Source organism: Eublepharis macularius, chromosome 5 (assembly GCF_028583425.1).
Source record: "Eublepharis macularius isolate TG4126 chromosome 5, MPM_Emac_v1.0, whole genome shotgun sequence".
Taxonomy (NCBI): domain Eukaryota; kingdom Metazoa; phylum Chordata; class Lepidosauria; order Squamata; family Eublepharidae; genus Eublepharis; species Eublepharis macularius.
Window position 1 is genome coordinate 65,414,490 of NC_072794.1, and position 144,179 is coordinate 65,558,668.

At 43.6% G+C, this 144,179-nt stretch overlaps 1 long non-coding RNA gene across 3 annotated transcripts; it reads left to right on the forward strand.

Annotated features, from left to right (window-relative positions):
• Positions 1 to 42,799: 42,799 nt before the first annotated feature.
• Positions 42,800 to 95,108, forward strand: LOC129329706 (uncharacterized). 3 transcript variants are annotated; one of them, XR_008597012.1, is made up of 4 exons: positions 42,800 to 42,903; positions 48,509 to 48,654; positions 59,018 to 59,130; positions 94,973 to 95,108. It is a non-coding gene; the product is annotated as an uncharacterized LOC129329706 (long non-coding RNA). The 3 variants fall into 3 exon arrangements; XR_008597010.1 differs by having other exon boundaries at positions 48,514 to 48,654; XR_008597011.1 differs by lacking the exon at positions 94,973 to 95,108 and adding an exon at positions 60,216 to 60,617 and having other exon boundaries at positions 48,514 to 48,654.
• The last annotated feature ends 49,071 nt before the right edge of the window (positions 95,109 to 144,179 follow it).

Consider the following 144,179-nt stretch of genomic DNA (forward strand, 5'->3'; position numbering starts at 1 on the left):
TTGTTTGTCAGAATTGCGTTACTCTCAACAGGATGCAAAAATCAATTTTCTACCCATACCCAGCACAACTACAGTGCAATCCAATGTTACTCCGCTTTAAACCAAATTAAATAAATGAGATTAGACTGGAGTAAGTCTGCACAGGAGTGTGCACTGCTAGTTAATCACTCCTATGATCCACCACTATCTGACACACTCCAAGGAGTTCCCATGGTTACCTGAAAGCTCAGGAATAGCCTTTGTACACCAGTAGATTCTGGATTCAATAGTACCTTTGAAAACCATTTAAATGTTATGAATCAATGAGATTTTAAATATTATAATGCCTGAGGGGGAACCATTTAAGAGGTTTGTATTTTAAATTGTGTTTGTATTTTAATTGGGTTTGTGTTTCACAAAAATCATTTTTTAAAAAGAAAAATTGTCTTCATTCAGAATAGGAAATACAGGTTGCTGCTAAAAGGATTTTGCATTCATTGAGTATTAATTAATTTTATTTTCCACCACAAAATTATACCAACAGCCCTCACCAATTTCCTGAATTATTTTGTGGAAACGGCATTGTGATAAAACTTTGCCATTTGGCTTGTCTGCCTTGTTTATTCATTCCCTTTTCATCTCACATACAAAGCACAACTAAAAGCCTCCTGGTTTGAAAAGGCTTCATTCAATTTCCAGTTAGCTATACAGGTGCATTCATTTATTTATGCATATCCTGCTTTTCTCCCCACTGAGACCAAAAGCCTACAATAGCCTTTCCTTTATTTTGTCATCTCAACAACCACCCTGTGAAGTAGGGCAGGCCCAAGATTATTCACCAAGCTCCCATGGCAGAGTGAGGATTTTAACATGTCTCTCCCAGATCCTAGTCAGATATTCTAACTACTATACAATGGTGCTTCTTTTTTGCTGTGACGTCCAAGTGGACACATTTGGGAAAATGGGAGTGTTTTCTTACCAGAAAATGGGATTCTAAACTGGGATGGATTATACTATTGTATGCAATTCATACAAAATTCATAGACACCATATACAGCATTTATACATACCTCACAGACATATTATACAACTCTCTGGAACAGGTTTTCCTCTGATCTTTTTCCTTCCTGAAATGGCTTGATTTCATATACTACTACATGGAGCAATATCACTCAGGTATTGTGCTTGGATATGCTCTTAGAAGGACAGTTCCAAGCAGCAGCGAGGAAAGAATTGGTTGCTTGTTTTCCAGTGTTCTGACTGGTCATTGCCTGTTCATTTAGTGCATGTGTAGTATATTGCTGTTTCAATATAATACTAACATTCAGTTTTTTTAAAGTCCACTATGCACCAAAACAAAATAATGGGGTGGGCTGAGCATTGAGAAACAAGACAGGCATTAAACACAGGCAAAAAATGAAATCAATATGTAATGTTTTGCATTTAATGTATTTAATTTTGATTTTATTTTTCCTTGCTAATATGGGTTTTTTAAATTATTGCTGTGAATTTAAATGAAGGCCTCTGAGGAAAGAAGGCTGCATGGATGAATGGAGTTAGCTCTGATTGGCCAATAGCTGTACTCTAGGGGGTGAAGTAAACTGCAGTTTTTAGTCAGATGAATCAGATGTGTGGAGTCTGGGAGAGAGTCTGGGAAGTTAACCAGCCAGCAGATTCTGGTTAAGTCAATCTTTGAGTGTCTCAGAGAAAGGATTCTGGCTCAGGCAAAATGTGTGAAGCCTACGAGCCTAACTCTGTCTAAGACAGAAAAACTGTGTATGCACCTGGGTCAGTTTGTATATATCTGAGAGAAAGATTAATCTATCTAGGTCAGACAAACTGCATGGAAAGGCCTGAGTGAATCTATAGTCTGTGTGAATGAGTTTATTGTTAGTGAAGACCAGTGTGGAAAATTATTCTGTCAGAGTTACTCCAGTCTAAGCTCATGCCATCTAAGCTCATGCCACAGCAGGAAACATCCCTCTTTTTCCTGACAACCAACCTCATGTGCTGACTAGAGATGGGCACGAACAGAAAAAAACCCCGAACATGATGTTGTTTGTTTGTTAAAAAATACTAAAGAGGGAAACCTCCTGATATTACTGTTAACAAAGAAGCCGAAGCTCAAGGAGATTAGGACGGGTTACAATGACACACCCTGTGAAACATCCATAGAATGTCAATTTCAATCTTCTATTTCACATGGACAAATTCCGATTTGTATGTATAATCAATTCCAATTTGTATATATAATCAATCACAAATAGATGACTGAAATTGACATTCTATGTATGTTTCACAAGGTGTTTCATTGTAACCCTTCCTAATCTCCTTGAGCTTTGGCTTCTTTGTTAACAGTTCATTGTTCATTGCCATCCATGAACAGGGACTCACAAACAACCACAAACATGACCCTGTTCACGAACATGTTCGTGGTTGGCTGTTCATGGGGACCAGCAGGCTCTCCTCCAGCCATCATCCAAGTTTGGTCAAGATCCCTACTGCACCACTCCCAGAAACCCTACCTGAGCAAGCAGCAGGAAAGGTACCAATAGTAAATAATAGCTTGGCCCTAGAGCCTGGCAGCAGCCCTGGAACCTGAATGGGTAGATCCATATCCCACCACATACAAAGAAAATTCAAGCTCCAATGCACTCTCCCTGTTTCTCTATCAAAATTCCAACAGCAGCTGTATTTCCCTCTCCACTGTCTGCAAAGACTAGCCAGAACTGGGAGCCCCGCCTCCCCCATGGTCTTTGCTCTCTTGTAACAAATTTGGAGCTCCACACTTGGAAGGAAGACCTGCCTATGAAGCTAAATTGGGCTTAGATTGGTGTTTCCAGGGCAACAGCAGGAGTTCAGACAAAGTTCAGACAATCCCTGCCTATGTTGCCAAGGAAATTGATTGCAGGTGCCAGACTGTTTGGCTTGATGAACAGCAACGAACGAGGCTTGCAACGACCACCTGTTTGTTTAAAATGGGGCCTCATGAACAGCTTGTTCTTGAACAGCAGATTCGGCTGTTCGTAGATTTTTTCCGTTCATATTGCTGTTCGTGCCCATCTCTAGTGTTGACCATTCTGTCAGACTACCATCTATAACAATCCTTCCTATATTACCAGTTTAACTGACGAGATATAATGGGAAAGTCTTTGGTAGCAGCAAAATATGTTTTGAGGGAGTCAGGGCAGCAATATAAAGATCACACACAAAAAAGAGAAAGCATTTTCAAAGTAAAAGCCTGGATATAGTAGAGAACACCCGAAGGTCTGTGTGAGTGGAAATAAAAAAAGTGTTAGTTGTGACTGCAGCCCTCCTGAGGTATAAGTTTAAGATAATGTAAGGATGAGCTGGACTGAATGTCCAAAAGGAAAGGTTTAAAAAGGAATAAAAGCTAAATCATTGCACAAGTCATTTCAGAAAAAAAATATTGGAGGAAGACAAGTTTCAGAAAGTGGAGAGAGAAAAACACAGAAAAGCCAGGACAGCAAGAGATATGCAATGAAGCTGTGAGGAACCAACAAAAAAGAAAGAAAAGGTAATAAAGGGAAGTGAAGCCAGACCATTATTGCTGTCTGGAAGACTCCAAAGCAAACATTCATCAGTACAAATCAGTGTATGAACAATTGTCTGTGGGCTGAATCCTGGTTTCACAAACTAACCCATTGTTAAAATAAACCATGAATTTGCATGATCATAATTTTGCTCGAGCCTTTTCCTAACCCACCTTGCATGATGCCATAAGTGGCTCATATTCAGGGTATAGTTAGTCAAAATAATGTTTGTTACCATTATTTTATATTCAGTGCTATACTGGTTCTTCACATGAAGGTTCCATTTAGCTAGCTATCATGATAAACCCATCATCTATATATGATTCTCTAATTTTTTAAAAAAGGGATACCATAGAAAATTAAGGACAAGTTCAACCTGATTTATCAGACAATCATTTAACTTCTGGTGGGTTTCTTTCTCTCATGAAGTTCTTCTCATAAACCATCTGAGGTTCATATCCTCTAGACTCCAGTCATAGTCCGGGGCAGCATTATTGATGCTTGGTGCAGCCTTTGCAAAAATTGCGCACTTTAACTAATGGAGTGCCAAAACCAAACAAACTACCATTATGTTTCTATTGGCAATTTCATATACTCAGCTTTTTAAAACCAGCAATATTCATTATTATTTAAGCATCTGGAGGATCTAAACTGTTTCTGAGGTTTGTCCCACCATCTCATTAATCATTTAAAACTCCTCCCAAAGTGCAAAACTTTTTTTTGAGTGATTGAATACACTCAAACACTGTCTGAATATATCCTGTTTAACAATGTCACATAAGTATGTTTATATTATATGATGTGGAGTCAGTTTGTTACACTTATGACAAATATGTGCTCTAAATATGTTGAATTTAATTAATTTCTGCAATGCATGATGAATTAAATTTGTTATGTAATCAGATTACTTCATGCAAATTCATAATTAATCACTTGATGTACAATGATATGATTTCTCAGATAGCTACTAAGGAATAATTCTCATCAAGCTGTTAGAGGAAATATTCAATTCTCAGAAAAAAGAAGTGACTTTGACAGTGATCTTTGGAGGCTTAAAACATTATTTCTGCCATTTTTGTTTGTTTCTTTTCAGTTTCATTTTTTCCCCTCACAACTCTTCCTTCCCAGTTGAGGGAAAGGTGGTTTGACACAAGTATGAATGAAGAAATGTCTAGAAATGAGAGGATGACACATTTAATAAACTTTGAGTTCAAGGAGATAAGGTAAGATAAAAATGTTTTTAAATAAATAAATAAGCTGATAGATTTAGAACTGCAGGTGGCTACTGCCATTGGTCCCTGTCCACATCAAATTACAACTGATCTATCAGTCACCCCCCCCCCCCCAAGCTTCCAGATTCTATTGACTATCTCATGCCTAGTTAAATTATAAACCCATGGCTACAAGCTTCCCTACTTGCAGCTGCGTGAGACATGCTTCAATTGTAAGCAAGTGTCTTCAGATTCAGAACTTCAGGGGTGGTGCCTAAGAGATCAGGGCAGATGCTTAACAGATCAGTAACTTGCAGCCCAGCAGGGGATAGACCCTAGAAATGGCTGGTGGTTAGAAGTGAGCCTGATGGAGAAAGAGATCTCACTCAACCCCAGCGCTACTGTCCACACATGAATTTATTTACTTATCTGTGTCCATTTATTTCTGTCAGATTTCTGATTATTTATTTTTGCTATTTATATGTAATTTTCATTATATTTCCCTTATTTTAGAATGGAAGAGATACCTGCTATCTCATTTATTTCTGGACTCTCCCTTTGCCTGGATACTCAAAGACACCCCTAACATTTTGCTAGAAGCAATCACTCCTACTATTCAACCAGTAAATATAAATATAATAATCTAATGCTCTACTTTTAAAAGCAATAAAGAATTGCCTTCTCTGATAGGCTAGATGATTTTTCATAATTCTCTTTCAACTTATGACTAGACATGGGCACGAACAGGGGGGAAATTACAAACACCCTGTTCATTGTTCATTGCCATCCATGAACAATGAACAATGAACAGAAGTGAACATGTCCCCTTAATGAACATGTTCGGTGTTCGTATTCATGGCCCTTTAAAGATCCCTTTAAACTATCAGCTGGCAGGTGGCGGGGGGATTCCCCCTTGCTGTCTGCCAGCTGATAGTTTAAAGGGCCCATTCCTTCCATTTGCAAGGGGCAGGGCCCTTTAAACACCCCACAACCCCCAGCCCCCACCCCCCTGCCCCACCCCAGCACCGCCGGGCTGCTGCTGCCAGGTGAGAGAGGGACGGAGATTCTCTTCGTCCCTCTGACAGCGGGCAGAGCCGGCGCCATGGGGCCACTTCTGCCTGCTGTCAGAGGGATGAGGAGAGACTCCCCTCGTCCCTCTGACAGCGGGCAGAGCCGGTGCCACTGCGGGACTACTTCTTCCCGCTGTCAGAGAGATGAGGAGAATCTCCTCATCTCTCTGACAGTGGGCAGAGCTGGTGCCGCGGGGCTGCTCCTTCCCGGTGCCAGCACCGCCCCCCTTTGCTGTCATTTTTTCTTCACAGTGGCAAAACTGTACTGCCTGTTGGAAGCTACTTTAAGGGGTTACAAAACTGACCTTCCCAATGTCCAATACCCACCAAATTTGCAGGCGACATAGTCCTCCGTGTCCTCTGAAGACCTCCAAGTTTCAGAGAGATTGCACCCTGGGAAAGGTATGATCCATGCCCCCCCCCCTTGCTGTCTATTTCTCTTCTGAGTGGCAAAAACTGGACTGTCTGCTGGAAGCTGAAGGGTTAAAGCCAGAAGGAAAGCCAGAAGGAGTTCAGACTGAGTTTAGTCCCTGCCATTGCCAGGAGAATTGATTGAAAGGCCCCAGACTGTCTGGCTTGACAAACGGCTGCCGAGCGCAATGAACGAGGCTTGCCACGACCACCTGTTCATTTGGAACAGGGACTCACGTGAGGCTGTTCGTGGTTTTTTTTTTCATTCATATTGCTGTTCGTGCCCATGTCTACTTATGGCTATCTATTTGTCATTTTATTTTTGATTGTAGTCCTTGGGTATAACTACAGGGACATCCAGCAATTCAGCCAATTAACTCCAATTTCTTCGCCTTCTAAAGTATAAGGTGCATTGCACATATTCCCTTTGTTTCAAAAACATTGGCACTCTGTGCTACATTTCAAAAGGTCAGGAGAGAGGTGCCTGCCTTTTTTCTTAAGCCACTTAAGCACAATGGAAAATTTGCACTTTATACCACATTAATGATGCCAAGTGAAATATACAGAATCCCTATTGAATACTTTACTCCTCAAAGCAGAAGGGGTAGTGATATTTTATGAATTGTATTAAAGCAAAACAACTTAAACATCTGGAATTAGTCTATAGCTGCCTTTAAGGAATTTTGGTTTCACACCTGGACATTAATATTTTCACTTCTTCAAGCCATTAAAGATAATACTGGATTTCAGACTCACAATCTGAGCTCACTGAACTGTAATACTACAATGTCTCTAGTTCTGACGCATTCACAGTCTCAGAGATGTGCTTCTCCATCAATCCCAAAGCTCTTTCATATCTTGCTGAAGCCTGTTTCCTTGTCACAGGTTTTCTCACTTCAGGTGCTTGCAGCATAATGACCCAGAATTTCTCCCTTGCCATCTTAAAAATCAATAACCTTAGAACAATATTACTGGTCCCTTCTGAGTGCAGGTCTGAACCTGCAATCCATCCAAAGGTGAATGTCTAGAAGAAGAGGTGAAAGAATGTTTCTAAACACAATGAATTGCCTCATAGGGATTAGAGAACTGCTTTAAAAAAAATAATTTACAAGTATAGAAGCGGAGACAAACTAAGAGTACTAGCTTTTCTGTTATTATAAGCAACTTAAATTTACAAAGTGAAGCATAATATCTGATGCTAGACCCTCATAAAGGGATTCTTTGTGATTTTGTTCCAGTGTTACAATCCAGCTCTGTGACACAGCAGGGATAGGCATTTTTCAACACCAAAACTAAAAAAAGGACCCTATCTTGTAAGGCAAAGCTGTGATATGACAGAATGTTGGCAAGATCTACAAGGGGAAAGTGGAATGGGGCAAGCTCTATGGAAAATTAGATATGCTTCAAGATTGTTTGGGTTTGTATGATACTTACTAGTTTGGCAGTATTAGAAACTAAGGGTGTGCATTTGGATATACCCAAACCAAAATTAAACACAAAATTAGATGTTTCGAGATTGCTCAGGGGTATCCAAAACGACCCATACACTCCCCAAATTCCAGAACTGTTGATAATTTATATCTTGGAATTTTTCGAGTGGAATTTCAGGAGGCACAGGAACATTGAGGGGGAGAGGAAGCTCTGCCAGAAAACAGCTGTTGAGCAGCTAAAATGCCCTTTAAAATTTAAAAAAGTTAGTATTTTCTAAGGAGGTAGACCTGGTGCCAGAGTTCAGAGGCCAGGTATACATCCATAGAAAATAATGGGACCTTTAAAATTTAAAGGTTGTGCACTCTGAGGGGGTACTCTAAATAATGGCCAGTAGACCTGGTGCCCTAAATTGGCAGTCCAGGTCTTACTTCCATTGAAATGATTGTCCCTCTAAAATATAAAGTGGCACAGTGTAAGGTAAATACACCACAGTGGCAGCCAGTCCACCATCACTCCTGCTGCCTGGGGGGTGGGAGGGGGCATTAACTTTAAAGATAATATATCTGCAAATGTTTTCAATTGACGGTAGGCCTGGTCCCCAGAATTCAGAGATTTCTCATTGAAAATAATGGCATTTTAAACTTTAATGGGCAGACTCCAGAGACCAAGTATACAGCCCATTATTTAGACCGACAACCCCACCCCCACCTCCACCCCGCACCTTGGCAGTGCCTGTGCTCTCAAGGGCCATTATTTTCTTTGTGTCCAGAGGTCAGGTCTTCCCATAGAAAATAATGGCCCATTAAAAATTAAAGGACACATGGGCCACTAAACAGCTGTTTGCAGGCCCTGCTTCTTCTCTCTCCCTTCCTCTCTGCTCTTGCTGCCTCTGTTGATGGAAATGACAAAATTAATGGTGCAGAAATTCTAGGATCTGAAAAATGTAACCGAAATGAAATCCAAAAACGGTAAAAATACTCCCAAAAATTCAAGATAATGAAAAGCATGATATCTCTAAAATCCAAAATAAAATTAATACATTTTTCAGTGCACATCTTTATTAGAAATTATGACCTGAGTGCCTAATAACAGACAATGCAATCCTATTTGGAATTATTCCAGTCTAGGCTCATTAATTTTACTCTGCAGAGGACTGCAATATAAAAGACTTAAAGACTGTTTCACAAATGATGAATCTGCACACACATTACCATTTCCAGGCAGACCAAACCATGTGTGTGATGAACAATCTCTATCCAGATTACACAGTGACTTAAGTAGCCCTTGTATAGGCTTTTTTTTTTGAGAAATGTCTTATGGACACTGTCTGCACAAGCAACTATCTCAGAGAGGTGTGATGAGAGCTTGGATGTACTCACATTTCTCTACTATGCTTACAGGGTTTATGAATTGGTCCATTTTTTCCACAGGTAGGACTATCATCCTTAGAATGTGCAATTTATAAACCAGCCCTGATCATTTTGGGGATTAAAACAACATGCTGATTAGATAGTTGTATTTACATCAACTGAAATCACATTCAGCAATAATTGTCCTCTCATTGCTGGAATGTAGCACCACATACAACTATTTCCTCATAGCATACCCTGTATAGTTTTTGTGAAAATGCAGTTATTAGGACAACTGCCTCAGACAGAGAGCCAGTGAAGTACAGCAGCTAGCATGTTGGGTTAGGGCCTGTGAAAATTTAAATCTCTGCTCATCTAAGAAACTCACTGAGTGACTTTGGGTCCATTATCCTCAGCCTAACTTACCACACAGTGTTGTTTGTTTATTTATTTAGAAAAATAATGAAAAAATAAAACTCAGAATTTAAAAATGAGCCAGAGCATAAAACATAAATAACTGACCATCTTAAAATGTTTTCAGACTAAAATGTTAAAAGATAAACTCCTTAATAGACATGGGCACAAACCAAAAAAATTTAACCAATCTGTGGTTCGTGGTTCGCTGCCGATGACGATCCCGAAGTCACGAACTGCAATGGACATTTCCTGTTGCCAAACCGGTTCGCAGTGCTCAGAATGGCCCCTGTTGCACTTAGAGAGCCCATATTCACAAGGAGTGTGTAGCAGGCTCTCCTCCAGCCAGCACTCAAGTTTGGTCAAGATTACAATAGGGATCTTGGAGTTATATCCTATCCAATCCAAGGCCCCCAGGAAACTCCCACAAAAATCCAAGCTCAATCATACTCTCTCTGTCTCTCCCCAAAGGCTAGCAAGTAGCAAGCAACAGCTCTCACACTCCACTGCTCATTGAAAGTAAAAGCCAGCCTAGGAGCACAGTGCTTTTTATAAGCTAAGTTCCCATACAGCAATGCAGGAGGTCTGTGTTTGGCCATCAGAGTTGCCTATCAGGGTTTGTAGGAATGAGATTGGAGTGCCTGTGGCTACAGAACACCCCCTCCCTCCCCCGGGTGTCTTCTCCCAACTTGTAGCCACTTTGCAGCTCCATGGTTGGAAGGAAGACCTGCCGATCAAGGTAAGCTGGGCTTCGATTCGGGTTTCCAGGGTGACAGAAGGAGTTTCCAGCCTCCAACAGTAACCTGGCTGCCGCATTTTGGACTGGCTGAACTTTACAGAAATTATCTAAGGCATCTCTATGTAGAAAGTTCTACAGTAATCCCAAGTGGATATAATCAGAGCATGGATCACCATGACCAGATCACACTTTTCAAGAAAAGGCCATAACTGACATATCAGCTGAAGCATTGTAAACCTGGCTTTCCAACTATAGGCCACAATCCAGTGGCCCCCTTTTTCCTTTCATTGTGAGGACAAAACTGGGAGAGAATCTTGGAGAAAGTGTGGGATAAAAGTATATAGGTAGATACAGCCTACCTCCCATTTCCTTACATTGTCTTTGGTGAGTGGAAAGATTAACTATCCTACTTTTGTAGGACATGGGCCATGATATGAAGCTACAGTCTGACCTGCCAAGGTCTTTAAAATTGTAGACACAAATGAACTGCCATTTGTCAATCTTGTACTAATTACAACAGATCTCAGTGGTGCTGTACTTTTCGTTTTAGTCAATTTCAGAATAACTGGTTTTGTTTTATATTTTAGAAGCCTTTAGAGGACAACAGCAATTTAGAGCAATCTAATGTAAGCAAAGATCATTCTCAGAATTGTCTTCTTATTGCACACAGTTGGGCCACAAGTTAGAGGCGAGATAGATGAGTTTACAATTGGCAGAGTCTGTAGGAATCATGCAGCCCTATGTGCACATAAAAATAAAAGCTATACCACATGGTCTTAATTAGAAATCTGCAGATAGTAAATGGTAAGCGATGACATGCAAGAATAAAAGTACACTGTGGAATAGTACCATGGAAATTTAGGCTGTGCATCATGTTACAGCAATATCAAATTATGGCTTATGTATCCTACAGTACTGCAGTTGATTATATTTATTTATATGCTCTTTTGAAGAAAAAGGTTAGCACTGAATGTAACAACAAGTAGTTTAAAGCTTTGGATCATTTCAGTAAATACTAAAATCTGAATAACCTTTCTCAAACATTTTGATGCCATCCCCCCCCCCCCCTCCCCTTTGTTACCTGTTGGCAGGCACAACATATTTCTGCCACACACATAGGAATTTAAAAAAAAATCTTTTTAAGAATTCCAAGAATTAGTTTCATTTCCTAAAGCATCCAAACAAATGTAAAAAGGATACTAATATGTATGCTGTTCTTTTCAGTAGGAAATTCAATGAGGACAAATTCCCATATCCATATTTGATGTGGTATGGTTGTCAGATTATATCACATCAGTTTAATGTAGTAAACATTCCTTATACATTCTCCATTATACAATGACCATTGGTAAGAGATATGTGGAACCACCATTCCTTTCTCTTCCTGCACCAGAAATGTTGATGGACTTATTTCATAGAATCACATAGGACATTTCCCCATGAAATAAAAATAGTGTGATACTCACGGAAGGCTGCCAGCTTCATCACAATTTTTATGCCATCCATTTACAAAATGGAGGCAGGCAGTGATGATGGAGCTTTCATGGCTGCCTGCCTCCATTTTATAAACAGATGATGTTAAAAAAGTGTGAAGAAGCAGGCTGTCCTGCTTCAAGTGGCTGCCGAGTCTGCAGAGTGCTGCTGACAGGTAACAAGGTCCAGCTGGCAAGGTGAGGAATGTGCAAAGTCCGTAAATCAAGGGAGTAGTCAAGGACAAGCTGGGTCGGAGGTCAGAGAGACAGTTCCAAGGAGCAAATGCAGGCAGCACAGTAGCAGCTCAGAGAACTGTCAGAGAGACAGTTCCAGACAGTAATCATTACATAGGCGCAATTCCCCGGATTTCTTTTTTACAAACAAGACAGGGGCTGAGGTAGGGGAAGTGGATGGACGGATGAATCCTCTTTGCAAATTCTTGGCCAAAAACTCTTGTAGGGCTTTTCGCTCAGGTTCTGATAGGGAATACAACTGCCCAGTGGGCAAGGGGGCATCAGGAATAAGGTGGATGGTGCAATCATATGGCCGGTGTGGGGGCAACCGGTCGGCGCCTTTCTCTTGGAAGACATCCTGGAACTCTGCATATTTGGCTGGGAGTGCAGACAGATCTGAACTGGTGCTCCCTCCCAGGAGTGCAGAGGGCGCCCAACTTGGGCCACCTCATCCAGCACCTCCTCAGACAATCGCTCCAGGTACTGGTCCATGAGTGCAGCCTCATTCCAGCCCAGGTCCTGTGCCAATAGCTGGAAGTCAGTGGTATAGTCCCTCAGAGTACCTGGCCCCTGCCGCAGCTGCCGAATGCAGCGGTTGGCCTGCTCTGCCTTCAGAGGGTCTGCAAAGATTGCCTTCAAGTGTGCCTCAAAATCAACAAGACTACTCAGCAGTGGTGAATTCATGAGCAGTAAAGGTGTCACCCATTTGGCAGCGTTCCCCTTTAAGAGGCTTAATATAAGACAAGACCTTGGTCTTGTCATCAGGAAAATCTTGAGCCCGCAGCTCCATGTAGAGCTGACACTGTGCCAGGAATACAGGCAACTCTTCAACATTCCCTGCAAACTTCTCTGGAGGCTGCACTGGGCATTTCCGGGGAGGTGCAGGACCTGGCCTCAGGGTTACCTGCTGCTGCAACAAGGCTATGGTCTGGGTTAATTGCTGCACCTGTGTCTGCAGCCACTGGGTCTGGGCAACAAGGTCAGTGGCAACAGCAGTGCCTTCCTCCATCGTGCTGGAGAATTTTGGGTGGCTTCAAACTGTCCTGCTTCAAGTGGCTGCCGAGTCTGCAGAGTGCTGCTGACAGATAACAAGGTCCAGCTGGCAAGGCGAGGAATGTGCAAAGTCCGTAAATCAAGGGAGTAGTCAAGGACAAGCCGGGTCGGAGGTCAGAGAGACAGTTCCAAGGAGCAAATGCAGGCAGCACAGTAGCAGCTCAGAGAACTCGTTGAAGCCACGCTGAAAGGACCCCTCCCTCTGGCTTTTATACTCTGAGAGCATTCGGTCAGCTAGCACAGCTGCTTCAAGTCTCCTCCTCTGAAGCCCCTCCTTCCTCTGAGAAGCCTGGCCTGTTCAGAGCCCGGAGGCGTGCAGATTGACGTCGGGTCTGTAAGTCTCTTCTGTCCCTGCTACGCCGACATTGCTCTTGATAGTCTGGAGATGTTGGAGGGGATAAGGAAGCTGGCTGCGTCTGGGCTGATGGCTCTGGATGGGGAAGGGGAGCTTCTGGCTGGGATTCAGCATCTGACCGTTCAGCTGTGGTCGGCTGCTGGGAGACAGGCTGCTCCTCCTCAGGAGAAGCCAGGCTGTCAGCAAGCGTCAGCTGTTCCAGCTCCTCCTCCTCTGAGGACTCGTCAAGCTCAGGCTGTACTATGACACAGGCAGACTTCTGTGAATATTGCACTTTTAGACCATAGGAAATGGTCATAATCAGAGTTGGAAGGGGCCTTCCACACCATCTAGTCCAATCCCCTGCCCAATGCAGGACCAGCCTAATGCCCTCTGGCTTTGCTCAAAAATTTCTCAGATGTTATATATGAAGAGGAACCTCCAAATTCACTATGGATTTCAGTAGGCAAAATCCAGTGGCAGTCCAAGGATGAGCATAAGAAACCTGATGGGCAGCTCAATCCTAAGCCTTAAGGCAGCATTGTCACTCGTGCATCAACGTAAATGGGGTGCCGCTCCACAGCTCCCTATGGACTTTTGCCCAAGCGTGGCAAGGCGAGGAGTGGCCACCACCAGAAGCACTCGCCTGCTGTTCACACAACCCTGCTCACACCAATCAATGGCCACACCACTCCCCTGACAGGCAGGTGAGGGGCAAGCAGCGGTGCAGCCAATGGGGAGACCACAAACCCTGCTGCCACAAACACGCCCCCCATGGAGAGCAGGCATCCCTGCCAGGGAGCAAGAAAGGGTGACAGTGAAGGTCTGGATTGAACACCCACCCTCTTGCCCATCCAGCACCCATTTCCGATGAGGGATAGGCCAGTGGACACAGCTCGGTGCATTTGCAAATTCCTACCACTGCTGCCGCTGCCGCTACCATGAGAAACAGGTTCCCCCTCCCTGAAAAGTGGAATGAGAAAGTCTGCAGCACTTGGGAGAAGACCCCAGGATCCAGAGAGGCAGGTGGGCAGGGGTGGGTTCTACAATGAGTGATAGGAATGCCCATTGGAAACCACACGAGAGGCCAGAAGGGAGTGCAAAGCACCCACAGACTTGCAGCGGTGCCATTTGAACAATTACTTCATCACAGCAATGCAAGAACATGGGTTGGACCTTGAGACCCACGCCCCAGTCAAGGTCCCCCCCCCCCGTGGACTGACAGCCTGTGGGAGCAGAGAAACTGCTCCGGGGGCCACCATCCCTGCTTCCACAAACAGCGAAATGGAGGGTGGTCCATCCTCCTGGAGGAGGAGGAGATGTGAAGATGTCGCTCCTCACACACCGACCTCCCTGCAGTAACTTCCGCCTTCTCCTCTGCCTGGCTTATCAGATGCCAGCAGCTCAGTCTGTCAGAGAATGAACATCCTCAGTGGAGTATAATCCCCACCCTGCTAGACATTCATGGGCCACACTTCAATTCCCACCCCACTGCCTGAACTCACATTAAGGGGAGGGAAGGGGGCAGAGAAAGTGGACACGGCGCCACTAGACACTGATCCTCCTGGTAGCAGAGCCCACTCCATTGATCCCAGCTTCGAGCCAGGAAAAATTTGCAGGGATGTGTGAGAAGACATCCTGATGGGGAGTTGGGGGCAGCGGCAGCTAATATCAATGTCAGGAGAGCGAGCGAACAGACAGCAGTTTCTTGTTTTTCAACACATATTTTATTAAACTGGAAAAGGTGCAGAGGGTTTCTGGAAGTATTTCCTGCCAATGTAGCCAAGCCGCAGAATGCCTTGGTATACTGCTCCCTGGGCAGGACCTGAATGGCACTTGTGGAGGCTTACAGGGGGGCTGAGACAGCCATGCCCCTTGGTCTCCCAGAGGAGTGGCAATCTGCCTGCAAGGGAAACAGACATGTGTTACAAGTGATCCAGGCCAGTGCGGGGCCAAAGCCAAGCCCAATCTGCGATGTCTGGGAAGGTGTCCATTGGTTAAGAGCTGTGGTGGCAGCTCCACAGGTATAGCTCGCAACCACGTGATGCATGACTCACTGGTGAGACAGCACTCTGCCTTAGGATGATCTTATCCTGTGAGGGAGAAAGTCAAGTGGTTGAGCACAGTCCAGCAACAGGGTGTTACGAACACCCAGTCAACCCAACCACTGGCCGCACTTCCTCATTTGCTGGGAGCGGTCCCAACTGAGGAAGTCTGAACAGAGTTCCCAAATGGGTAGCAACCCCCATTAGCTGTTTCAAGAGTAGTTTTTTGGGCAACTGCTTCTGGGGAAGGCAGGGGCTGCCGCCACTGCCCCCTCACCTGCTGAAACTCACCTGAAGAGGCTGGCAGTCAGGCAAGTTCAGGTGAGAGGGCAGCTGGCACAAATCAGTAACCTGGGTTAGCCGCCACCCCATCTCCTTCTTACCTGTCAGTACTCCCTCGTTCCTTACCAAGCTGGAACTTCAGAGTGAGATAACCTGCAAGGAGACTTGGGTGGTTGTTGTTAGTTATTCAGACATTCTGGACTTTGCCCTTCTTCCCTTGAGCAAGTGCAAAGTTCGCCCAGTTTTCCCACTAAGTCCCCCCAGTGCACTCAGGGCCCACCACTATGAGTACCCACTCTCCCATCTTGTGTATAAAGTCCCCAAGGCAGAAGGCTGATGGGCAGAGCCTTCAGACATGTGCTCACCTACCTGATGTCATGAGCAGCATGGCCAGAGGTTTTGTAGGGTGCGTGGGCAGGTGATTGGGTGTGGGGAGGGAAGGTTGCCCACACTGGAAGCGCACGCAGATTGGCCCCCACGGTAGTTCCCATCCTATGCTCCTTCAGGCTGTGGGGGTGGGGCGGGGTGCCGGGAGAGGTGCCCGAGTTTTCCCTGTTCAATGGGTGCCTATGGGCTATGCCTCCTTTTCTGTGGAGTAACTTTCCGCCGCTGCAGGGCGCATACCCGGGCCTGGAGTGGCTTTGGAAGTGGACTAACTCACAGCCCACCCCCACCCCGCCCCCTCCTGTGCCAGCGCAGGAACCTGTACCTCACTTGTGCCTTCGTCTGGTTGCCAAGCATGCCCACCAGTGGCAACCCATCTGCAGTAGTGTGCCATGGACAGATGCCAGCGGAGAGGGGTTTACATCAACGTAAGAGCCAATTCCGCCAGCGTAAACTTTAATTCTCTCCCTATGTGCTTTCCACCCTGCTGCTTAGGATTGCAGTGTTAGTCTTACTGAATTTTCAGCTTCCCTTAAAATTCCTCAGAAGTTTTCCATAGGGCTGTAAAATAAATAGTCAAGTCCCGTAGTTCAGTCTGAACCATGTTATTTTGAGTGGATTCTCTTAAGCCACCGGATGAATTCTAGAAAATGTTTGACTTTGAAACAGAGTTTGGTAAGAAAACAGATGTCAGTATCTATTCTGTACCTTTTTAAAAACCTTTAAAATTCTTTTCCTATGTTTTTCTTCTGATTTTTTTTACATTCCTTTACTGTCTTTGCTTCTTTCTTATGTGACTTAGGTGGTCATTATGGTCCCCCACCTTTCAGTGTGTTCCATTTGGCACTTATATCATGTGTCCCATTTTGAGTATAATAGCATTCCTGTAAATGTTGAGTGAGAATGTCCTTGTCTGGTTAATGGCTCAGAATGGTTAGCTGATGTTTTCTTAATGTTGAGAAAGATCCCTGTGGTAGTAGTTATCCATGGGAGGTTGGAAGAGATTACCATTCCCAGCTGAAGGGAGAGGAGAGCTTCATGAAGAGTAAGGGCTACCTTGTTCAGTGCAGCAAAAGAGAGGAGAAAAATGGGAGGCTATTTCATACCATGCTCTCCTAATTCAGAATGCCCTGTTTGATGTGCAGGCCCCTGCCCTTCCTCCCCCCCCCCCCATGACAACAATATGGTCACTCTGGGGCTCAGTGGGAATTATTGAGCCCCTACCAGACTGGCCTTTTTTCAACTGCTTCTCATTTGTTATTGTGGGATTGGGTTATATAAACAGGCCCACTCCTCAGGGGTTAGTGAGACCCTAAGTGATCCTGTTAACAAGATTTGTACAGGTCAGGAGATTGTTGTTTAGATAGATTGGTAAGCACCCTGAGTCATCAAAGGATGGAAGAGTTATCCAAACAATTCACTGATGGATCCCTGATCCCTGAGGACTAGCACGGGTTAATCTATCAATGCTGCACATCCTTGCTTGAACTCTGCATTGTGGGGAGGATGGGGTTAATCTATCTGCACAAGTTTACTGCAGGCAGCAGAAAGCAAAGGCCTGGACTATGGCTATGTCAGCTTTGAAACCAGGGTAGATTGCTCAAATTCTGGAAAACCCAATGAGGCATCCTCTTAGGGAACACACAAAATGTGGAAATGAGTTTAATGCAAGGTTCAAAATGCAATTAATAAGCCTTAATTTAACCACTCACTTTGTCTAGTGTCTTCATGTCAGGGCTCAGGAGCAAAGAGCTTTTCTAATTTTTTTTTTTAAACTACCGTATTCTACTGTGTTCTGGATTGTTTTATAATGGCAACGTGTTGGTCCTCAGGAGGATCCATGACAGTGCAGTGTCTAAGAGTAAAGCTATGGCAAAATTGGTGGCTACAGTGTGGTATTACTTCTGACTGTTTGACAGTGGGGCAGATTATGTTTTGGAGTTAATTATGACAGTGGCTATGGATGCCATTATGCCATATAATGATTAGGGGTGTAAACTGACAAAAATTCCAATTCAGTTTTGGATCAGGGGTTTCCAAAGAAACTGTGTACCATTATTATTTTTTTCCCAGATGGGGTATGGCTGGCTCAGATCTAATCCATTTGATGTTCTGCGCTACCATGAGTTTTGGCCCCATTATTTGCAATGAGGACTTCCATGCTCTTTGTGGCAGCTATTTTTGCATTAAACAGCACCAAAATAGTAGAGAACACAGTCCTCCTTTGAAAACAACAATCCATGAGTTTTCCCTCAATTCCCCTACACACACACATAAAACTAGGGGTGTGCAGGAGGGGGTTGATTCGGGTTTCCCGCTTCAGGTTTACTCGCTTTGGTATGCTCTGTAAATATTTGAAGCATACTGAAGCGAAGGGGGCAACTCCCGCACCCCTACCCCCACACCCCCAGGCAACCCTTCCACCCCCCACCCCCCTGGGGAACCCCTCCACCCCCCATCCACTTACCTTACCTGGTGGGAGGTTCAGCTGTGCTGCAAGGCTGCTGCTGCTGCTGCAGCAGTGACACAGGGCTGCGATGGCCTGGATGCTCTAGGCCATCACAGCAGCCTCGTGCTGCCGCTGCCACAGTGATGGCAGTGGCACGAGGCTGCTGCAACAGCCTCATGCCACCGCCATCACTGTGGCAGCGGCAGCATTCCAGCGGCAGCCTCCAGGCCATCGCAGCCTTGTGCCACTGCTGCCTGAGCCTGCGGGGTGTTGGGGAAGGCTGCAGCTGCCTCTTCCGGTCCTTCCTGCTCCTCAAATGGCCACAGTACACCAGTGCCGCAGTAGCCATTTGAGGAGCAGGAGGGGCTTTCTCCGCCTCCTCTGGCCCTTCCTGCCCCTCAAATGGCTGCTGCTGCACCAGCGTGCCATGGCCATTTGAGGGGCAGGAAGGGCTGGAGGAGGCAGCTACGGTGTTCCCCAATGCCCCGCAGGCTCAGGCGGAGGTGGCGGCTGCCAACAAGGTAGGTGGGGGTGGGGCTGGGATGATGTTTAAAGGGCCCCACTGCCACTTATGAGCAGCAGTGGGGCCCTTTAAATTCATCCCTGAAACTTTCTGAAATCTTTGCAAAGCTTTGATTCGGGATTTCTGAATAGGGGCCAGCATGCTGGCCCTGATTCGGATATCCAAAATCTTTTCGGATTGGCTCCGCTTCGGGTATTTTTACCCAAAGCGAATACCAAAGCGCACAGCCCTACACATAACAATGGACTCTGAAGGCAAGTATCAGCAGGTGCACACTATGGTGGAAAACTGGCTGGCAAAGGGATAGCAGGGCAGTTTCTACTTTTGTTTGTATGAATTATATTTTTCTGTGTTTATAATCCACTTTAAGTTCCAATGATGGAGACATACATACAAATAAACAAGCAACCAAACAAAACGTAGCTCTCTGTAAATCATGACATCCATAAAAAGGCTATAAGCTACATACATTTCAACAAGAATGCTTGTATAACGTCAAGGGGTCCAATGTTTCCTTACTACTTGAATCCTTATCAAATTGTAAAACAGAGCATTCCTTGCAACTTATATATTCTGTTACAATATACTAACCTCTGCTAGACTTACATTGGATAACAATTTGACAAGTCTGTTAACTCCCTGAACAAAAACATTGCTTAAAAAACCAAGTTATCTTGAAGAACAGAGAGGAATATATTAACTTATACAAAACATTTGGGAAAGGGCTTGCCACACTTTCCTTTGTAATTATATCAACAATCTCTTTTGAATAGTAGATATCTATATCTGACCTCTGAACACCACATATTAGTATAATAAATGGTTTAGTTACTGTTTCTCTATACACTAAGCATCATTTTTGCATCAAGGAATAAGTGTTTCCTTTTGATAAGTCAATACGTCAAGTACCATGTTTGTTTGTTTTTTTACAGTCTGGCTGCTTTTTGACATTTATTCAAAGTGATAAAGTATTGTTACATATAATGAGGCTTTGAACCAAGCATCAGAGTTTCTCTAAATGTCTTGTAAGCTGTTAATCTATTTATAAACTGTGAAAAGAATTCTGCTGTGAGAAAATCATGACACCTTATTATCTTGCATTTAGTTTGCTGTGCATTTTAGTGTTTTAACATACACTAAATGCAAGATATGACCACATGTGAGAATATTGGTTTCCTTCAGGTTGCTTGAATAAAGATGACATAAAAGCTGTCTAGAGCCTATTTGCTTTAATGTGTCCAGTGATTTCTTTTTGAAATTACTAACAGCACGTAAAGAGGACTTCTGCGCATTCAGCAAATGGTTTGAAAACAGCCCTGCTTGTGTACATGTGTGTATGCATGAGTTCTGTGTGAGTAGCTAGAACCCCAGCTTTTGCTGAGTTCCTAAATGTGTGGAGCCCTCTCATGGAGTCAGCATACATGCAGATGAATATCTGAACATATGCTTCAGGTAGATAGCTGTATTGGTCTGCAGTAGAATAGCAGGATTTGAGTCCAGTGGTTCAAATCCTGCAGTGATTTTCCATATGGACAAAGAGGATGAGACTGGTGTTGCTGTGGTGCTAGGATTCTCAGTGATGTTGCTAGGATTCTCAGTGATGAGACTGGTGTTGCTGTGGTGCTAGGATTCTCAGTGATGCTGGTAGAGAAGATGGAGATATTAAAGGACATTGAGCTCCCCACTTTTGATGGGGTTCAATTGACCCTTGCCAACTTGGTTAAGAGCCTAGAGGTTATTCTGGATCCAGTATTACTTCTAGAGGAGCAAGCAAATGCAGCTGCAAAAAAGGTCTTCTCCAAACGCATTTTAGCTTGAAAGATGGCCCCCTACCTTAACACAGCTGATTTGGCCACCTGGATCCAAACCATAGCAACATTGAGACTAGGCTTCTGTAATGCCTAGATAGGTATTCCCTTGAAATCAGCCATCAGTTACTTGGCACAGTTCAAGGTTTTAAATACCACATACCTTCATGGCCTTGGTCCCACATATCTACAGGGTTGCCTCTCTCCCTTTGTCCTGGCACGACAGCGTCACTAATCTGCACAGGGCCTTCTGTAGGTGCAGTTGGACTAAATGAATGGCTGTCCACACACATGCTTTCTTTGTGGTGTCTTCAACCTTATGGAATAGCCTGCCTGAAGGAGTCAGGAAAGCTCCCTCAGTAATAGGAGTGTCCTAGCTGTTGATCATATTAACCTACACTGTGTAATCCTCCTTGGGTTTCAGCAAGAAAGGTGGACTATAAATACATACATACATAAATGGTGGGACCTGGAGCTTGGAGGCAGGAGGTTGTTGGCAACCATGGTAGACAGTCCTATGCAGTTTTTGCAGCATAATTCAGTTTAGGAAAATATTGTTGGGATACAGAAAGAATTGTCTTCAAAGCGACATATGAATCTATGTTGCCTCATGACTATGCTATCAGATAATCAATAACATCATTCCACTTGAATCATCTCCAGACTGGACTACCTTAACACTCTCTATGCAGGGTTGCCTGTGAGCCTGACCCAGAAACTGCAACTGGTCCAGAATGCAGTTCATGTCTTTTCAGGGACATCATTTAGGGCACACATTCACCTAGTGCTAAACCAGCTGCACTGGCTTCCAGTTGAATTACAGATTTGGTTCAAGATTCTGGTTTTGACATTTAAAGCCCCTAATGGACTGGGACCTACATACTTGTAAGACTACCTTTCACAATAATCCCCAGGAGAGCTTTTGAATCAGCTGATAAGCAACTACTGATGATCCCCGGTTTGAGGGACATTCATCTGGCCTTGACCAGAGCCAAGGCTTTCCTGCCTCTGGATCCAGCCTGGTGGAACTCTCTCTCATTGGAGATTTGGGCCCTGCAGGATTTATTGCAGTTTCGCAGGGGCTGCAAGTCAGAGATGTTCTGCTGGGCCTGTGGTTGAGATCTGATAGTGTTCCTTTCTGGCTGTTAGAGCCCCCACCGTGCTGCCTGAGACTGAAAGTTTTCACCTTCAACTGTCTGCACTTTATGGGATTTAGATAGCCTCTGAGATATATATTGACACCTATTTATGTAAATTTGTGTTTAATTGTTTTTTTTTAAAAAATATGTATTTTAAATCTGTTTTAAATGTTTGCTGTGAGCTGCTCTGAGTCTCCGTGTGGAGAAGGCGGGATATAAATCTAATAATAAACATAAAAATAAGAACATTTTTTCAATTCAAGCAGGTTGCACTTCTAGTTGCAAGTAGTTTACACATTTGTTAATCATGTCTTAATTTAGATCTACTCATTGCCATGTTGTAGGGGTGAGCATTTGGATATACTTGAACCCAAATTATACCTGAAATTGGCTAATTTGTATTAGCTCAAAAATGCCCAAAATTAGGTAGAATTATGTACTCCTGAAATTCTGGGAATAATGAAACTCTCCCATATTTTAAGAGTATTTCATTGTTTCAGAGAGGTGCAGGAGTGGGGAGATAAAGGAAGATGTACAGAAAAAATCTGTTTGCTGAAGAGGAACTCTAACACGGGATGGTCATGAAGTTCTAACCGTGACTCACAGCCCTTTAAATTTTAAAAGTGAAGGACCAAACTGGCCCTAGATTTACTATGTTGGCATTGTCTCTTCTGGAGGTTTCTTCCTGCTGCTATCATTGGAGGCAGCTAGAAAATGGCAGGTGGGCTGGTGAGCTTCTGGACTCCCACAAGGCTTGGCTGTCTCAGATGCTGTTTCTTTATCTGCCAACAAGAAATGGTGATGATGATGATGATTACAACAACTTTAATTGGCAACTGAATGATGTTATATTGATAGCAATTTATGTACCAGGTCCTCTGAAGTCTCAGCTTTCTTTCTTTTCTTTTATTTTAAAAAAAGGTCTAGTTTCTTCCACTGCAGAGATATGCCTTTTCCTTTACATCTCTCCAATGGACAGAGCTAGAAATTTTATCTTTAAAAAAAATGAAATCTTGAGAGTCAAAGAACCTGGCACACCCACTGCTCTATTAGAATCATAGACTGGATTCCCAACATGGCCAAATCTGTGGACACTTAAATCTGAAAATTAAATCTGGGCCATGAACAGACAAGACAGATCTTTCTGAGAAATGTCCCAGGTTTGCAGAAAAACCTGAAATCTAAAATAAAAAAAAAGTGAGGGAGAACTAAAAAAAGAAATAGTGGTTAAGGGGGAAATGAGATGCTCTCTGCATGTCCTTGGGGAGCTCTTGCTTGTATTGATACGATGCTATTTAATTGCAGATTAAAAAAATAATGAAAAAGCCCTGTGGTGGGGGAAGTAATGGCTGCTGTAACAGCCAAGCCTTTCAGGAGTCCAAGAGCCCACCACTTTGCCTGCCCTTTTCTAGCAGTGGGGCTGGCTCTGCTGCCTCCGATACAGGCAGCAGGGCAGGGATAATGCCAGCATGGTAAGTCCTGGGATGGCTTCATCTCTTTCCTTCTCTCCCTCTTTGCTCCTGCTGCCTAAGGGTGAGGGGGAAATAATGGTTCTGAGTTTTGGGGACCTGAAAAAAAAACAATTAAAAAAATCCCATATCAGAAACAATGCTCTTCAGGATAATGGAAAATGTCATATCCAAAATCCCAATCCAAATTTTAATGAAAAAATTGAAGTGCACATTCCTATCATGTTGTCTTATGCTTCAAACATCATGAGCAGGTTTCTAACCCTACCCCCCAGAACACAGACAAGATCATATCAGTGACAGACCACATGAGATACCAAATGCCCTAATCATCTCTAGCAAGAGTAGGCAAGATTTTTGCCTAAGTTAGAAAGCCACTGACAGTCAGAATAGACAATACTGAATCATATCAATTAATAGGCCAACTCAATCATAAAAACACATTCCTGGGAGTAAGCCCTATTGATTAAAATGGGATTTACTTTCCCCACACATTTATAATACAGAAAGGAGTAGCTCAATGTAATTTACTCACAATTTTATAAACAAAAAAAAAGCCATCCATATCCAGCACATATAATATTTTCACAATTCAGAAATTTCAAAACAAGTAGGAATTAATCTTGGGGAGACTGTGATTTTCTTTCAGACAATTTGTAGGCAAGAAAGAAGATCAATTTCCCCAGATAAATTATTCATTATGAATTATTCTCACACCTTCAGTGCAGCTGTATATGTGAAAAGGATTATTGTTATTATTTATTGCAAAAGGTTCTTTTACCCATATCTTCAGAGACTCATTAGTGCAGATCCCACAAGGAAGTTAATGGTTTTAATCCAGCTATTTTATTTATTTATAGGTATTTCTCTATTTGTTTGCCAGGCACTCTTTAAATGGATTACACTGAGTTCTACTAGCAGAGTAATGATTACATTGCAGATGGGAGGGATCCTATATCCACTTTCCCAGGAAACAGAATTTAATGATATTCAGCTGTTCAATGAATTGGACGAGTTTTGCAGCAAGGGAGAAACCCCAAAGCTACAGCTGTCTTACTGAACTACGTTTAACTCAGTATTTCTTCATCTTCTAGCTTCAGAGGGCCTCACCACATGATCCTGGAATAGAAGCCACTGTGCATATTAGCCATTGCATAATTCCATCACAAGTCACTTTTCAGTGTCTGTAGTTTGATATGCTGTCTATGAATAATGTGAAGAGAGCCTTGCTGTCATATTACATCTTTATTTTAGCCTCTCTCCAAAGGACTCAGGGTGATGTATCTGGTTCTCTCCTCCACCAATTTATGCTTACAGCATGCCTTAGGAAGTAAAAACTAGTCCAAGGTTCAGTGAATATTTGAACTCAACTCTCCCAACTCTTAGTCCAACATTGTTACCCTATACCACACTGGCTTTGGGGAGGAATTTGTGCCTTGAGGTACCACATACATATGGCCTAAGGCTGGCACCTGGTCTAATGAGTGACCTATAGGATAAAGCCTTCAAGCCCTTGCTACAGGAATGAATAAGCATCTGCAATTATCTGCTTTAGTGATTGGCACGTGGATCAGCTACATTACAAATACCACAAAGTTCAACTGTTTATATTTACCAGTTCCTTTCCATGATAAAACATTATCCTTGCGTTATTCTTACTTGCTTTTAGGGAATATGCTGGGTATCTAAATCTCTAACTGGCTGGTTGATCCATCTTCACTCTACTGAACATTTATGAAAATCCACTGTATGTGCATAGATCCAGAGGAATTAGCAGTGTTAGTCTGTAGTTGTAAAATAGGAGATAAATCTGACCAAGAGAGCTGTGGATCTTGAAAATTTATGCTACAGTAAAGTTGGTTAGTCTTAAAGGTGCTACTGGACTCTTTACTGTATGTACAAAAATGCATCTTCTACGCATCTCTTAAACATCTCGCTATCATGCCCTGTCCATCGAGCAGATGCTGCTGAACAAATTTCAGCTGTGATTATGTACAAAAATAGCTAAAATGTTTGATAAATTAAATATTCTTAACTTTACAACATGGCCAATGTCGGCTTACTGATTTGATAAGGCTCATGGTTCAGTGGAAGGCCCACCACTGACTAGAGATGCTTGGTCTATCACTTCCATCAAGAATGGAGAAACATCCCAGAGGCCCTGAACACCACATGATTTATGGCTTTAATAATGTGTAAAAGTGTGCACAGGAATAGGAAAAGTCAGGGAGTAATCTTGAAAAAATCTAAGGGAGTTGCTTGAAGAATAGGGGCATTACAAGTACTCAAGTACATCTCTGAAATATTAGAGGACATAACATAGTAAAATCCTGGACTTTTTCTTTCCGACAATGTTTGCCTTGTCAATAAAGCGTAGTTCTTCTTACCCTGGCTTTCACTCAAACTATATCCCCAAGTTATAGCTCAGCTATATATTAGTTCTAACTCTGGTCACAGCTTTTGACGATCTGTTCTTTATGTGTAGAGGTGGCCACCATTCCAAAAAAATTACCGATCAAGCTGATCGTGGATCCGCGCCGGCGATGAACCCAAATCACCGATCCACTCCGATCAACTCCCATTTCTGATCCGTGGCTCCGGGAGGCCAAAGCGGAGGGACACCCCGCTGTTCCCAGCTATGTGGGAAGGTGGGTGGTGGCAGCAACCGCCAGGCCCGGCGGGCACGGGGAGGCAGCGACGAGCCACTTCCCCTCAGGGAGGGGACTTTCACACACACACACACACACACTTAGAGCAGAGGGGGGGAGTTTTTATCCCGGCAATGAGCCGCCTCCCCTCAGGGAGGGGACTTTCACACACACTTAGAGCAGGGGGGGAGTTTTTAACCCGGCGACGAGCCGCCTCCCCTCAGGGAGGGGATGTTCACACACACACACACACACACACACACACACACACACACACACACACACACTTAGAGCAGGGAGGAGTTTTTAACCCATCCCTGCCTCTCCAAATAGAGAGAGAGTGACACCCCGTCAACATGTTTCAGCCAGCTTTTTAAAAAAAGCAGGGAAAGAATCCTCCATTCCTCCCCACCTGATTTTAAAAGCAAGCAGCCAATCTTCCACAAGCATATTTTAAACACACACAGAGACCTGTGAATGAGGTTTCCCCACAAAATACAGTGTTTTAAAAGCAGGTTAAAAACAGAGAGTGACAGACAGAAAAACAACCATTCCTCCTACAAAGCCCCATTTTTTAAAAAAGCAAAAAACGTTTAGCGTGCCCATGTCTACAGAACACCCCTTTCCCCCTCCCTCCCCCGGGTCTCTTCTCCCAACTGGTGAGTGCGTTGCTGCTTCGTGGTTGGAAGGAAGCTCTGCTGATCAAGGAAAGCTGGGCTTCCATTCGGGTTTCCAGGGTGACAGAAGGAGGGGAAACACAGCTCAGGCATTCCCCTGGCTCCATTGCCCCGGGAATAGATTGCTGGCGCCAGAGTGTCTGGATCACGATCAGATACTGATCAACCCGATCATGCCCCGAACAAGCATCCCCCCCCCCGACCACTGGATCTGTTGCCGTGGACGGCACCGATCAGCTGGGTCCCGATGGCGTGAACGCCATTATCGGGGGTATTTTCCTATCGTAATGCCGATCGTGCCCATCTCTATTTATGAGTTCTTCTCATTGGAACCAACCATACTCGATATAACAGAGCAGCTACAAGACTGTTTGTGGGGGGGGGTATACTCAATTTGTTTAAATTAAAGGTTTACAATCCAATTAAAGCTTTCATTTCACAAGTGAACCCAGAGATTCCTCCTTGAGACCAGTTTGAACCCAGACTGGCAAACTATGAGAGAAACATGAGGAAACCTGTATTATTAATCATTTCTTGAAACTGAGTTCTGCAAACTACGTTCTCATATTTACATGTGTTTAAGTAATTAACAGTGCTCTGATACATCAGTATATAGTGAGCTTGAGTAAACAGGGAGCTGATCATTTGGTGAGCTGTTCAGAAGCAGCCATTTATATGATTATTCTGCTTTCTTGTACACTTACAGCGTTTTATTGCAGCAACTCCCCTCCCATGTGTCTGCTGCTACTTCCAATTTTAAAAGATACATAGCTCAAAGAAAAAAAAATTAGCCAGAGATCTTTGTATTGACACTTACCACTAGTGTCTCTGTGTGATTCTAGTGCTTGCCCATGAACCCAACTAAACCTAAAGCTTGTCTCTGATACTACTGACCAGGCACATACAAAAAGTAGGTAAAGAAATCTAGTTAATATTGGGAACAGAAAAGATGCATCCCTATGACTAGGGGGATGTACACGATAATTGTCAACGGATAACATTAAGTTGTTAGACTAAGCAAAAGCAGCCACAAGCTGCCTCAACCTGACTCCTTAGAACACGTGAATACTGTGCAGGTACAAAACTGTAATTTATGTTCATCTGCAGTGTTTTATAGTCTGGGGTGATTTTATGTACCTGTGTTATGTTGTATGTTTTACGGTGGTTTTATTGGATATATATTAGGTTTTGTATTGATTTTAACTGATGTAATTTGTTTATTTATGTGAACTTCTTAAAGCTCTTAATAAAGGGAAGTGGTATAAAAATAAAATAAATAAAAATAAAATGAATGAAGAAAATAATAATTGACGTGCTTGCAGGGCCAGCGCGCCCATTCAGGGCAGGTAGGCACTGGCCTCGGGCGCGAGGGCACTGGGGGGGGGCGCAGGAGAGGTTGTTGGGGGCGGAGGAGCGCACAGTGGAGCTGGCATAGCTGGCTGCAGCTGCTGCTGCAGCCAGCCAGCCCCGTGCTTCCGCCACTGCCACCACACGCCCCAGCCGGGCGTAGCCTCTGCGCACCGCCCCAGCAGCGGCTCGCAGCTTCTGCGCCCAGCTGGGGCACGTGGCGGCGGCAGCACAGGGCTGGCTGGCTGGCTGGCTGGCTGCAGCTGCAGCCAGCCATACCAGCTCTGCTGCATGCTCCTCCGCCCCAGCCGGGCGCAGAAGCCGTGAGCTGCTGCTGGGGCGGTGCACGGAGCAGCCTCCGCACGCTGCCCCAGCAGCAGCTTGCAGCTTCTGTGCTCGGCACTCCTCCGTGCGCCAGCCAGCCCCCCTGTGGCGCGTGATGACATCTGCAATGACATCGTCACGCAGTCCATGGCTTGCGGGTGCCAGAACCTCTGGCGCCGGCCCTGGGTGCTTGCCTTGTGAGGGTGTTCAGTAGAAGCAGAGAATCAGAAAAATTTCCTATTTTTCATTTGTGGAAATGCCTTCCTCCAGCAGATAACATATTTAGGATCCACGCCATTGCCTTTTACTAATTATTTATATTTCATGCTAGTGGGAAGTACTCTCTCCCACCATCCCTATCATTGCTGTAGGGCAAACTGAATATGCAGAAATAACTAACTTGCACTTTAAGTGCATATTTTGCAAGTACTTTATGTGACAGTGATGAAAGAGAATAAAATCTAATTTAATCTTTATTCAGCCAATAAATCTTACATCAGACTCCTTAACAGAAGCAGAGCATTCTGACAAAGTCTGTGAGCCCCAGGAAGAGCAAAGGTTTAACTTTTGAAAAAAATACTACTGACCTGTTACTTCATCAAGAATTTCTGCTCATTCATGGGATATTCTGTTATCTGCCAAAGGTCTGAGCTTTCATTCTTATTATCAGGGTAAAATTCATCAACTTAAGAGTTTTCAAAAATAAATTATTGGGTGACCTTTCAAAACAAATAATCCAAGCTAGGATTTTTGAATATCAAGATTCTAACATTTTGCAACACATTATTTGTGGCAAGATTGGGAGGAGGAGGCTCTTAAATTTGAGTAATCAATCAGCTTGAAAAAATAATCATACTGTGCCTGCAGACATTTCACAATCTGATGGTGGCTAATTATTCACTCAACACTAATTCTTAGCAGATTTGTTCAGCTGAAAAAAATGGAAAAAACTCGTACCTTATTCTTCAACCTTCCTTGTGAAAAAAAACCTTTATGTAATTACTTTGTTTAGGTTCAGATCTTTTGCTTACAAGACAAGGAAAAACCACAGCAGATTCCACAGAATTCAAATATTGGCTTTGATCTGCATGAAAATATAATATCCATCCCTTGTGTCCATATGCATAAGATATTCATTACTTTCACATCCTGTGATCTCTTTGATTGGTCTGGTAATATCCATAGTATACATTTTAAAAAATGTACTGGTACAAACAGTTTCTATCTACCTCTTTCCTTTTTCCAGACTCCACCCAATTCTCCCCCCATGTCAAGTATTAATTTAAAGAAATGGAAAGAGCAATTATTAGGGTTGCTAACCTTCAGGTGGTGCCTAGAGATCTCCTAGTATTTTAACTTATCTCCAGATGACAGAGATCTGTTCACCTAGAGATAATGGCTGCTTTGGAGGGTAGACTCTATGGCATTGTACCCCACTGAGCTTCCTCCCTTCCTTAAACCATGTCCTCCCCTAACTCCAACCCCCCAAATCTCTAGGTATTTCCCACTCCAGAGCCGCAACCCTCGGAATAATTATTTTACAGTTACAGGCTTGAAAAGTGAAGTATCAGGGGTCCTCTTTTATCTTATGAGCCCATGGAGCCTGACAAGTCAAAAGATTTTCTTTCATGTTATAGCTGGGTGTGTCTGAGTGGTATGGTACAGGAGTTCTAGAAAGAATCTTTATCTGGAAACAAATGGTAGCTTTCAATAGCCCTACTTTCAAGGAGTATGTGAATTCATAAGAATGGCTCTGGAGAGTAAGATCCAGAGGAGTTAGCCGTGTTAGTCTGTAGTAGCAAAATCAAAAAGAGTCCAGTAGCACCTTTAAGACTAACCAATTTTATTGTAGCATAAGCTTTTGAGAATCAGATGCCTGATCAAAACTGGGCAGATACAGAAGAGGAGGGGAGAAGAGAGAGAGAGAGGAAAGAAGGGGACATATATCACAAGGGGACAGAATGCAATTAGCGTGGAGGCAATCAAAACATTCCTTTGCTTGGAAATGTAAACATCTCCTTTTGGTGTGCAGTCAGTTTGCCGTATTAATTTGTAGCAGTGAAAGTATCCAATTCCTATGTAGTATAAGCCTTCGATAACCACAGCTCTCCCTGCCAGCTGCATCTGACAAAGAGAACTGTGGTCCCCGAAAGCCCACACCAGGCGTCACTGGGCTCCCCCAGATCACGCCTCTGTAAAGAGAATCTGTTACCTGTGATAATATGATAACCATTCATAGTCTCTATTCAGTCCCAGCTTGACAGAGTCAAATTTGCATATGAATTCCAATTCAGCAGCCTCCCGTTGGATTTTGTTTTTGAAAGGTTTCTGTTGAACCACAGCGACCTTTAAGTCTTTGGTGGAATGTCCTGGTAGACTTCAACAATGACAGTGGAAGTGCAGCACTACAGTTACTCAACACAAATCAGATTATAAGTGCTTGTTCAGATGTCTGAACTGCACATGCATGACATAAATTGGAAAGTAGACACCAGTTTCATTTTTTACTAATAATAATCAATAGAGGAATGCAAGACTCTTGGGAATGTAGGTCAAATGGACATGTGACCCCGGGAAGATCATTCATGTACATGAATTCCCTTTCTCATTCTTCTTGCCATAACACCATCTAATTGTGTCCTTTGAATTGGATGGTTTAGTGACATGATGTTGTTAACTCAATACATTTTAATTCCACTCTCCTTTATTGTAGAATATGTGACTGAAAGGCTAGGAATTCATGGATGGGAAAGTAAATATTAATTTCCCTCACACACTTCCTGTCTGTTTCCTTGGAGTGTCTTCTGTGTAGGCACGGATGATAGCTAATACACCTATCTGCCTTTCCTAGTGGCCATTAAAAAAAATTACATGTCATTTCTATAATTCTAGCTATCCTGTTGTTGTGGTCTTATGCATTCACAAAGTAGCTATGACTGCTGAATTGACAGTTGTACCAACTAGCTTTCTGGCAGACGAGGAAGGAGAATTCAATCTAACCCCTGTATAGTGGGGATAAAGATGGGTATAGTGAATAGATGCTACCTCAGACACACAAGCCTTTCTTGCCACCCAGGCAGGCAAAGACTGGGAATCCACCAGACATGGTGGCTCAGCAAGATTTGGTCTGAGGAAGTATTTGGCACCATTGGTGGTACTCTGGGTCAAGGCTTTTGCCTGACAAATCACAGCAATTAGGCAAGGGTTGGAGGGGGGGGGGTTGGCTAGCAAGATGAGTCTGGTGAGGAGCTGAAGCCTCCTGTTGTTCATTTTTCACTTGTAGCTGACATGATGGATGCATTGGATGTGTTGGAGGTCACTGGAGGTTATGTTGTGTTTACTGAGAGGCCCTACAGCTTGCACTCATTCTCTGAGGATGTTTTGAGAGCAGCTAACATTAGCTCTGTGTTTTACAGTGAAATTGCTTCTATGCATACCCTGCATGAGCCATTGGGGCAGGATCTGATACAGACTGCAGTCCTGTTGGAATGCTCTCCGTTACAGCATTTATTGATTGAGGATCACAGGAGCATAGCTGGCAGAACCCCACTTTCTCACATCCACATGGAACCACCCAAGATGGAGCAGTGGCAGATGCAGCCCTGACAGGCCAGCAGAATCAGCCAGGAGCTCTATGCACCATGCAGGACCAGGTCAAGCAGCAACTCTGCACCTTGATGACATAATCAAAAAGAGTCCAGTAGCACCTTTAAGACTAACCAACTTTATTGTAGCATAAGCTTTCAAGAATCACAGTTCTCTTTGTCAGATGCATCTGATGAAGAGAACTGTGATTCTTGAAAGCTTATGCTACAATAAAGTTGGTTAGTCTTAAAGGTGCTACTGGACTCTTTTTGATTTTGCTACTACAGACTAACACGGGTAACTCCTCTGCATTGATGACATAAGAATGCCCAGTTGGCACAGAATGCCCAGCGAATGGCCTTGTTGCAGATACATCTGACCAGGGGCCAAGGGGATCGATGGGCTAAGTTAAGATTTCTGGAATATCAGAGAGGGAAAGATACTGAGCCTTACTTTCACCTGTTTGAAGCAATGGCTCATGACTTTGGTCTACCCCAGGACCAGTATACAGGCATGCTATAGCATTGTTTGCATGGGGAAATGGCAGAATTGTTGGCCTAACTAACACCAAGGCAAGCCAAGGGACTATGATTGTTTTAAGAACCTTGTCTTATAACAGTTTGCCTGTTTGCTTGGGACCCCAAGTGGAAACAAGTGTCTACAGCAGATTCAATTGCCTCCTCCCATGAGATATTACAGCCTCAACTTTTGAGTCGACATGTTCCTTTGGGGGAAACTGACTAGCTCAGGCCCTTCAAGCTAAGAGGGAGCAGAGTTAGGCTCAGGCTCCCAGACAGGAGGAGAGGAAGAAGATTTATATGAGGAGAATTCAGTTGGCTAACCTTCCAAAGAGCAACATTTCTGATTACATCAGTCAAGAGCAGATGAACTGGTGTGAAAACAAAAGACTGATATAAGTCAGGCTAGAAGACCAACTGGTAGACACTGCTCTGTCAAATTCGGGCACTGACTTAAGTTCCATCTCTGAGGACCTTTTCTATGGGTTGGGTTTAAAGATAGTTAGCAAGTTGGACATTTATTTTAAATTGTGGTATGTAGTATTTTATGTTTTTAATGGTAATAATGGTTTGAATTGTGTGATGTGTTTTAAGCCTTGTTGTGATCTGCCCTGAGCCTGGTGGTTGTGGGGAGGGCGGAGTATAAATTGAATAAATTAAATTAAAATTAAATTAAATTTATACCGACAATGGGCAAGCCCAAGAACAACCAGAGACTTGGATTTACCATTTAAAATGACCAAGGCAAGGGAGAGAAAAGCACAGCAGCAGCCTGTTATTACATAGAGCAGAGTGAGAGTCTCCCAGTCACTTCTACAGAGCAGCTGAATGGAATTTCCCCCTTTGGAGGGCCCCAGCTAAGTGAGAGAGAGGAGTGGAGATGAGCACAGTGATGGCATTTCCAATCAACAATGCCCATTTCCCTTATCACACAGTAAAGTAGTACACGTGGCAGAAAAATCACTAAAACAAAAACAAAAAAAGTAAAATAATAGCTGCATAGATAAACTACCAGCTCACCACCAAAACAAAAGGAAAAAAGTGAGGAAAAATTTGAAAGGGGAAAAAATAAAAAGGTGTGTAAAAAAGTAAATCTTTGTTCACATACCAATCTCATATAACCAAGGGAGATCTGGAAGATTGGGCATTAATAACCTGGACAACGTTCATGTTGTCACACCAAAATATAACTGTGGGATTCCTAAACAGCTCAGCCCACAGGTGCACTGCAACTATTAACCATTACAGGGAAAAAATCGAAGAACATAAGTCCCTACCTAATCCTGTTTCAGGCCACTCCTTGATGATTGCTGTGCATATCAACTACCCTGGCAGAAAACTCCAAATCCCAAGGTGCTCACTGCATCAAATTGAACTTGGAATTCAGCTTCCAGTAACCTACCCTGCCTCCAAAAGGAAACACCATTACAAATTTCTAAAAACTCTTGCCAAATGAACAAATCAGCCCTAAGACTACCATATGATAATGGGGACAGGACTCCCATTGTAGTATGTTGCAAAACTATCTCACAAAATGTTATCATTTTTTAAAATTAATTCATGTCATTTATAGTCCACCTTTCTCACTGAGACTCAAGGAAAAAAATTAAAAAGTGTGTAAAAAGTAAATCTTTGTTCACAAACCAATCTCATAACCAAGGGAGATTTGGGAGATTGGGCATTAATAACCTGGACAACTGTCATATTGTCACACCAAAATATAACTGTGGAATTCCTAAACAGCTCAGCCCATAGTGTGAGATTAGTACAATCAATATCAAGGACATTTCCATAAACAATGCCATAGGGTAAGTAAATACAAGTTTACAAAGACATAGCATTAGCAAGGATCCAATACAGAGTTGAAGAAAGCCCTACCTGGGGCAACCACTCTGCAGGCAAAGTTCAAGTGTTCTATGAGACACGCTATTGTCTTATGATTCCTTCCCGCCCTTTCAACTAACTTTATTAATGATCTTACCTTCTCAGCTGGTAACCTACAAAGCACCCACTCAGTATCAATTTCAATGCCAAGAAAGGACAGTGAAGGTGAGGGGATTTCTGTCTTTTCATCATCTAAAGGAACCCCTAAATCTTTGGCGATGTCCTGAAAATGCATCATCAGATGCTCACATTTTCTTGGATGTACTCTTTTAGCAAACAAAAAATCATTAAGGTAGTGGACAACCCTAGATGTACCTGATCTCTTGTTGACTGCCCCCTCGAGGAATGTACTAAATTGTTTAAAGGCAACACATGATACTGAGCACCGCATCAATAATTTTTGTTCTGTTTACTGTTTTGTGTGATATCTGCATGGTTGGAGTTCCCTGAACAATCGGTGAAGTAAGCATTTCTATCTGTTTACTTCACACTTTAGTGCCAGTAAACTCATAAGAAAATACTGCAAGCAATTTGAATGTGTTTTGATTTTCCTTTCCACGGATGCTTATATGCCTTACTTCTTTTGAGGATTTTTTTTTACAACTAGGGCCCCAAAATAAAGGTTTTTAAAAAATTAAACCTATTTTTTCACACTTGCCAAAGTGCTTTCTTGTAAAAAAAAATCATGATAGAACCAAGAATTAAAATACTCTCAGTACAATCTTAAACAGAGTTGTGTCCTTCCAAAACTTCCAAATTGCTCTAGGGGACTTTAGAATTCCAGACACAGGGTCTGCTAAGGCTGAAGGGAAACATGGAATGTGAAGCTCATTGAAACTATTGACAAGATTGCTCCTCACCAACCTCTTTCATAGAGCAGGATGATATAAAGAGGACTGGAAGATGTCTAGAAAAATGCTGGCAGAAAATTCATGCCTCTCATCCATACATGCCTCACAGTTCTTGCAGGGAGATACATAAATTTTATTGAAAGGGTTTTTTTAAAGGCAGACACAATTTTTTTAAATGATTGGAAAAAAGAAAGAACGGGGAGAAAAGAAAATAAATATGTAGGAAAAACTTCCAATTTCTCAATGGCAAATATTGGCATAATTAAAGAATTCACACTTGTACTCTTGTTATCAGAATAAAGCTTCTTTTTTTTATAGTCCTCCCCTCCCCACACTCTTACGCTTTAAAGCCACAAATCATCAGGTCCTTTTTTTTCTCCAGTTTCGCATACAAAGTCAATAAGGGGGTTCCAATTTGTTATAAATGTATTGTTTTCTCTCTAATCAAAGTAGTAATTTTAGCTATCTTAGTTAATGCCATCATCTTCACAGTGGGTGCTATCAGACTCTTTTGTTTCTGAACATATAGTAGCCTCGCCACCATTGTCATATATAGAAATAAAATGCCATGTCTATTTGCTACTAGTCTGTCCATTAATCCCAATAAAAAAGCTTCTGGTTTAAATTGTATATTAATCTTCAAGGTTTTATGTATTAACATATGGATTTGTATCCAATACTTTTGGCTTTGTCACAAGTCCACCAAAGATGATAAAATGTCCCTTTGTGCTCTTCACATTTCCAATATTTATTTGGAATATTTTTATACATTTTAGCTAATTTTCTGGACAATACGTTATTTTATAAAAATTCTCTTTAAGCATAGAACTTGGAATAAATTTCAGACTTAGCCTGTTCCCTAGGCCCTTTCCCCCCCACTAGCCACGTGAGTGGCAGTGTGGGGAAGAGAATGGGAACTGAGAATCCCCCGCCCACACCAGTGGACTGGTAGCCCTAATATCTCTCGAAGCAACAGTTTGGGCGCCAATATTATCAAAATTCTAGAACACATCTTAGCTTTTATTCCTTTATTCCTTTTATTCTTTTGCAAGTTATAATCTAACTGCTTCCTCTTCAGACTTTTCTAGCACATTGGTACGTACAATTCCTAGTGAGTAACAACAATGGTGAAAGTGAGAAAGAAACTAAACAGTACTGAGAGTAATAACAGAGTAGATGGAATTAGTGGTGATGGAAAGTGCCCTCAAGTCATACTGACTTATGGTGACTGCTGGTGGGGTTTCCATGGCAAGAGATTAACAGAGGTGGTTTCCAAAAATGCATTAGAGACAGAGGGGAAATAGGATATTCAGATGGCAAAAAGAAAAGAAACCCTTGGAGTAAATACTGAAGAAGTTATAGCTGTAGTATTGTTTTAATATCTTCTCCTGTATTTTCAAAGCCCAGCAGTAGGTAGGGTAGAAAAAAGACGTATACTGTCTTATTTTGCAAATATTTTGCTTGACTGCTGGATCAACTCCAATATCAGCAGCATTTCAGTTTCTAATTAATACTTGCATAGTCTGATCTGATTTATTGGATTTAGTTCACTATTGTATTTTTCTTTTTGTTTTATTTATTTTGTACTAATCCAGCATTCTCCTTATTCATTTCACTTTATTTTTGAATGTGTTTGAAAATCTTCAAGGTTACCCTAAACTCCTAGGTATTGAAGTACTAAAATGCTGAACAGTTTGTTATGAGCTGGATCTTTTTTTAAAAAAATCCTTAAATTGTTCATATTTTCCTTTGTCCAAAATGATTGTATTCATTTTGGGAAAGAATTATACTGTCCACTGCATATGTGACTAACCAGGATGAAATTTCCATTTTCATGGTAATTAAACTTTGCATTGGAAGCTGTTACTAAGAGTCATTTAATGGGAGAATGTGAAAAGTTAATTAGGATGTACACAGAGCTCTAGTAGCTGGAAATAGATGCATATATTGTAACCAATTGGCCATTGCCCAACCTTGGAGCAAAACCCCATTTGGAAATGTAATATTTATTTCTTGCAACTCTGGAATTGAGATATCATAGAGAATATATTGTACTAAAATGTATTTTAAGCTTGCTCTTTAGGAGGCTCTTGTACACAATATTTTTGGAGAGCTGATGTACTCTTTCCGCATTGGATATGAGGAGGCTGTTGTCATTACTTGAAATAAAAATAGATATTATTTGGAAACCAAAAGCATAAATTGATTTTAAGGTCCAGGGAACATCACAAGAGACATAACATTTTGATTTATAAGATTTCTGCAAAAATGTGGATGGGTCATACTGCTCAAAAAGAGTCTACAAAGGGAATTAGTGATATGAGCTTGTTAAATAAAGGTAGCTTTGTAGTATACTGGAAAAAATATGATCTGGAAAAATATGAGTGCCTTGAAGCATATAAAAATTCAGTATAAAACATCTGCAGCCTATGGAATGTGCCACCCTCCAGCATGGGATACAGATGTCTGTTTGCCTTATTGCTACGAAGGAAATTATAACCACATTGGGAAACTGTCATTCTGTAGCATCCAACCATAGATCTTCTATTAACCCATACTGTTGATCAGTTGCAGGAATGGTAACAAAATTTAAGGGACTTTGTGGCCATATAGATGAAACTGGATAATTTCAAGCTACACATTACATAGGAAATCCATGGTTGGGCATGATTGCTCCTAGGTGCCCTCTCTCAGGTGCCCTCTCTCAGGGGCCTGGGCAGCCCCTTGGTTTACAAGGCAGCTGTGGACAACAAAAAGACAAGGGCAGAGGCTAGACTGACAGTGGGCAAAGACTCTAGACAAATCCAACAAGGCTCAGGCTAGGGCTCATATTAAAATCTATTATGTGGTGTTGATGATGATGAAGAAACAGTGTTTCTTGCCCGTCATTTCATCTGCACAGGTGGTCAGGTGTTCCATTCTACAGGAGGAGGTAGAGCACTCTGCAGCCTGATGTATCTTGTTTTCCTTAACAGCAAGTCTGCACTCATCATGCAACCAGTTGACTCCAAAGGGGGGAGACTGAACCCTTAGCTTTAACTTTGTTGGCAGGAAGGGGATGTTCATAGCATATGAATACATTTTTTTCAGTGCTTCCTGGGCAATGGCATTGGCATTGAGTAACTCATAGGGATCAAAGGTTTATTTTGCACAAGGAAAGAGACCAGCACATGGCTTGGTGTCATCAGTACCAGCATCACCATCCCTTTCTGTGCACTTTTACGTACAATGCAAGGAAAGGCCAGCTAGCAATAACCATGTAGGGTCTGAGGAGGGAGGGTCTCCTTTATCCTCTGAGCCCCTGGCTCCAGCAAAGGCTCATGTTATGCAGATTAGGGTGAAAATTGGGGGGGGGAAGCAATTATTAAAGAAGAACTGCACTATGGGGGTCCCAGGCATGTGGAGTTAGCTTATACCCATCTAGTGGCCTTCTGTTGCTGCTGTCCTTCACTTGGTTGCCATAGTGTTACCAGGACCATTCACTGTGACTAAAGAAGTCCTCCAAAGATAGCAGGTTGAAGAGTAGCAGGAAGAATTTCATCTTGCCCAGAAAGCCCAGCATTAAATGATGGAGAGGTAGCAATGTGTGCATGCACACTCACACACATACGCTCCTGATCACACACATAGTGTTTCCTGATCAGTATTCCATGTGGAAGGACAGACCTGGTCAGATTTTTTCTTTCTGTTTGTCTTCCAGTGATTTCTCCTTTTTTCTTTTCATTCAACTATAGGTTAATGGTTTTAGTCAGAAAGGGATACTAGCAGCCAACACCTTGTCCAGTCTCCCACTTTTTCTAGGGAAAAATAGGAAAAAAGAGGTCCATCCTCCCTCTACTTCCCCTCCCTTGAAAAATAAACCTCTGGCACGCCCTTTCTGTGCACTTTTATACAAAGCACAAGGAGAGGCTGGAAGCCAGCAGAGTCCTGGGGTGCTGCAAAGCAGATTAGGGTGAGGAAGAGTCACCCCACATTGTGGGGGGAAAAAAACTACAAAACACAGGGAAACATTGCATAACAGCAGGTTTCAAAGAAGCATTTTTTCCCTTTCACTGCACTTTGCTGGTTGGCAACGGAGCGCTTTCCTGTTTGTGTGCTGTGCTGACATGCCCTGCCAGTGCTGCTTTGTCAGTAAACTTTCAGGAATTGTGTGTGCCTGCCAATACTCACCTTCTTTGGGGTTGACTGTTGGGTTAGTTTTCATGTGCTTGAGAATAAACTGATTGGATTGAAGGGTTTTTGGATGATGTGGGTTTTGATTAATTGTGAATAGAGCTCATTTCCCCAAGCCCCCTGAAAAGAACAGTGTGTGTGTGTGCGTGCAGCTCAACACGTGTCTTGATGCATACCTTCACCAAGCATTCTTTGGGGTCCATAAACAAAGAACCCCACTTTCAAACTAAAGGGGTTTAGAGGGAGGACTGTGCAATTTTGGTGCTGTTGCAAAAACAGCTGCCCAGAACCTCGTTTTCTCACCCTCCTTAAAAAGAAGAGCATGCATTTGCACATGCATGGCCAAAGCATGTACAACAGGTCAAAATTCAAGAAAATGGGAAACAAACAAACAAACAAACAAACAAACAAACAAACAAACAAACAAATCGTTCCCAGCTGGCACTGGCCAATCCAGAACAAACTAGTAAAGATTTTTTCTGGAACCCCCCAGAGCCAAACTGAAATGGAAACTTTCTTGGTGCAAATTCCTAATGATTTTGCTAAACACTTTGCAATAAAATCTATCACATTCATTCTGACTTGGACTCTACGTTAACAGTGATAGGATGCCAACTTGTCCAGCTGTATGTGATACCTTTCAGTGTATCCAATCTATGTGTACAGGATTCTTGGAAGGCTCAGACCTACCACCTGCTTAAATGACCCTTGCCACTGCATTGACGTGTCCACTGGCCACTTCAATGCAGTGGCAACTACCCCTTCTCTCAGGACATTTAGTGTTTCCAATCTGTCCCACCCCAGCAGATTTAAGCAGCCAGGAGGGGCAAGGGTCATATAAGCAGGTAGTAGGTTCCTAAAGAAAGTCTGGAGCCAGGAGAGTTTAATAACTCTCATCCAGTCTCAAAACTACTATTCTAGAGCAAAGTGATTGAATGGGTGCTGGCTGGGCAGTCTCAGGGATTGTCTGGAAATGCCACCAATGGACTCAGGAGCTGATATCAGTGTTGTTGTGGCCCCAACACCCAAGTCATCCACAACACCAGGCTTTGGCCAGGCAGCAGGCTGAAACCAATCCAGTATGACAGCAGCTACTACTGTTCTCTTTGTATCAACCCCTGAGGATTCATATATCAACTACTCAGTTTACACAGCATTTCCTCTTAATATTTCTCTATATAGCTATATGCCTAATTTTGTAATTTTATATTTATGCAGATACACTCACAAGTCTACCAGTACAGGATACTTTTCTTACATCTAAAGAAATGGACTCTAGCAGAATGTAGCAAAGCTGGTTTTACAAAAGGCCAAGTATCAGATGCCCCACCAATTCAACAACAACAACAACAATCCATTTCTTGAACAACACTTAATATGCAATCAAAATCACTTCTGATTATTTGGTGTTGGGAACAGTTCTGTTTTCCAATCTACACTGACTCCCAATTTCCTTCCAGGCCCAGTTCAAGGTGCTGGCATTGACTTTTAAAGCCCTATATGGCTGGAGGCCATCGTACATTAAGGACTACCTACTCCCATACGAACCTATCCATCCACTTCTGTTGTCTTCACAGACCCTGCTTTGGGTGCCCCTTCCACCTGTGGATAGGTGTGTGGCAACCTAAGAAGAGTCTTCTTGGTCATGGTGCTGAAATGGAAACTCCCTCTATAGTCTTCTGCCAGTGTGTGAAGACATTATTTTGTTTTCATTGGCATTCCTCAGCTAACTGTAATTGGCTGTCCTCCCTATTTATGTTGTTGCATTTATTTGTGTATATATTTTTATTGAATTGTTTGAATATTTTATATATTTATATATATATTTTAAATGCTGTTTTAACGTCTTGAAGTATTAATATTGAAATATTTTAATGTCTTGATGTTTGCTGCCCTGAGGACCTATTTGGATGGAAAGGCAGCATAATAATGTAAATACATAAATAATATTCTGCTATCTTCTTTAATTTTAAAAGCAATTGTGTGATAAGGAAATTAATACTGGACCAATTAGTTTGGCCAAAGGAATTTAATCTTCTACCTGGTGCTGTTTTGTTAATAGAAATGGGGCCCACCAATGAGCCACTAGTAATCCCAGTAGTAAAAAAGATACATAAAACACCTGGGTTTTTTCCCTGCCTTGGGTCAACACCCATCATTTCTGTAGTAGAAAATCAGCTGGACCATAATGGACTTTCTAAACAGATAATTGCAATCAGGTGCAATTGTTGTACACAATTCAGTGCTTTATCTTGTTTTAGCCCAATTGGTAAAGAAGAATACACAGGAGTCCTGATGAGGGAAATGAATAAATATAGGCCTTTTTATTTGCTTATAAGCAAAGGAAGAATGATACAGTTACCAGGATAGAAAAGCTCCTTGGACTGATCAGTTCTTCATAGCTATGATGCTACAACATAAGAACTGATACCTTAGGGTCAATTAGCATAAGTTATACAAGTTACAACCTTGGGACTGCATTGGTCCAAGCAAGTGACCACCCCTATCTCACATTGGAAGAACAATTCTGGACATCATTGCTTATCACCTCAAGATTATCTTGTCAAGGAACATCTTTTATTAGCAACATTTTGTGCTTTGCAGGCAAATACTATTTTTTCTTTGAAGCTACTTAGGCTCCCTTCTGGCCCTGGGAGCTCTTCAAGTGCTTGACGCGTCCAGCTGGTCTAGGGGAAAGGATGCAAATCCTTCTCTCTCTGCGTCCTTATTTTCTAGAGCAAAGTTCAGTGCCTGCTATTTCTGTTTCTTGAAGGTAAACTTCCTCTGGTTGTCCTACTTGCAGCTGGTCTTTCTCTCCTCTTTTCTCTATTCTTATTCGTCTGGCATGATTAGTACAAATAGGAGATTTCCCTTATCAGTCTATGAATATGGCATAGTACATAGTGGTTACAGGTGCATCTTACTACCAGTAAGCTAGGCCAGTGTACATATGTAGGTAGCCTTTCACCAAACTTCAAATAACAGGCACTTCACAGTGACTGGCATTTGCACATGTCATCTGCCTTGGCACTTTACCCCAGTGTTCACTTTCTGCTTTGCACAGTAAAAATACAGTTCAATTACATAAAAATAGGAAAGGCACATGAAAATATTCTAGTCCCTTAAATTCACTTCCATCACAATTGAAGATGAGATTTTCATATTTTTCACAGTCGTGCAGAACAGGTGCAGCTTGTCATGCCATTGTGTTATGGCAAGAGTAAAAAAACCTGTATGTCACCTTGCAGCTATTACTGTTGTAGGAGTCCTCTCCTGTGTTGAGGGCTTCGTCTCATCCCTCCAGTAATATGAGTACATGCTTTGAAATTGCCATCACTCCAGGAAACTCTGGGGACATGTGGTTTTATTTCCTTTTAGATTAATGGATAGAGCCAGGAGGAATTTCAGTGACAGATGCCAAGACTGCTAACAGTGTCAGAAACTCCCCTCCCCTCAGCTGCTGCAAACACAAGGGCAGAGATACACAACAGTTGCACCACTGCTTTGTCTTGACTGCTACTAGTTCATCTACTCTCCCTCTCAAAGGTAAGTTTTGGGAAAGAGGGAGATGAGGGGAACCACTGATAGGGAAGATTGGGAATGAGAAATGTTGGCAGAGAACTTCCAAATGTTCCATTTATTTTAAGAGGACTGCTAGGAAAAGTCCAGCTTTTGCTCAAGAATATTCTGGAAGAAGAATGTTGTAAAGACCAATTTCATTCTGAAATAAAATTCAAGTGTTCACCTGTTTCAGCCAGAGATGTATCAGAGAGTGGTAAGAGAGCTGTCCAGATGCAGTTGCCCCCATGCATAATTGTTCCTGCAAAAAGTCAGAAGCCAATTAAGAAAGTAAAAATCATGCACCCTTTATCAGATCAGTTACTTTTTACAAACATGCAAGCTTTTGTGTTGTGTCTGAGACACATAGCATCATAATAGACTTAGTATTTGCACATTTTACTTGATTATCTATACAGTAATTACTATTAAAACTTTGTGTATCATTCTCAAAGAATTTAGATTGCTATGCAACTTTCACAAATAAATGTGTGTGAGAGGTTAATTTGTTGCCAGTAATAAGAATTGCCCGTTATTAGCAGTATACAGCCCGGAGGAGAGTAGAAACACCTTTAGAAGATAGAGCTGTGGGTTGAATGTTGGATTTATTAGTTCACAACTTGTAGAAAAGACTGGTCAAGTTTTTTCCTCAAAGATGATGGACCGATAAACACCTGGAGGCCTGTGATAATTGCTACAAGAGGGTGAGGGACCTTTGAAAAGCTCGAAATATATCTGGTGGTATTCTGAGTTTGTGAGAGAGAAAAATGGGAAAGAATGGATTTCAAAAGAGACTGTTAAAGATAAACGCAGTTATTTCTGCCCAGGCTTCTAATTGTTCAACAGAACAGTGCAGGGGTCTTTTAGTACTCGTCTCATCACCAGCATACGTCCAGGAATGTATTGCAAAGTATGGCAAATTATTCAGAAGAGGGTTTTTGTTTTTGTTTATAAGGGGGGAGTTGCATGAGCAAAAGGGATGTAGTATAAGGAAATGGCTCAAGCAACCTCTAAGCAGAATTGGTGTAACTTCCTTTAAAAGTTCTTGCTTGGTTCCACCAGCGAGATGCAGAAGTTGAGCTTAGTCAAAGCCTGGAAGTCTCCACATTGAACAGAAGCATCTGGCTCTGTCTTTAAAAACAGAGATTATTTTCTTGTATATAAGGAATGCTTTTTCATCTTACACATTCAAAAGTCACAGCATTGTAAATTGTTCATAAACATGGCATACTTTCCAGTTTTATTTGCCATATGATCATTTGGGTGTTACCAGATTTGTGTGTGATATTGTTAGTATTCTTTTTAAAAAGGTAAGAAGGCTGTTTTTAATAATGTACACATACTGCTGAATCTAAATAAATGTCTTTAGTGAAGATAACATTCCTGGCTTCAGAAAGGAGTTCACTGTGGGGCATATTTTCAGGTTTTTAAGGAGTATTTAGACACAACGGTTGGAGAGGATCAGGCAGACAAAATAATAACAACAACATTCGATTTATATACCACCCTTCAGGATGACTTAACACCCAATCAGAACAGTTTACAAAGTATTTCATTATTATCCTCACAACAAAACACCCTGTGAGGTGGGTGGGGCTGAGAGGGCTAGAAGCTGTGACTGACCCAAAGTCACCCAGCTGGCTTCAAGTGGAGGAAGGAACCTCAGAATCTTCTGCCATGATAACCTCTGGAAGCAAATGAAGCTGCCTGCAGCATTCTTCTAAAAATACTCCATCATCTGCCACCACAGTATGTGTAAATTAAGGGTTAGGGTGCCTAAAAACAACAACAACAATGAAACCAGACAGTGAGACAAATGGAGTGAGACAGGAAAATTTCTGACTTCTCCCAGTGTTGAAATAATGCTGTTAAGATTTAAAACTTTAACTGTATTTATAAATATACATAGTTCTTGTTAAAAATTTCTGGCTGTGGCTCACTAATAAAGGATGTCTCCTTAACTCTAAAAGGAAAGAATGCAGTATTCTTGCTAGTCTCAGGATTCTTGTAATTCTCCTATCTTAACATGCCCTGGCTGTTGCAATGGAACAATTATGTAACAAGGTTCAGAGGCCTGCTCTTGGTTATAAATTCAAGATAAAATTACAAAATAAAACAAAAAAGTCCCAGTAATTGTTATAGCATTAATTATCTGCAATAGGAAAAATGGGAGTCAATTGGAAGGTCTGCAGTTTGCCCTAAGTGGCATCCCTGTCCTGTACTAATCTATTATAGAGTAAATGTATTTGCCAAAGGTGGAGTCCCTTAGATTAACAAAGTCTGAAAAGGGTAATATATTTTACAAATAACCAGCTAAGTACAGACTGTACGTTCCAAGGAGAGCAGTTTAATTGTTTAGTATCAACCAGGAAGTCAGCACTGCCTTAATTTCCGAAATGTTTCAATGGATATTTTCCAGAGATGCCTGGAGACAGAATGTAACTATTTTACGTGATAATAAAAAAAGAAACCTTCTCAGGAAGGGAGTGCATGCGGTATCAACCAGGCATTCAGAGCTCTACAAGGGGAAAAAAAACTCTGCAGAGTGTATTTAGGGTTGCCAAACTCCAGGTGGTGGCTGAAGATCTCCTTGAACTACAACTGATCTCCAGGCAACAGAGATCAGTTTCCCTGGAGAAAACAACTACTTTGGATGGTGGGATTTATGGCATTATATGCAACTGAGGTCCCTCCTCTCCCCAAGCCCTGACCTCTCCAGGCTCCACCCCCAAAACTTCCAGAAATTTCACAGTCTGGAGCTGGCAATCCTAGGCATACTCAGTTATGTCCAGCTGTTTGCTATATTCAGCTCTGCTGCCATAGCAGCTTTGCTTCTCTGAACAGGGCCTTCTGCAGATACCACCCTGCAAATGGGCAAGATCAACAGTGGTCTGCAGAAGTGCATTCTCTGTCATGGCCCTTACCTAATGGAATGGCCTGTCTGAAGGGGTCAGGAAGGATGTTGGCAGAGTTCAGGAATTAATCCAATCCACACTTTGGAATTTGCTTTCAATGAATTTACTGCAACAGGATTTTTTGCAAAAGTGCAGACCATTAATGCAGCAGAGAGGCCTTTGGATCACAAGCACTAACACATACTAACAGACAACAGAGAGAGAATAAAACAAGAGATAAGTTGAACTGCAAGAGAAAACATTTAATAAACCCTAAACATTAAGAGAATGACCCACAGTTCCCCCTAGGGTACAAGTGAAATAAACTGCTTTATCGGCCGTATTTACAGCAACTAGATTCTTAGTGGGCTGTCACTTCTCCAGCACAGGAAAGCTCCCACTCTCTTGGCTTTCCACAAACTATGCAAAACTGAATTATTTAGGAGGGCTTTTAACTCTAGAAATAGATCTGTCTTGTAAGAAATGAATCAGATAGATTTCTTGGTAAAGGGACAGGGCCTGTAGATTATACTACTGGTACTGGGTACTATCATATACCCCATTGTATTGTTTTTTAAATGTACCAGCTGTTAATCTTACTGATCTATATAGTGTAATTCACCTTGAGTCGCAGTGAGAAAGGCAGACTATAAATAAAATAAGTTCCATTTGAGCAGTGCCCACAATGCAACTGAGAGCAGAATGCATCCAATTTTCAGTGTTTACTCTTAAGGGAAAGATATCCTCAGAGTAGACAAAGTCCAATGCCCTGCCTCTGAGCTATTCTGTATGCTCAATTTATTCCTGATTTTCTTAGCAGTCAATCCATAAATACTAACATTGATTTATCTATAGTCCTTCCATGCATCTGCCTCCCTTTACATTTTCACAGTAGTGAAGTTGGTTTATTTACTTCCTCACATACCTGACATAGGCTGTTTCCACACGTCATTAAAGGGACAGCCCACTCACCAAATGCTGGTGGCTTTTCCCCTTCATTCCATATGTCTATTTTCAAAAGAGTCGCAGCTGTTTGGCTTCCATTTTTTCAGCACCTTTTCAGGGACTGTAGGAAAGTGCGTTCCCAGAAAAAAAATGAAAACAAAACAGCCTGCAACCTTTTTGAAAATGGAGACGTCAGGAGTGAAGGGGGAAAGCCACCAGCATTCAGTAAGTAGGCCATCCATTTAAGGATGTGTGGAAATGGCCATGATTAGGATTTTCAAGCAAGGGTGCTGTCAGCATCATTAGTGACACCACAGCACCCCTCTTTTATTTTTGTTCATGTTTATATTGCTATATGGATTTAAGGGCTGATTTTTTTTAAAAAAAGATCAAAAATTAACACACTGCCAGCCTTTGCATAGAGAAGTCTAAAAGGGAAGAAATTCTGCCACCCATACCTAAGTCTTACCTGAACACCCACAGCTTTTGAATGTTTTTTTAAAAACCATCAATTTCATATCAATATATTGCGGCACTTACCCATACGGCAGCAAGGCTGCTCGGATGGGGGCCAGGTTTGCCGCTCCGGAAGGAGCAAAGACAGCTCGCGCTTAAGCCCATCTGGGCATTGGCCTGGGGGCAGAGCAAACGGCTAGTTAGCCGGTTCCGCCCCACAGGTCCTCCTCAGTCGCCGCGTGTCTGCTCGTGGGAGAGGTGCTCGTTGGAGCTCTCCGAGAGCAGGGCCAGCGGCTGCGAGGCCTGTGCAGGGGCCTCGGGAGCCCATTAGGAGGAAGGTCGGCAGCCTCGGCGGCCTTGGACAGCTTGGGCAAGCGGCCGGGCAGAGGGCCTGCTGCCGCTCGCCGGCCGATCGTACCCGCGTCTGCCGGGTGCGGCCCGCCCGGCGTCGCTTCATCGAGGCAGGCCTGATTCCCAGCGACCGCACCGCGGCGCGGGAGCGAGCGCCTGGGCCTGCGGCTGCGGTCAGAGTTGGGTGACTCGGCGCCTGCCTTCTCGGCTCAGCCAGCTTCAGCCCGCGCGCCTAGCCGCCGTCGCGGCTCGCGCGGCCGCGCCTTAATTTTGTTGAGGGGTTGTGAGTCCCCTCTGGGCAACAGTTTGGTCGGGGCCTTGAAGGCCGCCAGAACGTGGGGGTCTTTATCGGAGGGGGGGTCCTATTAGGGGCTGTCGAGCTTCCCCCATTTCCCCCCCCAGCCCCTGGTGGGTGGCTGGCACTGAGGGATATCTTCCCCATCTTCCAACCCTCCCCCCCCAGGGAGGCGGCAGGGAAGGTGTTGGTTTGTCTGCCCCCCCAGTAGTGGTTGAATCTCACGCCCCCCCCCCTGTTAGGGTGGGTTGTTATAGGGATTGACGAGGCGCTGGCTTGAACTTTGTCCCTGCTGTCGTGTGGGGTATTAAGCATTGTTCTGAGCAGGGCGTTTGAGTGGCCTTCCTCCTTTCCTGTGGGGTTGTACTGGCCCAGTGTACATTATGCCTGGAAAGGGAAAAGGGCCGTCTAAGGGCAAACAGCCAGCGAAGCATCCACTATCAAAGAGGCCAGCCCCGGTTTCTTCCTCATCGGAGGATGAGGGTGATTTGCAGGGCCGGCAAGACATCTTGGCTCGCTTGACTGCCTTAGAACAAGCCAGGGGAGCAGGTAGCTCAGCACTCGGCAGAGCAAAGAGGGCTCACTCAACCCTTTTGGCTTCGTCAGCCACCTTCCAGCGCGATGTTCTTAATAGGCTTTCTGCTCTTGAAAGTACAGGTACACCAGCAGCAGGGGAGCGAGCCTGCGAGGTGACGGTGACTGAAGCCACGACCGTTGAACAGAGTGGCGTAGCTGAGCAAAGCGTGCAGGAGGAATCTGAGCAGGTGGCAGTTGCAATTCAACCTCCTGAAGGTGATGGTAAGTCGGCTGCACCTGTTACACCAGGGTCTTGGCCCTGGGGGCATTGGGGTCAAGTAACTGCTCCACCATCTGCACCCCAGGGGCACATGGGTTCCACGATAGGAGTTCCCCCTCAGTTCTATGGGGCTAATCCTGCGTGGCCCCAAGCACCATGGAATGCGCTTCAGGCCGCTAGTAGCAATGTAGCTGGCCCATCTTCGGGACAGGCCCCCCCGGTCCCTGGTTCCCAGGCATCGGTGAGCCACTTTAATCAGTGGGGCTATTATCCGTGGGGCTTCCCTGCGGGGGGGACACACGGTTATGGGTCCATTCCATTCGGAGCTATGCCTTTTGGGGATACAGCGATGCCCCTAGGTGATCACTTAACTCTCGCCACTAGGGATAAGATTCTGCGTGGCGAATATGTGGATGTTTTCAATCTCCTGTTTCGGGATTTGGAAAAGAAAGATAAGGAGGAGTTAGATGATCGCGATAAGGAAAGGTTGAGGCGCAGGAAAATAGAGCGGAACTGGCATAACTGGCTGCCAGGCATGTTAATCTATGCCGGCGTGGTGGCTAGGGCCCAGCCTTGGAAGGCTGCCCAGTTGTTTCAATACATTGATATAATTTACAGAGGACATACGGACTTCGTTGGTGCAGCTTGGCTGCAATACGACGAGGAATTCCGTATGCGTGCCGCTCTCAACCCGACATGGCAGTGGGACAGGATACACCAGCAGCTTTGGCTGCAGGTCATGTCCCCGGCCAAGCCGAATGCAGGTGACCGCTCTGATAGTGGCCACCTGGTGCAGAGGAGTCAGACTACACAGGGCACCCATGCACCCGCGGGGCAGCCAGTTCAACCCCGGCTACTGTGCTGGGACTTTAGTTCCCAAGGGGTGTGCTCCAGAAAGGCGTGTAATTTTAAACACCAGTGCCCAATCTGTGGTGGCCCCCACCCTTTCACTTCTTGCACCAGGCAATCTAAGAGGGCGGGAAGGCGTGGGGGTGGGGGCGGGGGGCCCCCAGCTACTGCTGGAAAAGGGCCCCAGCCCCATAAACCTGACGGTTCTTGAACACCTCCTTGTGGAGTATCCTAAACGCGCGGAAGCGCGCTTTTTGTTGGAAGGTTTTCGTTATGGCTTTAGGATTCCTTTTCAGGGTCCTAGGGCTCCCTTCATGTCCTCTAATTTACGTTCAGTTGTGGGCATGGAGGAGGTTGTTAGGTGTAAAATAGCTAAAGAATGTTTGGAGGGGCGTGTTCTGGGCCCCTTTCCAGCCCCTCCGGTCCCGTGTTTGAGAGTGTCGCCCCTCGGTGTGGTCCCAAAGAAAGCCGTGGGGGAATTCAGGCTCATTCATCACTTGTCCTACCCTAGAGGGGGGTCAGTGAATGACGCCATCCCTGAGCACATGTGCTCTGTTCGATACACTTCTTTCGATCAGGCTGTCAAGGTTGTTAGGCAATGCGGGGTGGGGGCCGAGATGGCGAAATGCGACATAAAGTCTGCATTTCGTCTTCTGCCGGTTCACCCGGACGACTTCAAGGTAGCCTTCTCAGAAGTGCTACCTGTTCCACGCGCAGGGCCAGAGAGACAAACGCAGATCAGGAGTCTCAATGCGTGGATGAGACGATGGTGTAGGGAGGAAGGGTTCAAGTTTGTTAGGCACTGGGATTCTTTTTGGGACAAGCGGGAGCTGTACAAGAGAGACGGTCTCCACTTGTCCCGAGAAGGAACCCGGCTGCTGGCACTTAAAATCAAAAAGGTGGCAGAGCAGTTTTTAAACTAAATGCTAGGGGAAAGCCGACAAGAGATAAAGTGTCTCTGGTTCAGGATGGTTCATCTCAGAGAGATGAAGGGCTAGGTATAACACTTCTACAGGGAGATAGATTAGAGTTGTCAACTGAGATGGAGACAAACAGTGCAGATGACCTAACTACGTCTCGAGGCAAAGTGTGCCGGGGAAGTTACAGGTGTGCCGGGGAAGTTACAAATGCTAGAAGTGTCCGAGGTAAAATTGGGGAGCTGGAATGTTTAGTGTTGGGCGAATCCATAGACATTGTGGGCATATCAGAAACTTGGTGGGATGAGGAAAATCAGTGGGACACGGTGATTCCTGGATATAAATTATATCGGAAGGATAGGGAGGGAAGGGTTGGTGGTGGGGTGGCTCTATATGTCAGAGAAGGTATACATTCCAGTAAGATTGAGAAGGTAACTGAATTAGATTCGCTTCTGGAAATGCTATGGGTTGAAATTACGGGCCCAAATGGAAACTTAACTGTGGGAGTTTGTTATCGCCCTCCAGATCAGAAAATAGAGGAGGATTATAAAATGATGACAGGATTAAAGATGGCTGCTAAACAAAAAAACTGTGTTGTAATGGGTGATTTTAACTACCCACACATTGACTGGGCCAATGGGTGTTCGAATCGGGGGAGAGAAAGTGAGTTTCTAGACTGTCTCAATGACTGTGCTATGGAACAGATGGTTACAGAACCTACTAGGGGAGAGGTGATCCTGGATTTGGTCCTCAGTAATGCTGAAGACCTGGTGAGAGATGTAAATGTGATTGCACCACTTGGGAACAGTGACCATAATGTTATTGAGTACAACATATGTATAAATAGGAAATTGCCAAATAAGACCAACACAGCCATGTTTAACTTCAAAAGGGGTAACTTTTCTGAGATGAGGGGGTACGTGAAGAAGAAACTGAAAGGGAAAGTAAAAAAGGTCAAAACACTTGGGGAATCTTGGAGACTATTTAAAACTACAATCCTGGAAGCTCAAATTAAATATATACCGCTGGTTAGGAAAGGCACAAATAGGTTTAGGAAAAGGCCAGCATGGTTAACAAGCAATGTAATAGAAGCTGTAAAAGGTAAAAAGGATTCTTTTAGGCAGTGGAAAACTAGTCGGAGTGAGGTTGATAAAAAGGAGCATAAGCTGTGGCAAAAAAAGTGCAAGTCTGTGATCAGACAGGCAAAAAGGGAATATGAGGAGCATATTGCAAAGAACATAAAGAAAAACAATAAACAATTCTTTAAATATATTAGAAGTAGGAAACCAGCTAGGGAGGCAGTGGGGCCCTTGGATGACCAAGGCGTAAAAGGATTACTAAAGGGTGATAGGGAAATGGCCGAGAAGCTGAATGCGTTCTTTGCTTCTGTCTTCACTGTGGAAGATAAGAAGTGCATGCCCACTCCGGAAGCACTGACTTTGGGAGGGGTTTTGAAAGACCTGAGTCACATTGAGGTGACGAGAGAGGAGGTTATGCGACTGCTAGATAATTTAAAAACTGATAAATCACCGGGCCCAGATGGCATACATCCAAGAGTTCTGAAAGAACTCCAGTGTGAACTTGTAGATCTCCTCACAAAAATATGTAATCTGTCATTAAACTCTGCATCTGTTCCTGAGGACTGGAAGGTAGCTAATGTTGTCCCCATCGTTAAAAAAGGTTCCAGGGGAGATCCGGGAAATTACAGGCCAGTCAGCCTGACGTCAATACCGGGTAAGTTGGTGGAAACTATTATCAAAAATAAATTAGTGGGCACATTGATGACCAAAAGCTGATGAGGAAAACTCAGCATGGGTTCTGTAAGGGAAGATCTTGTCTCACCAATCTGTTAGAGTTCTTTGAGGGAGTGAACAAACAAGTGGACAAGGGAGACCCGATAGATATTGTTTATCTTGACTTCCAGAAAGCTTTTGACAAAGTTCCTCATCAAAGGCTCCTAAGTAAGCTCAGTAGCTATGGGATAAAGGGCCAAGTCCTCTTGTGGATCGAAAACTGGCTAATTAATAGGAAACAGAGAGTGAGTATAAACGGGCACTTCTCACAGTGGAGGGTGGTGAGCAGTGGGGTGCCACAGGGGTCGGTATTGGGTCCAATGCTTTTTAACTTGTTTATTAATGATTTGGAATTGGGATTAAGCAGTGAAGTGGCTAAATTTGCAGATGACACGAAATTGTTCAGGGTGGTGAAAGCCAGAGAGGATTGTGAGGCACTCCAAAGGGATCTGTCGAGGCTAGAAGAGTGGGCATCCATGTGGCAAATGAGGTTCAATGTAGCCAAGTGCAAAGTAATGCACATTGGAACCAAAAATCCAAAATATAAATACAAGTTGATGGGGTCTGAACTGGCGGAGACTGACCAAGAGAGAGATCTTGGAGTCATGATAGATAACTCACTAAAAACGTCAGCACAGTGTGCGACTGCCATAAAAAAAGCTAATGCTATGCTAGGGGTTATTAGGAAAGGGATTGAAAACAAATCAGCCGGTATCATAATGCCTCTGTATAAATCGATGGTGAGGCCTCATTTGGAGTACTGTGTACAGTTCTGGTCACCACACCTTAAAAAAGATATCATAGCACTGGAAAAAGTACAGAGAAGGGCAACTAAAATGATTAAAGGGTTGGAACACTTTCCCTATGAGGAAAGATTGAGGCGCTTGGGGCTCTTTAGCCTGGAGAAAAGACGACTGAGGGGAGACATGATAGAGGTTTACAAGATAATGCACAGGTTAGAGAAGGTAGAGAAAGATGTGTTTTTCTCCCTTTCTCACAATAGAAGAACTCGTGGGCACTCTATGAAATTATTGAGCAGTCGGGTTAGAACAGATAGAAGAAAATACTACTTTACACAAAGGGTAATAAACACATGGAATTCGTTGCCACAGGAGGTGGTGGCAGCTACAAGCATTGCCAGCTTCAAGAGGGGACTGGACAAATATATGGAGCAGAGGTCCATCAGTGGCTATTAGCCACAGGAGATAGATGGTATTCTCTTTGTGGGGAGGTGGTGCTCTGTTGTCTTGGTGCTGGAAGGAAGGCAGTGGGAGGGCTTCTGGTGTCCTGGCCTCACTGACAGTCCTTTAGATGGCACTGGATTTCTAGCCACTGTGTGTGACAGAATGTTGGACTGGATGGGCCACTGGCCTGATCCAACATGGCTTTGCTTATGTTCTTATGACTTCGAGTTGCTTGGCTTCTCGTTCGATGGCCAGTTTTATATGGATAGGGCATTGCCGATGGGTTGCTCGATTTCGTGTGCAGCCTTTGAGCATTTCAGCTCGTTCCTGGAATGGGCCCTCAGGTCACAGCTTCGATGCCGCGCCACGGCCCATTATTTAGATGATTTCCTTTTCGTTGGGCCCCCCGGGGGGGGCAGTGTCACCGCCTTTTGACAGGCTTTATTGCTTTGGCGGATGAGTTGGGCGTGCCTCTCGCCCACGAGAAAACGGAAGGTCCGGCTACTACCCTCACCTTTTTGGGGATTGAGCTGGACACAATCAGGCAGGCCTCCCGATTGCCTGCCCAGAAGCTCTTCGACCTTAGAACGCGGCTGGCTCTTTTTAAAGGGAAGAAGAAAGCCACGTTGCGTGAGCTCCAGCAGCTGGTGGGGCATTTAAATTTCGCCTGCCAGGTCGTAGCCTCCAGTAGGGCTTTCCTCCGGCGCTTGTGCGATGCCATGGGGGGACTTCGTCTCCCCCATCATCGCCTTTCCATCAATAGGGGGATGAGGGAGGACCTGGAAGTGTGGGAGGCATTCCTCAGGGACTTTAACGGGGTCTCATTTTGGAGGGAGCCGCTTATGTTAGCGGCTGATATGCAGGTCGCCTCCGACGCTTCTGGGTCCTTGGGTTTGGTGTCTATTTTCAAGGTCACTGGTGTGCCGAACGGTGGCCGGTACAATGGGTTAGGAAGGGATGGTGTAAGGACCTCACCTTCCTGGAACTGTTTCCGATCCTAGTAGCAGTGCATCTATGGGGGGACACCTTGGCAAACCACTCTGTCCACTTTTGGTGCGACAATCAGGCGGTGGTTCATGTCCTCCGGTCCCTTACATCTAGGTCAGCGAGGGTCATGAGGCTGGTTTGTGCCTTCACCCTTCGGTGTTTAAAACTTAATATTTTGTTTCTGGCTAGGCATGTCCCTGGGTTGGACAATAGCGTGGCAGATGCTCTGTCTCGCTTTCAGGTTCCCCGGTTTCGGCAGCTTGCCCCCGAGGCGGACGCCGCACCAACCACGATGCCGTGGGAGCTGTGGAACCTTGGAGGCTAGAGGCTGAAAGGGCTATTCAACTGGCACTGGCTCCCAGCTCGCGGCGGTCGTATGATCGAGCAGTGCGTCAATTTGCGGGTTTTAGGCGGAATGCGGGTTTGCAACAGGTATGGCCCATACCAGTGCAGCACCTCATGCAGTTCTGCGTGGCTCAGAGAGGTACTGGGTTGTCGGTTAAGTCCATCAGGGGTCAGCTAGTGGCTTTAGCCTTCGCTAGTAAGGCCAAGGGTCTTGCAGATCTGACAGGCGATTTCTGTTTGCGGAAAATGCTTGAAGGGTGGTCCCATGAAACTGGGACTCGCAGGGACGTTAGGCAGCCAATTTCCCCTACTATTCTTAGGGGCTTAGGCGAGCTTTGGGATAAGTTATGTCGCTCTCGGTTTGAGGCGGCGATGTTTCATGCGGCTGCCCTTACCGCATTTTTTGGGGCGCTTAGGGTCAGCGAGTTGGTGGCCCTGGCATGGGCTGATCACTCGGGCCATGCCTTGAGGGCGCAGGATCTCAAATTCGAGGGTGACGAGGTCACCCTCAGGGTACGGAGGTCCAAGACCAACCAGGTGGGTAAGGGGTTCATGTTATGTTTAGGCATCTGTGCCGAACCTGGCCTATGCCCGGTCAGCGCTTTAAGGTGCTACGTGGATCTTCGGGGAGAGGGTGACGGGCTGCTTTTCTGGCACGAGGATGGCTCCCCATTGACCAAATATCAGTTTTGGTCGGTGACTGGGAAGGCTTTGTCGGAACTGGGTCTTGACGGCTTGAAATTTGGGACTCATTCTTTCAGGATTGGGGCGGCCTCGACGGCCGTGGCTATGCGGTACCCGGGCCCAGTTATACAGCGACTGGGATGCTGGCGGTCGGCGGCCTTCCGATCTTATGTCTGCCCTTTGGGCGGAGAGGTGAACACTTCTTGACTTTGGTCTCTTTGCAGGTGCGGCGGCTTGCTACACGAGGAACAGGGTTTTGATTTGCGGCCATAGTATGGTCTTTTGGGCTGCTCATCAAGCAAAGAAGACCCAGTTTGGCTCGCAGTTGGGCCTCAGTTTGTGGGCTACGGTGGAATGGCAGGGTCGCAGAGGTTTGAGGTGGCCTGGTCTCCTGCCGCTCCTTTTTGAGGGAAGGTGCGGCCCTCTGCCGGACATTCTGGTCATCCACCTCGGTGGCAATGATCTTGGCCTTGTGAAGGGTAAGGCCCTATCTTTGCAGGCGGAGGCCAACCTGTGGTGGATTAAAGAGCGTTGGCCTGACACACTCATTATATGGTCGGCAATACTTCCCCGTCGTGTTTGGAGGGAAGCTTTGGACCCTGCTGGGATTGAATGGGCACGTCATAGGGCTAACAGGGCCTTGGAGAAGGCCTTGGGCCGGGGTCTTGGGATATATCTGCCACGCCCCGCTATTAAGGCTGAGGTGGCTGACCTTTATCATAGCGATGGGGTCCACCTGTCGGTGAGTGGCAATGACATTTTCCTGGAGGATTTGCAGCAAGGGCTCAGGTTGGCCATAAGCCACCTGTGGGGTGCTAGGGCCTAAGCAGAGGCTTGACCCTTAGCAGTGGCAGGTAGGATAGCTTGAGCGGGCCGGTGACCCCTTGGCACATTCCCATTAGTTGAGAAATGGGGGTCTGTCAGGAGCGGCTGGTGAGGCTGTACGGCTGCCAGCTGTGAGGGCAGACTGCCTGGTGGGGAACCCTGACAAGGCTGCCCCTAGGCTCCACAGCTAGTGGGGGCTGGTGCTTTGAAGGGGAACCACTCACCTGGCCGCCGGGTCCCAGCCATCCTCTGGATGGAACACCCCCGGGGCAGCAGGGGTCACCTAGACAGGTCAAGGCGGTGGTCCGGTAGGACCCCAGGGCTTGACCTGTACCGCAGTTAGATCCCTTGCCGCAATGACAGGTTTATGTTATGTTGGTTAATTAATAAAGTGGCCCTGTTTATATCCCAATACGGTCTCTGTCTTTTATTCCGACTGGAGTGGCAATGACCTACCATTGTAATAATAGGTGCAGCAGGTTCTCTGAATTCCCAGCTTTCATTTTTTTAAAAAAAGTATCTAGCTTCTTCCCTTGTGGCGATATAAGGAAAAAGGCATATCTCCACAATGCAAGAGGGTAGAGATTTGTTCTTTTTTTAAAAAAAAAATGAAAGATGGGAATTTAGAGAACCTGCTGCACCTATTATTACAAAGGTAAGTCAATGTATCAATAAGAAACTTACGATTTTAAAAAAATATGGAAAAGAAAACTGGGAAGGGAGTAAGTTAGACAGGGGGAAGGAGTGATTCAATGATAACAAGCATCCAATTATTGAAGAGGGTTGGAAGTGGGGAGTCTCAGTTTCCTTCCTACTTTTTAAGATTTAAGAATTTTTCAGCAGCTGTTTTTAAATTTTTTCCCAACATTAGGATTAAGTTCTTTTTTTCAAAATTATGATTAAGTCATTGTTCCAGTAAAATGTAAAGAATCTTATTTGAATGTTATCCAGGAAATTTATTTTTATATTCGGTATTTTTATTAGGAAACATTAAAAGAGAAAGTAAGAACATGATAGCACATTCCCTTATACCTAAAGCAATCTGCTGTGCTGCCTATACACTCTATGAGGCCTGGTTATGGTACTGACAGGTGCACTGGTCACCTGGTGGATGGCCTAAGCTGGGAGATGGGCAGAGGGAGTGTAACTCTGTTCATTCTCTTGAACCTCTCAGTAGTTTTGGTACCATTGATCATGGTATCATTGACTACCTTTCTACCTGGGATTGAGAGTAGAGGTGGGCACGATCAAAAAAAAATTACTGATCAAGCTGATCATGGATCCGTGCCGGCGACGACCCCAAATCACCGATCCACACCTATCATCTCCCATTTCCGATCTGTGGATCGGATCGGAGAGGCCAAAGCGGAGGGGCGCCCCGCTGTTCCCAGCTATGTGGGAAGGTGGGTGGTGGCGGCGACTGCTGGGCCTGGCGGGCATAGGGAGGCAGCGATGAGCCGCCTCCCCTCAGGGAGGGGACGTTCACACACACACGCGTAGAGCAGTGGGGGAAAAAGTTTTTAACCTGGCGACGAGCCACCTCCCCTCAGGGAGGGGAAGTTCACACACATACACACACACACACTTAGAGCAGAGGGGGGGAGTTTTTAACCCATCCCTGCCTCTCCAAATAGAGAGAGAGAGACACCCCGTCTCAGCCAGCTTTTTAAAAAGAGCAGGGACAGAATCCTCCATTCCTCCCCACCCAATTTTAAAAGCAAGCAGCCAGTCTTCCAAAAGCATATTTTAAACACACACACAGAGCTGTGAATGAGGTTTCCCCCCAAAATACAGTGTTTTAAAAGCAGGTTAAAAACAGAGAGTGACAGACAGAAAAACAGCCATTCCTCCTACAAAGCCCCGTTTTTTAAAAAAGCAAAAAAATGTTGGGACTGCCCATGGCTACAAAACACCCCCTTCCCCCTCCCTCCCCTGGGTCTCTCCTCCCAACTGGTGGTGAGTGTGTTGCTGCTCTATGGTTGGAATGAAGCCGTGCTGATCAAGGAAAGCTGGGCTTCCATTCGGGTTTCCAGGGAGACAGAAGGAAGGGAAACACAGCTCAGGTATTCCCCTCGCTCCTTTGCTCTGGGAATAGATTACTGGTGCCTGATTGTCTGCATACCCGATCAGATCCTGATGGCCTGAATCAAGTCCCAATGAAGCCCGCCTCCCGAATGCTGGATCAGTCGCCGTGGATGGCACTGATCCGCTGGGTCCCGATCGCGCGAACGCCATTATCGTGGGTATTTTTCTATCCTAATGCTGATCGTGCCCATCTCTAATTGAGAGCACCATTTTGTGGTGGTTCTGGTCATCTGGAGGGTAGGCAGGGGTCATTTTGTAGAAAAAGAGCTGGAGGAACTCATTAGCATAAATCATTAGCATATGCCACACCCCTTACCAGCACCAGAAGTGTATCATCGGCATAACTGATTTGCATATGCCACATCCCCTGACATCACCTATCCTAGCTGTTTTGGACCCAATCCTGGCCATTCAGGACCGAAATTGGGCCCAAAATGACAAAAAGGGGCTGAAAATGGCCGAAAAGGGGCCCAAAATGGTCAGGATTGGGCTGCTGCTGAGTGGAAGAGTGATCCACCACCTGTCAATGGCCTGATCTGGGCTGCTTCAGCCCTAATTCACGCTGAAATGGGCCCAAAATGGCTGAGAGGTGGGCAGGGCCACCTGACATGTGACCTCTTTGGGGAACTACCAGAACTGCATTCCTGCGTGTTAATGTGGGGGTTTTAATTATTGTTTCTGTGTGTTTAAATGCAGGTCTCTGAGAAAAGTAGGAGAGGCGCTGGATGGATGAATAGAGTCTGCCGAGATTGGACCTCAACTGTATTTTAGGAGGCAGAGGGAACTGCAGATTTTAGTCAATGTTAAAGGTGAGATTTTCAGTCAGTCAGCTTTTGGGTGTCTCAGAAAAAGAATTCTGGCAATATCAAGCTAACTGTGTGGAAGCCTGAAAGTCAAGCTCCCAAAATCAGGTAAATTGCATGTACACCTCAGTCAGTCTATCTATATCTGAGATACTCTTCTATTTAGGCCAGGCAAGCTGTGTGGAAAAGCCTGAGTGAATCTATGTCTGTGTAGTTGAGATAAGAATTGCTCTGTTAGTGAAGATCTGTGTGAAAACTAGTCTGTGTGACTGAGTCTGTGAATATACCTTTTAGGAGATATAATTATTTTTGAAACTACCAAGCTTAAGAACTATTCTAAAACCAATAAGCTTATCAAAACTCTGCAACTATCATGCCTATGTACTTACAAATAAATGATACTTTTGGTTAAGAAAAAAAATCCCATTTTACCTCCCAACCAACCTCACGTGCTGAATGTCAAATTACCATCTCTAACAAGCCTTCCTATATTACTGGTTAAACCAAGAAGGTCTATGGTGAAAGCTTTTGGTGGTAGTGAAAACAGTTTGAGGGAATCAGGGATGCAGCAATATATGTCTCACACACAAAAAAGAGAAGGTGTTCTTGAGGTAAAAACCTGGATAAAGTAGAGAACACCTGAAGCTCTGTGTGAGTGGAAATAAACAGAGTGTTGTGATCAGAGCCCTCTTGAAGTACAAGTTTAAGGTAATGTAAGGAAGAGCTGAATTAAAGGTTCAAAATCACCATCTAAGTAACTAAGTAGTTGTTAGGCATACTAATACAAAGGTGGATGGGTGGGTGCAGGATCTATGCTAGTTTCTTTATTTGCCTTGAGGAGGTAATAGGAGATATTCTATTTAAAAAGTTTGGGGAAAACTTATTTCAATAATACATGCATCACCCTCTGAAGTGTGATGTTCTAAAGACTGACAATGTACATAGGAAAACATCAATATTCTGTTTAATAAAAATGCAGAGGTAATCGATATGCTGTAATGCAGCAGTTAGAGAAACAACAGAAAATAGAGGAAGCATACAGAGAGCTTTTACGTATTCTAAATATTAAATGCTTCACTTTTAAATTACAGCATGTCACTTCCACGAAGTATTCAACTGCCTTGCTGTTTCATTCACAAAGCAATAACATCCCAAATGCATCAACTACAAACAAGCTGGCATTTATGATTTTCTATTTTATATGCAGAAGCCATTCATTAGAGTTGCAACAGGGTTTTGATCTTTCTTGATGTGAAAATCTAAAGTTTGTATGAAGGAAAAATTCTTCTTAACATACAGCCAAACTGTCTTTCTGTACAAAATAATGCTATTCAGAAAACCTATATTTAGCCAGCTTTTAAAAAACAAAACAAAAAAGGAATAAGAATAAAACAGGATTTCTGAAAATTAAAATGACAGTTGAGAATGATGAAATACATGTTTGTACATTTATTTAGATGGTACATAATCCCTGTAATAGAATATATACTGCATTTGGTCACATTGGGTTTCTTATAAACATTAATCTTACCAATATAAAGGTTATTGGTGTGGCACACCTCTAACTTCACAGGGGACTGTATGCACATTATTCTTCAACCTGTGAGGTAGGGCTGCTATGTGTACAACCCAGTGCACAAAGCATAGACCAATGAGAGTCAGATCTCCACTCTATCCCCATACTTGACTGGAAGAATTTGAACTTCTTTTACAAAGCTATATACACAACTGCATGCAAGCTCTGTCCAATCTGTGTAGACTTAAGTAACAGAATGTAATTTTCCTATGTATATCAATTACTGGTGTTACATAAAGCTGGAAGGAACCTCAGGTGTCATCCAGTCCACTTCCTTGCACCATGTACAAAATCCACAGCTATCTCCCCACTCCCCCAGGGACCCCTGCTCAATGCCTAGAGGAAGCAATTGGTAGAGAGTATCACGACTATATAGTAGGGGACACTCAAGGACTTGAGGGGGCATCTCATTTCCCCTTTATCTACCATGTCCTCTTCCCCTTCCTTTCCTCCATAATTTTTTCCCTTTCCTGTTTCCCACCCACCTTTGCCTGTCCTTCTATCTTCACCTTTCCCCCTCCCCTCACTCAGCAGTCTCACCCCTATGGCTCATAGGCATGGTGCCCGATGAGCTGGGCCCAGTTGCATGGTGGGAAACCTTCAAGGGGGTACTTTCCTCTGTATCCCCTTCCACATTATTTTCTCTTTCCCTCATCCTGGCAGCCTCCATTTGCTCACCTTTCTCTATATCCTTTTCTCCTTCAAACCCACTAAATAACTTACCTTTATCTTCATTTAAAATTCTTAGTTTACTTCATTTATACCCCACTTTTTTGAACAATGGGGACCGAAAGCAGCTTACATCACTCTTCTTGCCTCCTTATTCTCACAACAACCCTGAGAGGCTGAGTGTGTGTGACTGGATCAAAGTCAACCAGTGAACTTCAGCAGCAGAGTGGAGATTCGAACTTGGGTCTCCCAGATCCTAATCTGAAACTCTAATTACTGCACTACACTGGCTTATGGGAGGGAGGTTGCTGTTGAACGGTAGTAAGCAGCCAGGCCTAGGTGAGTCAAGCAAGTCAGGTGGTATCAAGTTGCCTGGGGGTTGCTTCTGGGCCTGTCCCAATGAGTCCTCCCTCAAAGGCTCAAGTAACTGTGAAAAAGGGCCCTGCCACTTACCTTGCCTTTTACTTAAAGCAACTAAGCCTGAAATACTGGCTAAAGTGTTATGGTTGCCTAGCAACAGCCACTGAGGGCATTTGGTTAAAGCTTTAATCATTTGGTTTTCCTTATACCTTCCTCCCCTCCTTTTTTTTTTTTAAGATTTTAGATTTTCTGCAAACCTGGGGTGTTTTTCAGATACATAGGAAGATCTGTCTTGTCTATAGCTATAGTCTCTGAATTTAAGTATCCTCAGATCAGGAGGACCACTTGGCTATTAGCATGTAAGATTAGGGCCATGCTATGAAATTGATTGGCAGTAGAATAAAGACAAACTTTGGAACTCTGTAGCAGGAAATATGGAATAGCTACTGACTTAGATAGATTATATGGAGGATATACATTTATGATCAAATGTTAGTGATTAGCGCAATGACAGCCAAATTGGATCTCTGGATTCAGATCTGCAACACCTTTGATTGTCAGATGCTGAGGAAAAGTTAGGTGGTGAGAGCAGTTGTCTGTGGGACCTGCTTGAGGGCATTTGTAGTATTTAATGTATGCTAGACTAGATGAACCACTGATTTGCTCCAGCACAGCTACTGTTACAGTTCAAGCCTCTGCAGAGTTATTCTAGTTTATGGCCTCTTTCGCACTTACATTTTAAAGTGCCAGTTTTGAGCAGTCAGGGCAATCGCAGTGGCTTCGGCTTGGCACCGGCTCCTTTCACACTGTTCCCAGCAGTTTCTATTTGGTTTCTTGTGATTCCTTTCAGACCTGCCTCAAAGCCTCTGTTCAGTTTTGGGCTTTCAGGGCATTGCAGTGCACATCACCATTTTTTGAGCATGCATACTAACATTCCTACAATACTACACCTTCTGATTGACAAGGCCCCCCCATGCCCCTCCTTCAACCACCACACCCCCACCCCACTCTTCCCAGGGGTAAGACAGAACTTCAGTTTATAAGGTACCTTAAAAAAAAACCATTGAGCATGTGTAGTAACATTTCTACGATACCACATCTTCTGACTGACAAGGCCCCCCATGTCCTCCCTTCAACCACCCATCCCCACCCCACTCTTCCCAGGGGTAAGGCAGGACTTCCCTCTCCAAGGGTAAGACACAGTAAGGGGGAGCAGACTCACACCCACCCCTGGCTCAGATGAGACACCCTGAGCCACAGCTTGGCTGGGGTGCCTGCTCTCCTGCTCTGCAGCCTGGCTGCTGAGCAGGAGAGCTGTCCCAGCCAAGGCCCGGCTCACTGTGTGCTCAGCTGAGACACTGAGTCACAGCTTGGTTGGAGCACCCGCTCTCCTCCTCTGCAGCCTGGCTACTGAGCAGGAAAGCTTCCCCAGCTGAGCCCCAGCTCACTACACACTCAGCTGAGATGCGCCGAGACGTGGCTTGATTGGGCGCCCACTCTCCTGCTCCACAGCCAGGCTGCATAGCAGTAGAACAGGTGCCCCAGCCAAGCTGTGGCTCGGCATGTCTCAATTGAGCATGCAGCAAGCTGGGAGGGCTGTGGCCAAAAAAATGGTGGAAAAGGAGTTCTGAGAGCTGACTTTGGTGGGTATGGTCAATTCCCCACAAACCAATCAGTTCCCAGGGAAAAGGAGGGGGGAACCACTGCAAAATGTTCACACTGGCATTAAACGGGTCAGCCTCAACTGGGCAGCTGATTAAAGATTATCATGTCAGCAGGGAGAAAAATTGGGGTAATGGGGGGAAAGAGTAGCACAGAGTCCCATAACCAGCTCGTAAGTGTCAAACCCCTGCAGACATGGGATGTGGAACAGGTACAGAGACACGCTTTAAAATCCAAGTGCAAAAAGTACCTATGTCTAGTTAAGTTTATTGGCTTAGACGGGAGTAACTGTATATGATTGCACTGTTATATTCATAAGAATATATGCATCATATATGATGAATTAGGAGAAGTGTAGGTGTATTACTTTAAAATACATAACATCTTGTATACAGCCTCATTCAGCCCAACCATTTCCCCTAAATGGTCCGTCTATAAGGACTGTTTCCACTTTGTAAATCAGTGATGTAGAAAACTTTGTAAATAAGTGATTTTTATGGAGAAATTTGAGATAGTTGAGACTATCATGAAATCTTCTGTTTTAGGGACTGAATGGTAAATGGCTATTTTACTGTATTCAGTTTTTTATTGTTAAGGGGTTTATCTAAAGGTCTCAGTATTCTCATTCTGCTAGCCACCATGGACTGTCTAAGAAGGGAAAAGGTGAGGTTAAAAGAATTTAATAAATAAACAATTCAGCCTGCACCTGGCCAGCAGCCAAAGGCTTGAGGTTGGGGGCTGCATTTGCTGCCGCAGAGTATAAGTGGCAGTGTTCCCCCAGCCTCTTAGGGTCACATGGGTGGGGGCGGGGCTAAGCGCCCTAATGGGACAGGCCTGCCCTTGTAACAGCACTTGCTGCCTCATACTCGGATGGAGCGGAGCATTTCTCCTGCTCCCCGAGCACTTTGGGGCCTTTGGGACTTGCTGAAGAGCAGCTGAGAGCTGGCAGGCATCCTAGCGGTGCAGAGCAGAGTGAAGCAGTGCCAAGCGAGTTGAGCAGCGAAGCTCCAGCTCCGTTTTTTTGGCGCTGTGTGAGCAGCGCAGAGGCAGTGTTCAGCAGTGCTGCGGGAGTGGTGCTGTCGGGCCGTGCGGTGCAGCACTGCCCCCGTTTATCTACCACATTTGTGTGGTTTGTGAGGCAGCTCCTGCCTTCCCATTGCTGGCTGAGAGTGCCTTAGCTGGCTTTTTCACTTCCCACGGGTGGTTGGGGCTGTGAGAGCTGGGGCTTTACCTTTTTCTGGAAGAAGAGTTGCAGGTGCACTCTGATGCCTCCAGCTCTCTTGGATTTGGGGGGTTCTTTCAAGGGCACTAGTGTGCCGAGCAGTGGCCATCAGATTGGGTTGAGCAGGGTCTCAGTTGGGGCCTCACTTTTCTTGATTCCCCCCCCCCCCTATCCTAGTTGTGGTATTCCTATGGGAATGGGACCTTGCCAATCACACTGTTCACTTCTGTTGTGACAATCTGGTAGTAGTTCATGTTGTGAACACTCTTACTTCCAAGTCACGAAGGGTCAGGAGGCTAGTTAGAGCTTTCACTCTTCGCAGCTTGAAAAAGAACATTGTGTTCATGGCCAAGCACGTCCCAGAGTTGGATAATGGGGTGGCGGACACTTTGTCTTGCCTACAGATGGAGCGATTTCATCAGCTTGCTCCAGAGGCTGACCTGATGCCTGCCCAGATGCCCCAGGAACTATGGCAGCATGGAAGGTTGAAGCCTACAGGGCCATCCAGCTAGCCAGTGCCTCCAGCACACAGAGGTTCTATGATCGTGCAGTGATGCAGTTTTCGGGGTTTAGGAATGATCAGGGTCTGTGACAGGTATGGCCGATCCCAGTTGATCACCTTATGCAATTTTGTGTTCAACTGAGGGCTAGGGGATTAGCGGTAAAGTCAATTAGGGGACAGCTGGCAACAGTAGCAATAGTCAGCAAAGCCCACAGGTTTGTGGAAACCACTGGGGATATCCGCCTTAGGAAGATGTTGGAGGGTTGGTCCCAGGAGGCAGCCAGACCAAGGGATAATAGGGAGCCCATGAATCCAGCCGTCCTCAGCAGCCTTAGTTTGGTATGGGGTTCAGTGTGCTGCTCTGGTTATGAGAGAAGCTCTATTTCATGCAGCTGCACTGACAGCCTTTTTTGGGGCCCTTAGAATAAGTGAACTGGTGGCCTATTCTATTAAGGATGAGTCAGGTAGGGCCTTAATGGCCTCAGACATAAAGTTAATGGGGGATAATGTTACTTTAAAGATTAGGCATGCTAAGATGGATCAGTTACAGCGGGGGTCTGTTATCCAGCTGGGGCCTTGTGCAGACATAGAGTTGTGCCTGGTTGCGGCTCTGAAGCAATATATAGCACTTCAGGGGGATGATAGGGGGTTATTGTTTCATCACATTGACAGAGCCCCCTTGACGAAATACCAGTTCTGGACAGTTACTGGACGGGCTCTGACAAAATTGGGTTTGCAACATGTTAAATTTGACACCCATTCCTTCCAGATTGGGGCAGCCTCGACAGCTGCAGCCATGGGTTACCCTAGTCAGGTTATACAGTGGGTGGGATGGTGGAGGTCCAAGTCTTATCATTCGTACATCTGACCACTGGGTGCTGGGAACCTCAACTAACTTGTTTTTTCTTTAGGTGTTGTGTTTTGCCGTGAAAGGCTGCAGATCCTTATATGCGGACACAGCATGGTTTTTTGGGTGGCCCACTAAGCCAAAGCGTCGACCATTGGATCCCAGCTTGGGTTATGTGAGTGGGCCATGGTTGAGTGGCAGGGCCGCCAGGGCCTAAGGTGGCCAGGTCTGCTACCTTTGCTGTTTGAGGGGAAGAGTGGTCCTCCACCTGAAATATTGGTCATTCACCTGGGAGGTAATGACCTTAGGCTTGTAAAGGGTGAGGCCCTTACTTTGCAGGTGCAGGCTGACTTGAAGTGGATTATCAAGCAGTGGCCTGGTGTCTTAATTATTTGGTCGGAGATACTTCAGCGCCAGTTGTGGCGTGAAGCTTTGGACCCCAAAGGGGTAGAAGGGGCTAGGTGCAGGGCCAATAGGGCCCTTCAGTTAGCTTTGGGGAACAGGTTGGGCATTTATCTTCCTCATCTCAGGATTAAGGCCCATTGGGCCAACCTCTACTGAGGCGATGGGGTCCACCTTTCAGTGGCAGGCAACAACATATTTTTAGATGACCTGAGGCAAGGGCTATGACTTACAGTAAGTCACCTGTGGGGCATGAAGGCCTGAGCAGAGGCTCGGCCTTAGCGTTGGCAGAATTTAGTTCGGGGATGTAAGTGGGATGGCAAGTACCCTTGGCACATCCCCAATGGAGAGATATTACGGGCCTGTCAGGATTGGCTGGCATGCTTTATGATGGCCAGTTGAGAGGGCAGGCTGCTTGGTGAGATCCCCTGGACAAGTCCTTCCCTCATGCTCCATGGCCGGGGTGCTTGGATCTTTAATGGGGAAACCATCCGCTATGCCAGCCAGATCCCAGCCATACATTTGGATGGCTTGCATCCAGGATGGCAGGTCTCACCCAGACAGGTCAAGGCAGGGTCCAGGAGCAGTGACCCCAGGGCTTGAACTGTATTGCTGGTTAGGCCCTTGCCAGGGTTTTTAGTTGTTGCAGTTCATGTTGTTGCCAAAATAAAATGTAGCCCTTTATTACCCAAGCCTTGTGTCTGCCTCTTTATTCTGGCGGGGGGGGGGGAGAGGGCAAATAAAAGTAGAAGATATTGGCTGTTGTCTACATGGTTTATAAAGGAAAATCCACACAGTTTATAGATGCATGTGCCTTTCATATTGGATGTTATATATACAAAACACTTCATCTTGTAACTTGATGGTTTCTATGCTTCTAGGCACAGAAAAAAGCAATAATCAGAACAAAACTTACATTTGACTGTAATTTCTGGCTATGTGCTGCACTTCTATACAATTTCAGAGCTTTCAGGCAAAATCAAAACCATGTTATTAATCCTGCAATTACCTCAACTTATCACTGTTATCCACACGTGCTGGCTGTGGCTGGAGGTCTCTATGATATTGTTTTTATGAGTTCGGACCAAAGGGAAATTTAATTAGAAATCTATCTTTCCAATGGATGCCAGGAAGTGCAAAGATTTAGAAATTAATCCTAATGCATAATTACATTAAGATATCTTGCAGTTATTGAATGGGAAATATTGACCCTCAAGGTAACTTTATAGAGTTGCACCTCCAGTTTGTCACCTGATAGGACATCACTGTATAAAGAATAGAGATTAAAAAGAGGGATGCCACAGGTGCATTGGAGACTTCAAGATGGAATTAATTGCACTTATCCTGGATCCTAACCAGAACTGCTAGCAATTGGAATTACAGAAATGATCTAAAGATGAAGTGGAACCAGATAAATGAAACAGGGATAGTAGGAGTAAAATTCTGCTATTTTTTCCTCAGAAGACCAGTAAATATTCTTTTACAAAAGTGCTTTATTTCCTGATTTATCTGCTAGTATTATAGATTTTCCCCCACTTTGTGTCCAAACAAGAACCATCTGCAGAAAAACAAATCTCAACTTGTTTGTGTGATTGCTTTGCTGGTGATGTTTAGATTTTCTCACAAGTAGATATATGCTTTTTATTTGGGAGGCCATGCATCTGTTGTACAGAATTCTCTCCAGAAATCCTAAATTTTCCAGAAGGAGCTTATTAAATTACATGCAGAGAAAAGATTTCTTTTTAACCCCAGCATGTTTGCAACGAGCACAACCATACCAAGAAAAGGGGGGGAGAGAATATAGGAACATATGTTTATTCAGCAAATCTGTGCATTTGTAAAGTAATAGTGAGCTATGGAGTTTGTAAAAGAATGGAGAACAGGGTGAGGACTTGGCTTAGTTCATTGCCTTGTGAGGAAATGTTCATGAAGTCTTGTCAAATTTAACAATGATGAAAACAATTACATTACAAAGACGATCTTGGATGATGTTTAATAAAGTATGAATTCCTCTGTATAAATTCTATAACCTATCACAGAGAGTTATCCAGGGAGGATTTATTAGGTTTTATCTTTATTATATCGTACAGGGTAGATTAAATATTTTATGGAGACTTTATTTTCTATTAAATTTTACTGTTCTTTTCTATGCACCATATATGTTCAGAATGTTACTGGAACTTGGTGTAGACTTTAAAATGAGATGCTACATGTCTCCCAATACTTATTCGTAAGTATAAGCCCTCTAAGGAATACTGTTATTATGGATTTGTATGTATTACAAATAAACTACTAAAGCTAATAAAATACTAAAGAATGTATCTCATGGTCAACAGAGTTGCATGTGAAGTTACGTGATTTCATTCAGAAGGCATTGCTAAGATATGAAAATGTGTCAATGTGAAAAAAAGATGAGTTGAGTTTCATTTTGGAAGAGAATACTTACTAGGCAGATAAGCAGTCATGGAACGATAAACAGTAGAGGTGTGTGTAACAAAAATCACAAGCCATAGAAATCACAAAAAATAACTGTTTCCAGGTCTTGCTTGTGACTCTCTGGAATGAAAACTCTAGTCCTAGCTGTTTCATAGTCACAAAAACCCACCCTGAAAAAAAGCGTTCCAGCATTTACGCTGAAAATAAGTATTCCAGCATTTACCAACAATGCAGCATGAGCTCACATTTCACTTTGAATCTATACTGAATTTCTCTCTTCCAATCAGATTGTTCCAAAGGAGAAGCAAACAGCACTCCCAGCCAATCCCAAAGAGAGCTGTTATTCTTCTTGCTCCTCCTTTCCCCTTCCTACTCCTTCTAGACTGGGGAGGGACTATTTTTCTTGAGAAAAGGCCTTGGCTTATTCAGGAGCCCACAGAATTCTGATGCTTTGTCCAAGTTGCTTGATCTTTTTTTTTTTTTAAGAAGACACTCTGTTGTAAGTTTGGTGATATTTGGTTGAAAAACAACTCCCCAGCATGACCCGGAAGTCCCTCATAGAAAATAATGGATATACAAAGGCTGGGGGAGGGGCTGTGACAGGCTGCACTTAAAAGCAGGTTTCTTAAGTGCAGCACAATCAGAGAGCTGGAAAGGAAAAAGTTAAATATTGCCTGGACTGGAGAGCTTGAGTGACAGTCTGCTCCTTCCTCTCTGATTGGTCAGTTTAGAACCAGCCTGAACTGAGTCAGTTGTTTTCTGACAGGATTGGAGAGAAAGTGTGAGTGAATCTGTCAGGGAAGGTCAAACAGGTTCCCTTTGGTGTGAGGAAAGAGGAATCTTGTGCCTTAACTGTAACATTACTGTCATGAGGAAGAATTGTATTTAAGAATTTAAAGTATAAGGGTCAGCATAAGCTGAAACTCATTTTACACATGTATGAGAGAACTGGGATTGTGTTTTGGCAAGAGTGATTGGGTAGTGGGTTGAGACTCCCTTTCAAGCCAAAGGAAGAAGGGTTATATCTTCTGAGGAGAAGATTAATTCCTGCCCAGTTTCTAAAGAGGCATTGGTTCTGAAGAGGACCCTGAGTCTGTTGTGAAAGGAAAACAGTTTTAAACTAACTCTAGGAAACCTGAACTGTGATAGGGAACTTTGTGAAGAAATATTGTTGCTATAACTAAAGTACTAAGTAAAATATCTCTCACTGTTACGAACCAAGAATATATGAAACTAAGCTTCAAAGATACTATCTTGTCTGTTACTCAAAGTGTATTCTGTAATACCAATGAAATTTTACCTCAGTACTTCCATCCCCTGACTACACCTACTCAATCACTACCTGTTAAATAAAGTTATTTCTTTTTGAATGTTATACAGTCTCTGGTGCCATTTCCAACTGAGCTAAAAAGCCAGATTTATATCAGCGACTCAGGGTGGGACAAACAGACTTTCAAAACCTCAAATATTAATATGCTAATTGGGGCTGCTCAGTCAAAGCAGACAAACTGAATTTTGGTGGGAAAATCGGCTTCACAATGGGGGAGTATAGGGGGCATCCATCATAGGGGCTTATTCAGAAGCCCATAGAATTTAAACACTTTGCCTAATTTGCTTGAAACTTGGGGTTATTTGAAGCATCAGCAGAAGAGACTTTGCTGCAATTTTGGTGACATTTTGTTGAAAAACAAGAACTCCAGATCCCTCCCCCACAACCCCCAGAAGGAAACAATTAAAGTTCAACAATGGCTGGGGTGGGGTCCTGCAATGGAAGCATTCCTTACTTTCTGAAAAAAAAACAAATGACAACTAGGAAGGAAGGAAATGCAAAGTTTTCATTGGAAAGGTAAAAAAAAAATGTCAGTCACTTGAAGAGAAGAGAAATGGAATAAATGCAGACAGGGCATTGTTTTTTAAATGCTAGTAGCTGGCTGGAGTTCTCCCAATAGTTGCTGTCTAACAGTCATTTTAGGAATTAGTAGAAAGAACTTGTAAGGCTGTGCAGATAGAGATCAACTCTGGGGGGTGGGGGTCTGTAAACTCATCCCTCTCCCTTGTTCAATCTGCTTGAAACTTAAGGGTTCATTAGATTAAAGGGAAGACTCTGTTCTGTGCAATTTTAGTGTTGTTAAGTGTAAAAACAGCTGCCACAGAGCCTCTGGCTGGTCCCCTATCCCCTTCCCCACTGAAAGAACTGCCATGAAAATCAAGAGGAGGGCAGAAATGAATAAATTTTTACTCCAACCTGGCAACACTCCACTGGAAAACTACCCAGTCATGCTCAGCATTTCACTCAACAGCCCCAGATCTGAAACCACAACAAATGTTTTCTAGATGCACCCCCCTAATAAACAGTACCATTATTGAATAGAAGATTTACAATATCCTGTGAGAATGCTGCACGAGAATGCACATGAGCTGATACCACTGTACTGCATATTTAGGAAGGAACACAAAGAAGCCACCTACAAAAGAGCCACAAATGGGTCACCGAAACAGTCAAACAGATCACCAATCAGTTCCCGATTCATGACTGGCAAACAGGAACTTTTCAAGCATCTCTAAATACTACTAGGTTGAACTTTATCTATTTAAGACATATTTATACTGCCTTTTCACCCAATAGGGTCTCCAAGACTGTGAACAACAGATATGAAAAATGTAAAACATTAAAATAATATTTTAAATGTATATATAAACGCAATAAAACATATAGACACATAAACACATACGACCAGGGGGGTGGCTGGTAAGAGTTTACTGGGAGTACACCAAACAAAAAAGTCTTTACCCATTGGTGGAAGACAATGACAAGCAAATTTCCCTTGGTAGGGAGTTCCAAAGTTTTGGCACCATGATTGAGAAGGCCCTTTCTTAGGTTGCCACCCATCTAGCATCAGATGGTAGGGGCACCCAAAGCAAGGCATCCTTATGAGCTTTAGCTTCTATGCTCTACTGCATATATAGTAACTATGTCGCCATGTGAACCATACTTTAGCTTTTGCCATTTTAAAAACATGCATAGTAGGGATGTGCACCCAAAAAAATTCCATTTCAATTTCAGTTTTGAGGTTTCCGGAATAATTCCATTCCATTACTAGCTTGTTTGGGTGGGCCAGTGCAGACTCAGATCTGAACCTCTTTTTCATTTTCATGAATTTCGGCCCATTGTGCATGCATTGCCACACAAACACGCATGCTGAGATTTTCAAGGAGAGTGGGCAAACAAGGCTCTGGGGCAGCTGTTTTCATGCTTAACTAAAAACCACATCAACCATTAGTCCCCCTCCTACTCTAAACCATTAATACACTGAGGTTTTTTTTTTAAAGATTTTTTTATTGGATGGGTTCACATACATTCCAAAAACATTTTACAACAAATATACCCCTTTTCGCAATATGCTATCCCACCATCTCCCCCTCTCCCTTTTCATATTGACTCCCAACAGCACTCTGACCCCCTTTCCCCTAGTAACTAACTCTAGTCTAAGTAGCTTTTCTCCTAACATTTAAGGTAAAGTTTTGTCTTATATTTCTAATTCTCTCATACTCAATAATTATCAAGAGACCACAACTGATCTTTCACATCCCATTTCTTTTCTACATATTTTTTAAATTTACACCAATCTTCTGCAAATTCCTTTGGATTTTGTTCTCTCAATTTCCTTGTTAATTTGTCCATTTCCGCCATGTGCAACAATTTCTGGATCCAATCTTGAACTTCTGGTAGCTCCTTCTGTCCCCAGTGTTGAGCATAGAGTAATCTTGCAGCCACTGTCATATAATATACCAAAACTCTATCCTTAACATTAATATCTTCCATATTTAACCCCACTAATAACAATTCTGGACTTTTTATTATAATACTTTTCAAAATTGAAGACATTTCAGCAAAAATCTTAGGACAAAATAGCTTAGCTTTTTCACAAGTCCGCCACATATGATATTGAACCTTCATGTTTTTTACATTTCCACCATTTGTTTGACATTTGGTTATTAGCATTTGCCCGTTTTTTTGGTGTTAAGTACCATCTATACATCATCTTATATCCATTCTCTTTTAAACTAGTAGCTGTCGATATTTTCAATGTATTTCTCCAGAGATATTCCCAAGTTTCTATTGTAATCTCTCTATTAAAATTTATTGCCCATTTTACCATTTGAACTTTAACTGTTTCATCCTCCGTGTACCATTTCAGCAAAAGTTTATATATCTTAGAGATAATTTTTAGACCATCACCTAATAAAAGCTCCTCTAGCTCCCCATGCTCCTGTCTAAAACCTTTCTTTCATCAGTTTCTAATAAGTCTTTAATTTGTCTAAACTGTAACCATCTATATTGAAAATATAACTCTGTATTGTCTTTAATCCTTGGTTCGTTTTTATTCCACCAACAGTTCCTTGTAGGTAATCCATTCTTCTCCTTTATATTCCAAACTTGGGTTCACAACTTCAGCAGGTACTATCCATAATGGTCTTTCGTCCCCTAAAAACATCTTATATTTTTTCCATACCACAAAGAGATTCTTTCTAACATAATGGTGGAGAAACATAGAGTCAATTTTATATTTATCATACCATAGATATGCATGCCATCCAAACAACTTGTTGTGTCCCTCCAGAGCCAGTAATTTATGGTTAGACAATTTAACCCATTCTCTCAACCAAGCTAAACATATTGCCTCATGATATAGTCTTAAATTTGGTAATTGCAGGCCCCCCCTTTCTTTGGCATCACATAGTACCTTCATTTTTATTCTTGGTTTCTTCCCTGCCCACACAAATTCTGCTATTTCTCTTTGCCATTTATCAAACTGCTTTTGATCTTTTACGATAGGAATCGTTTGTAATAAAAACATCACTCTAGGTAGTACATTCATTTTAACTACTGAGATACGACCTAACAGAGACAGATTCAGCTTATTCCATTTAATCATATCCTTTTCTATTTGAGCCCATAGTTTTTCATAGTTGTTCTTAAACAAATCTATGTTCTTAACTGTTAAATCAATTCCTAGGTATTTCATTTTCTGGACCACTTCGCACTTTGTTATTCTCATCAAGTCCTGTTGTTTCTCCTTTCTCATATTTTTGCAGAGCAATTTGGATTTAGCTTTGTTTATAACAAATTCGGCCAAATCTCCAAACTCCTTGATTTTATCCAATAGTGTTGGCAGTCTCTTAATTGGCTCTTCTACTAAGAACATCACATCGTCCGCAAAAGCTCTAAACTTATATGAGAAACCTTTGATCTTTATTCCTTTAATATCTTCATCTTCTCTTATTTGTTTCAATAACACTTCCAACACCATCACAAATAATAAAGGCAAAAGTGGACATCCCTGTCTCATACCTTTTCTTACCTCGAATCTTGCTGTTATATTGTTGTTTACACATATTGTCGCTCTTTAATTCTTGTAAATAGCCTTCACTGCCTCTATGAAGTCTTTCCCTAGGTCCATCTTTTCAATTGTTACAAACATAAAGTCCCAATTTAAATTATCGAAGGCTTTTTCTGCATCTGCAAAGAAAAAACCTATCTCCTTGTCAGGGTGTTTGTCATAATATTCCACTGCATCTAACACCACTCTCAAATTGTCTGATTTGTCTATTTGGTAAAAATCCAGCTTGTTCTTCTCCAATCCAATTCATCAATAGTTTCTTAAGCCTGGACTTCCGGTTTGGGATCCATGGAGGTCTAACGCAGCTCTAATCTAATCTAAAAACAACAGTTATTAATGGAAATAACTGATTGTGAAGTAACAAGTAAGGTAAAATATCTGGGAATTGAACTGACTGCAAAAAATATAGATCTATTCAAGAACAATTATGAGAAACTATGGACTCAAATAGAGCAGGATTTGATTAAGTGGAATAGACTGAATCTGTCATGGCTGGGAAGAATTGCAGCAGTTAAGATGAATGTTTTGCCAAGAGTGATGTTTTTGTTACAGACAATACCAATTATCCGGGACTCTAAACAATTTGAAAAATGGCAGAGGAAAATATCGGACTTTGTGTGGGCAGGCAGGAAGCCTAGGGTGAAAATGAAAGTGTTGCAGGATTCAAAAGAAAGGGGTGGAATGCAACTGCCCAATCTGAGACTTTATTATGATGCAATCTGTCTGGTATGGCTGAAAGATTGGATGATGCTGAAAAATCGCAAATTGCTGGCCTTAGAGGGATACAAAAAACTGTTTGGATGGCATGCATATTTATGGTATGACAAAGTGAAAGCAGACTCTATGTTTTTGCACCACTACATTCGGAGAAGCCTCTTCACAGTTTGGAAGAAATATAAAGATTACCTACAGGAAGGAACTCCCTCCTGGGTGGTTCCATATGAAGCAATTGATCCAAGAACGGTTGATAATGAACAACAGTGTTTAACGTATAAGGAGATAACTCAAATAGAATTTTTTAAAACAAGAATAAGGACACAACAAGAGTTGTCCCCAAACTATAATTGGTTTCAATACAGACAAATTAGAGATCTTTATTATTCGGACTGTGAGAAGGGAGGAATAAGATTGGAGAATTCAGAATTAGAGAAAGTAATTTTACAAGAAGATAAAAAGGAAATCTCAAAGGTTTATAAAGTACTGTTAAAATGGTATACTGAAGATGAGGTAGTTAAAGTGCAAATGGTGAAGTGGGCTATAAACTTTAACAAAGAAATAACAATGGAGGCATGGGAATACTTGTGGAAAAACACCTTGAAGATTACGACATGTACTAATATTAAAGAGAATGTCTATAAAATGATTTACCGTTGGTATCTGACACCAAAGAAAATTGCGCTAGGGAATCTGAATATGTCTAATAAATGCTGGAAGTGCAGAAAGCATGAGGGATCTTTGTATCATATGTGGTGGACGTGTGAGGTAGCTAGGCAGTACTGGGGGGAAATAACAAAAGTAATGAGTGAGATTTTACAATTTCAAGTTAATAAGAACCCAGAACTCCTGCTACTGAACTTGGGAACGGAGGATATCCCAGCACAATATAGGACATTGTTATTTTATATGACAGCAGCAGCTAGACTTTTGTATGCGCAGAAGTGGAAAGTACAAGAAGTGCCAACTATTGAGGACTGGACCTACAAATTGCTGTACATGGCGGAGATGGATAAAATGACAAGAAAATTGAGAGACCTTGACCCAGGGCAGTTTAACAAGGACTGGGAGAAGCTGAAACAATATCTGGTGAAAAAATGGGAGGTGGGAGGAGAACTGTGGCAGTCTGAAAATTACTGAAATATAATACAAGAAGAGGGAAGTGACTATACTGGGGGTGGAGAGATAACAGAATAATTCTAAGCAAATATTATATTAATTATTATATAGAGTATTAGTAGTGCTATTATTATAAGATTTATAAGGATAGAAATTATTCTCTCTGAAAGTAAACAATAATTGTATAAGGGAGTATGAATATAGACTAGCATACGGAATGTGGATTTAATAGACTGACTTATGTCAAATGGATATATTGACTATTTTTGTTAGATAGCTTTACAATGGTGAAATAAGAAAATTAAGATAGATAGGATATGTAAAAGGAAGTAAAGAGCAACATATAGAATATAAGTCAAATTGATTGATTTATCATGAATGTATGCAATGTTTATAGAAGTATTAGAAGATATGTATAACGAGGGGCAAATTGTTTGTCCCGTACTGAAGAGACTAGAAAGAATAAGATTATTAAAATGAATATTATTAGTATCATTGAAGAAGATAGGTTAAGAGAGTATTATTCATATGTAAGGGAAGGAATTAGAAATAGCAAAATCATGATAGATATGCTTAGAAGAATTTGAAAGTATATTTTAACAAATGTATCAAAGTTGACATGACTAGAGGGAAAATAGAATGAGGGGTTGGAAAACTGTTGGAAGTCAATAAAAAGGGGGGGGAAGGGAGGGGGTTAGAATTGGAAAATTTCAGGGAATGTGATTGTAAATGATATGGAATGTTTCTAATCCAATAAAAATGTATATATATAAAAAAAAATAGTTTCTTAAGCCTCGCTGCTAATATTTTTGCAAAAATTTTATAGTCATTAATTAATAAAGATATTGGTCTATAATTCTTTACATCCATTAAATCTTGTGACTCCTTTGGTATCAATGAAATAATAGCTTCATTCCAAGTGTCTGGCAAGCCTTCCTTTTTCAAAATGCCATTCATCAACTTTCGTAGGGAATGCACTAGGTCCATTTTCATTATTTTATAAAACTTTGCTGATATTCCATCCGGACCCGGTGCTTTCCCCACTTTGATTGACTCTATTGAGTCGAAAATTTCCTGTTCCATAACTTGACCATTTAAAGTCTCTTTTATTTCCTCTGTGATCATTAATTTTTCCCAGCTCTATTGTTTTTTTCTGAAATAATTTGGCATAATATTTGTAAAAAGCTCTCTTTATGGCTTGATGATCCATTATTTCTTTCCCATCTTCTATTATTTTATTAATTATTTTTTTCTCGTTCCTCTTTTTAAGCTGCCAAGCTAAATATTTCCCTGGTTTATTTGCCCCTTCAAAAGATTTCTGCTGTAATGTCCTCAACTTCCATTCTAGCTCTTTATTAGCAAAGGTCTTTAACTGTTCTTGCAGTAATTTAATCTCTTGAATTATTATTTTCTTACCCGGTCTTTTCTTTAAATCTTGCTCTTTTTTAGAAATTTTCTCCTGAATTTCTTTAAACTTCTCATCTCTTTTTTTCCTTTCTTTGTTGTTCAATGTAATCAAAATTCCGCTCATCACTGCTTTGTAAGCATCCCACACCGTATGCATTGGTACCTCTTGATTTACATTGTATTGGAAGAAGAACTTCGTTTCCTTCTGAATATATTCTACATTTTCTTGCTTCAGTAACAGATCTTCATTCATCCTCCATCTTATTTTCCTGTGTCCACTCGAGGTCTTCCACAATACAGAGTTGTGGTCTGAACTCACTCTTGGCATTAACTCTATTTTCTTTGTCAGACTACTTAACTCCTTTGTTGTCCAAATCATATCAATTCTCGAAAATGATTGATGTCTTGCTGAATAAAATGTGAAGTCTTTAGCTTTAGGATTCCAGCTTCTCCAAACATCTACCAGTTTCTCCTGTTCTATTAGTTCAAAAAACTATTTTGGAAGCTTCCCCAGTTTTTGCTTTGCCAATTTTGATTTCCTATCTGCTTGCAGGTCCTCTACCCCATTAAAGTCTCCTGTCAATATTATTTGGTCGTATGAGTATTGGTCTAGATTTTGTGTAATCTCCTTGAAAAATTCATGTTTTGCTCCATTTGGGGCGTATATTCCCAAAATCAAAGTCTTTTTAGAGTTCATTATTATTTCAACCACCACATATCTTCCGTTTGCATCTTTAAAAACTAATTTCGGATCCAATTGTTCTTTTATATATATCATGATTCCTCTTTTCTTTTGTTTTTCAGTTGACATAAACTCTTTCCCTAATTGACCATTTTTCAAAAACTTTGCATGTTTCTCTTTTATATGTGTTTCCTGCAAGCAATACACTGAGTTTTTTCTTAAGCACAATAACACACAACAATGAATCCAAAACATGAGTGTCAGTGAGAGGTGCTCCTAAGTAAAAGAATGCTCCATGTTGCAGTGCAGCAACATTAAAAACAATCCTGCATCATGTTCACTTTTGTCTTTTTCTATAGTGGCAATAATTTACTACCTTTGAATTCTGCTGTTATCTGCTGCTGCTATATTTCCTTGTGCTTTGTAGTTTTGTTCCCACAATGAGGGGGAACAAAAATCCTTACTTTTGATGCTTAGTGTTCCATTGCAAAATGGGGTGTTCTCACCACCAATCTTCTCCATCACCCAAGTGCAGGAAATTAGGCAGAATGACTTTCTGAATTCCCTTCTACTACTCAATTCCCTATTTTGTACCTTCCAGCAGCAGGCAGGCACTAGGCTCACCTGTCACCTCACAGGGCAGCAGCTCTCAAGTTGTTTCATTGTTAATTTCATAAATGCAAGTGGCACAAGGTGGGATCTCACTGTCATAGATGTGAACTCTCTCAGTTTCTTTATATTAAAAAATTATTTTATATTGCTTCTTGAATTAAATAGGTTACACCTGCATTTGGATGATGGAGAAGATTTGCAATGAGTATGCTCCATTTTGAACACCGAGCATCAAATGTATGAATTTGAATTCATCCCTCATTGTGGGAATAAAGCACAAGGAAACATGAAACTAACAAACAACAGCAGAATGTAAATGTAATAAGTTATAGGTACTATAAAAAAAGAAAAGAAAAAAAGTGAACATGAAGCAGAATTGTTTTTTATATTGCGTCACTGCACTTGTTGGAGCACTCTGCTACTTGGGAATGCCCCACTGCTGCTGATCCATCTGCCAAACTTGCCTTCTACAAGTCTGTTGCTGTTGTATGTGGGTGTGTTATTGTGCTTGAGGAAAAACTCAGTTGATCAATGGTTTAGACTAGAAGGAAGACTAATGGGTGATGCTGTTTTTGGCTAAGCATGAAAACAGCTGCCCCAGGGCTCATTCCTCCTCACTCCCTTGATCAGTGGGCCTGGAACAAACTAGTAATGAAAGGGAATTATTCTAGAACTCCTCAGAGCTGAAATGGAAACTTTCTTGGTACACATTTCAATTTATTCTTCATGTCAAACACAATTTACTCCACCTCTCCAACATTAATTCTTTGTGTTAAACTGGACAAAAAACCCTGAATGCGGTCCATGTCCTTTCCCAAAATGATCCAACCAAATAAAAAAGTCTACCATGTCAAAAGCCATGGAAAAATGCAAAGGGATCAATAAAGATGTATTTCCCTTATGAAGCTATAAATCGAGTTCAGTCACCAGTGTGCCTGAAGCCATACTTTCCAAAACCTACACTTAAAGAAAGATTCAAATGGATCAAGGGGCAGACATGTCATTCATTTCATTCCTGTAGGTATGGAACTGCTCTTCCACAACCTGATTAATCATCTTACTTAAAAAGAAGGAGAAGGAGAAGATTGGGAGCCAATCTATATAGAGATAAATTCTCATGAGACAAAGAAGGCTTTGTCAATAATGGCTTCACTAAATACTCTTCCAATACTGATGGAAACCCCACTAGAGGCGTGGGCTCTTATTTTGCAGTGGTGGCCTCCCAAATCCAAGGACCCTATATACCACACTGTGGAAGACTAATCTGAAGCTGTTCATATAATTCTAACAAGCAGTTACTTCTGACACTTCTGAACAGAATCTGCATTTAAAGTGGCAGTTTCTAAGCTGTTCCTGCATGCAAAGGAGTGATATCTGAATGCTCCTCAGTTTTATTTGAAATTGTTTTGGTATTATGAGCTCTCTCATTTACTGAGAGTTTGAAAAATAAGCCTCATCTGTTTTCCTAGCATTTTCTTCCAGCTCATCATCAATCATAGCATTGATGACACCTCGTGTGACTTTTGGATTGTCACCTAGGAATTATATTTCCTGATTTAAACCACAATGCTGAGCCACCTGGAAATTAAATAGCCCCTCCCCCTCCCCCAGACAAACACAACTAGGAACAAAAGAGAGTTTTAGACTTGGATAAAGGATAACAACATAACTAGTTCTTAAGAGAAGTTTCAGATCTGCTTTTAAAATAAAGATGTAGTATTAAATTTTATTGCCAAGGTTCAGCCTTCATTTTGTTGGCAGCAGTCTCTAGTACCCCTATGGTTTATGACCAACCACCTGTTCTGCCAAACCCAAGAATGTTTGGCATGCTTGTGTCTGGAAATTGTTCCAGAGGGCTTTTGCAGGACAAAGTAGGCAAGTAAGACAGCAGAATAGGCAGAAGCGGGCCACTATATAGGAATGAACTGAGCAATGATGTACAACAGCTAACTAGATTAGTTGTACAGAGGCCATAATCCGGGCACAACAGGGAAAAAAATAAAGATTGACTCAGTCAGGCACAGACAGGTCCATGGCTATTATTCTAAGAGTTTAAATCCAATTGAGGTGCTGTTGGGCACACTACTATATTATTGTGCCTTCCTCTTGCCAAACAAAAGAACCCCTGATGTCTTCAGCTTGTAACAATGAATATTATTCGCAAAGTTGACACCCTTAGCTCTTCTCATTCTGCTCTTCTTATTTGGAAAGTCCTCCTGTCATGACTCCCTTTCTTCCATGTAGCTCGATTTGGCGCCTTGTTATTTCACGCTCTGATAATGCTGCCACCAGGAATTTTATTCTTGGCTTGGTGGTTTCAAAGGCAGTTATCTGTTCTTAAAGTTTTTTCATAGGCTCAGTCACACAAAGTAATTTTCCTCACAGGCCTTCTTTAAGCGAATAACTCCACACAGACTTAGATTCATTCAGGCCTTTCCACACAGCTTGCCTGAATTAGAAAGATTAATCTCTCACTAGATATACATAGACTTTCTCTCTCAGGTGCACACACAGTTTGTCTGACTTAGAGACAAACTACACAAGACGAATTACACAAGGATGTTCAAGTGAAGAGAGATGCAATGTTAGCCGGGAAGCATACTTTGAATTTCATGTCTCTATCTCTGGCAAATATCGCTCCTCAGAGGATATGTTAATTTCACTCTCTACAAAGCCAGCAAAGATTGTTCTGCAGAGGGTTTGTTAATAATTGACAGAGCCTTAGGGGAGGCAAAGAGGAAATTAACAAACTCTCTGAGGAGCAATCTTTGTGGCTCTGTAGAGAGGTGAAATTAACAAAACCTCTGAGGAGCAATCTTTGCCAGCTTTGTAGAGAGAGGTAAAATTCAAAGTACGCTTCCTGGCTAACATTGCATCTCTCTTCACTTGAGCGTCCTTGTGTAATTCATTTTGTGTAGTTTAGCTGTTAGACAGAATACATATTTTCTCTCAGAAACACAGTTCAGAATTCACACAGATTGCCTGACTGAACTAGAACAAAAATCTTTTCAAGCTTCCCCATAGGTTGCCTGCTTTGTCCAGCATGAATACTTCTTTCTCCGCTCAGTAATTAAAAAAACCTGCAGTTCACCCCTAGAATACCACTACTGTCCAATTAGATTTCACTCCATTCACACTTCTCAACTCGACCTATACTCTCAGTCATCAATTAATCACCTCAGTCACTCTTTCACCCACCATTCTTCTTCTGTAACAAATGAAGCATTTAAAGAAATATACAAACACTTAAAATCATTACACTTCCTTTATGAAAGTCCCTACCAGGCACCCTTCCTCATCTCAAGCTTCTCTCCTGCACCAGTCAGAAGACTTCAGACTGTACCTGGACTTTCCCACCTGGGAAAATCAAAGGTTTCTGTTCCTTTTATTCTCTAGATGCTATACTAAGAACTGCTTTTCATAATTCACTTGCCAAGTCAGTCTCATTCCACGTTTCCTTCTGTGGATCTCCTTGGATCATTAACCTCATACTTTTGTCTTGGCTTGATCTCCACTTGGCTCCCCAAACAAGTACATCTTCCTGAAACTCCAAATCCCCACTTGTGAACTGGTCCAAAGTCTGCCTGGATCATTGGGTACCTGAGTGCTTGCCTTCCTAGATAACTTCTCACTGAAGAATAAGATTGGTGAAATCTTTTTTCATATATATATATACATTTTAAAATACAAAGTAATAGTTTAAGAAGTACAGAAAAGAGAAAAAGGGATTACATGACCTAATTATATGGATCAGAATAGTTATATATAACAAAATACGTAAAACAAAAAAATTCTTCTTAACTTCCCATTCATTAATTTTTTAAGACACTGACTGAATACAGTAGAAAAGAGCTCTACTGTAGTACAGTAGTACATACAAGACTAACAAAATTCATGGTAATAAGTTTTCATGAGCCTTCATCTGTCTGAATACAGTAATGCTTGCTTATGTTAGAATACATTTGTATTCAGCCTTATCGATTTCAAATTCGTATTCAGCATTTGTATTCAAGATATATGTTCAACATTTATATTCAACTTTCAACATTTTAAATTTCAGATTTCATAGCTAATGTTTTGCACCTAACTTACTGCATATTCAATATTATAGACTTTCATCACTTCTATCTAACCACTATAACTTTTGACAAACAGATAGTATTTCAAAATACAAAAGAAAACCCTATTATATATCTCATAATAAGAAAATAACAGTAAAGAATGCTTCTACTCAAAAACTATTTCTATATAGATTTTTTATTCAAGGTATTACCAAGTTTCTGCCAAAGATGAGAAATCCCTTGCCCCTGTTTCCTGCCACCACTCCAGTGGCTAGGGGGAGGATTAAAAATCACGACTGGGAGATGCTGTGACATCACTTCTTGGGACAACCTAGGCATGATGGCAGGCCACTCTAAATTGCCAGAAATGCTATGATTTTACTATAGAGCTTCTTGTGATTTCTAAAGAGGTGTGACATCACTCCTGGGTTTGCCCAAACTGACTGTGCCCACCCGCATGACTCACCTCCCAGATTCCTGCTGGTTGCCAGCTGCTGGCAACCCTACCTTGCAAAAACAAAAGAGGAACCCACTGGCAAAGGTAAAAGTAACTAAGCAAGGTGAAAACACACCAGTAGGGACAAAGTAATCATAAAATGTATCAAAAATACTATAATGGAGTACAACTCTCATAAATAAATCCAGTCTGTAACGTGAGTCAGGTAAGAATACAAAGACAGGTGCACCAGAGTCATGTGCAGCTAACTAACATATATGATACAAGAAATCCAAAAGGAAGACATCCAACCGGTAAGTCCAGAGATTTATGAGAGTTGTATTCCATTATAGTATTTTGATCCATTTTGTGATTACTTTGTCCCTACTGGTGTGTTTTCACCTTGCTTGGCAACCCTACCTTAGCATCTATTGGATTGCTATGACAACCAAAAATGTCTGAAGTTTGGGAAACTGCTGATGCTTCCTTGAAACTTGAGCAAGAGAAGGAGGAAATTACAATGAGAAGAGAATGATTGAATAGGGTAGAGAGTAGACATGGGCACGAACAGCATTACAAACAGAAAAAACCCACAAACAGCCCAATTTGCTGTTCACGAGCAAGCTGTTTGTGAGGACCCATCCTAAACGAACAGATGGTCGTTAAAAGGCTTGTTCGTTGCCTTTGGCAGCCGTTCAGCAAGTGAGACAGTCTGGTGCCTGCTACAATCAATCCACTTGGCAACCGGAGGGAGGGACTGAACTCTGTCTGAACTCCTTCTGGCTTTCCTTCTGGCTTTAACTCTTCAAAGTACTTCCAGCAGAGAGTCCCGTTTTTGCCGCTGTGAAGAGAAAATGACAACAAAGGGGGAGACCCATGGAGCATGCCTTTCCCGGGGTGCAATCTCTCTGAAACTTGGGGGATCTTTGGAGAACAGTGAGAACTATGTCTCCTGCAAATTTGGTGGGTATTCGACATTGGGAAGGTCAGTTTGTAACCCCTCAAAGTAGCTGCCTTCCAACAGGCAGTTCCGTTTTTGCCGCTGTGAACAGAAAATGACAGGAAAAGGGGGGACACACATGAATCATGCCTTTCCTGAGGTGCAGTCTCTCCAAAACTGGGGGAGTCTTCAGAGGACAGTGGGACTAAAGGGGGGGCATGGATCATGCCTTTCCCAGGGTGCAATCTCTCTGAAACTGAGGGGGTCTTCAGAGCACAGTGAGGACTAAAGGGGGAGAGCCATGGATCATGCCTTTCCCGGGGCACAATCTCTCTGAAACTGGGGGAGTCTTCAGAGGACAGTGGGGACTAAAGGGAGAGAGCCATGGATCATGCTTTTCCAGGGTGAAATCTCTCTGAAACTGGGGGGGGGGGGTCTTCAGAGGACAGTGATGACTATATCCCCTGCAAATTTGGTGAGTATTGGACATTGGGAAGATTCTCCCGACCTCCCCACCTCTCTTGCACTCCCCACCTCTCCCGACCTCCCCACCTCTCTTGCACTGGGCAGGCAGCCTGGCTGTGCAACTCCTCTCCCCACCCTTTAAACTATCAGCTGGCAGTCGGCAGGGGGAATTCCCCCCTGCCGCCTGCCAGCTGATAGTTTAAAGGGATCTTTAAAGGGCCAGGTAAGTGGGTTTGAGGGGAGGGGGGGCTAAGTGGGGGTGGTTGGGTGGGGGTGGTTTTGGCCCCCACGAACAATGAACAACGAACATGTCCAGGAACAGTTCATGTTCATCCATGTTCGTTGTTTGTTGTTCATGGATGGCACTGAACATTGAACTGGGTGTTTGGGGTTTTCCCCCCATTTGTGCCCATGTCTAGTAGAGAGCAGGAATGGAAGGAGGAAAACCTCCACAATTCCTTATTTTAACCAACTAGTACTCTTGATAGCTTTGTATGCTCATTCTTGAATTTGAGCATGATGCTGTGCATCAATTTTTTTCTTTGTGTAGCATGTGGAAGAATTTGTACATCTGGCCACTAATAATTCTGTTTCCAAAAAGAAATTAACTTGGGTAACATCAGAAATCAGAATGCTAAAAAATCAAGTGTCTGCAATCATGGAACTACAATACCTGCATCAGAAATGGAACTAGGGAAATTACTGTGGCACCCCTAATCTAAATTAATTACAAGCCAGTCGTCAACAATAAATACATATACAATCAAGTCAGACTCTTTGATGTAGACATTATATGGACTTCTGGTGAGAACAAGTAGGTAAAAGCCCAATTTAGTTTCAGTAATCAAAACAATTTTTTGCACTTTTCAAAATAAAAAGGGAAATAGGGTGATGAAAGGGCTGGAACCAGACATAGAACCAGGGAAAAAATGGAGGAGGGATTTTCTGATAAAGAACTGTGCTGCAGAGCTATTGGCTACAGGTAAGTGTTAAATGCCATCTAAGCAGACTTCATAAAACTTTACAATATATTAGCCTTAGAGCTTTCATTGTGGCATGGACTACATTCAAATGCAAAAAAGGAAAATGCATTGTCAGTATAAAACTAGAAGCACCTAAAGGAGTCATGAATGCCATTGAAATTAGTACTCTCTTTATTGTGTATTATACAATATATCCCAATAAAGCCTTTGGTGCATGTGTGTGTGTGTGTGTGTTAGAAATGTTGCAGGGGAGGGGGGCTAGATGTCAGTACAAGGCAGTGAGTAAAATGGATCTCATCTCTAGCAAAGCCTCTTCTTGTCTCAGGTGAACACAGAGCTTCATTTTTCAGATTTCCTTGTTACTCTTCACAGCATCTCTGCTAGAACCCCTGGTAGTTCTCTCAGTTCTCTCAGGACAGGTTCAACCGTAACCTGTCTCCAAATCATCCAGTTGTTTCTGTTATTTCCCTACAGCAATGACAATGTAACCCCAAAGGTATTTGAGGGCAAAAATAACTGACATTTTTATAACTTTCTTTCCCTCCCCCCCCATCCTCCCTTCTCCTGGTGTAAATAAAACTTGTTAGAACACATGCCATATTTTTCTTCTGATAAACAAGCTACTGCAGTTGTGTTTGGGTTCTTATCTATCAACAATCAATTAGAACTTATATGAACATGAAACTACTCTACTAAGTATCGAATATATATATTTATAAAACCTGAATTCTTTAGTACGTTTGCCTGATAACTCATGATGTTTTGATATCTTAGAGCAATGGGAGATATGGTAGAATGTAAGGATATTAAACTATGTTTGAGAATTAAAATGTCTAGGGCCAGAATGTTGTCTAGAACACTGGACAGAGAAAGCTGAGTTCAAATATCAGCTCAACTATAAAACCATCTGAGAGACCTTAGGTAACTGCAGTCTAACCTATTTTGCTGTGAGGATAATGAGAGAAAACATATGCATGCCACAGAGGACAACTTGTGCATCAGATAAATCTAAATGAATAAGTAATTTTTTTTTAATAAAATTTTTTATTGGATTAGATTATAATATCATTCAACACATACATTACCCCCTTGTAAGTCTATTTCTAACCCCCTCCCTTTCCTCCCCCCTTTTTAGTTGACTTCCAACAGTTTTCCAACCCTTAGTCTATCTTGTTACTTAATTACTTAGTATCTCATATATTCTATTAAACACACTTAATACTCTTTTCTCTAAGCTTGTTAAATCTCTACTAGGAATATCTCTATAATAGAGGTTTCCCTTTAAATACCTCATTTAAACCATATATTCTACATAAGATAATGCTAGCATAATAATATATATTAGCAATCAAGATATTAAAAATATAACATTGTATCCGTTTACTTTCCGTTTACTTTAACTCTTTACTTTCCACAATCATCCTGATTCTGATATTAGCTTAGACTCTAATATTCTATTACACACCCATCTTTTACTATTTCTTATTCTAAGCATACTTTAAGTCTATAAGGTAACTGTTATACTCAAATATCCATTATATACTCTTTGCTTAAGCTATATATTGTAAATAAATGAATAAGTAATTGTTGGGATTTTATAAGTGTCATTCTCTTCTGTCATGAAAGGGTTAATCTGGTTTGTGTTTACCTAAGCATAATTAGTTAGCATGAGGCCCGTTAGATGTCGCGTAACTCTTCTCGCCAGGGCAAAGGGGAGTTGCATGCCTAATGAACAAATCTAGGATTGATTGTTGGCTGACCAGGTTTATTGGGGGCAATTAACATTCTTTCCTTTGTCCAGGACGCCATTGCTCTCTAACCAGTTGCACCGTTATCTCCAGCATGTAAGGAGCAGAAGCTAAGTTAGCTCTTCTTTTATTTTATCACCAATATAACCTTTATTATTTTATCCTTTATGTAGTAAACATTATTTTAGAAGCTGAACATGCATGTCTCTGTGATTCTTTATCTGCAGTGCAATGCTGTACTCTGCTAAAACATTATCATAATCATAATAATAACCCAACAGTAATGCTAAATTACAATAGGAGAAACCTGGCCCCAATGAAGCAATACTGTGATCTGAAACTGAACTTTGATATTCTGTCTTGTAATGTTTTGCCATGTAAATAGTTTGTGTGTTTTGTTTCAGCTAATTAATATGGGTTTAAAATGTATGTTTACTATGGTTTAAAATACAGTCCTCTAAGAGAAGAGAGAGGAGGGGCTGGATGGGTGAGTGAAGCATGTTATGATTGCAAGGTAACTGGAACCTAGGGGGTGGAATGAACTGCAGTTTAATCAGATTTGTTCTGAGGAAGAGTTCAGTGCTTCGCTGTTCTGGGGAAAGAGGGGGAAAGAGTGAAATGCTGTAATCTGAGGGAAGTCTCTTTGTTCTTTTCTTTGTGGCTTTTATTAGCCTAAGTGACAACTGGGGAAAAATAAGTCTTTGTGACTCAGTTCATTTAGAAACATTTGAAGATCTATATCTATCTTGAAACCATTATGCTTATGAACTATTCTGAAACCATTACGCATATGTACTTATAAATAAACCCAATTTCTGTTTAAGTAAAATATCTGTTTTACTTAGAATACAAGATCCCCTTTTACCTCACAGCCACACCGTGTACTGACTGTTCTGTTATTCTACTAAATATAACAAAGCCTTCTTAAACTACAAGTCAAACTGAGAAAAGTAAGGAAAAGTGACCCTTTCTGCTGCCAGCTTGCCTGTGCAGCAGGGGGTCATAATTTGTTGCCTCAGCTGGAGGAAGAGATCACGCGCTTTTCCCTGGGCATACGGGGACTGTAAGGGGGCAGAGCTAGCCATTATTAGGCTGCTACGCTCCCTCCCTGGAAGCAGTCGCCAGGAAAAGAGCTCGGCCCACCCTCCTCTCCCAGTATTGGTGTAGGATTAGCTGGTTGCTGTTTTCGGAGCCAGGTAGGAATTTTTTCCTCCTGTTACCCAATTGGCTCGGGTGCGGGGGGGGGGGGGGTTTCGCCTACCTTGCACCGGTACTGTGGTTGAGGTGATTGGCAAAGGGGAGCCAATTAGTTAAATCCCTTGGCAGGATAGAATTGGGGAATAGGGAGTGGGCCGGTGAGCACCCTTGGCACTTCTCCATTATGGGGAAGAGGGGTCTGCCGGAAGCGGATGGTACTGCTTGTGACGGCTGCCATGCTGCATGGGCAGACTGCCTTGGGGAACCCTGTGTGCAAGTCCTACCTCGCTGCTGTACAGCTGAGGTGTAGGAGCTTGGTTGGGGAACCAATTTTGCCTGGCTGTCCAGGTAGCTGCCATCTTGTGATGGCTTAAGCCTGGGGCTTCGGGGCTCGCCCAGACAGGTCAAGGCGGAGGTCCAAGGTGAGACCACGTGGCTTGACCTGTACCACTAGTAGGCCCTTGCCGCAGATAATAGTTAAGGTTGTTAAAATTGTTATATTAATAAAGTGGCCCTTAGTTCCAAATACTCGTGTCTGTCTCTTCATTCCTACTGGGGTGGCAAATGCCTTTGGTGGCAGTGAAAACCTTTTGGGAACACTAAACAAATCAGGGAAGCAGCAATATACAGGTCTCATAAAGGGGGCAAAATGTCACAACTCAAATCTTTTTTTCTTATTTCATATTCTGGTTGACACGTTGCTATCACTGAAACCTGAAAAGGATGTGTATTCAAATCAAAAGACATGAATCATCAGAGGAAAAATAATCTGTTTGGTGAAAAACTCAGTACTTTGGATAAGACTAGAGTAAGACCATTGACTTAAAAAATGCCTAACCCTGCGTTGGGTTGTAGTTGCAACCTTTTTCATGGTGAAAGAGCAGATTAGCATACTTTCAAAATATTAACAGATGATATAAATGGAACATCAAGGTTCATTCAGGTCACTGATGAGCACCCTCTCCCCACCCCCTACCCCCAGGCATCAAGAAAGACTTCTAGAAAATTGATGAAAACTCGTACTTCTCCTGACTCTTAGATATAGATTTTATACAACACGGAAAACAATCATGAGAGCAATAAGAGTAATATGCTATCCATAAGTGAAAGCAGCACAAATTGATTGCCAAACAACATGAAAAAACAAAGTCACTCGTCTCATTTAATCCATATAGATGCCCTTTTTTTCAGGAACATGCTGGAGTCACTGTTATTAATCAGTTGTCCCATTTATAGCAGATGATATTGTGCACTTGATGACTGATAATAGCTTGTGAGCATCATGGAAGAACTTTCTTGAACCATGAAGACACAATATGTAACAATCTGAGAATGCACAGCCCGGTGAACTTCAAAATGCACCAGCTGCCCAAATTACTTTTTATTAAGAAAACTGCAATTGTAGCAAAAAAAAAAATGTAGAATTGCTTAGGACTTCACTCTTCATATTTAGTGGTGGAAGTGGACATGAATTTGAGACATGTTGGGCATAAACAAAAAGCTATTAGAAGCTAATATACTATAATAAAAATTGAATGCACATAATATTGCTGGAGCACAAACATCTGTCACTCATGCAGACATCATCCTATAAACCTATCTAAGTCCATTTTCCTTCCTGATTGTATCAGGTTTGCTTGCAGCATGACAATAATGTGAATGACAGACACACAACTTGGAAGAGTGTTATGCATACTTATGTTTTGTTTGTAGCTACTATCCTTTAAAAGATGTAAATTTTAAAATTTGCTTTTATTGAGAATAGGAAATACCAGAAACAAGATTGCTACCTTGGAATGCAAAGTCAAAGTTATTGTGGTCTCCAGCTTTCATGAAATTTTTACTAAGTTTTTCAATTGACTTTTTGGTTTGCTAATGAAAAGGAGCATGAATAATTTAAAAGCCAAGAGTATAATTGTGTATTAAAACCATACTGCACCACTACAGCATGAGACACAAGACTCAAGACACAGCTTAACTTAATCCCCACAACTTTTGATTCCAATCATCAAAACATTTTATAAAATTTCCCAACCGAAAGGCCAATATTTTCTTTGTCTTATTAAATTATTGTTGGATTTCTGGAATGTAACTTTAATCAAAGAGATTTAATTTCTGAACATGCCTTAAACTATAACGAAAATGAGTTCAACATTGTAAATTCTCTTAAAATCAGAACAAAGGTCTCTGTTGCATCTCTTAGCTTTACAAGTCCTTTCCTCCCAAATGGTACACATTTGGGTTGTACCCTACTACCAAATTACCCAGCTAATGGTGGAGCCTTAGCACAGCATAAGAGGAACATATATCCTCAGCTAAACGAAATAGTAAAATATAACCCATTGTTTGTGATAGTGGAGAAGCAAATCAGTTCTCAGCCTCAACATGCCCAAAATGAAATTCAACAAGAGTTGTATCATATTTTTAATCTTTGCATTTTGAGCTTGGTTTTGTTGGCCATATTCTGTCTTTCTTGCATGTATGTAAGTTTGTTCACCAAAGGTTATTTTCATGCTGTGTCTTGTTACTTTTGACCAAATGACAGCAAATTGTACCTTTTTCATGCAGTCATCATTTGCGCCACTACTTTCCTACAATGATGCAATGTCATCCTGCCCGTAACACAAAGGAAGCATTTGTATCAGCAATTGGCCCTACACATAATCTGCTTTGGCACAGCCAACACCCCCCCCCCAATTGCCAACCACATCCTCAGTTATTTAAAGTGTGGGAGCAAATGGAAAGGTCAGTGGTACTGCTGGAAAAATGAGTAGAGGAGCTGGATAACCATCAGAATCAAGAGCATAGTGCAGAACTGTGTCAAAGGAAGATAATACTACAGAGTCTGAGACAAGCAGCTGAAAAGTAGACCTATGGCTTTCTAAAGCCTATATGTGGCTTTATAGTTAAGATAAAGATAAAGCCATTTTCATTTGTGACCTTGAACATGGTTTCAGGAAATTTTAACTAGGCATGTGCACGCACACTTTTTGGATGGTAGGATCAGCTATTCTTTGAAATTCTCCAGTGTGTGGGCAGCCATGCACACAAATGACTTTTCTTTCAATTTTTCACAGCATGGTAAGTCATTTATGGTGGTCTCTTACAGAACACTATGTCAGGATATGACACACTCATACACACACATCTTATTAAACTCATAAAACCAGGGCAAGCAAGTCATCATGGGATTTGATTGGTGTTTTTTTCCCCTCCTTTTGGCCTCCTGAAAAGTATGTTTTTTCCTCCATTCTGAATACCTTGTTAGCTGTGTGAAAGAAAATTAGAAATTGCAGCATGAAGATTACATTAAGCTTGTCTCTGATTCTAATTTCATTACAGTCTATGTCAAAAGAATAAGTAAATGACTGTCTAATTGTTCTCAGCCTCTTTCTTGCTCTCTAAAGTGGCTTTTTAGCATAATGTGAAGCATCATTCTATTAAACTAAATGCTTAAAGAAATCAATGAATTTTTTTTCTTTGTATAAACCTGTTTTGATTGACTGTTCGGTATCTAGTCTCTGCTAGTTCTTCAGTACAATAAACCTGGGGATAGGAAAATAAATTGAATAGTGGGTGAACTGAATTAAATGTGAAGTATTGGCAAGGTCAGGCTGAAAAGAGAACTCAAGTGGACCTTGCAAATGAATTTGTGTATTTCAGATCTGTGACAGTGAACATAATAAAAATAAACATGGTACACAAATCCATTAATGGGGGCACAAAAGGAGAAAAAAGAAAATAAAAAAATCTCCCAGCACTCCCAAACACATCATAGAAATATGAAAGGATCAGGAAAAAAAAACCTCACAAGAGAATTCTGATATGCCTGTCAAAGATGATAAAATACCTTCAAAAATGCTGCAGCTTTGCTTTGCAATCTGAATCTTCCATGCTTTCCTTTCAGTATCTTCCCTTTCTCCTTTCTATTAGACCACAACTCAATGATTTATTCTGTGAAGCTAGTTTACCATTACGATAAATTACCATTCATTCCTGAAATGTGAGAGGCTACCTTAAGATGGGTCAGTGAAAGAAAAGTAGCATATTTTGAAATTATGCTGATTACTTACTGAGTAGACCATAATATGTTTATCTTTGGGTCATAATGCTTAACTTTGTATCCCATGTGAGGGAGGGTTTTTTTTGGGGTGGGGGGAGGATGAAGCAAGAAAAGGCATTTTCTTTCACCTCCCCCCCTTAGAACTCCAATGGAGAGGTTTTTATACGAGGGATTTCCCCAGGTCATTTAACACACACAAACTATTCCCTTAATATGCTTTTACTGCCCATTCACACCCATAAGTGTTTAAAGAATGATAAAATTGTAGATAAATTCCCTCTGTTCTTTTATTACATACTTGTGAATGAAGAGGATAATTAGAGGTTTTATTTGTTACTGTAAGGATGGTAACAGAGTTTTAGTCCAGCTGCTTAATGCCACAGAATGAAGATACAAGACTTGAGATGTAGACATAAACTCGGGTTTTTATTATTGGCTGATCTGTAACAAGATCTGTAACCTCCACTTGTCTTTTCACTGTGAGCTATTGTAATTAAAGGGCAGCCTTCTGGGCTACCAGTGATTGGTAAACTCATCCTAGCTAAGATTCAGTTCTGATGTGTTGCTGTGCCTTGTTTCTTATAGTCTGCACACCAAAATATTTGTGAGAGGGGTAGGGCCTCATTGCCATACTCTCATAGTGAACTGCATTAGGATTCCAATGATGCTGTCAAGCCCCAAGGGAACACCCTCACCAATTCCAACTAGCTGGTATGCTATGAAAGGTTGGCTTGGGTAAACCTCCCTTCATCCTTGGATGGTTCATGGTACATGCCAATTTACTTTAGCCCTATTCACATGATGCAGTGGACATCCTGCCTGGATGTGCATATATCTATTTGTAAGAAATAGACGTCTGTTCATTTTACAAATTGGAGGTAACATGAGAATTATTCAATACACGTATAAAGAACAACCAAGTATACACTGTACAGAGATTCTATATGCTTTCCCTGTAATTTGAGAACAGAGCTTTTACACCAGGAGTTGTCAATGTTTGCTTTAATGCGAGCTACTTTTGAGTAATGTACTGTGAGTCATATCCCACCCCCACTCCACCCCTGGCATGTTACCAAGTTTTGTTCAGTTATAGAAACAGAACATGGGCTAGGAATGCAGCCCTCCTGTCTGGCAGCAGTACTCCTTTAAGCTAGAGGCCTTCCTTTGCCACCCTGCAGGAGGAAGATATGCATACAGGGATCTGGAGGGGACGGAGCCAAGGGCATATAAGCCAGCTCCATCTTGCACCTCCAGCAGTTGGTTCAAGATTGGATGAGGCAGCAGTATGTCCGGTGGCAGCAGTGCAATCCTCGGCGGTGGTGCGATCCTTGGTAGCAGCAGGAGCAGCGGAAGCAACGGTGTGCATGACGGCAGCAGCACATGCACCAGAATGAGCAGTGGCAGCTGCTTGTGTGCAGTGGCAGCACACACCCAGGGGATGGCACAAGACTGGGTAGTGGGGCAGCTGGAAGCAGCAGCCTCCCTTGGCCCTTCAGGACCTGCCCAGTGTCCCACAGTTGCCGGGAGGCGCAGGCTGCAAGGATTGGCGCATGGGGGCGACTGACACTGGCTGCAGCCTTGTCCTGGCCTTAAAAGGTGGCCTATCAGGAGAGAGTGATAGTAAAGGGCTTGGGGGTTCCCCCCTCTCCCAATCTCTCCCATTGCCATAGGTGACACAGCCATCTTCGGCCTGCCTGGGCACTGCCTTGCATTTTAGCCAGCCAAGGGCAGTTGGTGTGTGTGTGTGTGGGGGGGGAGTGCCTATTCTGCCCCATTACTGTGGCCAGTTGGCAAAGCTGTATAGTTGCTTGCTGGCCAGACAGGCATTAACCCCACACCTGCATTGGAAATGGCCATATGTAGCCCAGTTACCCTAGGGCAGAAGTAGGCTGACTACCCCCAGTTTCTCTCCCACTTTTGGTCAGGGAGGAGTACTTGCTTGTTTAGGTGGAAATTGGAAGGGCGGTGACCATTTTGAGGCCAACTATCTGCTGGGGAGGCAGGCAGCTATTTTGTGTCTTGATTGGCAGCAGCCATTTTGCAACATCACAATTTGGGGGGGGGGGGATTAGCTCATCATGCTTCCTAACAAAGGGCGAGGGAAATCCAAGGGCAAACAGCCTGTCAAAAGACCAGCCCCCCAAAGGGCAACACCAGTGCTTTCCTCTTTGGATGAGGAGGATGTAGCTGGTATACAGGAGATACTGGCATGCACAGCAGCACTTGAACAAGCCAAAGGGGCTCAGGGGCAGGTGCCTGCATGGGCCAAAAGGCAGAAAGCAGCTAAGGCACTGTCTATGGCAACTTTTAGATGTGAAATACTAAACCATCTCTCTACTTTAGAAGGATCTTCCAGCCTGGGCACGGGTACCAGTAGCTCAAATCAGGAGACCAAGGCCAAAGATACGAACATGAGACTTGAGGAGCCGAGTGGGCCATCTGAATCCCATCTAGTGGCTGTGGCTGTGGACCCAATTGAAGGAGAGGGTAAGAGTACCACACCACACCACATCTATCCTTGGCCATGGGGGCACTGGGGTCAGGCTTCTGCCTCAACACCTTCTGGCCGTTCATATACAGCTGGATCTCAGCCAAACATATCACAGGGCAGAGGTCAGCCAGGAGTGTGGCTCTTTTGGCCACAACAGGTGGTGCGGGGCAATGCACCAGGTCATTTGGTGGCCCCTATGCCATAATGCTGCGGCAAGGGGATTGTCTGAACCCTGTGCGTTTCTTGGTTCCACGGCAGGGTATGCCAGGTTCACACCGGGCAGTTTCTATGTATGGACAGGCCTTTTATGGGTTGGTTCCCTGAAATGCTTTGATCTTCAGGGATGTGGCACTTCTCCTGGGTGATCACCTTACCCAGGCTACCAGGGACAAGATCCTCAAAGGGGAATATGTGGATGTCTTTACGCTTCTCTTCAAGGAGCTGGAGAAGAACAATTAAATACCCTCATTCTGAGAGACTAGTCACTTAAGGGGATGGTAGTCTACTGAGCACTTAAAGGAATACAGGTGCTCATTACAGCAATTTACAAATACCCATATATAAATATTTAAGATACCAAATACAAATATTAAGACATACCAGTTCATTATCTCTTAATTGCATGTAATAATTTGGAACTTCCAAATCGTCCAGTTTATGCAAACATTACTACAAACATTACTACAGCTTCCCAGTTGCTGGAAACCCCACAATTTTGTCAACTCACAGGCTTTAAAGGGAATATACAGACATCCCTTCCCTTTAAGTGACATACCACGACATAATTGTTAGGAGCTCAGAAGCCTTTACGGTTTGATTCCATCATTTGCCAACTGTGTGATATGTGAGAATTGGGTTTGGTGACCAGTGAGTATATTACCTATTTCAGATACATATCTATGTTTTATAAAATGTATACAGTAGAATTTTCTATAAATAACTTTATTTCAGTCTTTGAAGGTTATGCCTGTGAGTAAGAGTACGAAATGGGAATTGGAAATCTGCTAGCAAAACCTGTCGGCTGTATGTTTGAAGGAACATTCAGCTCTAGTTCTTCTAGACAGTATGATGGTCTTTGCCATTTAACCTATGTATGAAAGAGAAAGAAAAAGTCATTAATGGTGTGATCTTCACAAGTTGTACTCTTTACAGTGTGAACTTTGTCTCTACCAGTTGAATTTCATGAAATTGTATTTATTGGCTGTATGATGGTTGTTGTGGATTTTCCGGGCTGTATAGCCATGGTCTTGGCATTGTGGTTCCTGATGTTTCGCCAGCAGCTGTGGCTGGCATCTTCAGAGGTCTAGCACCAAAAGACAGAGATATCTCAGTGTCACAGTGTGGAAAAGAAGTTGGCAGGTAATTTATATCTTCTCAGGAAGGTAGGGTTGTATGTTTGAAGGAACATTCAGCTCTAGTTCTTCTAGACAATATGATGGTCTTTGCCATTTAACCTATCTATGAAAGAGAAAGAAAAAGTTATTAATGGTGTGATCTTCAGCAGTTGGACTCTTTACCGTATCAACTTTGTCTCTACCAGTTGAATTTCATGAAATTGTATTTATTATATTAATTGTCTTTGCACTTGGCACTTGGCACTATTTAAAATTTCTTAAATACTGTTTCATGAGTGTTTGAAATCTTTGTTCCCTGGGTTGTATACTGAGACTGTTTAACTTGTCCGGGTGACCTCCCCTTGTAGCTACCTATCAACTATGAAGGGTAGCTGGTGATCTGGGTATTGGAGTACCAGTTGCGTGATGAAGCATGCCTTAAGGGTCTGGATTGCCTCATTGACTTCCAGCGTCCAATGGAAAAGTTCTCGAGGCTGGAGAAGTTGGGTGAGGGGGACGGCTATGGATGCAAAATGGAGGATGAATTGCTGATGATAGTTGGCAAAACCCATAAACCGTTGCACATCCTTCTGAGAATGGGGGGGGGTGCCATGTCCGTACAGCTTCGACCTTAGCTGGGTCCATTTGGATTCCCTGGGGCAAGATCACATGGCTGAGGAATTCTATGGCTGGCAGGTGGAATGCACATTTTTCCAGTTTAGCAAACAGGCAATGCTGCCAGAGTCTTTGCAGCACCGTGCACACGTGCTGGGGGTGTTGAGACGGGTCTCGGGAGTAAATTAATATATCATCCAAATAAATGATGACAAACTGATCCAGGAGGTCACGAAGGATGTCATTCATAAACCTCTGAAATAGCACTGGTGCATTAATCAGGCCAAATGGCATAACTAGGTGGCATCCCACTGGCAGAGGTTTTCCAGGAATCAAGTCATTGGTGCAATTATATGGCCGATGAGGGGAGAGTTGGTCTGCTCCTTTCACCTCAAACACATCACCAAAATCTGCATATACTACAGGCAATGCAGAGGCCTCTGGTGCAGCAGCTGCAATCGGACCCTGGCACGGATTTTCATGAGGACATGGCTTCTGGAAGTGAAGGTCCATATGGCTCCATTGAATAACCGGATCATGGCGGTGAAGCCAGGAAAGTCCCAAGACAAGCAGAAAATGAGGGATGCCCATGACATCAAAGCAGAGCTGCTCACAATGATGCTGGATCTGCAGGAGGAGGTCCTGGGTCTCCTTGACCACCAGCCCAGAACACAGTGGCCGCCCATCAATGGCCTCAACTACGGTGGGGGTCTTCTTTGCCCGCAAGGGAATCCGGTGCTGTGCTGCAAACTTGGCATCCATGAAGCAGTGGGATGCCCCTGAATCTATCATGATGTACACAAAAAGCCATTGGTCGTCGGGCAGACACAGCTTTACAGGAACAAGGAAAGGTTTGGGATGATCACAGGAAGCATTGGCCATTCCAACAAGTTGTTTAATGGGAGCCCGCTACAGGCTTATAGCTAGGGTCCTTCTTTTTGCAGGGCAGCCATCGGCATAATGGCTCACCCCACCACAGTACCAGCAGAGGTTGTAGGCATGATGCCAATCCTTTTCCTCAGGAGGCAAGCAGGTACAAAGCATGCCCGATGGTGTGGGTTCAGCCATCTTTTTGGGCAAGGCCCAGGGTGGAGGCTGATGACTTAGCACACGGGCTTGTCTCTGGCTCTCCAGTTGCCCATCAATTTGGAGGCATAGGACAATGAGCGCCTGCAACTCCCCTGGTCATTCAGATCGAGCCACTTCATCCAACACTTTGTCAGACAGCCCTTCCAAGTACTGGTTGACTAGGGCAGCTTCATTCCAGTCCAAGTCCTGGGCCAGTAACTCTAATTCAGTGGTATATTGGGCCATGGTCCAATCCCCCTGGGTGAGGGCGCATATTCTCTGGTTTGCTTTGATGGCTTTCAGGGGGTTCACAAAAGTGGCAGTAATGTGGACCACAAAGTTCAGAAAATCCCCCAGCAGAGGGGATTTGGCCAGTAACAAGGGTGTGGCCCATCTTGCCGCCTACCCCTTTAACAGGTTGAGGATGAAGCAAACTTTGATTTTATCCATGGAAAAGTCTCTGGCCTGGAGTTCAATATACATTGGCACTGGGCAAGAAATGCTGGGAATTCCTCCGCATTGCCCTCAAAACTGTCAGGAAGCTTCACTGGGCATTTTGCAGGCAGAGGTGCAGCAGGGGCAACAAGAAGAGTAGCAATCTGCTGCTGCAAAGTCACCAGCGCTTGAGTTAATTGCAGTACCTGGTTCTGCAGCATTGCCAGGCTCCCTGGGGTGGGCGTCACCACATCCATGCCGGGAAGTTTGTGGAGGAAGCAAAGCAATCTGTCATGGGATGGGCCCATCCAAGCTGATAGTCCAAGCACTAACACGAAGCCAAAGGAGTGTTCAACATTCAAAAGCCAGGTCCAGTCCAAATTCAGAGCACAAGGTAAAAACCAGGAGTGTTCAAAATCCAAAAGCCAAGTCAAGTCCAGTCCATAGGTCAGAGCACGAGAGTATCAAGTCAAGATGCAGGCAAGAACAAGATGCAAGGTTCCAGGAAGTGCTTGCAGGTAATCATCACATTGCTTCCACAGCTGGCAGTTTCTCCAGACTGGCTTTTATAGCCAGGCATGGTTTTCAGCCAGCTGCTGGGGCTCCATCATGACACTACTCATCATTGCTCTCTAGAAGCTGGCGTTGGCTCAGGAGCCGAACACAGCACCATCTCTCCTGCAGTTCCAATCTCTGGCATTGTCTGCAGTGTTATTTGGGCGTGAGTGAACCTGGGGGGGGTGGAGACCCTTGGCTGCGCTGCACCTGTAGCCTTGGATGTCTCTGGCTGAGCTTCCCCTGTGGTATTGGGGCCAGAGGGTACTGGTGAGTCAGCTGCTGGCTGTAAGCTCTGATCAGCCAGCAGCTGTTGCTCCTGATCACCAGCTTCTGCTGAGTCAGGGCTGGGGCTGGCTACACAGAACTCTTTTCCTGAGGAGTCCTGGCTGGCTATACAAGGCTCCTCTCCTCTGGAAGAGACCTTACCCTAACTGAGTACAGTTTGGGCCATGACAAGTTTTGAGAAAAGTTGTTTCATGCTGCCTCGGTGACAGCATTTTTGGTGCCCTTAGGGTGAGCGATCTAGTGGGTCTATCTCTGAAGGATGAGTCAGGGAGGACTCTGTCAGCCCATGATGTAAAATTTGTAGAGGACAATGTCACCTTAACAGTATGATGTTCCAAAACTGATTAGAACAAAAAGGGAGTTGTTATTGAGTTGGGGACTTGTGCCAATAAGGAACTTTGCCCTGTAGCTGCTTTGAGGCGGTACGTGGAGGCTTGGATTGATGAGGAAGGGGTGTTTTTTCACCATAGGAACGGAAAACTCTTCACAAAATACCAATTTCTGGGTGTGAGAGAGTGGGCACTGTCCAGTTTAGGGCTGTCAGGTATTAAGTTTGGTACCCACTCATTTAGGATTGAGGCAACTGCTGCTTTGCGGTACCCCCAGCCAGCCATTCAGAGAGTGGGCAGGTGGTAGTCCTCCGCTTATCTAATTTACGTTTGTCCCCTACATGACTATTGAACCTGATTTGATGTGTTTCTTTGCAGGAACTGTGTTTGTCCACAAGAGGCTGAGGATCCTCATCTGTTGTTCAGGTCAAAAGGACAACAGTCAGGACCCAGCGATTGGCTACAGTGGAGTGGCAGGGACATCGGGGCCTAGATGGATGGGCCTTCTGACACTTCTGTTTGAGGGGAGGACTGGTCCTCCACTTCACGTGTTGGTCACCTTGGTGATAATGACCTTGGCCTGATGCAAGGCAGGGCTCTCTCTGTTCAAGCACAGACAGATCTACAACTGGTCAGCCAATGTTGGCCAGAGTGATGATTGTTTGGTCAGTAATGCTTCCGCATTGTGTGTGGCAGCAAGTTTGGGACTGTAAAGTGATTGAGAGGGCAAGGCGGTAGGCCAACAGAGCCTGATTCAGAGCAATGGAGGGTGATCTGGGTATTTATTTGCCCCATCTGAAAATACGGGCTGAATTTGCTAACCTCTACTGAGGGGATGGGGTTCACCTGTCAGTGAAGGACAACAGCATATTTCTTAACGAACTGTGGCAAGGGCTTCTGTTGGTGGTAGACCACCTGTGGAGCAGAAGGGCCTAAGCAGAGGCTTGGCCCCTGGTGTTGGCAGGATATGGTTTGGGAGAAATCAGTGGGCCAGTGAGCACCCTTGGCACATCCCCATTTGAGGGGAAATCAGGGTCTGTCAGGATCGCTGGTATTGTTTGACCACTGCCAGCTGAGAGGGCAGACTGCCACATGAGACCTCCTGTACAAGTACAGCCCCTCATGTTTGATGGCAGGGGGGTTATTAGGCTTGGTGGAGGTTCCATATGCCTGGCCAGCTAGGCCCTAGCCATACATTGGATGGCTCGCACCTGGGGCAGAGGGACTTGCCCAGACAGGTCAGGGCAGTGGTCCATGGGTGACCCCAGAGCCTGATCTGTACCGCTAGTTAGGCCCTTGACGTATTGTGTTTAATGTTATGTTGTTGCCAAATAAACGGCCCTTAGTACCCAGCACTTGCATCTATCTCTTCATTCCTCCTGGTGGAGGGATGGGGGAGAACACCAGAATGAAGATATCAGCCTAGCAGTACACAGAGGATCCTATGGAAAAAACTGCTGTAGAGGAACTGGCAAGCTATCAGTAGCTCACACTGGAGACCTCTGCATTATACTTTTGGCCAAAACACACACAGTTCCTACCACTAATCCTATTCCAGCCAATCACATGTTAGTTTAGGTTCAGTTGACCTATACTTTCTTTCCTAGCAATGTGAAACAGGCAGAAAAAGCCAATCTGATAAGGAACCTGGAATTCCATTCTTGCCCTGGAGTGACACTCTAATCACTCAATGCCAGTTTTAGGGGGAAGGACAGGAAATTGTTTTAATCTGAAAAAGGGAGCTTTGACTCTGGAAATCAAGCCCTAGAAATCAAGTTGGTATTTAAGGTGCTACTGGACCCAAATCATGTTTTAATTACTGTTACTTAAAGGTCTGTTGACTGCATAATAAAGATGACAACAATGATTATATGATGACATACATTTTATTGAAAGGTTTTTAAAAATACGTGCAACATTAAAACAGATAAAGAAAAACCAAAAAGAGGAGTGGAAAGAAAAAAGATATAGGTATATAAAAAGACAGGAAAAAGAAAAAGAAAGTATGTAGATAGAACTTTTGATTTTCTCCACGACAAATACTGGCATAATTACAGCATTCACAATTATGGTCTTATTATCATACTAAAACTTCATTTATAGTACTCTTTCTTTTTGTATCTTTTTTCTTTCCCCTTTAGTGCTTTAAAACCACAGATCATCAGTTCATTTTTTTCAGTTTCACACACAGTTTGCTAAAAATGTGAATAATGTTTTCTCTTTAATCAGAGAAGTATGTTTTGGCTAACTTGGATAACTCCATTATCTTCACAATCCACTCCTCGATTGTAGGTAATATCAGACTCTTCCATTTGTGAGCATAAAGTAGCCTTGCCACCATTGCCATTTATAAAAATAAAGTACTATGTCTCTTTTCTAACTGTCTGTCCATTAATCCCAACAAGAAGGCTTCTGGTTTCAATGGTATATTAATTTTAAGAATTTTCTGTATTATCATATGGATCCAAATTTTTTAGCATGATTACAAGTCCACCAAACATGAAAAATATCCCTTCATGAGTTGTGCATTTCCAGCATTTAATCAAAACATTGTTATACATTTTAGCTATACATATGTCTGGAGACATATGAGATTATGATGATGATGATGATGATGATGATGATGATGATGATGGGGCAAAAGTTTTACCTGTGTCCATTCAGATGGGAAGCAGTAGTTTTTAAAGGGCTTTGGGGATATTGTGGGAATGGTAGCAGATAAAAGAAAACCTTACATGAACTACGCTTCAACCCATTTGAATATAGGCCACTGTACTGTTTCTCAGAACCAAAAAACACAATCTATTAAGAATAATATATATACAAATTATATACAAATTAGAGATGGGCACGAAATGAACCATGGAACAAAATTCTGTGCAGAATGGCTGGTTCATTTGCACCAAACACGTGTTTACGGAACAAATGAATTTTTCCAGCCATTCTGTGGCTGGGTTCAGAGTCTCACAGACTCAGCCCATCGGCTGAATCCAGCGCGGGGTCTGTAAAACTGACAGCCCCTGCACAGGACAAAGCGGCTGTCAGTTTCACAGACCCTGCGCAGGGTTCAGCCAATGGGCTGAAACCGGCACGGGGTCTGTGAAACTGACAGCCCGTTTCGCCCGCTGCCCAGGCTGTCCATTTTACAGACCCACAGTGCAGGGTCTGTGAAACGGACAGCCCGGGCAGCAAAAGAAACAGGCTGCTAATTTCACAGACCCCGTGCTGGAACTGGTGCCGGGTCTGTGAAATGACAGGTTCCTTCTCCAGCTGCACTGTTCCAGCACGGGGTCTGTGAAACTGACAAACTGACAGCCTGGGCAGCAGGAGAAAGAGGCTGTTAGTTTCACAGACCCTGCGCCAGTTCCAGCATGAGGTCTGTGAAATGACAGCCCGTTTCTTCTGCTGCCCAGGCTGTCCATTTTACAGACCCACAGCACGGGGGCTGTGAAATGGACAGCCCAGGCAGCAGGAGAAATGGGCTGTCATTTCACAGACCCTGCACTGGACCGGTGCGGGGGCTGTGAAATGATAGCCTCTTCTGCTGCCACAGCAGCAGGGAAAAGAAGCTGTCATTTCACAGACCCTGCACCAGTTCCAGCGCGGGGTCTGTGAAACTGGCAGCCCGTTTCTCCTGCTGCCCACACTGTCCATTTCACAGACCCTGTGCTGTGGGACTGTAAAATGGACAGCCTGGGCAGCAGGAGAAACGGTCTGTCAGTTTCACAGACCCCGCGATGGAACTGGCACGGGGTCTGTGAAACTGACAGCCTCTTTCTCTTGCTGCCTGGGCTGTCAGTTTGTCAGTTTCATGGACCCCATGCTGGAATAGTGCAGGGTATCTAAAACTGACAGCCCTGGCTGCAGGAGAAAGAAGCTGTCATTTCACAGACCCTGCGCTGGCTCCAGCGCAGGGTCTGTGAAATGACAGCTTCTTTCTTCTGCTGCCAGGCAGCAGAAGAAAGGGGCTGTCTGTTTCAAAAGCCCCGCACCATCTTCAGCAGCCAGTGCAGTGCGATTGAAATGCCATGGAACAACGAACTAAGAACTGGGAAAAGTTTGGAAATTTGTGGTTCGATATTCCGTGGAATGCTACAAACCACGAATCATGTGGTTCATTTTTTTCGTTCTGTGCCCATTTCTAATACAAATTATACAAATATACACATTAAAAATTACCAGCCAACAGTGGGGTGGATCCATCCATCCTCCAAGGAATCTTCCTCCAACTTAGTGGCTCTTAAGCATTCTGGCCAGGACCTGCCAACCCTCCTCTTGCTCTATGGGCATACTTGGATCCCACACCGGCTGTTCCAGGAGGGATGTCACTCCCCTGTCACCCTTGACAGCCCCCCACCCCACAAACGGGCTGCTACACACCCACCACACGTGTGCATGCTGGCATGGGGTGTGAAGACTCACCTGATGAATCCCGCAACATGGAAGAGTTGTAACTCTGGGTCCAATGTCTCGTCCAGTGGGCACCTCTTCCATGTTCAGCATTCCATGTCCTTGACCAACCCCTTTCAGCCCAGCCAGCTGAACCACTCAATGTACCTTGGACTGCACCCTGTCCCTCAGAGCCTGTGGCACCACCCTGGATGTTGTGCAGCAAACCCTGGGCAGCCCCACCAGCCGAGCCTCTAGGGAAACCCCGGGTCAGACCTCCATCTCCCACATCACTGGAACCCTGGGGGGTGCCATGAGGCTGGCCAGTCTCTACACCCTGCTCACCCATAGGTCTGGCTGACAGTCTCTGGCAAACTTGGCCAACTGGGCATGCTACTGACCTGGAGGTGCAAAGGTATGGTATCTGCAAGGCCTTCCAGCATGGCCAGCACTATCCTCTCCCAAGAACCAACCACTGTGCAAGCCTACTCCCTGCACCATGAAACTGCTGCCATGGCCCACCCTGAAGAGAGGCTAAGCCCCTCCCAGGACTGGCACAGTCCATAGGTAGACCTCCTTGTGACAGGTCTGACCTGAGCCAACTGTGCTGCCTCTTTTGTCTTCTGTCCCTTAGACATGCCTGCAAACCCAAAAGAACAAGCTACCACAGACCAGAATTATTGTGAGGCATCAGTGTTAGATGTACTCCTACTATCCTAGGACATGACCAGCAAGGGATGCCATCTATATTTTTTTTTGCAACCCTTCTGCCCCCAGCTAGCTCACCAGGAGCACACTAAGAGGAGGCTGTGGACATGCCTGGCATGAAGAGGGGGTCCAACCCAACACTGTGACAGCCTCTGCCCCCAACCACCCACCCCAGTAGACCCCATTTCCACACAGGTGGGCAGAGGTGAGCCAAACAACTGTGAGGAGCAGGTGCACCCTCACCCCCCATTGAGGGCTGCCCCAGCTACAAGGTGAGGCCTGGCAGGGCTGAGGCAATCCTGGGCCACTTCAGAGTTGTGAATGCCAATGTGCCAGCCCTCCAGCCAGCCCTGCTGCAAGGAGGCCAAAAGAAGTGCCAAGGTGGTGGCCATTGCCCACCTCTGCATAGCAACCTTGATATGCCAGGAATGTCTCCCATCCAACCACCAACCAGGATCAACTCACCTGGCTTCCAAGGTCAGGGAAGATCTGCTTGCCCATTGCTTTGGACATGCCCCCCTCCATGGGCAGGGGAGCACAACGGCAGAGGAAGCCGGGCTGTCTCAGCTGCCAGTGCCCCAGCAAGAACCAGCTTGAGGTAAGGAGTGCAGTGCCACCCTCAGGCAGACACTCTCGCTGAGCACAGATCTCCAATCCCTTCAGCTCCCAAGGAACAAGACAGCAGCACAATGGGAAGCCAGAGCTGCTCCCTCCACCCCACTGCAGCCCCAACCGATCCCTGCACCTGCCGCTGCAAAGGTGGCAAGGCATGCAGGCAATACCAGAGTGAGCCAAGTGAGCCAAGTAATTCCAGAGTGTGGGGCCGAAGCCTCCCACCACCATCAAACAGGCATATGGAGTGCCCTTCCCTGCCACAGCAAGTGGCGGCATAGCTGAGAACAAGGCAGTGGCCCAGGGAGAACCTGAAGCTCCCTGTCACTGCCCAGGCCCACCCTCCCGGGCCTGCCACCCTGAGGCAGTAAACAGTGCTAGAGCAGAGGGAAGGCTGCAGGCCCCACAACTCTGCCTGCCCACTATGCAATCCTTTCTCGGTACCAGCTGCCACAAGGCAAGCATAGCTGCATGGCTCAGGCTATGTGTCTGACTGAAGCTGGGACAGTTGGTGCCCCACAGTGGCCTAGGTCCATCCATGCACCTACTACCGCAGAAGCAGCAAGGTACGTGTGCAGCCAGGAGCAGATGCATGACACCAGAGCCCCCCACCATCACCAGATCAGTGGCAAAGGCCGCAGTCCAGCACCCATCTCAGTGAGGTGACTTGGAGCAATGGAGTTGGGGCCCAATGACACAGAGAGGAGAGGGGCCCCCACACCCAGGCACACTCAAGGGAGGGATTAATTTACCCACTCCAGTGCCCCAAATGCCCTGCACCATAGCATGAGCCCTGCAATCCCAGCTTGCTACTTGCCCAATGAGGTCAAGAGGAGCATCCTGCAAAGAGTCCAGTTGTCTATGCAGCCACGTGAACTATGGCAGCGACCACACATGCTGCCCAGAGGAGGAGCCCGCCCACCTTGTGCGCCTCCCTCTGTGCCCTCTGCTCCTCCTTCACCTCCACACCAGTCTTGCCCCTGCTGCAATCTTGCCTGCCAGTAAGTCGGCAAGCTTCTTTTATCAAACTATTGAAACCATTACAGGGTGGATAAAATATAAGGGAAAATATTATCAGGCAGTATCAAAAGATAAGCTGAAAACTTTACAGTTAGTTACAAATGGTTTTCTGGGGTGGAGGAATAGGGAAATCACTGTGTTATTAATATAATTTTTTTTAACTGTCATTCATTTGTTGTACTTTGAGGGCGGGTGCCATTTAGTTAAACATAGTTGCTCCAAAAATCATTTTCCCCATAAGGAGAGAACAATGGCTGAGATAACTTTTTAGGAGCTGTACCATTGAACCCTATTGTCCAATTCACTGGATACCTGGGGGTCTCTAGTAGAGAGTGAGGACTAGGTTCACTGAAATTTCTATGCCATTGGGTGAAAAAAAAATCTGCTCTAGAAAATCAACCATTTCCCCTCCTTTGTGGAGCAGTAGAGATGATGGCTAAGGGCACCTTCTTTATGGGGCCATGGAATCTGACCCCTTTGTATAATTCACTTGAAACTTGAGAGTGGTAGTAGAGAGGGAGGACTTGATTCTCTGAAATTTTTGTGCCTTTTGATGAGAAAACAGCTGCTCCTGAAAACCTGTTCCTTCCACAGGAAATAATGGGCAGGCATCCAATCAACATTTATTTATTTATTTATTTATTTATTTATTTATTATTGTCTGTTTCGCACTGAAAGTAGGTGATACAGTGTGAGTGAATATGATTAGTGGCTTGAACATTCAATAACAATGCAAAAGGTTATGGATTGCAGAAATCTGAAAACAAACAGAAATCTGGATGTAAAGTTGAAAATGCTGAAACAAAGCATAAGCAATTAGAAATGGTATATTAAATGATACAGCAACTACCCACCAGGTACACAGTAGAATATTCCACAACCCATATCCCTTTACCAAAGCATCTCTCTGAACCATTTCCTTACAGTACAGTCCTCCTATATGTGTAAAAAAAAGCCCTCCCGAATTATTCAGTTTTGCATAATTTGTGAAAAGCCAGAACAATGAGAGCCCTCTTCACATCATCAGGCCTGCCATTCCATAAGGTCAGGGCCACTACAGAGAATGTGTACACATGGGCAAGCGTTCATTTCGTTCATTTCTGGGAGGCACCTTTAGAAGGTCCTGTTCATATGAATGAAGGTACTGTGGCAGAATACAGGGAGAATGGTGGTCCTGCAGCTAGGAGAGACCAAAGCTATGAAGGGCTTTGTATGATAGCCAATATCTGGAACTGAGCCCAGTAACTGATAGGTAGCCAACTGAGTGACTGTAGAACTTGATTAATACACATGCTCCATGTAGCTCCTAATAATAACCAAGTTGTGGTCTCTGAGTTGACTTTGAAGGGAGGCCTATGTAAAGTGAATTGTAGTAGTCTACTCTTGAATTTACTGTAGCATGGATTCACATGCCAGATCAGCCATGTCAAGGGCCCATCTTCTGAGGTAGATTGAATTGAGAGAAGGCCTTTTTTATGACTACATTAACTTGCTTCTGTAGTAGTAGTGCAGGATCCAGTATCTATAGCACTTTAATCTGCAAGGGTCAACTGAATGCCATTCAAAATAACTGCTTTCCCAACCAGCATTGCTTCCATCTTATCTGGATTCATTTTCAATTTGTTTTCAGCTTTTTAACCACAGCTGTCAGGAACTGACATATGATCTCTACTGCATCATCTGGTGACTTGGTTAGTTCTATAGCTATGAATGCTTTCCCCTAAAGGTTTTACATAGAAGTTGAATAAAATGTGGGATCTGTGCAATATAATTCCCCCAGCGAAGACAGCTGATCTTCAATAGCAACCTTTGATTCCATTCCATGGGGGACAATTGAAACCAGTCCAAAGCGCATCCCCTGATACCTTCCTCCAAATGCCTCAAAAGGGTGGCATGGATGACTGTGTCAAAGACCGCAGATAGATTCAGGAACAAAGAAGCATGGCTTTTGTCTACATTCAGACAGAAGTCATCAACTAAAGCAACCAGAGCCATCTTTATCCTACAGCCTAGCCTGAAGCCAGACTTAAAAAGGTCCAGAGCACATAAGTTATCCAAGAAGACCTGGAGATGGTCTTCTACTGCTCTCTCTAAATCACTTTGTCTGGAAAGGGAAGATTAGAGATTGGGTGATAATTGGCCACATCATTTCTGTCTAGAGATCTTTTAAAAATAATACTAATACTAATACTAATACTGGTGGTGGTGATGATGATGATGATGATGATGGGCAAATAACCACCTCTTGAGTGGCCAAGGGAAGGTGCCTTGAGGTAGTGACTGATTTATGATAGACATTAAGGGCTCATTTATGTAGTTCTTACATGATTTCATCAGGATCCAGTGCTCAAATAGTGGTCTTCATGGATGCCCATTTTATGTCAATATCCATCAAAACACGTTTTCCCCAACATGATTTTCCAATATAATACATACACTCTCAATATTTAATGAAAATGACAATCCTGCCCTTCCTGAAATTACAATACAGAATAATAATTTTTCAAGCCCTCACCCATACTTCTATTTAGATCCTGTCTTTCCACAGAGATGTCCAAAATGAATAAAACAGGGTAGTACATACCTGTAAATATTGTTCATCAAGTTCTTCTGTGTAGGTACACATGGGGGACTGTGCATACACAGGCCTACTGAATGGAGACATTCTTCAACACTTCTTTAAAGCTCTGTTAGGGGTCGTTTTCCTCCAGTCATGCAGAAACTCATTTCCACACCTAAATAGTCATGTGACTCACAGGGAGAAACAGCCCCTTCCCTCAGTTCTCCTAAGCCATCATGACTCAAAACTAGATTAACCAGCAAGTTCACAACAGGGTAGGAGGGAGGGTATGTGTGCTTGCACAGAAGAACTTGATGAACAATAATTACAGGTATGTACAACCCTGTTTTCATTGTTCTTCTGTGCAGTTCCACATGGGAGAGTACCAACCTACACACAAAAAGGAGGCAGTGTGAATCTCCCAAACCAAATTTTATTATGTAAAGATTCAAGCATCACTGCAACAAGCAAGAGTATTAGAAAAATGAAAATAGTCATAAGCTGTGAACAGTAACAGTAAAGATTAAGTTTATCAATATCAAAACTGTAAACTCCATGCTGTTGATTTGCATAAACCCTTAATGATATACCCCTACAACAATGAGCAATATGCTCAATAAAATGTCACTCTATAAGAGCATAACATGAGATACAAATTTTCAAGTTACTAAACATTTCAAATTGTCACCAATCTTTTTCTTTTCTTTTTTTAAGCAAATAAAGATTGCAGAACAGCTCTTGCAACTCTAACATCCTGTGTTGCATTAACATCAACCACATAATGATTCACAAAAGTGTCAGCAGAAGACCATGTCACCGCTCTACAGATGTTTGCAAAAGGAACACCCCTGAGAAAGGCAGAGGGAGATGTTTGTGACCTCATTGAGTTGTGAGCAATCCATCTGACTGCCACCATTTTAATAGCAACTTATGATATGAATTCATAAGCTACCTGGCTGAGCAAAGTGTTGCTGGGTCCTGCCCAGGAGAGCGAAACACAAATGGAATGTGAGTACAAGCTGAGTGGCTGGGCGTGGTTAGTTCCTTTCTTCCCAAGCTGCAGATGTGCTATCTTTGACAAGAAAGGCACTTGTGAGTCATCTCTCTGTAGACATTCCAATCTCCTCCCTTCCCATTGATTAGATCCTGTCCTGCAACCGAAGGCCATTAATCAGCTCTGATAAGTTTCTAACTCTTCCTGGGAACATTTAATCAAAACTCTAAATTCATCAGCCAGCTCCGGGAACATTTAATTAACTACAGTTTCTTTGTAAGACACCAGGAGCAACCAATCTAATTCTTTTGTCACACCCCAGCAGCACCAATCAAAGTACTCAAACCCGTTGCCCATCCCAGGAGACAATCATTAAGGTTTTTATCTTACCGGCAGAAGTCACTCTCCAGCTTCAGGGTCCATTCAGCCCTATAAGAATCCTGGCTCTGCCCCAGCCAGATCGAGCAGTGTGATGGGTGCCTACTTGATTCTTAGCACTGCTCCCTCAGATCTCTCTTAGCCTTCCTCCCTGGCCGAAGATGCTGGACATTCGAAGCCCCCTTCCTCCTCAGACTACTCTATTCTTCTGATTAGTAACTATCTCCCAACCCTCACACTCTAGTCCAACCTCTGGCTAATTTTCTAGAACTCTAGTGTGCTTGTGTAAACAGCTTATTTGCCTCTTGCATGTATGTCAGTTTTCCCCTTTAAATAAAAACTGCTCTTTATTTTGAAAAACATCCATCTTGTCAGTTTCCTTGGGGAGGGGACCCCATGAAAAATGGTGGAGGATCTTGCTTGTTACCTCTCTCACATAGCCTTCTCCTTGCTGCTAATTCCCCCAACTTGCAAGGAGACCCATTCTGGTAACACAGTGAGCCCTCAAGCATAATGGGTACTGAACTCCAGCATAACTGTATGCCTTTTAGATGGTGGACACAATCCACCGTGACATGGTTTGAGAGGAAGCCTTTTCCCCTTTATTTGAACCCCAAAACATACAAATAGGTGGGTGCTTGTATGAAACTCTTTCATTCTATCCAAATAAAAGGATAAAGCTCTTTTCAAATCTAATGAGTGCAAAGCTCTTTCTCCTTTAGATTTGGGGTGAGGAAAAAACACTGGCAACAAGATGTCCTGCGATAGGTAGAAAGGTGATAGGACATTTGGCAAAAATTGAAGGCTTGGTCTACGTACCACTCTGTTATTATGAAACTTCAAAAATGGAGGGTCAGCCCTAGTGCTGCCAACTCGCTCATCCTCCTGGCTGAAGTAATTGCAACAAGAAAGGCCACTTCAAAGACAGTAGTTCTAGAAACAAGTTGCCAAAGACTCAAAGGGAGGCAACATGAGACAAGCCAACACAAGGGAAAGAGACCCTCCAATATCACCAGCAGTGATACTGGAGGGTGAAGATTAAGCATGCTGTTAAGGAATTGACGGGATTTCAGATGAGAGAAAACAGTTTTGCCATCAACCAGTGAATGAAAAGCAGAGATGGCTACCAAGTATAACTTTAGTGATGTTACCATCAAACCATGATCCTTCAACTCACAGAGGTAATCAAATATTATAGGCAAAGGGCAATCTATAACAGTAACCCCTTTAGTTTGCATCCACACAGTGAACTGTCTCCATTAGTCTGTATAAAACTTCCTGGTCGACGGCTTCCTGGCATTCAAAAGGACATGCTGCACCTGCTCTGAAAAACCTAAAAGTGGAGGTGAATGCACCATGCCATCAGGTGCAGGGTGCTGGGATCGTGGTGGAGTAGTGCCCCTCATAGAAGCACATCTGGCATCTGAGGAACTGTAATGTAGGTCTGTTTGGACAGCTCAAGAAGTCTGGTAATCATACTTGTCTGGGCGAGAATGGGGTTATCCCATTGGTGTTGTCCTTCTTTATTTTGTAAAGCAGTTTTGCAATGAGGGGAATTGGAGGGAATATGTAATGCAACCTGTTCGTCCACGTGCATTGGAAGGCATCCCCAATGGACAGAGGGTCGTTTTCTGCCCTGGAACAAAACACTGGGGGCTTGGCATTTGCTGATGTTGCAAAAACATCTATACCTGGGGCATCCAAAGACTGAAAATATGGAACAGGTAAGCATTGTTTAGGGACCTCTCGTGATTTAACACCAGAGCCCTGCTGAGTATGTCTGCTTTGGCATTGTCTGAGCCTGCAATGTGGATGGGTCTGTATGGATACATTGTTGGTAATTGCCCAATTCCATATAGTTGTTGCCTCTTTCACAGGGTCAGTGATGCAGTACCTCCTTGTCTGTTCACATATTACATGGCAGTAGTGTTGTCTGTCTGGACCAATACATTTTTTTGGGGGAGTATAGCCTTGAACGATACAAGAGCAAAGCAGATGGGTCTTAGTTCTAACAGATTAATATGTAATGCATGTTCCTTTTCAGACCACACCTCTTGAATGAACATGGAACCATAGTGAGCACCCCAACCTTGGGATGATGCATCAATAGTAACTGTAAAATCATGATGTGTGTCACCAAATGGCATGCCCTTGAATAGATTATCATCAATCCACCATTGCCTAAAACAAATGAATCTATGGGGTTTGGGGCCACCATAAATAATACCGTATATCAGATTGTGAGCACCCACACAGCACACAAAGCAGAATCTTGAAGTTTGGTAGCTATTTTTGTTTATTTGTTTGATACCAGGCAGTTGCCCCCTCAGTTGGAAGAATGAGACAGACACAATTTCTTGGAATAAATGGCCGCTTTATTAAACATAACATCAACACTAAACTGCGGCAAGGGCAAACTATGCGGTACAGGTCAGGCCACGGGGTCCCTCAGACCACCGCCCTGACCTGTCTGGGCGAGCCCCACTGCCCCGGGCGTAATCCATTCATGGAATGGCCTCAGCCCGGCCGGCCAGGCAAAGGGTTCCCCCTCAAGCTCCTAAAGCCTCAGCCGTACAGCATGAGGGAAGGACTTGCACCTGGGGTTCCCTGGTGGCAGTCTGCACAGGTGGTGGTAGCCATGAAGCATTACCCTCCGTCCTGAGAGACCCCAATTTCCCCACCGTTGGGGAATTGCCAAAGGGGGTGCTCACCAGCCCGCTCCCTATTTCCCCACTTTCTCCTGCCAGGGGAAGCCTACTAGGCACCACCCTTAAAACACCGACATCCTCTGCTGCAGTACAAGGTAGGCGAAAAACCTACCCCCCCGCCAAGGCCAATCAGGGGGAGCAGGAAAAAATTCCTACCTGGCTCAAATGCAACCGGCTAATCCTGCACTGAAACAGGGAGAGGAGGGTGGGCCGATCGCTTGGAGCAACTGCGAAGTGGGAAGGGCGGAGATAGAAACGGCTCTATCTCCGCCCGCCCCCTGAAAGCCCCGGATGGGCGGGAAAGTCCCATCCTCCATCCGAGGCTGCAAACCTGGCCCCCCGGTCATAGCCACTTGTGGCTGCCGGGAGTGGCCGAATTGCCCCCTCAGTTGGAAGAATGAGACAGACACAATTTCTTGGAATAAATGGCCGCTTTATTAAACATAACATCAACACTAAACTGCGGCAAGGGCAAACTATGCTGTACAGGTCAGGCCACGGGGTCCCTCAGACCACCGCCCTGACCTGTCTGGGCGAGCCCCACTGCCCCGGGCGTAATCCATTCATGGAATGGCCTCAGCCCGGCCGGCCAGGCAAAGGGTTCCCCCTCAAGCTCCTAAAGCCTCAGCCGTACAGCATGAGGGAAGGACTTGCACCTGGGGTTCCCTGGTGGCAGTCTGCACAGGTGGTGGTAGCCATGAAGCATTACCCTCCGTCCTGAGAGACCCCAATTTCCCCACCGTTGGGGAATTGCCAAAGGGGGTGCTCACCAGCCCGCTCCCTATTTCCCCACTTTCTCCTGCCAACGCGAAAGGCCAAGCCTCAGCTTAGGCCCTCGCGCCCCACAGGTGGCCTAGCGCCAACCTGAGCCCGAGCCGCAGGTCATCTAGAAAGATGTCATTGCCGGATGGGGACAAATTGACCCCATCTGCCCTATAAAGGGTGGCATTAGCGGCCTTAATGCGAGGGTGAGGGAGGTAGATGCCGAGGCCAGTAGCTAAGGCTTTTTGAATTGCCCTATTAGCCCTGCGCCTGGCGCGAGCCATACCACGGGGGTCCAACGACTCCCGCCATCTGCGGCGGGGGAGCATCTCCGACCAGAATATATATACACTGGGCCAGCGGTTCTTAATTACCCGAAGGTCAGCAATCACCTGCAAGGACAGGGCTCTGCCTTTCAACAAACCGAGGTCATTACCACCCACGTGTAAGACCAAAATATGGGGAGGAGGACCGTTCCTTCCTCCAAACAAGAGAGGCAGCAACCCAGACCACCGAAGGCCTCGCCTTCCCAGCCATTCAATTGAAGCGTCTTCGCTCAGCCCGAGCTGAGCTCCAATCGGCGTCCGTCTGGCTTGCACCGCAGCCCAGAACACCATACTGTGGCCCGCGATAAGAATCCGCTTCCTTTCAAAGATGCTCCCAGCACCTGGAACAAAATTCAAACTGCGTGAGATGAAAACAACGGGAGAGGGCGAATGTATGACCGAAAAGCAGCCGACCTCCATCTGCCCACCTTCTGAATGGTCTTATCAGCATAGCCCATGGCCGCTGCAGTAGATGCAGCTCCAATCCGGAAGGAATGAGTGCCAAATTTGACACCCACTAAACCCAGCCGCCTCAGCACTCTATCCGTGACGGCCCAGAATTGATAGCGGGTTAAGGGAGAGCGATCCTGGTGCCTAAACAACACCCCCTCATCTTCGCCCCGAACTGCCAGGTAAGAACGAAGAGCCCGCACCGGGCACAAGGCCTCGTCCTCACAGGGTCCCAAGGTCAACACAGACCCCACCCTCTTCTGATCGGTCTTAGACCGATTAATACAAATCAAAACTTTATCGCCCTCAAACTGGATGTCGCGGGATGATAAAGCCCTCCCAGAGGTGTCCTTCTGCGACTGAGTCACCAACTCGCTCACCCTTAATGCGCCAAAGAACGCCGTGAGAGAGGCGGCATGAAACAACCGGCATTCAAAGCCAGACTTGCAAATCTCCCCCCAAAGAGTTCCAAGACCTCTAAGGATCGCAGGGGAAATCGGCTGCCTCAAATCCTTAACGCCCCCAGACTCTCTGGACCAACCCTCGAACATCTTCCTGAGTCTAAAATCCCCCGTATGCTCCGGCAAACCACGCGCCTTGCTAGCAAATGCTAACGCAGCCATCTGGCCGCGAATGGTCTTGACTGCAAGACCACGAGCCCGTTGGGCCACACAAAATTGCAGCAGGTGTTCTACAGGAATGGGCCAAACCTGACTCAGCCCAACCCCATTTCTAAAGTCCTGAAGCAGTCCTACCGCCCTTTCATAAGACCGCTGAGTGCTGGGAGCAATGGCCATCTGAATAGCTCTGGTCACCTCGACCTGCCAATCCGCCACAGCTCCGGTGGCATCCTGGAGGGAAGGCTGTCGGCACCGGGAGCGAGACGCCGGAAATGATCCATCTGTTGGCGAGACAAAGCGTCCGCCACACCATTGTCGACTCCCGGCACATGCCTAGCCCTAAACAGTATGTTAAGCTGAAGGCACTTCAATGTGAATGCCCGCACCAAAGACATCACCCTAGGTGACTTGGACGTCAGGGAATTAACAACTTGCACGACTGCCATGTTGTCGCACCAAAAATGCACAACATGGTTAGCCAACTCATGCCCCCAAAGAAAGACCGCGACCAGAATGGGGAACAACTCTAAGAAGGTCAAGTCCCGAACTAAGTCGCCCGCTGACCACTCGTCAGGCCATTGTTCGGCACACCAATGCCCGCGGAAGAACACCCCAAAACCTGTGGACCCAGAAGCGTCCGAGGCAACCTGAAACTGTGCCCCAACCAGCAACTCCTCTCGCCAAAAGGTAACCCCATTGAAGGAACCCAAAAATTCCTCCCAAACTTCAATGTCCGCGCGCATCCCCTTGTCAATACGAACTTTATGGTGAGGGGCGCGAACAGATGACATAGCATCGCACAGCCGACGCAAGAACGGCCTGCCAGGGGCAACCGCCTTGCATGCAAAATTCAAAGAGCCTACCAACCGCTGCAACTCAAGAAGGGATGCCTTCTGCTTGCCATGAAATGCAGCCAACAGCTCCCGAAGCTTACTAATTTTATCAGCCGGAAGTCGCAAGGACTGGTGCACCGAATCAAGCTCGATACCCAAAAATGTCATGATCTGGGAAGGGCCTTCTGTCTTTTCATGCGCAAGGGGGACGCCCAGTTCCCCCGCCAGGGACACAAAGCCAGCCAATAGGTTGGCACATTGTCCAGAGCCAACAGGCCCAACGAACATAAAGTCATCGAGGTAATGACAGGTGTCCCGGCATTTGAATCGTCGCCTAAGTTCCCACTCTAAAAATGAGCTGAAACGCTCGAAGGCAGCACAAGATATCGAGCACCCCATAGGGAGGGCCCTGTCCAAATAATATTGACCCTCAAAGAAAAAGCCCAGGAGATCTACGTCTTCCAGGTGCACCGGGAGCAGGCGAAAGGCTGACTTAATGTCGCACTTAGCCATCCATGCCCCGATACCACATCTGCGCACCACTTTGACCGCTTGGTCAAAGGAAGTATACCGCACAGAACAGAGTTCCTCTGGGATGGCGTCGTTAACCGACGCTCCCTTTGGAAAGGAAAGGTGGTGAATCAACCGATATTCACCTGGGGCCTTCTTAGGGACCACCCCTAAGGGAGAAACACGAAGATATGGCACAGGAGGCGTGGGGAAGGGACCTAAGACCCTACCCTCAGCACATTCCTTCAAAACTTTGGACCGCACAACAGCTTCCATGCCTGCAACAGAACGTAAATTTTTGGACATGGAAGAAACCCGCGGGCCCTGAAACGGTATCCTAAAACCGTATTTAAAACCGTTAAACAGGAACTCAGCATCCTCCCTCTTGGGATAACGCGGCAGCAAGCGCTCAAGCGCTCTCAGATTTACTGGGCTGGGACCCTTTTCCAGTCGAAAACTGGCCCCCGCCTGAGCGCTTCCCCCCACCACCCGACTTGGCTCTGGGGCAGGAGGAATAAGCATGTTGCCCGGAGCATGCCGGACATTCGTGTCTGTATTTACAGGCCCTCCTGGTACAGACACCCTTTGAGGTGAAGTCCCAACAGAGCAGCCGGGGTTGAACCTGCTGCCCCGCCTGGGAGCGGGGGGGAACAGCCGCCTGTGGGCGGTGGATCAAATGACCGCTATCGGCCCTATCTCCAGAATTGGGTTTTGACGGGGACATCACCTGCAGCCACAGCTGCTGGTGAATCTGGTCCCATGGCATCTGCGGGTTAAGCGCCGCCCTCATCCTGAACTCTTCGTCGTACTGCAGCCATGCAGTACCAACAAAGTCAGTATAACCCCGATAAATTATGTTGAGGTACTGAAAAAGGGACACCGCCCGTAAAGGTTGCGCCCTTCCTAAAACACCCGCATAAATTAAAAACCCCGGGAGCCAATTATGCCACGAACGATCCACCTTACGACGCTTAATTTTCTCCTTGTCCCGCTCCTCCAAATCCTCCTTGTCCTTCTTTTCCAACTCCCGGAAAAGAAGGGTGAACACATCCACGTATTCCCCCCGAACTATCTTATCCCTCGTGGCCTGGGTAAGATGGTCCCCTAGGGGGAGAGCGGTGTCCCCATACGGGAGTGCTCTGTAAGGAACCTGACCATACATACCATAAGGTGGCAAGCCCCAAGGCGAGTAACCACTATACTGCCATCCAAAGGGATGAACGCCCGCGGCCATGCCATCTGAGCCAGGCCAAGGCCCTGAAGTGGCCCCCGGGGCCGGTGAAGCATTGGACACTCCAGAGGCCACACTGGCTAGACTCGTGTGCCCCGGCAACTGCCAAGCTGTGTTGAGTGAAGTGGATGGAGTGGTGAAGCCAGAGGACCCGGAGGCAGCGGCCTGACCCCAGGGTCCCCATGGCCAGGTGCATGCCTGTTGCGGCAAAGGTGACTTACCCTCATGACCACTAGGCTCCACCGCCACAGCCACTTGGCCACCTTCCGGCTGACCTTCTGGTTCGGCACCGCCAGCCACGACCTCCTCCTCCACTGGGCGCTCCTGTGCAGCCACCGGTCCCGAATCCATTGATCCTGTATTGGACTCGAGGGCGGATAGACGGGTTAAAATCTCTTTTCGAAATGCGGCTTTAGAAGCAACCCTAACAGGCCTACTCCGTCCTGTAGAGGAACCAGCCGGGTCCGGCGCCCCCTTGCCCCTTTCCAAAGCTTCCAAACGTTTTAAGATAGCAACATTAAAACCAGACTCCTCATCGTCATCAGAAGATGACACAACAGGGGGAGGCCTTTTTGGAGGTTGCCTTTTAGCAGGCTGCTTGCCCTTGGTTGCTCCTTTCCCTTTTTTAGAAGCCATTTCAAATGACCCTGCACAGGGACAAGGCTAGCAAGGGCCTGAATGCAGCAGGACACCCAGAAAACCACGTGGGGAGGGGGGGAGAAGAACCAGACCCTTCCCCCAAATAATAGCCCTGCACCCAACGACCACAGCAAGTACGGGTGTGGGCCAAAATGGCGGCCGCGACGCCGAAAGAGGCGGACTGGGACCAGGCCAGGGAGGCTGGAAACCCCCGGCCCAAGCTTCCACTGCAGGCCAAACTGGCAGGCCCAGCTGCAGGGAAGAGCCACTCCCCCCCCTCGAAATGGGCCCCAAGGAAAAAACGGCGCGAAGCGCCCAAACCCGCTCCAGCCGATGCGGGCCGTCGAAAGAAGGCCGCCGCGCCGCTGAGAGTGGCCAGGCAGCCGCCCGTCCCGCGCCTCGCCGCGCCGCCGGTGACTCCCGCCCGGAGCGCTCAAAAGCGGAGGCTGCAACGCAGCGCCGCCAGAAGGGCCGGAGAGAAGCGCCAAGCCGATCCGGCCGCAAAGGCTCCCTCCAGAGCGGGCTCTCCAAGCGACGGCAGAGCGGACTTGGAAGACGTCCTGCTCCTGCCGATCGCTTGGAGCAACTGCGAAGTGGGAAGGGCGGAGATAGAAACGGCTCTATCTCCGCCCGCCCCCTGAAAGCCCCGGATGGGCGGGAAAGTCCCATCCTCCATCCGAGGCTGCAAACCTGGCCCCCCGGTCATAGCCACTTGTGGCTGCCGGGAGTGGCCGAATTCTCTGCTTGGTCTGTACCTAGTCGGGTACCAACTTGGCACTTGACATCATAAATCTGGCTCTTCTAATTTTTTTTGGCTCAGCCAGCTGTGAGAAGGCCCCTTTTCCCCAATCTCTGCATGTCCCTCCTTGATTTTGGTGCCATTTTGCACCTGGGAGCTATTAGAAATAGTATTTCTGTGTTTGGTTACCAGCCTCTTGAATCTCACTATTTCCTGCAGCCCCACTGAGCTTGTTGTTACTGTTACTGGCTTCGGCTAGCCCCTTACTATTCCAAGCAGAGACACTTGTGTTCATCTGGAAAATTCAAAGTGGCACATCAATGCTATCTACAAAGCTTTCATAATTGTCCTCATTTTGAATAAAGCTAGAAGCTGGCCCATTTGGGGCAAGGTTTACAGCTTCCTCTTCTGGGCTAGGATCAAAAGTTGAAGGAAAAACACCGGAGAAAGCTAGTCTACTTTAAACAAAGCAGCCAGGGAAGTATCTCTCCAAAATTTGAATTATTTTCATTCTTACTGCAATGGGGTGGAAGATAGTCTCCAGTATTTGGTACTCAGAGGAATACTGCCAGCAAACACAGAGGCTCCATTTGGCAGTCCTGGATAATTTTTCCCTTATGAATTTATCATTTCCATTTTAAAATCCATACAAACTCATGACTATCACCATGGCAATGAATTCCATGATTAAATCTTGTCAATGCTGTGTACATATTAGTTTTAATTCTTGGCATTCTTTGCAGCTATTGTTGTTATTAATTAAATGTAACTTAAAAGATAATTCACAGTACACAAATGCAATTGCAATGCTAATTTAAATTATATCAGCAAGAGCTGGCCTTAGGATGATCACTAATGTGGAATGGAAGAGCAACATATGGAGTATATTCTTGAGTTCCATCACACGTTACCCTGCATATGACCTTAACAGGCATCTAGGTTCATATGGAAGTAGCATTCTTTCCAGATCTCTGGGCCCAGGTTAAGAGCTTTAAATGTTAAAACCAGCATTTTAAATCAGGTCTAGAAATCAGGTGAGAGCCAGTACTATTGTAAAACTGGCTTATGATCTAAGCAAGTGCCTCAATTGATATATTGGCTTGGATCCTATGAGGTAATTCTGTTGGCCCCACAGCATCTCCTCTGTCAAAACAGCTTTTCCGTTCCCAGAGGATGAGATGGCAATTTTTACTGATTTTCCTTCTCCACCCTCCCAATTTGCTCACCTCCCCCTCAATCTTCTTTTGGATCCATTGACCAAAAGGAGGCCAAGAAGGCTGCGATGAATGAGGAGGTGATGAACTTGCCCCCCTCTAGCACAACAACTCTTGTTCTGTTTAGGATCCAAGATTTTGGAAGTCTGATCCTGAACCAGCCACAATCCTTACAGCCTCTCTTTGAAAGCAATCCCATGTGGACTAGCCTGAACGTAGATAAAATATTAGCTGCTAATTAATTTAGATAATGTTTACTTATTTGAAGTCCAACCTTAGGTTTTTATAGCCAAAAAATTTACAGTGAAGTAGAGAACATCTTTTCAAAATGCACCTTCTAGTGTGCATATGTATATCTGTATATGTATCCAAAGAATACAAACAGTTGCAACTTAATTCTATGAATGACTTTAATGGCAGAAGTACTTAGCAGCAAACATAAATCATACCACTGCAACCCTATCCTACCTAAACAAAGAGATGCAACTAATTTGTTCAGCCCTACTTTCTCATTTATCTGTTTAACATAACTGACACACAGTTATGTTGTTATTTATCTTTCTATGGTCTTTTTAGGAGTATGAGACTTTCTATACTTCTACATACTTGCAAGGTACTTAACAAAAGTTCTCTGCATGGACTATGTAGATATCAGCTCTATAGGTACTTTTGGGTTGTATCTATACAGATACCACATTGGATAAGCAGTAGATTTCCACTGACAGGTTTTTGCAAAATCCCTCAGTCCACTGCAGAGTCTCCCTCGTGCTGTTCCTGGGCAGTCCTCGTCTCACAGAGCTGTATTTTGGGAGCTCTCTGGGCTGCAGCAAGATGGGGCAGGTGAGAAAATCTCATTCCACTGATGAAAGTTCCATCCACTGGATCCAAATCACTGTATAGAATATCTGCTAAAGGGCAATTAATTAGGTCATATTATAACTATAATACTCTGAGCATTGCCTATACTGGCATTTTATTCAGATATGAGCATTATGCCGTTTTATAGGTTAATGCTTACAGTTCACCTGATACTTTAAAAAACATCTGTTTTTCCAATCCTCCAGTGAAGAATTTTCCATTGCTACTTAGTTATCAACCATGTCATCAGTTATTTTAATTATTTCCATTATCATGAGCTCAGCTAAGAGTTTGGTTTTAGTAAATTAAATTGAATCCAGTTTGCTTTCATTATTTTTTTATTTGCTCCACTTATTGTAAATTGTTCTCTTGGCTTGTAATTATTTTCCATTAAACGCTTTGAATTTCATGCATCCTTTCTCAAAATGCTCCGTGTGCACATTTAAAATAAATCAATTGTTGTAAGATCCCCAATTCTTTTATTTCTCTACTGCCATATAGATGGTCTAAAACTCTACCTTTTCTGCAGCTACACGTATCAAAGTTTTCTGCAGATAAAAAAGCAATTTTCTCTTTGTTGAAATCTGGGAGCCAGATGGCTAAGAGGATTTTATTATTAGACTTCTGATGTAAGTTGGTTGTTCTATTCCAAGCTTTATTGGTATAAATAAACAAGCCATTAAATTGTGGACAATGACTTATTAATGCATGTGATAATCTTCGTTTTATATGGATGGCCTATGCTTTGGATCATGTTTCTCTGTCAAATCTAGGACAATTTCCATGTAACCACAACACATATGCTATACAATTATGAGTATGGCAACATCACGTAAGTTAGGAATGAGCAAAAATATATCAACAAGTTTTACCACTCTTAACTCAAGACAGGTATATTGCTTTTCATGAAATTCTTCTATGTGAAGTAGAATTCCATAATGTACTAGAGATAAGATGAATTCTATGATCTAGCAGAGATAAGAAGGAAAAAAGCCAGCTATGAAATATGTTAAATATTCATTTCTTCCAAACTTCCAAACAGTTTTAGATAACATTCAGTGGCAATTATATAACAAGGTGTGAGTATAACCGGTACGTTTTAAAATCACAAATATATATATATTAAAAGTACCAAATATACCATAGGTCTATAAATTAATGAATGAGAAATACAAAAGATTTTGGTCAATTAGGCTCAACTTCCTATATCCTATGTAACTCTTTGTGACCCTGAATGATCCTACAGAAAAATATTCTTTGATCCTGTACCTACCAATCCTTATTTAGCAAAATTGTCCATCATCAAACTTTTTCCCTCTGCTGAAACACAGTACCCCTGTTAGTAAAAGTGCCGTATGGTGTTCACTCCTTAGCAAAGCTACACCAGTCTAAGTTCATTGAAATCAATGGAAGTATAAGATTGCATTGTTATCCTCCGTTTTCTGCTGCATACAGGAGATCAGTGTACCATGTGGCACAGTTTTATGTCATGTAGTTACTTGGTTACCTGATCTATAGCAAAAACTTTGAATAGGAAAAGTATTTCCCTGAATTGTAGGGTTTTTTTGAGTATTTATTTATCTTTCTTCTTTTTCCTTCATGACTTCCAAATTTCATTGTACCAACTGTTGTTTGGTAGTGGAGAGTGCCCTCAAGTCATAGATGACAAATGGCAACCCCTAGAGGGGTTTTCATGGCAAGAGAGTAATAGAGGTGGTTTGCTGTTGCCTGCCTCTGCGACCCAGGTCTTCATTGGAGGTCTCCCATCCAATTATTAACCAAGGCCGACTCTGCTTAGCTTCTGAGATCTGACAAGATCAGGCTCACCTGAGCTATCCAGGTCAGGGCACCAACTGCTTAATGGACTCTTAAAGATTTAAATGCTTGCAGTTTTTTGTATTAGTGTAGCTCTGATATTACTACATGATGTAATGTGGTATTTGTGTGGGGTATCAAAATTCATGATTACCTGCAGGAGTTTTTCATCCCCCCCCATTTCTTTCCATGGAGGTGCTACACATGTGCACATGCATGCAAAATGGAGGCACCATTTAAAAGCAGAAAAATCCAGACGTAAAGAATGCATGTAGATAACATAAATCATGATAAATAGGGGCGATTTCTGATGTCAGCCCATCATGATTCCATTTTCGTGGCATGATGACATCAGAAATCACGCATGAAGAGACCCTCGTTATGTGCGTTTTGTGTGATGTTAAAGAGTGTGAAAACAGCCAGGGTTCACTTTTGCTTCACATGGAACCATCTAGTTCTCTAAATAAATAACCAGAAAACATTGACAAAATGTCAATGCATGTGATGAGTGGTAGAGTCACAGAATCACAGAGTTGGAAGTGGCTATACAGACCTTCTAGTCCAACCCTCTGTCCAATGCAGGATGAGCCTAAAGCATCCCTGACAAATATTCATCCAGCCTCTTCTTGAAAACTGCCAGTGAAGGGGAGCTCACCACCTCCCTAGGCAGCTGATTCCACCTTTGAACTAATCTGACCTTGAAAAAGTTTTTCCTAATATCCAGCTGGTACCTTTCTGCATGTAATTTAAGCCCATTGCTTCGAGTCCTGTCTAGACATGGGCACGAACTGAAAAAAAACCCAAACATGCTGTTCATTGTTCGTTGCCATCCATTAACAATGAATAATGAACACTGACGAACACGACCTGTTCATGAACATGTTCATTGTTTGTTGTTCGTGGGGACCAGCAGGCTCTCCTCCAGCCATCAAGATCCCTACCGCATCACTCCAAGAAACCCTACCTGAGCAGGCAGCAGGAAAGGTACCAGTAATAAATAATAGCTTGGCCCAGAGCCTGGCAGCAGCCCTAGAAGAGGTAGATCCCTATCCTACCAAACACAAAGAAAAGTCAAGCTCCAATGCACTCTCCCTGTCTCTCTCTCAAAATGCCAACAGCAACTGTCTCTCCCTCACAAAATCAGAGCTGACAGCCCCCCTCCCCCCTGCTCTTTGCTCCCTTGTAACACATTTGGAGCTCCACACTTGAAAGGAAGACCTGCCTATCAAGCTAAATTGGGCTTAGATTGGGGTTTCCAGGGCAACAGCAGGAGTTCAGACAGAGTTCAGGAAGTCCCTGCCTCTGGTTGCCAAGGGAATTGATTGCAGGTGCCAGATTGTCTGGCTTGATGAACAGCAATGAACAGCAACAAAGGAAGCTTTAGAATGGGGCCTCACAAACAGCTTGTTCGCGAACAGCTGATTGGACTGTTCATGGCTCTTATTAGTTCATATTGCTGTTCATGCCCATCTCTAGTCCTATCCTCTGCTGCCAGCTGGAACAGCTCCTTGCCCTCCTCCAAATGACAGCCTTTCAAATATTTAAAGAGAGCAATCATGCCCCCCCTTCAATCTCCTCTTCTCCAAACTAAACATTCCCAAGGCCCTCAGCCTTTCCTCGTAGGGCTCAGTCTCCACACCCCTGATCATTCTCGTTGCTCTCTTCTGCACTCTCTCAATTTTGTCCACATTCATTTTGAAGTGAAGCCTCTAGAACTGTACACAGTACTCCAGGTGCATCCTGACCAAGGCAGTATAGAGAGGGATTTTGACCTCCTGTGAATCTGATGCAATGACCTTTTTGATACAACCCAAGACTGAGTTTGCCTTTTTTGCCACTGCATCACACTGACTGCTCATATTTAGTTTACAGTCCACTCTTACTCCATGATCTCTTTCATATACACTACTACTCAGAAGTGTATCCCCCATCCTGTATTTGTGCTTCACATTTTTATGGCCCAGATGTAATACTGTGCACTTATCTGTTCACAACCACCCACTTCTCCAGAGTATTCAGGTCTTGTTGAATTTTAACTCTATCTTCTTGGATGTTTGTCACTCCTCCCAATTTGGTATCATTAGCAAGTTTAATGAGTAGCCCATTTACCCCTTCATCCAGATCATTGATAAAAATATTGAAAAGTACCGGGCCCAAAACTGAGCCCTGTGGCATCCCACTGGACACCTCCCTCCAATCTGATGAAACACCATTAACCACCACACTTCTGGTGTGGTCCTCTAACCAGTTCCCTATCCACCGAACTGTCCTATAGTCCAGTCCACAGTCTTCCAGTTTACCCATTAGAATGTCATGGGGAACCTTATCAAAAGCTTTACTGAAATCCAGGTAAATCATGTCAACAGAATTCCCACAATCCAGTAAGCTTGTCACTCAGTCAAAGAAGAAAACCAGGTTGGTCTGACAAGATCTGTTGGGGACAAAACCATGTTGACTTCCCCGGATCACTAAGTGGTCCTTCAGATGCTTTCAGATCAATCCCTTTAAAATCTGCTCTAATATTTTCCCAGCAACAGAAGTCAAACTGACTGGCCTGTATTTTCCCGGGTCATCCTTCTTCCCTTTCTTAAAGACTGGGATAACATTCACTCTTCTCCAGTCTTGTGGCACATCCCCAGTCCTCCAGAAGGCCTTGAAGATGATGGACAGAGGCTCTGCAAGTTCTCTAGAAAGTTATTTGAGCGCTCTTGAGCGCACACCATCCGGCCTAGGGGATTTGTATTCATCCAGTGCAGCCAGGTGCCTCTCCACAACCTCTCTGTCAATGTCAACTAGTCCCCTAGGTGTGCTGTCAGGTCCAATTGCCTCTTTTACCTTGTGTTTGCTTCTCACATATCTGTAGGAGTTTTTCTTATTGTAGCGAGCCCCCCTGGCCAGACCCAGCTCATACTGAGCTTTGACTTCTCTGATGGCTGATCTGCAGTACGTAGTAAGCCTCATATATTCCTCCTTAGAGGTCTGTCCTTCTCTCCATTTCCTGAACATTTCCTTTTTCTCCCTTAGTTTATTCTGGAGCTCTGTGTTCATCCACATTGGTTTCTTGAAGCCCTTGCCATGTTTCTCTCTTGCTGGAACAGTGAGGGCTTGAGCTTGTAAAAGCTCATGTTTGAGAAAAGCTCACCCTTCACTTGCTCCTTTCCCTTACAGCACACTCTCCCACGGAATGAATCTCATCAAGCCTCTGAGTTCATTGAAGTTGGTCCTATGAAAATCTAACCTACGAGTCTGGCTACGAACTTCCTTGGCCCCCCACAGCAACTGGAATTCAAGGAGGACATGGTCACTTCCCCCTAAGGTCCCCACCACCTTCACCTCATCTACCAGTTCTTCCCTGTTGGTTAATATTAAGTCTAGTATGGATGAGCCCCTTGTAGCTTCCTCCACCATTTGAAAAAGGAAGTTATCAGCCAGGCAGGTCAGGAAGTTGCGTGACTCTTGTGGCTTTGCTGAGCTTGTCTCCCAGCACAGATCGGGGAAGTTGAAGTCACCCATCATTATAAGGTTCTGATGTCTGGATACTCTACCAGTTTGTTCAAGGAGGGCAGCATCCATTTCCTCTCCCTGGTCAGGCGGTCTGAAGCAGACTCCAACAACAATATGCTTCATCCTTCCTCTCCTTATTTCCACCCATATACTTTCCACTGGGCTGCCAACCACAGTCTCCAGAACTTCCTGACAATCAAGCCCTCTCCTCACATACAGTGCCACTCCACCTCCTCTTCTACCTTCCGTTTTTTCTTGAACAACTCGTACCCATCCACTACCACATTCCAGTCATGGGAATCATCACACCAAGTCTCAATAATTCCTACTATATTGTAGCCCTCTGTTTGCAAGAGAAGCTCGTTCTTCCTTCTTATTACCCATACTTTGGCATTGGTATAGCAGCACTTGTAGCCTTGTACCTTTGTTTGATCTGTCCTACTCAGGTGGGTCCCCGCTGTTATCACTTCTTCATTGAAATCCCCATGTTGATTGTCCCCTTCCCCTTGCGGCATCAGTTTAAAGCTCTCCTGATGAAGCTCTCCAGGTTCTTTCCAAACATTTTCTTCCCTGACCTTGAGAGGTGAAGCCCATCATGTGCTAAAAGGTCTTCTCTAAGAAAACTTATCCCGTGGTCCCAGAACCCAAGGCACTCCTGCCGGCACCACCACCTCAGCCAACAATTCACCTTGAGTATGGTCTGCTCCCTTCACATTCCTCTTCCTTTGACAGGAAGGATAGAAGAGAATACCACCTGTGCCTTGACTGTCTTCAACTGCCTTCCAAGAGCCTCATAGCCCTCTTTAATTCTTGTGATGGTATTCACGGCCATGTCATTCGTTCCCACCTGAACCAGCACAAACGGGTACTGTTCAGTCAGTCTGATCAGTTTCAGCAGTTGGTCTGTAATATCCTGAATTCTGGCTCCTGGCAAGCAACACATCTCTCAGAGCAGGGGATCTGTCCTGGACACATGATGTTCCATTCTCCTGAGCAGAAAGTCCACGATGACCACCACCTTCTGTTTTCTTCCACTTCCATGTGGCCCCATGCCCTCTTCACTCCCTCCTCCAGTTTTTTGTGGTTCTCCTTCCACTCTCGTCTCCATCTTCATCTCAGGCACCTCAAAATTATTCTTGAGCTCCAGTGGACCAGAGCATAACCTTAGTCCATGTCTTCTGGTTTGTACTGCAGAACTGAGAGGAGGCTCAGAAGGGAGATCTCTTCCTTCTTCTCTTGGACTTATTTCTTCATGCTTGTGCAGAGTCCCCAGGCTCTTCTCAGTAAAATCCTCCCCTTCCTTGATTTCCTGAACGATGGTGATCCTCTCCTCCAGGCTCTGAATCTTTTCCTCCAAAAGCCTAACCAGCTTACACTTCTGACAAGTGAAGTCCATCTTCTCTTCCGGGAGGAAAACAAACATGGCACACTCCATGCAGGTGACTGGAAAGGGGCCTTCTGTTGACATCATTGCCTTCCAAGTATATTCCAAGAGTGCTCTTTTAGCTGCAGATCCCTTTCCTTCTTCCTCTCAGAGACCAGATGGCTGTGATGTGCCTCTGGTGAGGAGGACCCTAATTCAATTCAAGGCTCAGTCAGTAGAGGGTGGGGCCAGCAGTTAGCCCCAGGCAAAACAGACACTCTCCAATTAGTAACAATCTCCCTCTTCAATAAGCTCCAACTCAGGCAAAAAAGACAAACAGAAACATTTCAACTGGAACCACTTTACAGCAGACTCTACACACTCACACAACCCCAAACACTGTCCTCCAACACAGTAACCTCAGCAAATACCCCCAGAAGTTAAGGAAGGCAACAGAAAAAGACTCACCACTCTAGCAGCTCCCTTTCCTGCTCCTTCTCAGAGCCTAGATGCTGTGACGAGTCAACATCTTTGCTCCATAGTATCATGGTATTTCATTCATTAGGTGTGGGACAACTGCAAACACAGACTATCACAGAACGCCTCATTTATCTGCATGGCTGCACTTTAGCACATGCTTCAGATGTGAACAAACTTTTTTCTGCATGGTAATTTATATTTTATTAATATTATTAAAATACTTACCACATTTTTTACACACAGTGAACTGGAAGTGATTTATAATAGTAAATACAGATGGTTTAAAAACATCAACAGGGGGGCATGGCTTTGGAACCAGAGAAGATGGAAGCCAACTGAACTTGCTCTCCAACCCTGAACCCTTAAACCTCAAAAACATTGCATCAGACTCAGTCAATTTCGTGTACAATGGGAAAATCTGATTCAGAAAAGAATAAACAATCTATTAAGACAGTAAGGAAAACTAAAAATCTATTTCAGTTACTAGACTTGCCAGAGATGGAGACCAGCTCTATCTCACTTCAAACTAAAATGGCAACCGCTCCTTTAACTGCTGTTTCACCACAGGATTTAACATCTGAGTCTCTGGACACTAAACTAGCAAGGCTAGAAAATAATATTTTGAATCAGATGTCACTAATTATCAAGCCCCTAGCAGATCAGATCACTGAAATCCGACATGATTTACAGATAGTGAATTCAAAAGCTGATACAGCACTTAGTAAGAGCGCTGTGGCAGAAAACGATCTGAGGGAACAGCAGGCATCAATTGATATGCTTAAAGAAAAAATGTTAAAATTAGACTTACTCTCCCGGCAGCGGAACATCAAGATTAGGGGCTTGAATGAGGAAGTTACACGTAATGTTGACCTTACAGCCTTTATAGCCACATGGCTCTCCCATCAACTCCAATTGGAGGTTTCACCAATAATAACAAAGGCTTACCGGATTGGCTCTCTTAAACACACACAAAAAGAAAGTCCAAGGGATGTGCTAATTGAAATCCCTGATCAAAGAGTACGAGTGAAAATCCTTAATGAAGCAAGAAAGAATGGCTCTATATCTTATAAAGGTACTCCACTCATCATTCTCACTGACCTTCCAGCTGAGATTTTAGAAAAAAGAAGAGCTTTGAAATCAATAACTGTGGCGCTGCGTGAGGCAAATATAAAATACAGATGGGTGAACTACACAAACCTGCTTGTCCAATCACAGGGAAAACATGTTATAATTTAAAATGAATTATCGGGGAAGCAATTCCTACAAACTCTGAACTTTGTTTCACCCATGGAGTATGACAGAGATTCACAGAAGCGCAAAATGCCTCCTTCATTATCACCTTCATCCATTAAAGGGAGTAAAATCCCCATCAAACACATCTGACTCTTACTGAAGCTGTAGTAATCTTTGTTAATATACCTTTATAGATGTTATATGTATCTTTGTAAATTTAAATACTTCTTAGAGGTTATGGGATAGGGGTTGGGAGAACCAATTTAGAATAATTAGAATAGTTCTAAGCTCCTTTCACTAAGTAACAATTAAAGTAGTTAGTTTAGGCTGATAACTGTCTTGCTTAACCTGAGCACGACAGTTACGGATTGTTACTATTTTACCTTATTTAAGTCTCATTAACGTATAGAATAAGACGAAGGGGAGGGATTGGTGGGAGGGGGAGGGAAATTGGGGTGGGGTTATTTTTTCGCTTCTGTTCAGTATCTCATAATTATTCTTTTATTTATCTAAAATTAAAATAAATAAATAAACATATAAATAACAAAAAGGGGACAAAATATTATTGAAGAGGAAATAGAAAATGGTTTGTCTGGGTTTAGGGAGGGAACTCTACCTTCCCAAGAAGTCTTGCTGTGCGATTATTTCTCTATATTTATAAAATAGATTTTGACATAGTTACATTTCTACCCATTGTCAATATAACTTCTAGTCATAACAATAATTCCTATTAATAATTAATTATTAATATTTTGGCAGTAGTAATATTTATTATTAATATTGTAATCGATAGGATTGCTCATTAATGTATTAGTAAACGTGATTACTTTTGTGTTTGTCCTTATTTTAAAAAAATTAAGGGAGCAGGTTTGTACAGTAGAGGAGGGTTGTTGGCTTTATTTGGTGTGGTTTAAAGGATTGGTAAGCTAAGTGTAAAGTAACATTATAAATCATATATTATTATTATTATTTCTAATTTTTGATTGATTCAATTATAAATTATACTTTTCAAATTAATTGTTTATACTTATAGATTGTATTGATTTTAATCTATTTAATACTTGTTACATTTTATATTATACTTGATATTTTTATTCTTTATTATATATATATTTAATTGGCATCTATAAATCTACTAAATAAATCCAGGTGAATTAAAAATAAATAAATAAATAAAAACAACAGCAGTGTAAAAAAGGAAGAAATAGATACTGATTAATTTAAATGAAAATCACTTCTAAACAGAACCATTTTAATAGCTGATGAACCAAATCAGTCCCTCTGCCAGGGTTGTCACATGAAGAGCATGCTTACATGTGAAGAACTAGAGCATGAGTCCCATGGTAAAGGGAAACAGAATGGGAGAACAAAAAAAATCAAGAGAGTCCATCGATTTCAGCATCGAGTGTTTTGAACAGGAGAAAAGGGGTTGGGATCAGAAGCAACTACAAGAATGGAGGGCTTGCCATGCCTTCTTATGCACCTGCTTTTACTTAGATACCAATACAGGATCACTACTATTGGCCAAATTTAGTGCACAGCTAGGAACTGGGATGCCATTGGGCTGAAAGCATAGGATCTGCGGGTGTTCTAAATAATGGATGGTAGACCTAGCCTCTGGAGCTAGGTCTACCTCCCACTGACAGATGGCCAAGAAAAGTGGTTGGCTAATGTTGCTTTCTGAAAAGAAAAACAAATATGTTAAATGTCAGTGATCAAAGCGATGCCAAACATCTGAAACTGCTGCCAGTGGCCTGGCCTAATGTACTGAAGTGAATTTATGACAGGTGTCCAGCTTCCATTTAATGAGAAAATACACCAACTGGAGTAACACAGTAAACAAAACAGAAAAGAATCTGAAAAGTTTCAATTTATCTTTTAAGGAGGAAGTAATAGTAATTTTACTTTATGATTGAGCTAAGAGGGTTAATTCAGGGAAAACTCTGCAATCTATTCTTGCTTTCCATAATGTTGGACCTTAGGGCTTGATGTAATGGAATGTGATTTAGAGTTTTGAATGTGCTAATTTTGTAATTCAGGTGTCCTGTGGAGAAAATGTGTTCATGCCAGCTGTCTGGGGAGTTAAATGGTGCTGATTTGTGTTGGGGAAAATGCTTAGCTTGCTTCAGGCCAAAATTGTTACAGAATTTAAACCAATGTGATTTCCCCCTATTTAATTCAAAGCAGGGCATGCAAGTAGTCCCAAATGGGACTAGTGAGAATTTGTTTCTCATACACAAACAGACATACACACACACACACTACCCTGACATGCTGCTATTTCATAGAGAATTTCTATTGTCGTGTTTCTTTTAAAATGTAATATATGATCCTCATGAAAATTACTTTGGTTATCACTTCTCTTATTACTCTCATTTTTTAGTTCTGATTTTAGTTTCTGTGTTAAGTATTAATTTAGGCTTTCCACAATCACACAAGTATACATAAATGCTGTTTCCATATCAGAAATTTATATTGTGACCCTGGGCATATGTCCAAATAGGAAATGTGACATTTTGACCCTAGGCATATAGGAAGAATTATAGTGGCCAGACTCCACTAACAGCTTAATGTATTAAATATTCATTTAATTCGCTTCTAGGTGAGAATGACAGGCTGAAGCATGGGTAGCTATTGATGACAGGCTTATTACGAAGCATTATGAAATAACTTTGAACTACCTATATATGAAAAAACCATTTTGTACTTGCTTAGGAATTATGTCAGTGGCTAAGGCCACTTTACATTGTTTTGAGTTGTATACTCACCTTTAAAAAAGCTATTCAAACATGCAGTTTGCTATACTTCATACTCCCACTCTGTGGATCAGTCCAAATAAAAATAGTTTAAAATCAGTAGGCATAGTTAAAAGTTTCAATGTCCTGCTTCCAGCCACTCTACCAACATTGACTGTTTTGTGGTAACCTGTCAAAACAGGCGTATCTTCTGCTTGTAGCAAATGGTTACCTTGTTTGGCACAAGCAGGTGCTTCAGGGCTAGATTAAGACATGTTGAAGCCATAAAATATTGTTAAATGTAAGAGCCCCCACTCAATGGGGATTTGGTAATATTTAGTTATTTTTTGTATTTAGATGCTCCTCATAATATTAGGTTCTAAATTGTAGTTTATTTAGGGGGCAATCATCAGCAGGTAAGTTCTGAAGTAAATGCCATTTTATTCAGAGGGGTTTACTCCCAGAAAAGTGTTCTGAGAATGACAACATTTGTTTGTTTGAAGGAAAGTGAAGGTAGAATAGAATCACAGAGAGGAAATACTCAAAAGTCTATCTAGTCTGCCTCCTTGTTCAAAAGACACGGTCATCCCCTTACCAATTCTCCATAGGTTAGTTTATGCATTTTAGACTAATGTGTACCACCAGCAAATAGCAAAGCAGGTGTATTACAGAAAAGTGCAGAGAGAAAAAAGTTGGAAAAGGCTTGTACCAAAGGCCATAGTTCAGGGGTTTATTGCCAAATGGACCTGACCATACAAGAAGCAAGGGGGAGGGGGAGGGGGAATGGAGATAATTTAACAATCACTTTCATGCCTTGCTTCTGAGATCTGCAGGGGCACCTTCATGCCGCCTTCATGATCTGGAGCCTGTGTTCTTTCTTGTATGAACTCATATGCCATTTTAGGTCAGCCCAGCAGATCTGGTGTTTGTGCCTCCTCAGACAGGGGCAACTACCATGAGGTCTCACTCTTTCCCAGTAGCTGTGCCATACTGTGGAATGGCCTCCAGAAAGAAATTTGAAGAGTCCTCATTTTAGCAGTACATCAACAGGCGAGCAAACTTCTTTGTGTGTTTGTGCAGGGAACGTCCAGATTTATTTTAGTCTTTTGCAGTTTGCTTATTGAGTATTTACAAGAGCCATGAGGGTTTTTTTTTCATTCATATTTCATTGTGCCTTCTGCTTAATTGTTTTTATTTTTAAATTCTTTCATATTGTAAGTTACCATGAATGGGAAGAATGGAGAATAAAGTTTTAACTAATTAACTAAATAAGATATTCACAGTTCTTTTAAAGTTTTTTTTAATGTCAGTACTTATATGAAAAGTTGTACCAATTTCCACCACCACCACCATCCTCAGATTTGGGAGAGCTCTGATAAAAGATTACCCATACTCAGTACCAGTGAGTACCATCATAAAAGAGCCCTGGCTATCCATGGGTAGTATTAGAAACAAAGTATTAAACTAAATGGATGTCTGATTAAGCAATCTAAAATTTTTGCACTAAACAGGATCAAAGACTGATGAAAGGGAATCAAGGTACAAAGGGTAGAAGAAGACACATTTAGAACAGGTTGGAAAGGAAATGGGTAATAGTGAGTGACCAACAAAAGTTCACAGGGATGAAGAAGGAAATTTTTATATATTACTAAGTTCTGGGCAGACAGTAAAAGCTGTTCAAATGTGTGCTTCCTCAGTATACATGATCTGGGATCATGTATACTGCCCAGATCTGGGATCATGTATGTTCATTTACACTGTACTTTTCTCCCCAATGGGAACCCAAAGTGGCTTATAAATTCAGCCTTGCTTTATTTTATTCTCACAACCCTGTGAGATGGGTTAGGTTGAGAGTATGTTACTGGCCTAAGGTCAGCCAGCAAGCTTCCAAGGCAGAGTGAGGATTCAAACTTGGGTCTCCAAGATCCTAGTACAACACTCTAACCTAGGAGTCCCCAACTTTCTCAAGCCTGTGGGAACGTTAGGAATTCTGACACAGGGTGATGGGTGCAACCCTGAAATGGCTTCCATAGGATGCAGAATTGATCACATAATGTCAGGAAATGAAGATATGCATAACTCTATTAGTAAATGTTCAACATTTTAAAATGAACATGTTATCTTAAAAATATTTTCTTACATACGCACAACTCACCTTCAGTCATACTGTTAAGATACTTATGCTGTAGTGGAAGCAAATGTCAAAATAATTTTATTTTAAACCTGCACAATCAGTTTTTCAATGGCCAGTCAGAAGCTGTGCAGATCAAATGGCCTTGGGTGCCAGAAAAGTGCCATGATGACACCCATTGGTGTCACGTAGGGCACCTACTTCTCTAACCGCTACACCATTCTGGCTCTTCTGTGAATGTCATTGATGAGAATGTTATACGAATCAAAATATTATAATGTAAATTGCTTGCCTACATATACTAGCTCCTAGGAGTTATGATGTGAATGCAAAATTTAACCTTAGAATCTGTCCAACTAGCTTGGAGATCTGAAATAGGGCTGAATAAATGTTATTCATTCTGTCTTGTAATAAACCAGTTTGCTGTGTTGAGTTGGTCTCAACACTGTAAATCTTGTCTAAATATGGTATGCATTTGATATGTAACGATATATGTGTTATATATGTTGGTTAATGTTCAGTCTGCCATTCTATTCTACTACATAACCGTAGGATGATATTTATGTTTGCATCCATTGTATACCCCTTTAAACTCAGAACACATCAATTAAAAATGGGCAAAAAGAACATGCAAACCCTTCTGTCCTGTGACATAGAGCACTATATTCCTGGTAAGAATTATTATCGAGAAAGCAGTCCAGCGCCATAAATTAGGCACCCATTTTGGGGAATGGGAAGTGAGCGGATGAGAGGTTACAGAGCTGTAACCACTGTGCCTGTAGTTCCCATACTGCTGTCTCCAGTCTACCAATTATGACCAGGAGACTAGGGATAGTATGATCAGGCAGTGGAGCCAGCAAGGTGGACCAAAAGGGAGACTTTTTCTTTCTTATCTGTTTTGAGTAAATAAAAAGTGTGGCCTGATATGGGTCTGGAACTCAGGGACAAGCTACACATGACGAATGACACTTGAACAGCAAGTGTATTTCTCCCTGTTCACTTGCCCTCCACTCAATCCACTTGCCATTCAAGTGTCATTCGTCATGTGTAGCTTGGCCCTCAGTGCCTTCTTTGTAACTGGAATAGCAGCAGAAAAAGCATTTTAAGTATCATATTCTGGAAAGAATTACAATGAAAGAGGAATGTTGGCACATCCCTAATTTGCAGTTACTTTCCAAATGTCTGTCCAGCTCAACAGTACTCCAATACAAAATTAATTTCTGGATCATGTTAACTTTATTTAAATCAAAGCTATCAAGACCCCCCTCAAGTTACTTAGAGGTGTTAAGGAGCACAATAGCTTAACATGAGAAGGGATAGAGATAATCTAGACCTCCATCACATTAAAACAGGCTTATAGATAAGGATGCTTCTAAATTTTATCAGAATTTATTCCCAGATTGTGGGTAGGGCTTTTGTTTTTCAGAGAAAAACCAATGAGTTATCCATTGTTCCATTTTATATTTGAATTTAGTAGAAATTTTGTGCAATTTTGTAGATATTTTCTGCAGTTTTGTAGTTTAGTATCTTCCGTTCATGTTCATCCCCCCATCTATATATATGATGTGCATATTGATAAAGTACTGTAAAATAATATACAAAAGCTATTTTGATGTGATTCTGTCAAGGTGTTTTAATTAGGCGTGTGCAATCCAGGATTTGTGAAACAGATAAATAGCATAAATCCAGCTATTGTTCACATTGGGGGATCCTGGATTGGGATCTAGGATGCTAGACTTTGAGGGGCTGGATTATTTGGCTTCTTTGGGCTTTTTCAGGCATGAGGGAGAGAAGGGAAGACCATCTCCTTTGGCCCATGCCCTCATGGCTTCCTGTGGTCCCAGCTGGCTCTTCTCCCAGCCTCTCTGCCTGCTACATCCTGTCTCCTGCTGGCTTCATGCTGCTCTCCTGCAGCAGTGTAGAGTTTGCCTCCACTTCGCACTGCTGCCTTCTCTTTTCTGCCATCATGCCTCTGCTGCCTCTTTTCTCCACAATGCAAGAGTGAAATAGCCCTCACTTGAAGGAGAAAAGCAGGTTGCTGCAGCAGAGGTAGAGCTGCAGTGAGTGAGAGGGTGGTGCAAACTGGAGGAAAATTCTGTGCCTTGGCAGGAGAGCAGTGTGAGGCTGGGGGGGGAGGGGGGAGACAGCAGGCAGAGTGGGTTCCCGTACCTTTCCTCCACCCCCACCTCAGCTCCTAAAGAGACCTTCAAGCCATTGCTGGCTTCCTTTTAAATTCTGTGGCTCAAGTGAGCCTTCTTTGTTTCAGCTTGGGATTCTTTAGCTAGACATTGGGGTTCTCTAGTTTGACATTGGTTACCTGGCAGTAGTTTGGTTCTTTTGGGCTTTGTTGGTTCAGCCTGCATTAGGAGTGAGATTTGCATTGGGACTGGCTTTTGGCCAGGAGCTGTCTTTGTTTAAGGTTTCTCTTTGCCTGGAAAGCCTTGGAAATGTTTCCCCCATAGGAAACAAAGAAGATTGGCTGGGGGCAACCTAAGATAATTCCATGTGGACCTGTCTGATTAAATCCTGAGTTCACTTCATTTTCTTTATTAACATTGTAGCTTTGGCTTCACTTTAACTTCTTGTCTTTCATCTTTCAACACTGGGTTAATGGTTTTAGTCAGAAAATGGAGACTGGATGACCTGCCGGTCTCCTATTTTTATAGGAAAAAGAGGGGGGAAAGTGGGATATCTCATTTTTTCCCAGAGGTCATTTCGTAGAAAAAGAGCTGGAGGAACTCATTAGCATAACTAATTAGCATAACCTATTAGCATATGCCACACCCCTCCACAGCACCGGAAGTGTGTCATTAGCATAACTGATTTGCATATGCTACACCTCCTGACATCACCCATCCTGGCTGTTTTGGACCCAATCTTGGCCATTCAGGGTCGAAATTGGGCCCAAAATGGCAAAAAGAGGCTGAAAATGGCCAAAAAGGGGCCCAAAATGGTCAGGATCGGGCCACTGCTGAGTGGGAGAGTGATCCACAACCCGTCAGAGGCCAAGAGTCAGGTGGGCGGGGCCACTTGACATGTGACCTCTTTGGGGAACTGCCGGAACTGCGTTCCTGCGCGTTCCCAGTCGAAATGAGCCCTGCTTTTTCCACTCCCCACCCTCCCAATCTCACTGTCATGGACTGTATTAGGAAGAAGAGGAATCACTGGTGTGGGAAGCTATTATGAGTGAAACATAACACTGTGTTGACAGCACAGCAGCACCCCCCAACATTTATCCGTCAGTGCTCTATCAGGTTTGGGGTATGGTATGAAGCAACATTTTGGCCCAGTTAAGAGAGATCAATGACCAAACAAAAAGGATCATGGTAACATGGTCAAAAGGACAGTAACTTTCTATGAACAACAGTTGTTCAGAGCAGAGGGCATTGAACTGCCAGTCACAGTTTCAGCAGATCTCTCCACAGTGACAGCAGATTCACTGTGACAAGAAATTTGATGCTGAGGTGAAGGTCCTTATTGAGAGCACTCTGATCTTCTGAAGACTGGAAAGAGATCTACAATACTCTTTCAGAGGTTTCAGTTCTGGAGATCAAAGATCAGAGCTGAGGATGGAGCTCGGTCAGATCCACCCACATTGACTGTAGCAGGGGGCTCCTCCTGAGTGTTGAAACTAAGAATTCACCCCTCATTGTATTAACTCAACTACAAAGTGCATGGAAACATGGCATTAACAGGCACTGGAAGGATGCAAAGGTAATTTATTGGTGCTAGCATAACTTAGATTGTTTTTTTTAAAAAATTGCTGCATTGCCAGGTTGACAATGGAAGTTGTCCTGCTTGGGCACCAGGGGTCATTTCCTGCCAGAACGCGCCGGAATGCTATTCTGGCAGGGCTAGAAAGAGATCACGTGGCTGTGGCCCCGCCCCCTCATTCTCTTTGAAAAGAGTGCCTGCCCATGGATTTTTTATTAAATAAACATTAATAAAAAATTAAAATAAAATATTAAAATTGCGGCTTGCCAAGCAACGTCTCCCCCACTCCTGGTGAAAGGCCTCCGCGCCGGGTGGGGGGGGGTGGCCGCTGCTGCCAAGAAGCCTCCCTCTTGAGAGGACCGAGCAGTGGGCCAAGTGATGTCTCCTCCGCTCCCAGCAAGAGGCCTCCACTCCAGGAGGTGGGGGTGGGGGTGTGGGCAGCGGCCACTGTCGAGAAGTCTCCCAGGATTCCAGCCAGACGGTGAATTTGCCCTTCCGTTGGGAGGGTGTGTGGTGCAGGAAGGTGGCCGAGTAGCCTCTGCTTTGTGCTGGGCTAGCAGGCTGGCCTGGCGCCAGCAGCAGAAGCAGGACGCCAGCTCCTCCACTGAGAGGGGGCGTGGAGGGAAGGTGACCGAGTGACCTCTGTTCTGTGCCGGGCTTGCCAGAGAGCAAAAGCAGACTTTGTGATCATTGGGTGGGGAGGGGGGTGAGGAGGGAAGGCGATCTTCTGCTCTGTGCTGGGTTTGCCCGGTGATGGGATCAAAAGCAGGCTGGGCAGCTTCTCCATTGTGTGTGTGTGTGGGGGGGGGGTACACAGAATACATAGCTTGATTTGTTTTAAAGGTTTAAAAATATGGCTGAGGCAAATCTTAAAATATCATCCCTTTAGTGAAGTATTGCCTTGGATACTGAACTGGCATACTGAATCCTTCTACTGCCTTCCTCTTTGTCAGGAAAAGCTTCAAGTGGTAAGTAATGTCTCACTTGCTGTATTTCTGTGTATCCAGATGCAGCTAAAAGCATATAGGGGCAGGCCAAGGAAATACCCCTACTCCCTGCCACATTAGACCTTAGCCCTATAGGTTTGGAATAAGAAAGCTTTATCAAGTTTTTTTTTTTTAAGCACTCTCTGCATGTAGAAAGCTAGCATGAAAGGGAGAATAGTTTTATGTCTAGCCATGTGCTAGATAAGATGCAAGCAAACAGTTTCCCACTTGTAATCTGAAGTAAGTCATAGAACGGATCAGGCAGGCTGCTGCACTTTGGATAACCTCCTGCATCAGAGAGGCCATTTAGGATGTACCTTTCAATGTCTGAAGTACAGCTGTTGTAATTCTGGGGGACTTTCTGTCCAGAGACAGACTGCTTCCCCCGCTGCCCAATTTAGTCCCTCTTTGTCTCCCATGAAGGTTTTTTTTCCAGAAAGTGATTTGGCAGATTATTTTGTATTCTTGCCGAGTTTGGCTATGATATGTGCTGTTGTTGAGCATGATGAGGTAGCTAGAGTGTCATATGAGGATCTCAGAGATCTGGGTTTCAACTCCCTGCTCTGCCATGGAAGCTTGCTGGGTGGGCTTAGGTCAGTCACACACTTTCAGCCTAGCCACAGGGTGGTTGTTCTGAGAATAAAATGGAGAACAACATTGTATGCTACTTTGAGTCTCCACTGGCAAGAAAAGCAGGCTATGCATAAATTTTAAAAATAGTGCAGTTGTCTGAGCTACCTTTGATTATCATTCTGATGGTGAATTTGTTGGGTTTTACCTCTTATGGAAGACAAAGATACTATAACATCTTTTCTAAGAAGTTAGTAAAAGAACCAGCAGCCTTCTGACACACTTCCAGTGATGTCAGGGGGTGTGGCACACGCAAATCAGTTATGAGAATGATAACTGATCTGGTGATGTCAAGGGATGTGGCATATGCTAATGAGTTAATTAATGACTTGTGCTCATGAGTTCCTGCAGCTCTTTTTCTACGAAATGACCCCTGTTGGGCACCAACCCACTTCCACTGCTTTGCCACTCCAGCCAGTTTCCCCACTGACATTCACCTCCTTTTGGGATCCATTATTGTAATTTTTTTTGTGCTTGAGAAGAAACTCTTTGGATCAATGGGGTTTTGGACTAGGAGAGTTGGACTAGGAGAGTGGACTAATGTTTGGTAATGAATTTGCATTTTTTGATTAAGCATAAAGTGTCTTTTTTACACCCTCCCCCCTAGAAAACTGCCCAACATTCACTCTGATGTCTTTTCCCAAAGCATCTGTAAATACTGAATCCCATTGTTGTGTGTGTGCTGAAACTCAATGGGTCAATGATTTGGAGGGAGTACTGTGTTCTGTGTGATTTTGGTGCTGTTAAGTGCACAAACAGCTACCTTAGAGCCTCTTTTCTCCAACCCCCTTTGAAAAGAACAGTGTGTGTGCACGCATGCACAGCCAACACCTATCTTGCATGTGCACAATGGGCCAAAATTCATGAAAACAGGGGGAAAAAACAGATTAGATCCAAACCAGCACTGGTCAGCCTGGAATAAACCAGTAATGGAATGGAGTTAGTTTAGAAGCCCAAACCTGGAACTGAAACGGACATTTTCTCAGTGCTCACCTCTAGTGCTGGACTCAACAGTAAAACACAGTGCAAACAAATTCATGATACAGTATTTATGATTGATTTTTCTTTCATGGTATTATATCAATGTGCATGTGTGCAAATGAATGGAAGGAACTGAATCCTTATGGAATTAAGGAGGAGTGGAACACAGTATACAGAAAAATTTAGAATTATAGAGCACTGGAATTGAGAAAATGTGCTCTGAGAACAGAAAATGCAGTTATAAAATAAAGTATCATGTTTTATTTTTTCGCTATACATTCACATTAGAATTTTTTAACCACATGTGTTATATTCATTGATACACAAGGGTAGGTACTATATTATTTTTATGTGCCCAAAATATAAGAGATCCTCATTTCAGATACCTCACAAAGTTTAATGATGCTGTCCAAACATGTCATTACATGCATCAGTAAAACAAGGTCTCCTGACAATGGAGCTGTGGTTTCATTTATTCAAGAGAGCACATGCTGAGCAGGTATCCTGCACATTTACAAGTTTACACAGTGACATTTTGCACTCAGTGTAATAAAATGCATTTCCAATCGTTTTTGCAACATAAAGAACATTTATAATTTGACATCGATTTCTAATTTGAGAGTAGGGCTGTTATTTTTTTCAAAAAGTATAATATTTCAATCAAAGGCAGAGCATAATGAAGTAAATCAATAGCAAATATATCTGAAGACTAGGGTTGCCAGATGGCTTTCCACACACAAATGGATGGGGGCCCTGGCAGCATTTACATTTTTTTTCTTTTGTGTGCATGCGAAGCGTGCATGCACGCCCAGCTCCAGCTGATGATGTTATTTCTGTGACATCATCACTGGAGTACCCAGTAAGAGGCTGGGCAGGTGGGCTGGCTGGCTGCTCCGTGGGCCATGGCCAGCTGGGCATTTTGGGTGACTGGGCGGGGCATATGCTGTGCAGCAGGCCAGGAGGTCAAGCACAAGGGCCAGTTGCTCCCTGGGCATGTGGTAGGCTGGGCAATCAGGCAGGCAGGCCAGCTTGTCTCCGAGTGTGCAGCAGGCTGGGCATTTTGTCTAATGGGCCAGGCACATGCTGTGCAGCAAGCCAGATGGTTGAGTGCAATGGTCAGCCACTCCACTGGTGTGTGGCAGGCTGAGCAGTCGGGCATGTGGGCTAGCACTCAGCAAGCCAGGCAATCAGGCAAGAGGGCTGGGCCCATGCTGCGCAGCAGGCTGGATGGTTGTGCATGTGGGCTGACTTCTCCCCAAGCATGCAGCAGGCTGGGCAGAGAAGCTGCCTGGCCATTGCCTTGATGCACAACAGATCATCCTGCTTGCCTTCCTAGGCATGTCCTGAATGTGTGCACCAGGTGTCCAGTTTTTCTACTTTGTTTCCCCCAGACAGTGTGGCAAAAAAATGGACTTTCCTGGGGAAAACCGGACACCTCGCAACCCTACTGAAGATAGGGAATAGATAAAACTTAGATTGATTGGTAATGAGAATGCAAGAAGGAGGCAGGAAAGGTGAGGAGGTGGGAGCTACTAGGAGGAGGGGAAGAGGAAATAGTGTAGGAATGGGATACAAGGGAAAGTGAAGTATCTCCCATAAGTCCTTGTAAGTTTCCCCCCATGTAACTGGGTCTGGTATGGTGCTCTGTGACGCAGCCATAGATAGGGGCACATAAAGGTAGGTTGGGTGGGAAGGAAAGAAGGAAGTAGGAAATGGGGACAATCAATTGGGACTTTCAGAGAAGGGGAAAAGGAAATAATTGTAGAGGGGGAAATGAGATGTTCCCCACAAAGCCTTGCAGTTACTGTACTTATGACATCCTAATTATGAACATGATTAGATACAGTTAAACAATAAATATATCCTTGAAAATATTGTATATTTCTACAGGTTACACAAGATTTATCATTCTCTAATGCTGTAGTTAGTCGCTGAAGAGGAAACACTAATGGCATGCACGTTTGTATGTCTATTCATTTAATAGATCTATTTAATAAAGTCATATTGATGTAGGGTTAGAGCATTGGACTAGGATCTGGGTAACCCAGGTCCAATCCCCTGCTCCGCCGTGGAAGCTTCCTGGGTGACCAGCCACATACACTCCGCCAAATCTTCCTTAGGGATGCTGTTATGAGGATACAAAGGAGGAGAGAAGAATGACGTAGGCTGCTTTATGTCCTCTTTGGAGAGAAAGGCAGGGTATATATGAAGTAAAATGTAAATGAAGTAAAATAAAATAGATCTGACATACTGTGCTCATAATCACCAGGTTTTTTGGTACATATTCAAATATGCCTAATTTTCCATTGTTGAAAGGATTATATGGTTTGCCCATGGGTGTAGACATATTATTAATCATATGAAAACAAATGAAGGTTGTGACTCAGAGCACATCCTAATACAAGGTCTAGTTTCACAGGGAATGCAGCATTCCAGGAAGGTGGCTTTTAATGGAAATAAAAACTGTTTACAAATTTACACCCAACATTTGTATTCACTGGTTAGTATTTGATCATAGCAAATGAAGACTATAAGGCTTCTTACTGATTCAGAGTTGTTCATGTTGACACATTGAGTTCCTGCCTTTATTCCTGTTCAAAGTGCAGCTGTTTTATTTTAACTGACCCACTTCCTTGTATACCTCCTGCCATTGTCAAGCTGAGTTTTTAATTTATAATTTTCTGAATTTAACACTCTGTAGTCTCTGCTAGTAAAAAAAGGAAGATCACAATATATTTGGGCAGTGGTAGTAAGCTAGTATTACTCTTTGTATGATTTCACAAGAAATATGAGAGTGATCCAAATGTTCTATTGCTGTGATGATAACAGTTCTTTGGCCTTAAGGTACTACCTCAGTATTCATGGAAAGGATGGGTCAGCAGTAGAGAACAGCAATATAAACAAAAAAAAAAGCCACGAACAGCCCAATCTGCTGTTTGCAGCCTATTGCTAAGGTTTCGCGGAGGGCAGCGGCGCAGCAAGAACTACCCCAGACACAAAAACGTGGAGGAAAATGGCCAAACTTTATTGACAAAACAGCAAACAGGAGCATTGGCAGTCATGAGGATCGGATCCCACAAAGCATCGGCTGACCCGCCTGCCAGCCGATGACCCCTCCCCCCCTCAGACCCGTGCTGAGGGGGAGCCTCCAGGAGTGGCATTCAGTGGGGAGATCATCTGGGTGTACACTCCTGTATAATCCCCCCTTGCCACCTGGGAGTGAGTCTGCCCTGATAGCCCCCGAGCTGGGCATGCACCTCCATCCTCACTCCCAAGATCCCATAAGGGGATCCCCTTCCCGGGAACCAGGGC